The sequence below is a fragment of the Phalacrocorax carbo genome, chromosome Z (genome assembly GCF_963921805.1).
Source record: "Phalacrocorax carbo chromosome Z, bPhaCar2.1, whole genome shotgun sequence".
Taxonomy (NCBI): Eukaryota; Metazoa; Chordata; class Aves; order Suliformes; family Phalacrocoracidae; genus Phalacrocorax; species Phalacrocorax carbo.
In genome coordinates, this window is record NC_087548.1 from 18421826 (window position 1) to 18566004 (window position 144179).

At 37.6% G+C, this 144179-nt stretch overlaps 1 protein-coding gene across 2 annotated transcripts; it reads right to left on the reverse strand.

The window, feature by feature from the left end:
• Positions 1-6732: 6732 nt before the first annotated feature.
• FGF10 (fibroblast growth factor 10) lies at positions 6733-69939 on the reverse strand. Of its 2 annotated transcripts, none has more exons than XM_064438566.1 (5): positions 69746-69939; positions 69237-69311; positions 68582-69142; positions 13616-13719; positions 6733-9783 (listed from the first exon to the last, which is right to left on the reverse strand). In XM_064438566.1, exons 3-5 carry the CDS (start codon positions 68913-68915, stop codon positions 9586-9588), a joined length of 636 nt encoding a protein of 211 aa, XP_064294636.1. In that variant the 5' UTR covers positions 68916-69142; positions 69237-69311; positions 69746-69939; the 3' UTR covers positions 6733-9585. The 2 variants fall into 2 exon arrangements, with proteins under 2 accessions (XP_064294636.1, XP_064294637.1); XM_064438567.1 differs by lacking the exon at positions 69746-69939 and adding an exon at positions 69443-69632.
• Between the last annotated feature and the right edge of the window lie 74240 nt (positions 69940-144179).

The following is a 144179-nucleotide window of genomic DNA, read 5'->3' on the forward strand; positions in this document are numbered from 1 at the left end:
TGACACTTAAAGAAGAGGACTTCAGTGAGACTTCCCCTGATATGCCTTATATGATTTATTGGTCTCATGATTCTAGCTATGATTGTTGCCTCTGCCTCCAGTATGTCTTCAGGGGTTTTGTTCATGCTCCTTCCATTGGACTGAGGAAAAAAATTCTCCAAATTAAAATCTCTGTAGTTTTTACTTTACTTTCTCATAAATCACTCCTTTAATTTCACCTCTTCAGTAAGGACCATAACCCCATCCTTCCTGATATGGATTAGAGTTATGCATAATGATACTTTGATAATAACACTCTCTTCTCTTTATTGTTCTCTGTCATACTCCACCGTATCAGACAAGACAGTTGTAATCATACTGGAGCAGTAACATGTCTTCTCTTGCCTTTTATTGTTTGGTACCTAAAACAATGGAGTTTTGATAACAGAAGTAGCTGTAGCTAAGAACTGTACTTTTGCTATGAACAGTAAACTCATAGCTGCTAAATACACAGATAAATGAGAACACCTGCCTTAATGACTTTAAGGTACAGCGCTTTGTTATATGGATTTGTAAGAGTTGTAATGTTTAGTTGGGCATTATCTTTGAAGGATGATGATTAAGATAACTTCCTACCTAAGTTACAGAAGCAACAGCAAGGGATAACATTGGTGATCCTATGGTGTGAAAAAAAATGAAGAAAACATAATGAGTTTGGCAGGAAACTGCCAGTGGTATAAGTCGGTGTGCATGTGTGTGTTATTTATGACTACTGGGTATAAATAGTGTTACGTGTTATACACATTAACATAAAATAAATTTAAGAAAATGGAGTTTAGGATGCGTAGCATACTATACATCTGTATCTTGTTAGTGTTAGAATTAACTTGTATCTTGTTAGTGTTCATGGAAGAATAATTTTACCCTCTTCCCTCTGTATTTTAGTTGTGTTGATACCTTGCCATGGTTGCAGAGTCTAAGCAGCAACAGAATATGTAAGTGGTTGAGGACTCCCCAGTATAGATAGAGGCTTCCTATAATGTAGGGTCAGTCTGTCGTTCGATCAAGTACCACACTTACTTTAAAAATGAACAAAAGAAAATAAACATAAAGTGAGCGTTACAAATTATTAAGCTGCCATCACATCAAAAACTTGCATTAAATAGAACAAATTGATATACTGTTTAATTAATAGTACTGTTAGTGATAGCTGAAATACGTAAAGGTTCTTGGGCAGTATCCATCAGTAACTGATATTAGGATATAGCACATTTTGAGCAGGAGTGGGTTAAAGGAGAGATTTATTCACTGTGGCATTATTCTTGCAAGGACCACAGCAATTATCTATGAAAATTATTTGTTGCTTTTTGTGCAAGTTACTACATGTCAAAAGGAGGTGGATACTGACCTTTGCATATTGTAACTGCCTGGGTCAGTCTTGTTTCCTGCAATCAGTGTGCAATGGGATCTTGAGGCAGACACAGATTACATCTCTCTATAATGGTTAATAAAAAAGGACCAAATACCATCCTGCTGACATTTCCTGGAACAGTTTGTGCTCTGTTGGGCTGCTTTTAGTCAGTCTGATTTCTTTTTGCTTAGAAAGATTTTAGCTACTTAATTTCTATCCTGTTCAGCACTGCAACACACTTGTGTAAAGTAATTGGGGTGGGCTGGGGAACTGGATGGATCTGGGTATTTTTTATAGGTTCTTTACATGTCACTGGCTTGAGTGTGAGCCTGCTGGTAATAAATGAAAGTTACGGCTGCAGCTGACTGCCTAGTGTTTTATATAAAGTCAGCTGACTGTTCATAGAATTATAGAAAATATTGCTATAATGGACCCTAGAAGAGAGCTAGTCCATCCTCCTCTCTGTGGCAGAATCAACAAAGCAAACCATTCCCGATAGCTCTTACATGTTTAAAACTCAGAAAGTAAGTTGTACAATTATTGTAATCAATTTACCTCAGAGCCCTTACTGTTAAGAAGGTTTTTCCAAATATTCAAACTTAAATTTCCCTTACTTCAGTTTGATAATTTTGTTCTTAAACTATCTGTGGTGAAAATAGGGATATTTTATTTATCAGCAAGAATAACACAACTGGACACGTTTCAACAATCAAGACAACCAGTTTTGTCTGGCCTTAACATATTCAAAGAACTAATCTAATCTAATGGTTCTGAAAATAGAGCAACTTCTTCAGAGGCAGAGATTTGACCTCAAAGTCAGATGAAGCTGGATGTACAGGATGATATAGAAATACTGTCATATGATGGTCACAAGCATTGCAGCTTTTGAGAATAGCCCAGTCTCTAGGATTATCAATCCAGGATTATCCTGCAGAATTTATTACTGGCTACCGCTTTCATTGCAATTTGATATAGTAATCTAATATAAACATTTTAGGCAGAAATGTTTAAGGATTTGTTATATAGTGCTATAGTATCTTGACATTCTTAGACACAGTTATTACATGCAGAGTAGAAGCTGAGGGTCTGGCTTTCTGGGTTATGTTGTATATACCACGTCTATGTTTCACGAATGACTTAGGTACATGCAGTCAGTTTGCATGCAGTCGGGCATGCCCAGCTACTGCAGTACTGCTTATGTGTTGATCTGCATAAGAGCAGTGGCTAGGTGAGCATTTTCTGGAAGTCTAGAAGCCAAAATCTAATTCTTGACATGCCAAATAATGTATGAGAACAGACATACAGTGCCAGACTAAAAACTATCCTTTAAAATGTTCTGCCTTTGACAGTAAGCATAAAAGTGTGCCAAGAGGGATGAGGAGAAGAATGGAGTAGTTTTACAGTATTCTCTTCAAGTACATTTCCAAAGTCCAGCACTAAGATGTTCAAGTACTTCCTAGGCCAAAACCTAGTGTCTTATACTAATAGTCTTCAGTGGACAAGCTGAGACAACTGTCTGAAACTCACCGAAGTCCTTTATGGCAAAATAAATGAGAAGTTTGAGCTTGTCATAAGGCTTATGACATATGATTAACTCCAGGCACCATACCTGTCACATAAATGCTGAGAAACCTGCTCTTATATCCAGTCCTATGTTTTACAGGCAGTCTTCAGCAATGGTTGTGTCTGCAAGGTGCCACCTGACAGCTTTCACCTGATTTTTAAGTGAATTTTCCTCCTTAGTACTTGGTATGCACAGGATGTGGTGTTAGAAACCTCATGCTGTATTGCATTTCAAGTGCAATGAGGAAAAACTGTATTTGTGTCAGGACTCAGACAAGATGTCCAGGGAAAATGTTACAAGAGTGAAGGGTAAGAAACACATGATTACTGCAGGTGACTTAAACTCAGTCGCTGTCACTTTCTGACTCTGAATTTGCCTCTCATTCTACATCTGTACATGTAATCAGAGTCAAGTTTGTTGTAATTTTAATGTGGACAATGGTTAAGACGCTAGAGCAGTCAGGGTAGCAACCGGCCTACCATTGCTTCTGGGTAATTGACTTCTTCAATCTGGAGGCCCAGGCATTCATTTACAACTAGGTTTTTGGTATGAATATAGGCTGAAATTTGCTGCAGGATTTTGTACTGGAGTACTTTAACTGTCCTGACACTGCACCTTTCCACTGCACCTCCCAATTACCATAGAAGTGTAATAATTATGGCTATCAGCAAGACTTTTCTCTCACACAATATCGTTCACCTCAGAGCATTTAAGAAGCAATCAGTTAAATAAATACATGAATTAAACCTTATCCATCTCTGTCAGGCAAAGAATACAGTACTCATTTAATAGGATAAGCAGAGCTATATCTCTTTTTCCAAAGCTGGAATCTTTCAGCTTAATCTATATTTAAGTGAGCATAAATGGTATGCTATATCAGTAGCACTCAGTAAGTCAAACTGGCTGACCGTAAGGAAGAGAAAGAGGCAACCCTTCTTTTACGAGACTCCTGATATCTCTATTCTATTCCATCACTAAAATAAGATCCAGTCAAAGACCAGCAAGGGTCATGTATTGGCTACCAATTAAGAAAAGCAATGAAGACTGTAAATAACAATATTATAACCTTTCCTTCAGTGAACCATGGAAAGGGAAAGAAGGATAAATATACATTTTCATTTGCAACGTATCCTGTGCATGGTGGTTGTTATAAAAGCCAAGATAACCTCACAATGCATGTTTAACTTTTGAACTTAATTGGCGTGTTTACTACTAAGTATATGGGTAGTTTCAAGGGAGCCACAGGTTATCAAAACACTACAGTATCACTGGATTTCTGTGTCATGTTCTGCATGGAGCCAGAAATTAGAGTCTTAGATTTGTGGCATTAATGACAGTGTACTGCAGACATCAGTCATACAAGCTCCCTCAGTGAACCATTTATGATTCTTGTTGTTTGGGGGCATCACTACATGTAAAAGAAGAAAGAAATCATAGGAAATTACCAAAACTGGACAAGAAATAGACAGCACATTGTTCGCAGTATAAGAGTAGACTGAAAACTATATTTTTTCAAAAAGATTAAATGAAGAATGTGTTTTTTAAGCTCACATTTTAGTGCAAATTAAAAAACTTATAATACTTCATGTAAATACTTAAGCTGTGATTTTTATATTTAGACCCAATACCCTCATTTTTTGTTGTGATTTTTTTTAAGAAATATTGCCTGAAATGTCCTAGTTTACCTAGCATCTAGAGAGTGTTTATTGAGCTTTTTCCAACATTCTGCTGTTCCTGGACTAGTCTTTCTGCAACTGAGTACAAATAAAATAGTTTTTTCAAGTAGTTAGTTGTATCTGAAGCCTACTGATACATATACTAGAAGACCAAGCTCAAAATATTTTGATTGTCCTGAATGGATTGTTTCAGTGCAATTTGAAAGATTGTTAAATTGTATGTACAGGGTCCTGATAAGGCAGTTCCTTTTCTGAAGGCTGTCTCAACTTGTTAAAAAAAAGAAAGATAAAAAAAAAGCTAAAGTGCTCATCCAATTTTGTGATGTACATTTCAGAAACATGGGAAAGTGAGGCTTCAAGAGTGTTTCTAATGTAAGAAAGTGTACAAATTAGCTGGGCATCATAAAAATAATGGACTGGAGAGATTAATTTTTCATCCCACTCAGACACACCTCACTGAATGAGGTAAGTTACTGCATGTACAACATTGAATATAATCGGTTTTTCAGCTATTTATAACTAGGAAAAAAAGTGCAGATTCAGGTGTAGAACACTGTTTGGCCTTTTCCCAGACTTCTGAGGAGACTGTTAGCAAACAAAGGGGCTAAAAGTTCATTGAGCAATTAGTAAAACAGCTTCACAATCAAAAAAACATATACACACGTAACATTTCAGTGGTAATAAAGTACCTGTAATATATTGATTCTTCATTTACTACATTATTGCAAGATAAATGTAGAGTCTGAGCTTTGATGTAAATACAGACTGTTTTTTTCTGCTGTGGTACATTATCTATATACTATCAGTTCCCTAAATACTATAAAGTGGGGTACTTTAATTTTTTTTTCCTGGTACGGAGATTCTCATAGCCATTTGGACAATGGCCTAAAAGGACATGCATTTCTTATGTCACCACCAGCATATCCATTTACTCAATTGCATGAGCTAGTATTTTATATTAATGAAATAGTATACAGTGGCACCAATATAGGTCCTGGTGAGGAATTTCAACAGTGCAAATTCTTCTCATTTATACTGCAGTAACTTAGAGATCAGTGCTCCCATATCAGTTACTTGAGGCTTAGTCATGTTTCCTTTATTTTGCCTTTCACAGATGCATATTTTCTTTGCATTGGTGGGGTGGGAAAAGGAGATGCTACTCTCTTTTTGTGGTTTTAGTGAATGAAAAGACATCAGTTGGGTATCTGAGATTCACTGTGCTTCCCAAAACTTATTCTGAGAAAGTTCCTGTATAGTTAAACAGAAGGTTCAAATATTTTGAGCAGGTAAGCATAACTATAAATCATAGTCAAAATCAATTAATTTTTCATAGTCTATTTCTTTTTGATAATGTGATGGGAAACAACTTTTTCTTTCCATGTGTTTATTTGCAGTTGCATTGAAACTTTTTTAGTCAATGAACTTTTTCTGAAAAATGCCATCAGTAATCATATATTGACTAGCTACAGGAGACAATGTTTGTGTTACATGTTGTACTTTTCTTTCTCCAATTTAATAGGAAATTAAGAGGGTGAATTCTGCCCCACAGTCTAACTTAACAGAGTAAATAATGATATTTGATACTTCAAAAGAGGGGCTGTCTTCATCAATTAGTTTCAAGATCACTCTTTGAAGCAGTTACGACTGATTGTGTGAATGGAAACAATGAGTTTCAGCAGGGGCATGAATTACAAAGTTGTGCTCATATGCTGGTATTCTTGTGTAACTCTTTTTCCATATCCAAAATTTACTTTTAAAATGTAAGTACATATTCTTCTTCCTAAACCCCTTCATTCTTTCATTAAATGTGCTTGTTTTAAATTAATTGCTTTTTCCACTGTATAGACTAGATAGATTTGAATACTTACAGGAAGAATCTAAAGCATTTGGTTGTTATTAGTTTGGAGATAGCTGACTCACACATGCAAAAAATTAAAGAAACTTACAAATGTTCAAGTGATTTTTGTTTTGTTTTGGGGCTGTACAGCACCAAACCACATCCTGTAGTACAAAACATCTTTTTCCTTTTGTATTTTATTGTGCAGTATCATTTCAGGTTAATAAAACAAACAAGGACAATAGTCTTATTCTCTATCCCCATATTTATTTTTATTTAAATATAACATACAATACATGGTTGCTCAGTGATTTTTGTTTCGCTTTTCTTTTTTAAATAGCTTTCCCTGTTTTCCTTTTGCTCAGGAGTCTGTTATGCTACGGGTGACAGAAAGCAGAGCTTATGACTGAGGATCTGTGATACTCTAGATAGAGTTTCTACAGCTTGCTTCCACTACAATGGGTATTACAGTATACCAAACACACAGGAATCATTGATTCCTTCAAGGTTTCTTAATTTTGGTTAATTTTCAGAAACCACTATTCATGTCACAAATGGCTCCTGACCACTTTGGAAAAGTGATATGTCCTGATTTTGGCCTCTGACCAGTATTGTATTTTGAGTACTATGATAACATCTGTGCATAATCCCTCCTGACCAAGTCATCTAGGTAATTCTGTCAAAAGAGAATTTCATTGGTACCCTGAACGTTCTTTAAGTGATCATCCAATACCACATTCGCTGACTTTAAATGTTCACTATGGGTGGTCCATTATGTCTTGTCAGTTTTAATTATCAATTACAAATTTTAAACAATAGAAACTAGCTTTTATCACTTTAGTTGAGTTTTGCTGTGACCTGTAATTACATTTAAAATCTGAAATTCTTATTTCAACTTTCTAGAGAAATCTCATTTGTGAAGAAGCAAGCTGGAGATAAAGTACTGTGAATTAAAATGTCAGCTGTCAGCTAAAATGTTGTTCTTCAGTGAACTCTTGGTTTTAAAACAGCTGACTTTAAGGACAGCGAATGCAACATGACCATTTTGTATTTTATGGGAAAGCTATTATTTTTTGCTTTTTTTTTTTTTTAAAAAAAAACAAACAGCTGATATTTAAATAACAGAGTAAGATTGAAGTGCTGGTTAAACATTGACTTAAATAAGTTACAGAAGATTCCAAATACACCAGCCTTTATAGAGGTTAAACATTCTCAAAAAGACACATTAATCAAGGCTCTCCTTTGTACCAAAATACAGTTTCCAAACAATAAAAATAAAACCAACTTTTTCACAACAAGAAATATTGAAGATAAAACTGCAGCATCAATATAATCTCATAGTTATCACTTAAAGTATTTAGAACAAAATAATATTATACTACTTTTGTTTCTTACTAAAGACACTGCAAAGGCTTATTTATTTATTTAGTGGAATACAATGTGAAGACAGTGGTACAAATTGATGTACTGTTTTCTATTTATCTGCTCTAACAAAATGAATCTCAATATGGTTACATTGATGAGCTATCCAGAGCTCTCTAAAATTAAAGAGTAAAGTAAAACATAAAACAAACCTTATGTACCTTTAATTGAACAGATTTCATATTATGCTTAACTTTGTTATACTGCAGTTGCTCAAGTTAAGCCATGGGACTAGTAACACTTCATAAAAATGTGCTGGATATTATGTATTTTGAGCCTTCAGTTACTATGATGGATATAAAAGGCATGCTAAAGCTGGATACCAGCACAGCTTTTTGGTTGGCTCTCATATATAATACACATGTGAGTAATAATCTTTGATAAATGCATGAGCATGATTTTGGATCTCCTGTCTCTCAGGCTTATTTAGGTATCACTCTCACTATATGCCTGTGATTCTAAAAGCTGGTAACAAGGACAAGTGTGCTGCATCGGCATATTAACTGAATAAGGAGTGCAGGACTGTGTTGCCTTCTTACACTACCTTTCAGAGGCCAAATTTTACACTTGGGATACCACACATTGTTTAATTTTAATATTTGCAATCTTAGTGACTTTAGGGCTGTCCACATCTAGGTTCCAGCCCAATGCTTGCTCTAGAGTATTGCACTGTTTGCAATGCATTAGATCTTAGCTCCAAATTGAAATCAAAGTCAGATGAATATACACACAGATGCATTGACACCCAAGTACAGATGTGGCCTCTTCTCTCAATTTCAAAATAGCAGAAAGACCCTTTGAACAAAGTATTTCTTGAAGTTTGTTCTTGAGTGCTGATAAGTAAAAATATTTCTCCAACATAAAGACACCCAATACCATAAATCCAAGCACTGCCTGTTTGGTCTTTTTGCTTAAGTGCAAGACAGTTTAGGAGAAAAATGGATTATACACATTAAATTCTGCCTTTGAAGCCTTGTCTAATACCTAGTCTCAGAGTACTTCTGAGGTTTTGACATTTTAACCTGTCAACCTCTGTGTGAAGTTCTGGAAAAAAGGCAAAATAACAAAGCAGCAAATGAAGAAAACATTTCAAATCAAAAAGATATTTAACATCCTATTAAATAAATAACTTAGAGAGAAATAAAAAGAAATGAAGTTAGAACATACAAGCAAACCATACTATTCGTTTTGTTAGAACAGTTTTACACTACTTTGCTTATATTCCTTAATCCTATCCACTCTTCCACAAGGTTTCTCCAGAAATGTCATTATTTGTGCATATGATCCAAGTGCTTCCAGTAAATGCTTGCATGTCTAACTGTTCATCAGATCATTAGGCTTGAACGAGCAATTAAGGTCTTTGATATGAGTTAGTATTCCATAAATAACTTTCCCCATGAAGATCATTCAACAGATTGTCTCATGTTGCAGAGATAAAAAAAATTGTTCACACTGGCAATAAATTCCATCCCATTTGATCCAGCTTGTATCTTGATTATAAGATATGACACTGAACTAAATAAAAGTATTTCATGTGCCAGCAATGACTACAAAACCTTCAAAGGCTTCTCCTGCTCTCTTTTCAAACAAGCAGATGTCTGCACTATTTCTTTCCATTTATTCTTGAACAGGATTACCAAATATTCTTGACATAAGAGCCTTTGGTTCAACTGCATCAATAAAATAGTTCCTTCATCTATGACATTACTACCATTGGAAGAAAGTGAGCTGAAGTGTTTTTCCTCCTTGTTTTCTGTCCTCTCTTTGTGGCTCCCCTTCCATTCAGGGCCACAAACATTTGCCTTCCATTGTGCTTCCAATTTAAGGATGCATATGTGTTATATCCGTTTTCCTCTATTCTTTCCTTCAATTTGCAATCACTGTTAAACTCCTTCTGTTAAAAGAAGATAACAAATACACACATTCAGAATAAACATAATCTTTCAGAGTTGCAGCATACTGAAGGTAAATAGTTTCTGAAAATGTTTTGGAAGATTTCAGTGTTCTGTTTGTGACATCCTTTTAGGATTCTACAGTGTATTTAAATAAAAGTTTCACTGTGTCCACAGCATTTAAAGCCACATCAGCTAGACTGCAAAAAGTGAAACCAACAAAAGACACAACCAATTACTCACTGTATAATTATAGCCGTGAAATGATAGATAACAACAATATTGAATCAAATTCTCAGTCATAAACTCAAAGTATGAGGTAGCAATCTTGCAGTCATTCATCATATTTCAGTTCTAACAAATACAAGCCTTAAATATCTTGAACCAGATTATTGATAACATACGTTAAACAAATATGCAAGGCATAGGCCTACTTCTTATTTAAAGTAAGATCGTTTACATGACACTGGCATGAAAAAAAGCTTTTTTGGATGGGTGCAAAACACTATTATCACTGCTGTTGCAATGGATGTGAGGCCTGTTTGCTTTGTTGACCTGAAGAGGGGCTTAACCTAAAAAAGAATTTTATATGATCCTGTATCTTGTTGACTAAATAAACTTGAAAGCAATTTTGGTATGGTACCAGGGATTAAGGTTTTCTAGTTTTTAAAGGAGAACCAGTTGTCAGTTTGTTAGAAAGAACAAAAAATACAAGCATGTGGAAGCACGCAGGGGAAGACTAATTTTTCTATTATGTTAAATGCATTTTTATGCGGTGTTTCTTCTCTATAATGAAGACAAGAATGTTCTGTTTTCACAAACAAGTAATTCCTAAATATAACACCCCTCACTATTTTTATCAAGATAAATTATATTCTATTTAGGAAGTTTTTGAAAGTGGGATATTTACAACACTTTTAAGTTACAACTAAAAATTAGCATTTTGTTGTTTCTACATTTCAGAAAATAAAATGTTATTTCACAGTTTAGGCAGAAGCATGTCAAAATCTCAGAATATGATAGACTAACTACATGTGGTATTTTTAACATGTGTGCAAACAAGACAAGAAATATATCTGTATAATAAAACAATTTTCATAGTACAGATAAGAATTTCAGGGATGTTTTGTCTTTTATTGTGATCAAAATCCTTAGATATTCAGCTAGTAAAGATATACAAAGTATCCATATTAATTAAAAAGGACATAAGACTATTAAAAATATATTTTCCATTCCTATCACTTTAAATTAGAATTTTTAAACTAGTTCATGTTCAGTACTTTGCTACAGCCAGAATTTTTGGCTCTATATTTAATGTTTTACTTAGTTGTTGCTAAGACCACAGAATGCGTGCTTATATTTTCCTAACAGAATTGCACATATTCAAACTCAATTTGGCTCCCAAAATGGTCTTTGACTTTGGAATTAGTAGTTAGTTGAACAATGACTGATGGGGCAGGCACTATCAAGAGAATACTCTCTACAAAATGACTCTTGATACTGCCGCTATTCACAAAGTTACATACAGATCGTTCAATTTTTCTTTCCTGCAATATGCCACCTCGGTGTCAAGGCATTAAGAAGGCATGTGACCATCTATCACAGTTTTAAAAACCTCAGTAACTTCTCCTCTTTGACAGCAGCTTATTTCGACAAAAAACCCAAACCAAACCAAACCAAAAAAACCCCAAAACGAATAATGAGTCTTCTTTCACTCCCTCATTCTAACTAAAGTCAGTCAAATGGAAACATATTTGATAAACACAGGAACAGTCTTGACTTGTTTTTCCAGATGCAGGACCGTACTTGAATCCAAACTTTTATTTCTATTCTTAGATAACACAAAGAGAACAGATGATGTCGTGATGTGGTTAAGAAGTCTTATTGGCAGGGGTCTAAGTGTTAGCCCAGGACTGCTTTGCTCCTTTCAAACAAATTTTGGTATAGCCCTGCACCAATGTGTATTGTGCACATGCTTAAGAGTGTTTTTACAATTTTTATTGGTTCTGTTTTTCATATCCATCTGCAACCTGCCACACTGTAGTAATATGAGTTTAACTGCAAGTCTTGGGAGGATGGGAAAAATAATAACAGAAGCATTCTTGAAATCTCTGAAGTATTGTGGAGTAGGTTTTGATGAGTCAATATGTTGTGATTTTATGATGTGAATATTGAAAAATTATCGCACCTGGGATTAAAAAAAAGGCTTGTCAACACTATTTCCAATACACTATGAATTACTGAATCTTATGGCACCAGTTTCCACCTATGGTACATGAAAGCTGCTTTGACTTCTTTTGTGTATACCTACAGTTGGGATGGACTCTCACCACACCAGCCATGGCTAACAACTTGGGTAGGAAAACTTATCTCAGGCTTTGGGACGGACCATCAGAAATTACTAAATTAAACACTGTAAACTGACATGTGTGACCTGAAGATGATTTATGCTAACACCTTCACATGCGTACAGAAGCATATCCATGATCACTGAGCGTAGCTTAACTGACAAATGGTAACATTGTCAGCAGCTGAGTATACCCTTACACCCCTCAATGGTGCAGGACTGAGCACTGCTTATCCTGTATTTCTGACCAGTGTAATTCTAGAAATTAAAAACTACATTTACAGGAGTTTAAGAAACATTTTTCTGTTCTGGTCTTTCCTTAACAGGATTCTTCAGCACTACCCAGGAGTTTAGAAAGTCAGAAGTAACCTTTTGAACCAGGAGTGACTAGCCACAGTGCAGATGGGGGAGGACAGTTTATATAGTTTGTATGAACTAAACCCACTCTGTAGAAATATTTCCTTAGAAAAGAGCGCCAAATGAATTCAAGGCCCTTGAGTCTTAGCTGAGACTGGCATTACTTGATTATTTTCAGCAGAGGTAGGAGGCTTAGATACACTGCCCAAGGATAAACCCAGCCCCAGTGATTCTGAGCAATCTGAAGATTGACTCATAACCTTTGCAGATGACTTGAATAAGTTTATATTTATATGGGCCCAAGCATACTGGAACTGGCAAAAAACTGCAAAATTACAACCCAACCAGATGTAATACCATAACAATCTAGTGTTTGGGTAATCATGAGGATATGTGAGGGTACACTTGACTTTAGTGGTCAGATTTATAGATCATATTGCTTCCTGTTAAAAATATTTGGAGTTACTGCTGTTCCATGGTTTGTTTGATTGTTTGTCTTTTTAGCTTTTTTTTTTCCTGAAAGTATCAGTAACCCCAAACTTACACAAATACAACTAGAGGATTTATGGATGATTTTCAAATGATACCCAAATTCTGCTCAAAGCTATCTATCTGCTGATATATAAGTCTATATCTCTCTGTACTGGCAATAATCTTGTGTATTCATTAATACCATCAATGTAAAGCTGGCTGCACTAGAAATCTTCTTGGAAGTTGCAGTTAGATAGTTTGGTGTGTCTGCTCCATGAGCTGAAGTTTCCAATATTTGAGGTACACTTTATTCCTCCCCAGAATTACTGCTAAATGTGACTATAATGCAGAAACCCAGGGAAAAACAGGCTTAAAGATTACATTTTGTGGGACCCTCTCTGTTGGCCACTACTTAACAAGAAACCTGAAGCAGGAAGCATAATAAATCGCAGCAGATGCTTTGGTGTGATATAAGCTTAACAAACACCAAGGAGCTTGTAGAGAGCGGGGCTGCTCGTTTACCAGAGCATGAAATTTTAATGAACAGCTCATTTCAGCTCTAGTTGGTAGTAATACAAAGACAAGTGGGGTTTTCAGTTGGTAAGAGGGGGAACTGTGATCACTATTGCAATTCACTTGGAAGGTAAAAAAATACTTACAGAGCCGTAGACTTTTCCTTTCTTGTTCATGGCTAAATAATAGTTGCTTTTAATGGACTTAACTGCCACAACTCCGATTTCTACAGATGTTATCTCCAATATGCCTAAAAAATAAAAATTTGAGCTATTTAATAACTTCATTTGAGGATTTTCTCACTATAGAAAAGACAATAAACCTTAAAAATACTAAACTTCTAATATTCAGAACCAACACCCCAACAGACTTTAGCAAAATTCTTCTCTAAACTCTTGCAACAATATACACAAACATTGTTTCAATTAACATGTGTCCTTTGCTAACCCTGCATTTTAAACCCCGTAAGTACTGAAACAGCTCCATTCTTCCTAGCATAGATTTTACTAAAATTTATCAGAAGAGACATCTGAACCACAGCATTAAATTAAATCTATAGCATATGTCAGTAGAATGTTAGATTTACCCCAATCTTCAAAACCAGTGGTAAACTATTTATTCCTTGTAGGACATTTAGATAAACTAAATCTCTTGGCTGCACTGAACTGATAAATTCACTTTTGGCAAGTGTGTTGACATTTTGGGATATAGTAAGACTAACCCTAACAGCCACATTATCTTTGTCTTTCAGATACCAGAAACATTTTGCTCTGTTTGTAATAAATATGATTAATTTTTTTTTCTTTAAAACAAAATCTTTCTATGATACTGGATGGCTCACGGGGCCAAGAATGGGACATGGAGCTTTTCATCTCTGTTTTCTGCTCAAGAGTATACTGATTTGGGAGTAGCAGAAGTTACTACAACTTACATAGTGACTTTAGACATCCCTTTTCAACTATTACTAGAGTAACTGGATGCCTATGTTCTTTGGGCACACAAATGATGCGACAAATAGATCATCTGGAAAAACACTCATGAGTTTCTACCTGCTTAAAAAAAGAATCTACAATAATTTCCTCCTAAATATGTTCTATGCTTTTTGTCCGAGCAGGGTAGTACTGGAAAATCCCTATATTTCTTCTTTTACTCCTTATAGTAACCACACATGAACTGAAGCCAACAGTGTAACTTGGTATTCAGTGCTTTTTCTGGAAATGCTGATTTTCTATCCCTGAAAACTGAATACAGTCTATTTAGACTGTGGAACCATGTGGACCTTAGTGTGCAGAGGATGTGTGGAGGAAGTTCTTCCATTATAAATGTTTCTGAAAATGGCTGCTTTATATATGATGCAAAAGCCATTCTGTATGGCCATTGAACTAGTCTATGCAACTCAGGACTGTGGGCATTACTTGTTCTGGGACTAGAAGTAGAGGCTTTGACGTTAGCTGGGCAGTGGCTGAGAAGCAAACACGAAATATTAATAGCTGATTTTTATTGGGAAGTGAACTGATGATATACTTTATACATGTGAAGAAGAGAGAGACCATCAAACTAGGAAATTTAACATGAAAGACCTCCTTTTATTGTCATGAAAGAAGAGGTGATCTTTCCTGGATGTATTTTTAAATATATAGAAATTTCTATACTTATATAAACTACATAAATCTTAATATGAAGTTACATCTATTCCAGTGCAATTACCAGAGGTTTTGTGTTTACTTAGCAAGAAGCATTATGTTGGCCTACAAGGACTACACGGTCTATAATCCTTACATATGAGAAAGACTCCAGTGAGAACTGCAAGGTAAACAACAGTAGGTCTAGGATCTAGCAAAGCCCTTCAGAAAATAGACCATTTTAAACCAGAAATAATAACATTTTAAAAACAAGTTTCTTGTCCAAACCTATAAAGACATGAAAGTGGAGGATTGTTTTATTTAAATATTGATATAAAAATACAAAAAGAAATATTGATAAACACAAATGATCATGTATTATTAAAAAAAAAACAACAAACCTGATATAGTCTTCTGCTGTAAGATTTTTGTGGTAAGATTCTTAATTGCAGCATGAAAAATCAGCAGCGCTAAGGATAGAGTTGCATGTATAAAGTAAGAAAACTTCACCTATGCTGTGAAAGATCTGAATATCCACTGAACTTCTTACAGCTGTGTGAGAGCAATACTGCACTAATCACCTCTCAGGCTTGAAACCCAGGCTTAAACAGTGTGAATGAAGAGTTACATATGGCACTGCAAGTCTGCTACCTGTGAGGGGGTAAAAACAACAGTTCCCAAAATAGCTCACTCCATCATTAGTAGTATCCAACTCAGTAGCAGCAAAGACCCCTCTGATATCTGGAGCTGCCTAACTACTGCCAAGCAGAAAAGATACGACCAGTTATTTAGATGAAAACTCTAAACAAAACTTCCATTAGTTACTTATATGTAATGTTAACTTGAGAATTAGCATAAGGTGCTTATGTGGAAGTAACAGGAGCTATAACTTAGGAAGACCCAGAAAATGTGAGGGAAGAGCCAGTTAACACCTACAACCTACTTTTAAGGCTAACTTGTCTACTGTTGCAAAGGAGCCATATATAATTTTCCATATGTAAGATGAAGACAATTATACTCTCTAAACTCAAGAAAAGTTGGGAGGGGTCCTTAATTAGGTCTTGATATTTAGATTATATATACCACTGTCATGCCATTGATACAAGTAGATCAGCGAGTCCATACCAGCCAAGACCTATTATACTTGTATTACTCTTAAATTGTTCATTTTCACAGAGAAGAAAAGCCAAAGTTGTTTTCTTGATTTTATTCAAAAGCATTAATACAGAAGAGTGGTTTTTAATATTTCTCTCCCATAGGACATCTCCTAAAGTATTTGTGCTCAAAATCAGAGTTAAGTGGAGTGCCTTAAGTTATGTGGATGACAAACTATTAGAGGTTAAGAATGTGGTGTGAACATTGCTACAACACCCACTTCTTTTTACATGAGTGACTTGGGGTCTTTTTTTTTTTTTTAATTTTCCATGCCAAAAAGTGATGAGGAGAAGTATTTAATTCTTTCTACAGAAATTAATTGCTGTAATCCGAACTGTGGCATCAGTAAAACTAGGCTGGGTCCATTTCAGCAGCAGCAGTAAAAAAAAAAAAAAAAAAAAAAAAAGACACTGGAATAACATGTGTCATTATTAATTTTTACGTTGAAATGGATTAAACGCAGTTTTATTTTGTCACAATAACACCATATTAGACCATTTTGATTGATTATTACACTTCCAGCTGAAGGAAAACAGTGCTTAAATAAGAAACTTGCACAGAATTAGCCCTTTAAAAACATTTTGCACTTGAATGATGGAGATAAACTGCTCTTCAGTACAATACCTATGTTAAACTAGCAGAAGTATTCATATAATTCATGAAAATATAGCAATTATTTCTGGTAAAGTTTGTTTGCAATCTCACAGTCCATTCTATCTCCACTGTGGGAGCTGAAAGGAGGTCATGAGGAGAAATGTTACTACATTTACATTATATCCACAGTAACTAGCTTGATTATACCTAGTTATGTTATTTAACTGGAGCCAAATATAGCTGAATTATTGGAACTATTATCAGTTTGATCTCATCACCAATGATCCTGGATTTATTCTTACTGGGTGTGTTTTGTGTATTTGGAAGTTGAAAAAAGTATGATTTTCAGTGACAATTTACTATATTCTAACTTCTGCAGTATTTTGACGGGAGAAGGGGACATTTTAATGGCAGTCTTTCTTTCAAATGAATGTAATACCCCTAATCTATTACCCCTTGGGTAACAGAGGCCTAATTTGGTACTTGTCTACCCTGCTACTTTCTGTACACCCTGGAGACTTTACTGGAGTTACATGCTAGTTACAAGCACAAAATCAGCTTCTCTCTAGAGTGCAAGTTATTCAGTACTATTTACAGATTTTTGCAAGAAGAAATTATCTCATGAGTTTCATAGAAATCTATGGAAGGAATCTCTTCATAGGTGTCAGTGATGTAGACACAAATTCAAAGGTCAGCATGAAAGCACCAACTCATTTGACATGGATATAGAAGCAGAAGCCATAAGGACTTTACACAACTTTGAAATAGGCTGGATTTAAATCAAATGCTTTTGATGTAAGGGTGAAAATATGTATTTGATTATTCTTGAGTCATTATTTGAGCAGCAGTGTATAAAAAAAAGAAATTGAAACACACAGTATGAAGCTTAAAACTATAGTGGTTTCATCATCTAATGAAATTGACTTCTTCAAGGGACCAAAAAGTTTTGTATTTTCCTCAAGGTTTATGTAGTAGAGTCACAGGCCATGACTGGACTTCTATACCTCTGCAATAAGAAACATAATTTCCATGGGCTCCCAAGATTAACTTTGTAAAATTTCATATACTTCAAGTACTGTGGGCTTGGAAGTAGAAACCTATGTGTAGTCATAGACAATATGACTGAAAGGATGCCAGACCACCCTTGTTGTAACTTGAGCCCATTAATTCTCATTTAAACTGTAAAGTAACATGAAAAAGAGATTATTTTTTTTTCTTTGCCGAAACCTTTTACTTATTCAGGAATTATTTTCACACCTACCTACCTACCAACTTTTGCTCTCTAAACAAGCCCAGTTTTTCAATGCTTTACTTAAAGCTTTCAGGTTTTCTAGACCTTTGAGCACTCCTGTTGCTTATGCCCACAGCATGGCCATAATACTCTTACTGAAAGCTTGCCAATGTTGATACATGAAGGAACATTTCATATTTCCTGCAAAGGATAAATGCATACTCATACATTTATGCTTACTTTTTTTTTTTTCTTACAGTAATATGTTATTACTGATTCATGTTTGATTTGTGATCCACCACCATTGGATAGAAGGAAGACAGGTAAGCAGTCATTCCTCACTCTATAGCTGTGAATTTGATTACTCCTAATTAAATATAGTATTCCACACATGTGCCAGTTAAGTGGCCTCTTGTTTATTTATAATTTATCTAACTTGTCAATGTTGTTTTGAGTTCTTATTCAGTTTTCCAGAATACTTGCAACTATTCAAAGTTTCATATCCCCTAAAACTTTTATAACCATATTTTCAATTCCTTCATTCAAGTTATTAATGAATTTTTGATTACGAGATACCTTGAAGAAACTCTTGTGGAACTTGATGGCTCTGTTCAGATTGGCACTGAAAAACTTTTAATTCAGGAGTATGGTTTTCCACACTGTAAGATTTTCACTCAGATTTTGCGCGCTTAAGAGAACATCATTAGAGATACTAGTTTCAAAAATCTTTGCCAATTTATGGTATCTACTGCTTCCTTCCTATATATTAAGATTTTTAGCCCACTACAGTTGAAAATTAGGTTTTGTATAACACCTCTTAGGTCAATTATTTGATTAATTCTTTTTGGTTGATAATTTCTTAGGTGTTTACAAATATACATTTAAAGATTACTTTTCCCATATTTTTTCTCAGGATATGCTGACTTGTCTCTAGGTCTTTGCTTTTGCCCTTTTAAAAAACAGGTATTATATTTACTACTTCCTCAATTATCTGGGGAGTCATTTTTCTCCTCAAGTTTTCAGAATTAATCTCTAGAGGCTTGGCCAACCTACTCAGTAGAGTGAGTAAATTTTATCAAATGAAAACCAGATAAATCATCCAACTAATTTTCATTTTGTTCTTTTTCTGTTCCAACCAATGTTAACTTCTCTTTGGAGCTCATGATTCTTTTCTGTGAAGACTGAACCAAAAAAGGCATTTCGGCATACTTCCTTGTATGTTTCTTGTATGTGATCTTATACCATTGTTTGGACTCAGCCATTTCCATGCCTGAAAAATGTTCACTCCAAGAAAATGAGTAAAACAGATAACTTCCATGATATAATGGGACTTGTAATTAGGCTTGGTAATAAGCACTACAAAAAATTAATATTCTTGGGGGTAAAATTATTGTTAATAGTTACTCATTTCTGGGTCCATGCCTTGGCAAGGAAAATAAAATAATAATAATAAAAATTCTGTGGCCTCCATTATGGCTTTAAAACAGATAGCACACCATTATTTTACAGCCATAACTCTGTAAACTTTAACAATTACAACTAATCCCCTTTGACCACATCCACTTTAAAAACATAGTTTTCAATACCCCAAACCATTCCCAACTCATTATAATTAGAAACATTTTAAATATCAATTTGAGATGTACCCTGTAGCTATGCATGTGCTCTCTTTACAGGTCCCAAAGGCTAGAAACAAATTCCCGATAGAAACCAAATATATTTAACTTAAATAAACTGTAGTTTTATAGTTTATAAAAGTAATCATTATATAAATGACAAGGCAACAGAAAGCCAACTGGCTGTCTTGCTCTGCACAAAGGGACTGTAAAAAATAGAAGTGAAAAATTGTGGTTACATAATTCTGTATGCTAATTCCAAATGTCCTGTGTTTTTATATAAAATCTGGTAATACGAAGGAAAAAAAATTGCAAATATCTTAGCACTTGAGTGCAATTATGTCAAGCAATATTTTAGGAAAGACAATTTGACAGAGTATCAGATGTATTATCAAGGCAATATTGCAGTAGATCCAAACATACACTGCAAGGAGAACCATGTGATTCTAGGACCAAATTAAACTTCTTTGCAGTGTGAAGCAGTGACCATTTTTCTATACCTGTGTCATTTGTGTACTAAGTTCTTAAAATGCACTTTAAACACCTGCAACCCTAGTTGCAGTCTTCTTAATATAGAGGAACAGGACCACCTTCCATATTCCTCCCACTTCCAGATATTATCCCATATAGATGGCAATCCACAGGCAGTCCCTCCCTCCCTTGTCTTTTCTTCTATCTGCAGAAATATTGCAGATGAAGAGTGAGTTCAGCTGTATGGAATGTGATGATGACTGAGAACTGAAACTTACTGGTTTCTCAAATGGTGACAAGAAGCTGCTGGGCCTGTGAAGGCAGCTGCTGCTCTTGGTGGGTAACTGGAGAGGGCAGAATGGTAACATTCCTCTAAACTGACTTTTCAGAACTTTGGTTTATGCACTGTCCAGGGAACTTCTCTAAAAGGGTACCTTCAACTGGCATTGGCTTGGGTCAAAGTTGATAATAAGATGATAAGATCTAATGGTTCAAAAAGCTGATTTTAGGCTTGAAAAAGGGTGGTTTGAAGAAATGAGAAGGCTGGTTGGATGTGGTCATGAAAGAGTGAACTGCTAAGAAATATGGGGCCACTGTTTCCTCTCTGTTTCACCTGTGCAAAACAAATTGAAAACATTCCCAAATGAGAAGTTATACAGTTATTCCTTTCTTTTATTTGTTTTGCATAAGAATTATTGACAACAGAAAGAGGAAGATGGTGGACTGGATGATAAAACAAACCTAGGAAACAGAAGATGGGCTAAGCAACACTTGCCTTTAGAAGCTTTTTCAATGAAGCAAAGTAGTTCCACTAAAACTTAACCTTATAGACTTTGCGGTTGTCTTTGGAAGGCAATTTAAGATCAAATCTTGCAACCCACAATGCCACAGTTATGGGCAGAAATCTCAAATAATAACCAACCTGAATGACAGCCTGAGCTTTGACTTAAAAACTAAAACTTTGAAGTTGAAATCAGTTTGGTCCTTTTTTATTACTAAAACATTTTCTGAGTCCTCGACCCTTCCTGCTCTAAATCAGACGTGAAAGTACTGAAAGACCAGAAAGCGAGTTGCTATTGTGTCATATTTTGATCAACTATAGCCAAAATGTGAATATCCCATGAGCTTTTCAGTCCAATTCCCACATCTGATGCATTTGGATAAGGCTGAGATATGTATCCAAACTCCTGGAAGGCTGTGGGAACAGGACCTCTGAGCCTTCCTGCATTAGCACAATATCAGCATATGATGTGAAATCTCCATGGTGCATAAAGACCACGAAAAAGACTAATTATTAGAGCCCTTTCTCAGACCCACAAGGGGATTAAAGGAAAATAAATAATGTCTCCTTTCCTTATCCTCGGCATTTATGGCTTTAATTTCAGAGCAGAGCAAGGACTACTCAACCAACAGTCCTCTGTAGACAAAGTAAATGGAAGGGTGGCAGCAGTAGGGTACACGGGAATAGAGAGCCTCATTAGTGATGCAATTGTCAGAGCTGTTGGTTAGCAAAGGAGGGGTTTATGTTTAGGTACAAGATTGGTAGGAGTCAATTTAGGTGGTATACACCTTGACATGTAACAGAAACAATTAATTCAGGAGTGCAATTAAGTCTACATTTTCCCCTCTTTTCAGTGAAGGGAGGCAACTCCAAAGAACAGTTCTAAACACCACTACTCCTTCTGTTAAATGTCCAAAGTTAGATGGGTTAAACTTTAGCAAAGGAAACACAGGAAGTGACACATCTCCGCTGTCAGTTAAGGTGAGTTGAGACCTGCCCTCAAGGGCACCTTGTCTTTCACTTTTGTCACTAACATGCATGCATGTCATTGGATTTAGCTAAAGCACTGTAACTATCTTGCAGGGGGCAAGATAAACACATTTGTTTCCTTTGTGCTGTGGAGGAGTGACTACATGGAGAGCCAACTGTACCTAGCTCTGTTAATCAGAGCTCAGATTTCTTGAGCTCCATGCTTTGAGCCAAGACATGAAGATGTATAGCCAGCTACATGAATGTTGGTGGAAAATATAAGGGTCTGAACAACTCAGCATGCTTGACCCCAAACATTGCAAGATTTGATAACTTGTGGATTAGACACAGACTGTGTCAGAATTAATTATCTGCTCTGTTTCTGGGATGGGAGTGTTATAACTGATGACTAATACTGATCAAGGAATGGTAGCAATTCATCGACATAGCACGAGAAAATAAAGAGAACAAAACATCACCACCCCAACTAGTATATATGGTTAGATGGAGGGTTATCTGATTTGTTAGATCTCTTGACAAAGATGGCTTAAGGAGTTTCAGCCCTCCCTTCCCCCAGATAATTCTTCCTGTCTCTGTGCTTAAATTTACCAACCCTTCAAATATAACTGTTTGTGGAGCAGCACTATAAACAAAATCATTGGAACGATTTGGCTTCGAAATAACTCTCAATAGAAAGCAGAACAACCTAAAACCCTAAGAACTAAACAATCCAAGTTTTTGCAGTCGTTCCTAGTAGTATATATTTTCTAGACCTCCTATTGCTCTCTCTCTGGTCACTTGCCAGTTGGCTAATTTTTTGGAAGTGAGGTGCCCAAGACTGGACTGATATTCTAACTAAGGCTTGATGGGTACTGAATTGAGCAGAAAGATTACTTCATGTGTTTATAAGGAAACTTGGATCCCAATCCAAATGCTAATCGAAACTTGGCAGTCCATATATGTTTCCATTCAGTAGACAAGACCAGGCACTCGGGATTTCTGCCAAATCTTAAATTTCTAGGTCTCCACAGAAATACACAGGAGATTGGAAAGCTTGTAAGAGGCTAGTACAGTTCAGTAAATTTTCTCGGGGGTGTGTGGAGCTGCCTATTTCAACCTGGATGGAATCCTGAGTTATCTTTCACATTCATGATGATTACATTCACCTCCTGCATTTTACCATTTGTATAAGTTTCAATGTGAATAATCACAAATCGGAAGAAACTGTATGGAGTTAAGGCTGTTCTATTTATCGCCCATCCTAACACACAAGGAAGAGATAATACATGGGCAGTGGCACTGTAGTCAATGCCAGTCAAAATGCCAGGAGAAGTAGCTCTCCACCACCTGCAGCCTCTGGAAAGGCAGGCCTTCACTGCTCAGGCAGTCAGCTGCTGCTCAGTCAGGAGCTTCTAGTAAATATAGTATATATATTTGCAAATGGGGCACAAATTATAATTAAATGGAGCCAATTGCTGCCTAGGCACTGACAGGTATGAGCAGATGGAAGTAAGCCTGAGTGCTAAAGTGGTCAGAGCATGTACAAACAGACGAAAAAAAGGCATGCCTACGAGATGTGTGGAAATTGTGAGACTTAGAAAACTTGGTGTGCTGCAGACGGCCTCTGCTACTTGTCTGTCAACAATCTTTATCCAAATGACAGGTTTGCTGCCTCTTACTGAGACTGTCTGACACATACTGTAGCTGTTGTTCTAGCTAAGGCTGCTCAGCTGCACATCAAAATGAGACAACAGTTTTGTTCTACGGTTATGTTTAATTTTGGGCCTCATTTGTTATGACTGATCTCAGCTTGACTCCCCTTTGTGCAAGACAACAGGACTGGAAAAAGATATGGTCTCTCATTTGCCCGTCTCAAATACTTATATTCTTGTGGAAGATAGGAGACAGAAGGAAACTCACTGCATTACTGGACCACAAAGCTTGGCAATGTGTATTGCACTGCCTGTGGCAGGTAGGATCCTCTTCTAAATCTGTATGGGCATAATGACCTAGTAATGGGGTAAAAGAGAAATATCACAAAGTTCTACAGGTTCCTTTTCAAGGGACCATGACTAGGTACAGCTCCTAGCAGTATTCTTCTATTGTTATGTTTCTTGGGAAAAAAAGGATGTTTTAGTGTTTTCCCAGCAAATCAGAAAGTTGCCAAGCACACTAATCCACCACTTCAATTAGTTGTTGGTTCTAATGGTTTATGTCTGTCTTTGCCTCATGCAGGAAAAAGGAATTCATGGTATTTTAAAATATGGGATCCACATGTTTATAATGCAAGACTACCCCTGGACAGCTCTAATGATCACTCTTTTTCACATAATTATCTTTGGTGGTGGTTACTCATCGACACTCAGATTTTTTTTTTTACAATGCCACAAATATTGCTAATACTGCTTAGTCACGATAATCACTTTTTAAAGGAAATTTTATAATGACGGTGGAAACAGAATGGACATCTGAGAAGTGTAGATTAGGGCAGCTGGATGGTATGGGTGATCTGTGTTAAGAAAATATCTGCAAACAGTATTTCATTATATCTTAAAATTCCTAACTGTTGTTTGTCCCTTGTAGTTATTTTTTTTCTCCAAAGATTCTTTTCTTAACCGACCTGGATGTGAGTGAATAAAAGACAGGTCTCTTATGCTAATATTCATATTTAGACAGTTTGAGTCAATGTTGTATATGATTTAAGACGCACAGTCATAGACTGTGAGTAGCTCGTAGCCCCATGGGTACTTCACATATAAACTAATGTCTAAACTTTTTCAGACAAAAAATTTATTGAAAGACACAATTATTATAACAATTTTTCTTGGACTGTCCTGCAGTAAATAAAGAGAAATTATTAGCATGTTGATACTACATGAGAAGACGTTAAGGCCAACAGTTTAGCAGCTGAAAAGAATTCAGTGACCTCTGATCGCCAGTTCATTGCTTTGTTCATTCATTTTTTGTTTTCTCTGACATAACTAATTCTGTCTACTTAGTTAATCCTAAATTACAACCAATCAAAAGGACACAATTCAATAATTGTATTATTCTTGTTATAATGCTATGTGATCACCTTCTCATTTTCAAATGCTATATTTTTACTTTCTTAGATATTTTGTACACTTTCATCATCAAAGGTACGCTGTAACACTGAAGCAAGTAATAAGGTCTGTACTCTTGCACACAGATGTAAACTATTGCCCGCTATAGTGCAAGCACCTGATATATGTCTTTCACAGTGTTTTCATCTTTAATACTTGACTGTCTCCTAACCTAGCTGGACCTGGTATCTTCAGTCTTCTAGTACAAACAGTTTTTTTTAAAACTTTGATGAGCAGTGATAAGTGCTGTCTTTTTAAACATTCATTCAACACCTCATAAAAAAGCAGGATGACAAAATCGTCAATCTTGCACAGAAACTTAAAAGGCTGATCTGCAGAGCACAATCACTTCACACCTTTCTGCTTTCATTATCTTCAAATCTCTGTCTATATTGTTTCCCATATTCTCTGCTGACATCCTCAGATAGCAGCTAACAAGCATGTTTTGTACACAGGATTATGTGACCTAATTGCACGTGCTTGTGTCTCATGTCTTGTCCTTTTATACAAACTCTGATTCCCTAGCATGGCTTGCTGACATCTTTCTGCTTTTCCATTTCTTTGAACTAGGTATGTCTCTTGCACAAATACTCACAAAACTATGCTTGGAACAGTTAATGGACAATATGATTCAGAAGGTTTCATACATTCTTTCCAGCTTTCTAGTCAACCTTCTGTATTTCAATTGGGGTTTCTGCTCACTGGAGTCTAACAGCACAAAATCCCACTCAGCCAACCAACCCCAATCAACCACTCAACTGACAGTGAGTTTTCTAATGAGATCCCAGCAGAATCCTTGTCAGGACACATGTAGAGGGCAGGCAAAGAACCTCCCATCTTCTCTATGTACTTTTTATGTCAGGCTTAGAGATACCTTTGCTTACACTACTGTCTAACATTGCAAAGAGCACCTGGCAAACTGGCTGACAATCATACTTGCACCTTTTGGGGTGGTCTGGTGCATCCCTGAGAGTGCTTAGTTCAATTTTCCTCAGACTGTTACTTCTAGAGACTTTACCCATAGCCCTCAGACACGCCTGTGTTTTTTCTGTTCTGTGTGTCTGACATACTGTGAAGACTATGTGGTAGCCCACCAGTTTACTGTTTGTATCACTGATGCGAAGGTCATGTAGACATCCTCTTCCAGGGCCTGGCATGAGAGTGTATAAAACCAAAGGAACCAAGCCTGGCTTGGTCTTGTCCATGTTCCCTCTTAGGAGTGGTGTCTGCAGTGAACTATCCTGAGAATTTTCTGGAAGTTCATCTCGGGAGGAAATAGTTCATGTTAAAAAAGCTAAGTGTGAACATGTGCAATGCGAAGGGTCCAGGAGTGCTGGATCCAAAAGCAACCTGGAGAGCTAAGATATTTGACAGTGTAGACCTAGCCTTAGGCAACTATGGACATGAGCAGGTGAAGAGTGGAGCTGCCGTATTCCTGTCTGGAACTTTGCATGTGGAGACAGAAACTTCTGAGCAATGTTAGAGCAATGGTGTGTGCGCCTGGCCACAGACAATAAATATAAAACTGTCTATTTGCAATATGTTATTGCTTGTGCATGAACCAACTCCACAATTATATTCCAGGAGGCATCAACTTTTCTATACATATGTTGGGTAGATGGTGTACAGATAACAATAAATGGATAAGTAATGGGTTAAAAATAGGGAACAAAAGTAATCAGTTTTATCAGAAAAATAATCAGCAAAGTCCTGGTGCCATCTGTGCTCAACATATTAATTAATGATCCACAGTAGTGCCAAGAGGAACACTGTTGATTACACTAAACTATTCAGGGTAGTAAATCTGAAGGAACTGGGATTAACTGCAGAAGAATCTCAGGATCCAAGCTGACAAGGCAATAAAATACCAGATAAAATTCAATGTAGGTGAACATTACAGAAAGTGGTGCACACAGGGAAAGTAATGTTAGATTCATAAACATGGAATTTGTTACAGAATGGCTTATTGCCCAGCTATCACTTCTTATTCTTATAATAGATAGCAAAACAAAAATTAAGAACGTACTGGACAGGATAGGGAATGTGTAGGAAATGGAAAATATAGAAACGAAGTTTAAATCCATCTATGCTTGCATTTTTAATATGCATGGTACCCTAGTCACTCATCTCAAAAAAGATGGAGCAGAACTGAAAAAGTATAAAAGGCAGTTACCACTATATGCTGGTTCTTCTCCTCTTCAGGCTTCTGCTACTGCTACTGTCAGAGACAGGAAACCAGACTGACCTTTAGTCTGAAGCAGTGGAGTTGCCCTTTAATTCTTATGTATAAATCCCCTTATATAGAGAAATGGAAGAAAGCAGAGAAACAGCTAACAAAGGTTTGTCAACAGCAAGTTCTGTTAAATCTAATTTCATTTTATGACAATGTAACAGGTTATATCATGGAAAGAGCTACATAATCTTTTGACACTATCACACACATTACCATAAATACATTAGTTTTATATAAAACTATATTCTAAGTAGGATAAAAAATAAGGTAGAAAACCATATTTGGAGAATCAGTCTCAATGACTCACTGCCAAAATGGAATGAAGTATTAAGGAAACACAAATACAGGATGAAGAAAAAAAGTTCCTGGGTGGCCAGTGGTCCACATTCTAGGATTGAGTGGTCAACATGAAAAGCAAACATCTTCCTAACACATCTAAACATGAATATAGTGTGTGAAATGCAAAGGAAAATCTTTCCACATCATCCAGCACTTGGAAGGCTTTTCCTGGGCTCTATGCTCCTTTCAAGTTATGGCTAAGGAGAGCAACCAGCATGGCCGTAGGTCTATAGACTATTATTTGCAATGGAAAATTAAATAAATTAATCCTGTTTACCTTAAGAAGAGTAGATTTGGGAAGATAAAGCATGTCAGTAACTTTCAAATAGTTAAAAAATATCTGGAAAGAGTAGGGGAATATTCCATGCAAGAGGCAACAGGAATTATGGGCTCAACAGCACCGAAGAGTAAGAGAGGATATTAAGAATAATAAAATTGTAATAAGGATGGCAAAAACTCTCTGTATTCATTAAAAATGCTTTGGAGCACATGCAGTCTTTAAAAGCAGGTGATAGAAGTGTTCAGCAGAGTTGGTAATAGGTATCATCCGTAGCTACATTGTGGGACAAGGGGATGCACCATACTATCTCTTAAGATTTCTTCCAAACCTAAAAAGCTGTGTTTCCACACGCAAGTATTCAATCAAATGTTCCTGAAAATATTAGACTTACTCTACTTCAGACCAGTATTCTGCACAGTATTTGCATAGGAAGTCAAACACTTCCAGAAATGTAAAGACTTACAGCGTGCATGGCGTGCAGCTGATGTCCTGAAGTATTCAGGATTTTTGCTTACACAGAAACCAGCCAGAACTACTTTATGATATTTTTGATTAATGCATTGAGATTCCAGAAGAAATTCAAAGAATTATTGAAAGTCCCAGGCAGCAGAAGAGTAAAGTTCAGATATGTGGTAGCTCTTGGTAACAGGAGGAGTGTGATCATTTTGCTCACAAAAACTTCAGGACCATGAATTGTTTCACAGTGCATATTCTTTACAGATTATGTATAAATTTTGGAGATCTTGCCTCTAATTGGTGAACTTTATGTACCCTATCCTCATATTCTTCATTTGCAGGTTTGTGCTTATTGATCCTAACTGACATCTTATCAAATGCAGCACTAACCATAACTTTTTTTTTGTTTTGTCAGAAACCATTCAAACACTATATTCGTGGTGTTTAGAAATAAGATGCCTATTTATTTCTGTCATGGAAAACGTAATTTTGACAACAGCACTAGGCCTGTTGTACTTAAATTGGAAGGGATTTCTACTTAAAAAAAATATAGAGCTTGCATACTGGTACATCCTACAGAACTTGGGATTCAGTATCTCAAAGCTGGACTCCCAACTGTAGCTCCTACAAGACTTACAAATCCTTTCACAAATCAGGCAAGTATTCTATAAAACAAAGCATGAAGATAACAGAACCACTTCTGCAGATTTGATCCTTAATATCCATGTTCCTCTGCCCACCTTTAATGAATGATTTTCTTTCTATTCATCATTTTCCTGGTGCCTCTTTTCCCCCTCAAGCCCACACTGTAATCTGCTCCTCTCTCTTTGTGGTAGACTCTAACAAAAGAACTTGATAGAAAAGTGTAAGTTGAGTAAGTGAAACATACCACTAAGAATCACAGTGGCTGCCTTTAAACTGTCAGTCTATTTATTTACTTTATTTATTTCACTGTTTTGAAATCTGTGTGTGCCAAGACCACGCTCTGGGAGCTCCTTGCTGTGTATAAACTAACACAAAAATCAACAGTTAAAAGAGACTGCAAAATCTATTGTCATGCATCTGGACAACCATAATTCACTTCCATGCAACTACAAAGCAGTTGGACTGCCTGACCCCACTCAGTTCCACCAGTTGCATTGTTAGCTGCCTATGAAAAAGTGAAAGCCCTCAGAGAAAGTGGAAGATACTAAACCAATCTCTGGTAGGAAAAGTGGAAGTAATTTTTGTATCAGGATAGAAATTATATTGCAGATACTTCCTTTGTTATGACAATAGAGTACCACTATATTACTGATATTGTTTGCAGGTGATATTTAAATTCCGTGTCCCCTGTGTTTCATGTACATACAAGCAACAGCTAGTGCTCTGTAAAATCTTTAATAAGACACAGATGACAAAATCCCAGCTGGCAAAATACCCTCTCAATTCTGTAGTATCAAAGTGGAACCATTCTGGTGCCAGGAGTTCTAGCGTGTTCCCTGAAGGATCTCAAAGCTGCCAGTGCCACTGCTGCAAATGTCAGCTGACAAGACCCAGTGCCCACTTACCTCAGCAATCCCTTCTAATTGATCTTAACTCTTTGAATATCAATCTCTGATTTCCAATGTAACAATTCCAGTGCTGTGGGGCACATAAAAGGGAGATCTGTGGCCACAGTCCCAAATCAAGGCAGACTACCCGCAGACAGGAAGACTGAAAGTTTCTGAAGGCTGACCTAAGTTTATGCCAGATCTATCCTTCCTTCTTAAATCCCGTTTCAGTAGGACATGGCATGAATTCGTAAGTGACCAGTCTGGCACATTTCTCAGCTGATTCACCATTATTTGCTCAAAATCTTAAGTCCAGTGCTCAGAAATAGAAAGATTTTAATGAACAGTATGCTTTAATTTAGGAAGCCTTATCTCTTCTTCCTAGTTAATGTATAACGCATAGAGCCATTCATCAGTACTGTCCTAAAATATTCTGTAATCATCAGGTGATACTTCAGCAATTCCTTATTTCTGTGCTGCTTCTGACAAAATCTACATAGCTTTGAAAACTAACAAAAAATGTTACTGTAGATTTGTGGCCTGTGGTTGATTAAATCTACCATTTTTCTTAGTGTAGAACTAGTAATTTGTCACTTCTCTGACTGGTTGCCTATTATCTCATAAAAGTTACATTTTTATTTACATGAAAACTCTGAGCTATTCATTAACAAACATGAACGAAAATTCCCAGCAGATGCAAAAGTTATTAGGAGAAGACAACTAGCATGAATACTTAAGCCTTACTTCTTCAATAAACCTGGCTTACCTCTTAGTAACAAGTGGGCTAAGGCAAATTATTGATGAATTTTTTTGAGGACCACCCTATAATGTCTGCTCACTCTGCCCTCATAAAATACTTTTTATCATGTACATTAAAAACCGGCTATTACCTGTTTACTGTTAACAGACATGCCCCTGAATGCCATTTCCCCTTTACGTACATATTAGTACACATATTACAATACTCAGAAAGACTGTGACCCTCGTTTCAGGATCAGCTGTCAGTCAGGAAGTTCAGTTTGAGAAGGCAGTAAACACCGTTGATTCAGGAGACTGATAGCTTTGCAGCAGTGACCCAGGAGAATAAAAGCAAAGCCTGAAATAGGAATCCACTATCTGACTTCTATTTCAGTGTTTTATCCAGTGAAGCTACAACATTTAATAAGAGAAAACTTTCCTAATTATCTTAAATTATTTGAATGTCAATCTCTGATTCCCAGCTTAACAGTTCTAGTGTTATGGGATATAGAAAACATTTCTAGATGCCTTTTCCATTTGTACAATAATTCAGGTTGGAAAGGCCTTTGGAGGTCATCTGTTCCACACCACAGGGGCCAAATTCACAGTTTTGTCAAGTTGTTCTATTTCTCCTTTTTGGTATCTATATTATCTCTGAGGTAGCTGTCCTGGAAAAGAGTTAACTGACTTCCATGATTGAGGATCATTAGAATCCATCTTTATCAGCGATCTCTTCCAAAACGGGATCTGCCATACACAAACTGAAACCTCAGTGGAAGTCACGGGGCTAGAACCGGCATCAGATTCGGAATCTGGTCCTGATTCCACTGTGAATGAATTAGAAGTATTAAACTTGGAGAAAATAATTGACTTTTGACAAGAAGGTGGCTGCTGGGGCACTGTAAACATATGCAAGAAGACAATGACAGCTGATTCTGATTTCTCTTCCAACATGTGGATTTTGTTACATCCACCCAAGCGCTAAGCTTTCATCTCAAACAGTTGTGAAGGTGAAGGCTTCTGGGGGTCTCATTCTCTAATTATGCCTGACTTAGAATTCACTTAACTTAGGCTAACATGGATAGGAAGTCAAGTTCTGTTAGCTGTTCCACCTTTCACCTTACCACACATCTGGGAAATATTCAGATCAAGATCATAACCTTGCATTTTAGTATTAGCTACCTAAAAAAACATTAAGATATCACCAACAATTTGCCTTTGACTGGGAAAATTAGAAGCATATTTGAGATGTAAACACTGTTGTGGCACTAATATTGCTGGTAATGATTAAAGGCTACTACTTTAATAAACCAAAACTGACAGTCTTAGTCCATGCCCATTTTCAGCTTAAACAAGATAAGGAAATCCCAGCGGTATGTCATATTCTGAATGAGGGAGAAAGCTGGTAATATTTAGAGATGAGCATTTTCAATGAGGTCTACAAATGGAAAGCAGTATGCGTAAAGTACTGTAACAAATTTGTGGTTACAAAGCAGAAGTGGGGATAGGACTCAGCTCTTTCTTCTGTAACAGGCCTCTCTACCACTTTAACTTTGGAAGAATTGTCTTTAATTGTAAACAGGCTAGACCTATGCATACCCTAGAGTCAATGCAGTAGAAGGCAGCATTCATTAGCCAATTTTTTTCATGTCCATTAGCCAATTTATTTGATTATCATCACCACCATTATTATTTTACCTCAAGAAAAAATGTCAGTAATCAGAAGCTGGTAATAAAGCATTTTGAGGGGAAGGGCAGATGCGTCTATCAACATATGCGAACAGGGAGGTCCAAACTCACTTTCCCCTACTGTTTCCAACTCAGTCTCCAGAAATAAAGGATTTGCTGTTACAATCATACTGGCAAACCTTATTCACTTCTAGGATTATTTCTGTGTTGAGTTTTCTGCTCATTAAAAAAAAAAAAAAAAGACTGCCTAATGTAAAATATGCAAAGACTCAGCAGAGATCAAATTGTAGAAGCTGACACCAGGAAAATTCATGAAGAATGAAAGCACAATATTTTAATGAAAATTTTTGATCAGGCTTTGGTACCAGCTATCAAAGAAAAAGTGAAGATACTCTAAATACTGATGTGTCTAAACGAAGACTAATGCCTGCCTGGGATATATGATTGGCTAAATACTAGTGATGCTCAGAGAAGTTGTTACTACTCTCTTTGCAGCAAAATAGTAATTTTGTCAAATAATGAAGCTGTATATGCTGCTAAATATGGTGAAATGAGGCACACTAACGAAAGCATGTCTTGCACGTTTAGTTTCTTAAGCTTTTGATGTGCTTCAAATATCAGTAAAGCCTTTTCCTCATCTTCGCCATTGCAGTGCATGTTCAAAGAAAACCTGTTATAAAAAAGCTGAATTGTAGCAAAAGCTTCCTAGATGTTTTGAACTGCCACATACAGTTTTAGCATTTATAAGAAATGCTGTAATACCTGAGCTAACATCTGTTGTTAGTTGGTGACTATTTGCCTACCACAGGAAAAATAAATGAGGGCAGTGGAATTAAACTATAGAAACTTGGGGGCATCAGGAATATATGGACTGTTTATTAGCTATAGGATTTATTGTGAAAAATTCAGTTCTGTAAATCAAATGTAACAAAAGAGTTTAGCCAGAAGAAAGCAGAAAAGCCTAAGCATGCAAAAATTTGGTTCAATATAAAAATAGTTATTTTACCTGCAACCAGATTTGAGCAACATTGCTCCTCACAAATGTGATACACGTAGCTCCTGTATGAAGAAACTACCACATGTAGGTAACAGTCTGGGAAAGGTAGAAATAGATGCAAAAATTTGAAGCCACTGTTAAATATCACCCTACAAAAGGAGGTGGAGGGGGATAGAGAGAACTTAATTTGCAAAATCCGAGCGGCAAGGTATTTTTACAGTCTCCTTCCCCAAGTGTGCATGTATTTAAGTTAATTAAGTTAGTAAATAACTTATTAGATATTTCTAGTTAGTATATGCTTAAATTTTAATATAAAAATTTAATGTTTGGTTCTTTGAGATAAATAGAAAGTGTGCCTAATTCTGGCATCTTTACACCTTATGATTCTCCTCCATTATCCCTCTGTTGCTTTCCCTGAAACCACAGGATAAATCAGTATTGTAAAAGAAACAGAATATCTACAGTTACTTCTAAGCACACAAGGCTAAAACAGTGAATACTGACTTAAACTAAAGTAACTTTGGCATTCATTTCCTTCAAACAAGCACTGGTTTTAAATACAGGTTTTTGAGCATTTGTGACAATACAATCTTAAGTAATACATACGTATGATGTGCAGAAACAACATGTATCATTGCATGTGTAGGTGCTGGAGGTGGGAGTTTGCCTGCTAGAGAGAAATGAAAATACCACAGTGTAAACTGAAGACAGGTCTTCTGAAATCCTTGCAATTCATTAGTGTTGTTACTAGAGAAACTTGGGTAATATCACTTACCAGAACAATTAAAACAAAACTATAGAGGTTTTGCAACAGCTGAGGCAGTACAGAATATTTTTTAAAAGGAAATGTGATTTGTCTGCTTATTAAGACATCTTAGCACCTGAGATAGCAGCCCTGCCTGTGTGACAAACTCCCATGCCGGCTAGGAGCCTGCACTGATTTGTTTAAATAATTTGATTTGAATGTAATGCCTTCAGAGATGTTACACATTATGTGATAAAAAATAAAAACCAAGCAAATATTAGGTTTAATGCCATCACATTGTTCAGACAAATTGTCTCCTGCTTTGCACTTGTACTGTGGTTAGCATAATGGCATTACCACCATGGATTTCTAGGTGCTCGGCACATAATGCATTAGCTCTGCAGAGTGATTCAGCCCAGTGGCTTGACTGCTGCTGATACGCAGGCTAGCTAGTCTAAAGGTAGTTTGAACAGCTCTGTAATACCATGGTGAAGAAATACATTTTTCTGTTTGACTCACGCCAATTCTGTGTGCTTAGGCATTTTCCTGCATTAGATGTTATCTTTTTGTAGGCCTTCCACCCAGTTAACCAGTGATGTTTCCACTTTTGTTCCTATCTTATCACGTGGCCACATAGTATTTATAAACTGGTCTGGAACAGTTTTACATGTCCCTTTACTTAAAAGACACCAGAAAAACAAATTACACTGAACTGATAGAGGACATGTCTTTATCTATGCACCTGCAAGTATCTACATTCATCTTGCTTGCAATATTAAATTGCATGTAAGAAAAGGTTTTTTTCTCATGCATGTTTTTGCATAGTTACTAAACACATATATCATTGTGTATATATGTACCTCACTATGTCTGTGATGTAAAAGTATAGATCCAACCATATGAATGTTAGCTACTGAAATACTGTTTATGAAGACTTCGTATATATATTGGGCATTTCACATAGGATTTAGAAATGTACTTCTAAACTCTGAAGTACACCTAACTGCATGTGAAATCCCTGGTATATTTCCCATCAGAAGCCAAAATGATGCATAGCTAAAATTATTCATAGTCTCAACTTATACTGAACATGTATAAAGGACAATAGCTAGTAATTAATACTTCTGATACAGAAAAGATGTAGAAAAATAAAAGTTAATGGATTCTATATGCAGGCAAAATGATACTGACCTCCTGTAAGTACTTCATGTAATCCAAGGACACAAGGTGAATTTGCTTCTCTTAAAATTTGATATATTTCAGTACAGGCATGACACACTGTTCATCTTACCCTCTCATATTTCTACCCACAAGACAGATGCCAATGTTGCCTAATGCATAGACCCCGTCTAAGCTATTTCCCATCTGGAGGCAGGCCATACAAAAGAAGTAACAGCTAGAACTATAGAAGGATATTTTTCAGAAAGTATTCCAAGTTTTCACTAATTATGGGTATCTTTTCCGCACAGCTGCGTTTAGCCAAGTCTTAGCAAACATCTTGAAAAACATGATCTGTTTTTGGTAACATCAGATAACACATATGTTCACATCAATATACCTCTAAAGATAATAATATCTACTACTAATAATCTGGTTGATGAATATTAAGCTCATTAATGCAGGTGTTTGCATTTCTCTCCACACCACAGAAATTGTCTGCCAGAGGTCCCAAAGCATGATTTTTCAGTATAAGTAAGCAGAAACATTGTCAAGTGACATAGAAGAGAATAAATAATGAAAACTGAAATTGATGGAGTACACTACAGTGTGCACTTCAGCAGAGGGCTGAAGTGTGTTCACACAGTGTGCTCACAGACTAAGTGCAAATACATCACAAATGCATCATCAAAAACTTTGTACAGGGACACTTCATTAATAAAGAGGAGATTACAATGAAACATTTGGCTGGCTTTGCTGAAGAGGAATTGTGAAATGTAATTATGAAATGCAATGTCTGAAAATACATGCACAAAATGGCTGGAGTTCATAGTTTTTCTTCCTGTGAGCCATGAGCAGGGCTGGCAAACACAGTGGTGACAGAAGTTTTAGTAGAGATGTGTCAGCTATAGTTAAATATCAAGTTTGCTCTCTGACTTCTCCACATAAAATACTTTCACTTTGCAGCCTGGAAGTCTTGCCAGCACTGGAAACAATCTACTGCTTGAAAAAAGGCTGAGGACCCTGGAATCATTATGAATCACAAAAATCAGGGTTTAGTAAATATTGCAGAATTATTAGCTATTATCATACACAAGAACATTTACAGTTCATCATACAACTTCCATGGCAACATTATTTTGCCTTGTTTATTGCAGTAATATTTTATTTGTGCCAGTAGAGTGGGCAAATAAGATAAAGGCACAGTGACATTTAAAATTGTCCTAAACCTAAAGAGTTCATTCTTGTGCTAAATATGCTTCCACTAAAATCAACGTTGAATTTCTTGCAACCTTGCACCCCTCTTTCCCTTTATAATATTATGCTTCCACAGTATCTACTGAGTGAACATTTGGCTCTTAGATACATAAACAGATATTACTTTGATTGTAGTGGGATATACAAAAGCCTGAATACAACATTGGTTTTTGTACTCGTTTTGGCTGGCATAGAGATAAATTTCTTCACAGTAGCTTGTATGGTGATGTGTTTTGGATATGTGATGAAAACAGTGTTGATAACACAGGATGTTTTAGTTACTGCTGAGCAGGGCTTATGCAGAGTCAAGGCCTTTTCTGCCCCTCACCCCACCCCACCAGTGAGTAGCTGGGGGTGGCCAAAAAGCTGGGAGGGGACACAGCTGGGGCAGCTGACTCCATCTGACCAAAAGGACATTCCCTACCATATCACATCATGCTCCACCATGGAGAGGGTGTTTGGCCAGGGCTGCCATTGCTCAGGGACTGGCTGGGCATCAGCTAGTTGATGGGTTGGTGGTGGGCAATTGTTTTTTGCATTCTTTAATCACTTGTTTTTCTTGGTTTTGCTTCTTTTCCTCTTTATTGCTTTTTTTTTTGTTCCTTAAAAAAAATTATTAAACAGTCTTTATCTTGACCCACAAGTTTTGCCACTTTTACCACACTGATTCTCCCCACCATCCCACTCGGGGGTGGGGGTGGGGGTGTGAGTGAGCAGCTGTGTGGAGCCTACCGGGGTTAAACCATGACAATTTTGAGTTGTGGAAGTTGCTTAAGAAATTATTATAGGCAATGTTACAGCACTCTCCATTATTAAACTGTTCACCATGTCTCTTTTTTGTATAATTGGAAGAATACGTATCTGTAGCATTAGATTTATTTTAATAAAAAAAAAAAATCAATGTTAGCATGTTATTTACTTTTAACACTATATTTACTTATCTCATTTATTTTTCATTTAATAATTATTATTTAATGAGAAAGTTCAGTTGTATGACAACATATGAAGACTGACACTAAATTTGTGATATTAAATGAAGTAGTAGACTTGCTAATGAAGTTAGGTGTCAAACTCTTGAGTAGTAAAGGACATGGATGAAACAGTTTGCATCAGTTTTAGCAGAGAAAACAGCTGCTTCATTATGATTCATCCAACTTATTTATATCAGTAAGTAATTCATTCAAAGTTAAGAAGTGATTGGGATTTTGAGAGATAGTGAAATTTGTAACAGGACAGGAATAAATGATTGAGGTGTCAGAAGATGAGTTCTATTACCTTTAAAAACTCAAAGGAAACAGTAACCAGAAACAGCCAGTTTCCATACACTTCTTTTGCTTAATGAATTAGTTCATACTAAATGCAAAGCATATTTTGACAAATTACTCTATGTTTCCAACATAATGTCATACTATGTAATTTAACTAACAAAACAATGTTAAATTGTTGTTTTTTAATTTCTTCAGTTACATGCTAATTTCTTTGCAAATGTGGCTTGACAAAAGCCATATGTAAATGATTATCTTGTAAATAACTAACTTATCATGCATTTTCTAGCAAAACCAAAAAGGAAAGTTACAAATCTGAATAACTACTCATTAAGTCATATAACTATGCATATACAAATCTGCATCCTCTTTGTGGTTAGCAGAGAGGAGTGCTAAGCAGTACCAAGCAGTGAGAACCAACACAATGACTAAAACCAATGAATACAAAATGATTATTTTTAAATTAAATATTCCTGCTGGATGCTTTAAACATGGTAGCATAAACTGAGCTAGTAAAGCTGAGTTAGGTTACTTGTTTTGTGAAGTAACTGCATCATATCATCATTTCATAAACTGATAAACCTTAATTCCTGCTTAGGTTTTTGTTAAAAGTGCATTTCAAAAATTGCATGTGTTGTACAGTTTAAAAATATGAATTCCAGCAAAATTTTTAAATGGTCAGTTTTTAGTCATTTTCTTCTGTATCACTAGTCTCTTTTAATGTAAGCAGTCATCTTATCTCTTTCCATATCTGTAGGGTTACACCTTTTTTACCTTCCTGCTTAGATATATTAATAAGAAGCCTTACATCCTCTTCCAGCCTTTCTTTTGCTTAGTTAAACAAGTAAGTTTCTTTCAGACTCCCTGGTAAAACTGCCTCTCCATTGCAGAGCTATCCACAGATCCCTGTCTGCTTCAGCTCCCATCCCCATTTTTTTCTTGACTAGAATAATGTGTTTTATTTCAGATGAGCCCTTAACAGTGCCAGAACCTCTATAGGAACTCTGTAATGCAGAACACTAAAGGCTTGTGTTTATATTTTTCATGGCTGCATCACATTATAAATTCTTATTCATTCTGTGATGAAGTTGTATGATGAAATCCTGCTTTCAGGTTAATCAATAGTTGTGTGTAATATATATTCTTGTTACTAGCCCGTAATGGTGTGTCTTACTCTTTAAACTATCAAATTTCCTCCCACCTCCCCACTCACCAATCTCTTAAAATACTTCCTAGATACTGCTACTGCTTTGTATTTTTGAGATTTCTCAATGTCACACCACCACATTTAATTTGCATTGCTTTCTAAGTTACTACTGAAAACTTCGAAAATATATCAGCTGTCGTGAAGTCCAGACAGACAGATGAAATCTCATTTATTTTCCGTGTCCAGAAAATAAAATAGTCAAAGAAAGATATCAGAATACCCTAATATTATGCCTTTTTGGAAAATTAATGTTAAATTTTATCTCATTTTCTATTTATTTTCATGCATTTAAAACGAATGTTGAAGAAGAGAATAATTATATTCTATGATTTTTAGATTATCTGATTTTTAGTTGTGTAGACAAGTCAAAAATGAAAAATTTGAATGGAATAAGTAGAAGAATCTAAGAGCAGTCAGAATCCCTACAAGCAGACTCACTTTTCCTGAATCAGCAGTAGATTCCAGCACTGCTGATTTTTTTTGCCTGATGATAGCCAGTGGCAAACCATGCCATTTATTCTTTTGATGCCACCCAGTAAAGAATATGGAATGGATTGGTGTGGCTACCTAACACAGGACAGAAGTCTCAAGACAACACTTTTTTGCTAAAACCAGCCTTTAAGACCCTATGTCCTTTGAAAAACAGCTCACCAAGTGGTGCCTTTCTGAAAAATGCTCAAATTCATCTTGTGAAAAAAAATTTAGGTCCTACACAAGCAGGAGGGCACTGTAAAGAATCACAGTCTGACCTTGGTTATCAACAGATGGCAGTGAAATTACAACCTTGATGACTTCATGCAACTGAAAGGGTAAATGCACATGCAAAGAGGGGATGAATATACTAACAGAAAAACAAGACAAAATTATTCCTCTTACAATGTACATATTTACAATGTAAATATGATTAGGTGGAACGTAATATACATGCTTATACAAGGCTTTGTGTATAGGAATGAATTACACCAGATCTTTGTCCATAACCATATCTCTGTGTGATGCTACACAGATCATCTAAAGCATGGGCCTTGCTTCTTTACTATGACAAGAAGAGTCTTCCTAACATGGAAAGTTTGGGCTATGTATGTACGTGTGTGCATAAAACGTATTTCTGTTTAGTTGCAATGGTGCTCAGGTATCTTATGCAGGATCTACCACCGTATTTTGCAGAATTCTGTATTCATGCTCATTCTCAAAATGACCCTGGTCCCAGGAGTTTCCACCCTAAAAAAAAACCAAAAACCTGGCAAGATGTAACTAATAGGATAAGTGAACATTGTGACAGTGTGGCAATGTCAATTAGCAACAGTTTTCTGGATGTGTCGTGATATATGAATTGAAGCAGAGACTGGAAAGGGTGGTATAATAGTTTTTCCAGACTTTCTGAAAGTGTGAGAAAGGTGAGAAAGAACAGACAAGAAATCGCAACCGCATTTGCAAAAGCTGGAGTAAAAGGTCAATAAAGACTAACATGGCTAGCAGAAGCCAAACAAAGCGTTCTGAAGGTAACAGTTTTCAGAATTCATACTAGTAGACTTTATTCAATGAGTCACAGCTTTGTACGGTTACCATTTCTTTGTGCAGATAAAAATACTCAGAGATTAATTCTGGGCATAATAATGCCTGTGTGAAAAAAAAGAGTTGGAAATCGTTTGAGAGAAGATGAGAGAGAGCAATCACAGTGAGCTCATCTCCAGGTGTCAGAGACCTGAATCTTTGAGGGCAGCCATGTGTCCAGTAGGGCCCTTTGAGATAAAACTGTGTTCAGAATAAGATGTTGTCAAGGATGAGTTCAAAGTCATGTTGGAATTGCTATCCAGGATCATTTTTCAGGAGGATGCATGCTTGTCTCTAAGGCAAAGCAAGAAATTTGATACTTTGTCATCCATCCCAAGCATACAATAATTTTTATGGATCGTTAAAGCTTGGAAACATAGAATGGGAATCTTCTGGGGTACTCTGAGAAACAATGATATAACAGTCTCTGGGCTTTTCAACCTTCTTATCTAGGCTAAACCACATTTTAATTCTTAGCTCTACTTAAACATTATGCCAAGACAGCCGTGTAAGAAGTTGATTTATCTGGAACTGCATTTAGACCTGATTTAAGAAGTCCCATTTAAAAGTTAAGGTAAAGGGTAGCTCTTGAAGACAAGAGGTTTAAAAAAATCCAAAATGGAGGTCAATTGCATGTTTGAAAGATTTTCCTTCTCTATACCTCACAATGAAGTACCTGCTTTTTAACACCACATTTTAATAATGTAGGGACCGACCTCTCTCATATAAAATAGTGCTTTAAACAGGAGAACTGAAATTCTTGTGTTGAAACTAATTGTTGTCATCCTCCATTTGTGAACCAGAAGTGTAGGTCAGTATATTTGAGTAATCTAGAAAGAAAATAAGGCATCTTTAATTTAATATTCATTAGGGACCAGAAATAAAGTTCAATGGAGTCAGTGGAAACACTTCCATGGACTTCAGTCTGGACCCTTTAATGGCACATATCTCAGTTAAGTCCATTTCCTTGCAGCTCAAACTCAACTCTCAATCAGAATGAATATTACTTTATCACAAACTGAAAATATACACACAGCCCAGAAAATGTCTGTAAAATAAAACATCCCCAATTTACTTATTAACATATGTTGATGATCAGCTATGTCTGTGCCAGATACAGTCAACAGTTGTTTCTTGTCCATCTACAGTGAAGGACATACTTGTCTTAAAAAACAATAATTATAATCACTCTATCAACAGCTTTCAGTAAACAGATGCAAGGGGGCATTTCCTATTTGACGTCTTAAAGGGAAATATTTTAATACCAAAAACAAAGTAGCAAAAATACTATCAAGCCTTTCCCACTCACAAAGACAAACAAAAACTTGTGTGACTCAGCAAAACAAAAGGATCAAACCCTCATCTACTTGACATCAAAGCTGCTTCCCTGGAGTGTAGAGTATCCTCTTTTACACCTCAATAAGGTCTTACTCTGTTGATTAAGATTATTTGTGTAGTATAAAAAAAACCATTTAAATTAGTTTCTTGGACATGAGGTTGGTTGGACTGTGAGTGGGATGATATATAAAGGCACTGGTGGTATATAACAGCCTAATGAAGTTTTGGGTTTCTGAAATTTCAGGGATTTAGTGACTTTCAAAAGGGGATGCCCAAAGCTTTTGTCAGCTGCTGAATATTGCTAGTAGTCCACAAAGAACTAATGCCCAGAAAATGTTTTTCTTCAATATTTCTATCTGTGACACCAAATAAAGAGGCTACATAAAAACACAAAGATGACCTCAGCAATTTCAACAGAGTTAAATAAGCCCGAAGCTAAAACACCCAAGAATCTCAAATTGTCAGTTTGCACACTCCTATGCTATTGCTATAACTACATAAAATAAAATGTCACTGCAACACAAAAAAGTGAAGGTTTTCCTTGCTGCTAATGAAGTAGTCTCTCTCACAAGACCTGCTATGTACCAAGACCACCCTTGGGAACACCTCTGTCAGTGACTTCTATCTAGGGCAGTATTTTCTCAATGGATTATTTCATATGAGACAAAATTTGCATGACACACAACAGTTGAAGGTTGTGAAAGGTAGATAAAGGGTTGCTTTTGAAGTGCCATTATTCTTCAGAAATCTGTGGTTTACACTCTAGTAAATGTAAACTGGCCCTACTCCAAATGAAGTCAATGGCAGAAGTACTGCTGGTTTGAAGGAGAACAGCATCAGGTCCTGCAATTCCAGCCGCTTACTTACTATGGTGTATTACACCATACAGATGCATATAATCCACTGAGGATGTGACGTTGGCTTTGCCTCTGTCAGAAAACTAACTTTTGCCAACTTAGGAAAGAAAATGAAAGCAGTAGATTTTGTTACTCTATATCTATCACTGATAAGAGATTGCACCACAGTGTCATGGGAAGATAACTTTGATTTACATTATAAAGAAAATATCTGCCTTGGATTTAAGCAAGAGTTTTTTAGCATTTTCCACCAAAGAAACAAGAGGGTAATCAGAACTATGCAAATTGCTTAAAGTAAAAAAAAAAATTGTTCTCTTTTAAGGTTTATTCTGAGAGTATTCCTTCTAAAGAGGAGGCACTATGTGTTAACTGCTGAACTTTCTGTTTCCCTTGTAGTCAAAGTTATGGTTTATAACATACTGCCACTAAGTTACTCAATCAAACGGAGGGGCAAGGGCAGGGCCCTTTCTACTGCCTTTCAGTGCTCAGTTGCCTTAGTTCAGTCTAATTCTCTGAGGCTGCACCAAGCACCAGTCTCTGCTTATCCCTTTCACCCGTCTCAGCAAATGTGCCTGGGGCTCAGCTTACTCCAGAGCATGTTGCAGTTCTACTCAATCTTCTCTTAGACTAAGCTTATAACTAGAGGAGGAAACCTTTTCTTGTTCCTAAACCAGGAGCAAATGCCTCATTTGGTAAGGTTAAAGCCCTACAATTATTACAACAAATCCTGAAATCCCCAGTCTCATGACAGTTCCTGACACACCTTCTTCCTGCTCCTTTTTTTCTTGCTGCTTCCAAAGACACAAGTGAAAGGCTGAGACCATCTTAAATACTCATACAGCACCTCACAAAGTTGCCCTTGTGGTCCCAGAATCCAACTTCTTCACACAAAGAAAATTCCCACCACACCACCAAACAACTAGAAGCAATGAATGAACAGCCTGACATCTTTTAAGTGTACTTTCAAAAATATCCATTACTTTTTTTATGAGAAGACTAAATCAGGATAATGTTATTATAGATGAGGACCTATCTCACGTCTTTAACTTGCAAACAACATACACAATTTAGGACAAGCTTTCAGTTGCAGCAGCAGAAAATCTTTTACTGGCTGTTTTATTAGGAAAAAGTTGCATTCACTAGGTGCTTGCTTAGATGTATACTTGCACTTAGTTTCACTTCACAGCTTCAGTTTTCTAATGGCCCCATGAGTACAATGGGAGTGGAATAGCGGTACTTCATGCATCTTACAAGAGAAGGTGAGGTGGTTGCCTGCTCTCTCCAGCCACAATATTTGCCTTTGGACCAGCCTGCAATGGAAGTCCACAGCGTGCATTAAATGCCTCTTGCACCCTAGTTCTCCAGTGAGGACAGGATGATATGAAGCATGCTTTATTCTTTCCTTTTTCCTCCACAACATAACAACAGTATTTCCTCAAAGTAAGTGAATAAGTGATATTTGCCAGAAAAGCATCTTCTAACTGAGCTAAGACCTGTATCTACTGGACTAGAACCGAAAGATTTCCCAGCCCTTGGAGCATATCAATAACAAAAGTCAGGTACACATCTCAAATTCCTGGATTCAGCTCATAAACTAACAGGGCAAGATATGTGACACTCAGTCTGGTTCCGGCCAAACTTTATATAACGGAAGATATTTTCAAACTGGTATTTACCAATTTCAGGGTGACCTTGTTGCTCTCATACTTTTATGCCATGGATTTCTGAGGAGTGCTGACTTTAGAGCTGACAAAGATGCCAAAAGTTGACTGCTGTCTGCCCCCTGCTATGTACACAGAGCACTGCAGCACTCTCATCTACAGGAGTCAGCCAGAGGACTCTGCTTTTGTTGGTTCTTCTCTGCTTTCCGCATGGCTGAGGTTTTCAACCCTCAGAGAGTCACCAATTTGCCTCCAGGCTGGAGTTTGTAATGAAAGCCTTTGTGCCAGGATTTTGTACAGTCTATTCTGCCTCCAGTCAGGATGAGGAAACTTGCAAAATAATTATCCAATTTTAAAGACAAAAAGTAACAAATGGGTATCCAAGGAGCTGTAAGGTTCAGTATAAGCTATTTCCTCGTACAGTTAATATTGGCCTACAAACACCAGGCCTAAGTTTAGCAGTGATTAAGATTGAAAATTCTGCAGAGCAAAAGAGAAATCAATCTGTATTGAGGAAAACTGCTGTGGTGGGAAAGCTGCCCTCTACACATTGCCACCCACAAAGCCATAATGGGATTCCATGGATAAATATGTGACTGCTAGTGAGAACTGGGTGGGAAACGGTGTCTCTAGCCCAGGAAACATTTCAAGATTTCAGGTGTTCCCATTCTGCACCAAGGAGGTTGACCTAGCCACTGCTACCACTGGAATGAGATAGGTGGGTATTTGTGTCCAAAGTATAAAATATGTTACAAAGCAAAACAGACAGTGACAAGATAGGTTTAAAAATCTACAGAGTTGGAAAAAAACCCCCACACTTTCTTACCAGCCTGAGAGCAAAATTAGAATAGGAAAAAACTAATTGAAGTCCTGGTAGCCTGGCAAAAACAATGTACAGGAGAATGTACAAAGCCCAGTAAAGCTACAGCACACTTTCCTGTTCTCTTTTCAAATGTAAATTCTTTCGTGTGACAGCACCCGGTCATTGGCTAGTTTCAGACTGGCATAAGAAAATCCTGAATGTCATAGGGCAGATCCAGTGCACCATAATCAAGCTGGTGACCTGTGCCCTGCTGCCTTCTTTCTTGATGGCCCTGTGAGAGGTGCCACAATGAAATGTGAGCGTTCCTGATGTATGCCCTTAATCAAATCATAAACGCAAGCTCATTCCCAGGTCAAGGGGATGGTGATGTGAGGTCCTTCAGTGCCCCTCTACTTTTCACTAACTAACCAAAAGTCTTCATCATGGGTTGACAATTACATTAGCAGGTTATCCATGAAGTATTTGATGCTACATCCTACAAATGCCCTTGACAGACAAATTCCATTACTTATAAACAATCAAAATATTTCCCTAACATGAAGACAACAATCAGAATAACATGAGAAATAAAAATTTTCTGAAGAGAGCTGCACAAGACTACTAGGTGTGAGAGGCAAATTCCCTTGACATCTGTCATAATCCTATGATTTTTTCATTGATATCAGATAGCCCAAGGAATTCTGGGGACAGAACAGGACATAAACTAAGAATGATGGAAACAGCAGTGATGATAACAGGTGAATTTTCTTCATTTTAAACAGATACTGATGGCAAAAGCCTGAAATTTGGAACTGAGAGAAAAGTGATGGCTTCACTTACCACACTAATATTCAAGACTATTCCTCATGCAGACATGTAAGCTGATTATGTTATTCTGCTACACTGTATTCAAAGCACTACGGGACTTCTTTTACTTCCTGTGCTTTTGTTGCTATAGCAGAAAAGAAAACAATACTTTCTCTAAAGCCTCCTGATCTATTAAAAGGAAGAACAGACTGAAGAAGAGACTTCTCTAAGGAAAAAAGACACCATGGAATGCTGTGTTTAAAGACAATGCTGCAACATCATCTCAACTAAATGTTCCTCCTAAATATATAGGAAAGAAGCCATCAAAGCACACTGATGAACTTGAGTGTCTGATGTATACAATGCAAATATTTTAGTAGCAGTGAAACACTGTCCAGCTGTCTCTTCTAAGCTTTCAATCCAGTTTAACAGGAAGCCAAATGGACCTAGGCTGTTATATAAATTTGATGACATCTGAAAGAAGTGGTCTGCTCAGCTGGACAGACAGGTTTTGCATGGGAATATGTTGTATTAGGAAAGTTATAAAGCAGCTGGACATTTAATACAGAATCTGTGATGGATAAAATCCAGGGCTACTGGCTGTGCTACTGCCTGCCCTTAGTCACACCATCTCTACTCAACCAACACATGCAACATATTAACAATGCAATAATTAGTACACATTCCTGTTTGCTACTTAAAACTTCACTCCCAGATGCTGCTTTGGTCTGATCTCAGTTTTATTACCTTTGATGATTCCCTGCACTTTGTAATACCAGGCTCCATTGCTATTCATTAGACCCAGCAGTGTTTAGGCAGACACTAGCTGAAGCCAGGTGTCTAACATGAGTGTCCTTACTTTTATTTCATGTGGCTAACTTCTGTAAATTACTGTAAATGCTTCCGCCATAGTCTCTGCAATATATGTTCATGCATGTGTGTATCCAGGCAAAAAAACTGCAGCCATGAGAAGAAAACCAGACAGCTAGATAACAAGCCAAATGAGTAATTAATTAAAAAAATATAGACTTTTTTTTAGTAAACGACCTTGAGTAAGATAACATTTGTTATTTGGTCTATTCTTTGTACATACACACACTCACACATACACACATCTACTCTTTTCAGTTCTTGTGGTTTCTCTACACCCATAACACTACAAGACACCTAATACCCTCCTACAGCTGCACAGTCAGACCTGGTCATCTTACATAAATATTCCTGTTAAGAAAATGCTCATGAGACATATGTCAATGATGACTTTTTTTTTTAAATACAATTTTAAATAACCAGATCTATTATCTTTTATCTTATTGTTCTGGGCCATGTCTCACCTTTCTTATCTACTCCTAACTATTTTGTTCTGATGTATGTGAGCAGAGTGAAATTATTTGGAATTATGCACATTTGGATGCTATCAGTGGATACCCAAAGGCTTAGCTTCCAGCATGAAATATATGAAACTTCTTTTAATTTAAAATAAATACAAAGGGAAAGATTTCATAAAAATACAAGCTGTCAAGGTTTGGCTCGAATTGATCCAAACAAAATAATACTTTAAAACATCTTTACCTGCCTGTTTGCATACTGCTAGAGCAAAACATGCTAAGCAAAAGAAAAAAAAAAACAACCCAGTTACCTAGATTGCGACAACTGGAAATATTCACAGTAAAGCCAGAAATTGTGAAGTTTAGCAGAGAGTGACTTTAATGAACATTTTGGGCTTGAGTTGTTGCAAGTGTTTATACAAATTATTCAGAAAGGAACAGGGTCAGTATTTTTGCCCACATGGAAATCTTTCTAGATCTTGAATTTTCTTTTAAAAATTTTATTCAGTGAAACACAAACTAGAAAGCTAATGCTCAGAAGAAAGAGTAGTATACATCTAGACTGGCACCACAAGCCCTTTACAATTGCTGCTGTTGGTCTTCAGATAGCGTTATTTCAAACAGGCTTAAATACATTATATATTCAAATTTTGACTTACTTCTTTCCTAGAAAAGCATTTAGTTTCACCTTCAAACTTCAGAGGTATTCCTAGCTACAAATTCAATCCATCCCTCTCTTTTTCTGATATGCAATTTAGAAGAGTGTCATCTCTTATTGCACAATCAACATGAATTTAAGAATGGTGCAGTGATTTAACTTCTGTTACCCACAATAAGCAATTTTTCAACACGGATATTTCACTTCATGTTCTATTTCAAGATACTTCTTACACTACTCTACTTACTGATGGGATGGAATAAACAAACAAAAACAACAAGCTACTCAAATTCCTCAGATCGAACAATGACTAATTAAGTGTTAGTGTCCAGGAAGGGTGTCAAACCAGACAAGAGACGAATGGAGCTTGTTTGCCACACTCCTGATCAAAAAACTACTTATGAAACATATAACTGGTCATCTTGATAATGGAAAAATAAACAACAAACATAACTCATAAAAGCTGGGGTGTGCAGATTTTGTCCAACTGAAAGTGCCTGAGCAACTTGCAAGTAGACAAAAGCTGATCCTGCAAATTTCTCCATTCAAGTGATATTTAACTTCAAGAAAATTATCCAAGTGTCTACAATAGGGTTTTGATATAAAGAATGAGCTCCTTTAAATTGTACGTGTTCTCTAATTAACAAAAAAAATGGAAAAGACCGCACTCATTTTGAGAATCAAGATCTTATTTGACAGAAGGTAATAAGGTGTGCTAATTCCCATGGGCCAGCTTCTACCACTGAATATTTAACTGATTTTTTAACTTGTGCTATGAGTTGAAAGACCTTTTCTCCACATACATGGTTCTCCTGGGACCAGCAACACCTCACCTGTCCAAAAGGGAAGGTGGCTACACAGACTCTTGCTTACAGGGATAAAAGCTCCAGTTTAGACTATTCTGCTCTAAAGCAAACTCTTCCCGAGTGGTCTTCTTAGAAAAACCTACTGTCACATAGCAGTTAATTGTTATTTACGGGCATTATTATATAAACAGCTTAGTCTGTTTCAATTAATATGAAGGAGAATTCAACTCTCCTTCCACCCACTCTCCCCCAAAACAATATTAAATATAAACTTGGTTTAACACCACTCTGCCAAAATTTAGTAATTCAATTAACTGGACTACCTAACACTTTAATTACACAACATACTGGATGATATAAACATAAATTTTTGGCATATGTGTATTTTAATTCAAAATCTGAGTTGGACAGCACAATGCAACATTTGGCAAATCACAATCTTATCTTGGCTTTTGTAGTAATAATGTCTAAACAAAAGTAGACATTTACTGGCAATAGCAAACAGCAGAACTTGTGTCTTTTCCTTTTCACAATTCACAGTATCATGCTGGCATTTGTTATACATTTCTAAGCACATTTTGACAGCTAAAAATGTCCCACATCATATCTCAATGTAATGGCTGTTTTACATTATATTTTTGTATCTAATCCACTTAAAAAAATGATGATCCAATTATTTTTGGTACAAAAGAATTCCTTAGAAATTCTGGTAATTAAATCTAGCAACCTGGAGAATTCCTTGAGTGTCCTATGATTTTTTTTTTTTGCTGTGATCTCATATAGGCAAATTCAAGACAGCTCCTATGCAAGCAGTGTCCAAGTTGCTTCAAGCATACAAGCCATATCAAACAGATTTAAGAGATTATTGTGCTGCTGCTCTGAAGAAGCAGGAATGAGGTGAGACAGAAGTGAATTGCCACGCTTTAAGCTCACTGGCTGACCTTCCAACCCTTCCTCAACTTGTTCCTGTACACTCCAAAGCATAAAGCTGCCTCTTCTCTTCAAAAAGAGTAAAGAAAGTGGTGTTGGAATGTAGGAAAACATCATAACAAGAGATAGATGGAAGCAGGTACTTGTACTTTTATGTCTTTGTTTTGCACAGGAGATAACCGATTTCACTGGAGTTTCATTCAAAATAAAATAATCTTAAATGAGACACGATTGTCCTGAGACTGCTTTTTGTTTGAAAACCTTACACTTTCTGTTTTAACCCAATACCTACAAATATTCTATTAAAAAGAGAGCAATGATTTATCAGTATGCTTACATTGTACTCTTGACAACACTTCTGTTCTGTTTTACTGTTTTCCCAGTGAATGTTAGCTTCCAGCTCAGTATGGAATTACACAGGGCAACAGACAAAAATTGCTTTTTAAACTAGAAATATGCAATCACAAAACCTCAAAAGTTCTTGACAAGTACAATAAATGCAGGTGTTCTATCAAAATTATTTCAAGCTATTATTAAAAAAAAGAAAGATTAGGTACCTTAAATAAAAAGAAAGTTTTTAGAAAGGTCTATTTGGGTGTTAAATTTTTGGAGGATAGGTAGGAATATTTTTCCTTGTTTATGTGAAAGAAATACCACACAAAGGATGTGCAGCTGAACAACAAACTTATTTGAATGAATAAATGACACATTCAAAATGCACAACCATGTGTGAAGGCTTCAAAATACAAGCAGATAGCGAAGAGGCTGGGCAAGTGTAGCGCTCCTGCTTTGCTAATGATAGCTTCTCCCAGCTTGTTTATGTAGTGTGCCAAGAGTGTCAACTGATGTGGATAGTACTGGAAACTTTCAGGCATAATTAACCTCTGTAGCCTCTTAATGCAGTTTCACCTATAATCCACAGGTCCATATCAGAGAAGAGCAAAGAGTTTGTTCAGGCCCAATTACAACATTTCACAGAGAAGTCACTGATTAAAGCCAGACGTACAGACAGAAAAGGCAAAGGAAACCAGAAAAAAAATATTGTCATGTGGTGCCCATTATCTCCATATATCAGCTGCAACAGTCCACACTTCTGTGACATCTTGATGCATCAGGGAGTGCTAAGAATAGCTTTGGTTGATATATCTGTCTTAGAATGGCAGAAACAAGCGAAATTATACCTAAAAGCTTCAGGAAATACTTTACTGAAAAGATTGGTCACACTATTAAAAAACCAAAAAATTGTCAATGGGTTATTCTCACCCCTCGTCAACACAGAAGCAAGAGATTTGTATGGATTACATTAAATGCATATACACAGCCACATAACACACACTGTTTCCTAAAGTGTTTTTCTAAATACAAAAGTGTTTTAGCATGAAAAAGATACAACTTCCTGAAAAAAAGTCCCGGTTGCTTAACTTGCACTGTATCCAGACCAAATAGCAGTTGTCTTACTACTCCTGAAAAAAGTCAGGGGAAACAATGCTTTGCCTGGGGAGCAGAAAGCACACGTACTTCCTCATATTTACCCTAAGCCCATTGATAACACTAGGGAATGAAGCCAAGGAAGTAAAGGTAGAACTCTGCCTGTTCCCTTCTAGATGTGGGACAGAGAGATAATGACCCATGGGCAGGTTTCTGCATGGAAAGCAACAGTTCTGTGCACAGTGTTATGGGCATGTGCTCTAATTCTCCAGTATTTCTAATTCAATACCTCTTAGGGACTAAAGTTACCTAAGGACTAGCTGGACTAGTCTGTCCCTTCAGTCATACAGACATCAGTGCCTTGAGCCTCAAGAATTAACTTAGATTTTACAGAGGGTAAAACTGCTTGCCTGGACCAAGAACTTGGACAGAGGCCTGCGCAAAACACAATGTAGCCATCCTCTGTGTTTAGCATCATATCAGTGAAGAGCCTGATTATTTTGGCAAAGAATACTACAACTCTCTTCTTAGCATTTATTTGCTCACTTTCCAATTCTTTTCCTATTTTGAAATTAGTAAGCTACATATGGAACTTTTATGACCAAACATTACTTCATTTGAAAATATCACTAAATTAATTTCATTTTCCCATAGAAATAATGGTCTTCAACCAAATTTTCAGTTCAACTTTCTATAAAATTATGATACAATTCCTTTTTTGTACTTTTAAAAGAAAAAGAGAAACATCTTGTCAAGCTCACTATAGTAAAAAAAAATATTCAATTTGGACTGTTTTCAGTATATATTTCTAAATAATTACCATAAAATGTCATGCTTCGTCTGAACTGACATTATTTTGGACTCTGGTTTTGTAAGAAAGTCTTTTTAAATATTTCATATTCACTCTAATTAGAAATGCTTGGGCATTTCAACATCTTTAAGAATGTGAGGTAAATAAGTTCCTTCCCCAAAATACCCATAAACCAATATTCTTTCAAATTTCAAGGGAAGTCTTACATGTAAAATAACAAAGGTAAAAATTTACTCGATAAATTGTTTCAGTTCACCTTTGCCTACATCAGCTGTATTTTGACCATCTCTCTCAACAGAGTACTTCAGTGTTTCCAACACTGCCCTGTCAAACACACTGTAAACCAGGCCCATTTCTATAGCTCACATTTCTTTCACTAACTGGGCAGAGGGCAGCCTTTGCCAAGTGGCAGATGTGAGGTCTCTCTGGCGGTTTGTTAGTTTTTGCACTCTTAGAATTCTTTTAGGTCTGGGACATGGTGTGTAGTTCCAGTTTAAGACCAGACACCTAGAAGCAGTTCTAGAAAGGCAGGAAAATGAAAGCATTATCTTATAATAAAAGGGCCTGTCTACACAGAGCCAACCAGGAGAACCACAAGAAAGACTTCAAATTAAGCTGCCCCAGAAAATCTATTAAACTTGGTTTTGGAAAACAAGACAGCTACGTTTCCAGGGTGCCACACAGGAATTAATATGTTCCATCAAGATGCATCGCTTATTAGCCTATGGGGATGCAGCTACATTGCTCTGCATCCAGAACCAGCAGGAAGATGGTGGGCTACGTCTCAGCACACTGTTCTCTGATTAGCAATGAACTTGGCATATCAAGTTTAGCAAAGTAAAAAATCAAAGGAGAGAATATAACTGCCTCCTACATGTATGTTTTGGTGGTAAACAATAAAGAAGAAAAGCTGCAGGGCAATGAAGAACACTACTGGGGCAAAAGAACAGGAAGAGTCGTGCTGGTTATGTAGGTATTTTGGTTGAAAATAAGAATTATTTGTAGCCCTTAGAGGAGTGTGATTGTGGAATGACCTTTAGCTTAGGAGTATGGTGAGCAAACCTCCCTGGTGTTAATTGAAATGGATAAACTCCTGAACAAATGTATATGACAAGCACTGGTGACAATAGGGCTACATTAGGGTTCCCAGGAGGTTTTCCTTGGTCCTGCTTTCCTGTGACTTGACACATTTTTAATTAATGGACACACACCGACCAAGTGTAACAAATGCCCATGACGAGGCTGTCCACACAGCAGAGCTCCCCAGGCATAAGCCACACAGCAATGCTGGCTGCTTCCTGATCCTGGGACAGAAGGCCTGCCTGACCTCTTTGAAATGATCCACCAAAAGCTGATGTTAAAAGAAGCAGCCAGTGGAAGATGAGTAGAGACTTTTTTGATACTGTAAGTTACATACTACATGGATTTGCAGAACTTCCCTGTTCTAGGCCAGGAGCCACAAACCACTCCCCATCTACCTACTGCTCTCAAACAGCCACAGACAGGTTGTTTGTAGGTGGGAGAGGCCATCTCATTGTGGATGTCTAGCATTCTGGAAGTGTAGTAGAGATGCTGTTGATATCATGCATTTCTGCAGAAACTGTCTGCTGAAGCTATCCAGTAGGAATGGTTCAAAATATTAGTGTTTTACCTTTGAAATTTAGGCAGATGAGGAGAAGGTAGAGTTTCTAAGGTAGCTGCAGCGCATAAAAGATGAGGAGCTTATTGTGTGAATTCAGAATGGTCCTGCCTCTCCATTGCAGCTTACAGCACAAAGAATTATTTTTTCATTTCCTTTTCCTCTTTACCCCACAGCTGACCTTTTCCTTTGGCTATTTCAGCCTTCTGTAAAGCTGACATCTGCAACTTTTTCCAGGGTTGGCACAACCCATAAAATCAACTGGTATTTTCTCCTGGACTAGGTTCTAAGGTGGTATTATTACTTTTATAAGGTGCTGAAATGATACTTGATAGAAATTGAAATCACAGTGTGAATAAATTGGCTACTTTACATTTCCAATTTCGGACAAATATGAAGAATGCAAAACTGAGGTCCTGGACTGCAACACTTAGGTACAGGGTCAAAATTCCATTCTTTGTTCAAAGTCTAAATGATTTTGGTGACTTTACATAAAATGTCGCTCCTTTTAACACTCCCTTTAGTTTTTTTCCCTCCTAAAACATCCTGCATTCCTGCTACAGATCATGACTAAAGGAAAAAAGAAATACATACCAGCCAGTCTTTATGTGACATCCCCAGATGGAGCGTAGCTGCTTTCCACACACTCCAGTGTACATTTGCTTCAGACAATATCTAAAGCAAGATGGCTGAAATCTTGCATTTAAGCCAGTAAAGTTAAGTTGTGTGATTTTGCATGGTGGAAATCATAGTATACTAACATGAGTTTGTGAGATTTCGTAACCTCCAGCAGAGGAGTTAGAAGAAGTCGGTGGAACACTTCTCCTCTACTCAGTCACTTCTGGTAGTGATTTTAGGATTGCAATAGTCTCTTCATTTTTTCAAAGTCAGACCTGTTTCTTGTCCCTTTCTGTGGGCAATTTTCTTTTGTTCCTGGGTGAATAGCCCTTCTTCAGTTAAATCTCTCCTAAACACTAACTCATCCATGGAAGATTAACAATATGAGAAGGAAGCAATTAAAATTATTGATCTAGAATCCATATGCAAAATCTGCTGATTTTCAGACTGTGTACTTCCAAAAGGACAGACTCTGTCCAGCTGGTATCTATAGTGAATACATTAACAGTACTTAAAACATTTATCTTTCATGATAAAACAAATTCAGTTCCCAAAGGATAGTTTATGGGTTACCAACAGCTCCTAGCTTTGCTCATTAGGAACAACTAATTTCTTTACACTGCCAGTTTTCTTGACTCAACTGGCTGACTGGCATTTTTACCAAGTGAAGGCACTTTCCAATACCTCTGTCTTTAGACAGAATTGCCTATTGTCTCTTTTCAATCACTTCCTTAGGTTTTTCTTCTACTTTCCGTATCTTTAACTAGTGTTAAAGTTGTCATTTAGTCTGTCATACATGTCCACCTATATTGAAGGCATACTCTGCTATACAATATACACAGTATTATGCTTTACCCTTCAATTCCCATTTCATATCATCCTTTGTATTGTGAACACAAAATAAGGAATAGAGTATAATCATCAGTCCAGGGATTTATGGTGGAATAAGATTGAATAAAGTTAAAAGAGAGAAAATCCTGGTCTTTAAACTCTCTGCCTCAGTCCCTGTCTCTGAAGAAGAAAATAACATAGTCATATTTCAAGATTTGTCTAGCTAATGTCTGTAGAGATGAAAAAGTCTAACACTGAACAGCAAACCTAAGATCTGTATCTCGATATTTCTAGATTTTCTTTAACACATGAGAGTTTTAACTATATGTTAGTTTCATTTTTGCTGCAACTCAACAGATTTTCTACCACTATATTTACCATAACTCAGAGTTATTGCTCTGAGTATAGATGTATCACTACAGTAAAAGAGTCTGTTGGCCTAACACTGCACTCTGTAATACTTTCTTTTTTCTGAAGAGCTCTTATCCAGTTGAAAAGTTCACCTTACCGTATCAGTTATTTTTGTTTAGAGATATTTTAACTTATTGTTCCTCACGGAAGCCAATTAGAAAAATGAGGGCAAGAGGTTAGACACACATCTGGTCTCCCTATTTAATATAGAGGTTTATCTTTTGCATGTTGGCGATGATAATTTAGAAGGGGGGCACAAAGGAGAAGAAAAACTTCCCTGCCCTAACACTTGTATATTTTTCTGTTATCAAAACAGCAGCCTCCATTTCTCATTTGAAATATGAAATAACTGCCATAAAAACCTGTATTTTTCAGCTTTGTGTTTAATTGTTGGAGCCAAGAAAAGGAGGTGAAGAAATAAGACAGATCTATTTGGGCTGACACTGTTTAAAAAGTAGGCTATGGCAAGCATGGCTCTCATTATATTTAAGTGAATTAGTCTGTTTCCTTTAAATAAAGGAGGGAGGGAAAAAGAAAGGAGAGATTAACAAGCCACCACGGGCCTGCTGTAAGATTTTGACACTTTTAGTGGCTTGTGACATATGACTTGTGAGTATCAGCTCTCCTTCAAAATCAGAAAACAAACCTACCATTTGGATAAGGAATGCAAAAAAAAAAAAAAGCAAAAGCAACAGCAACAGCAAAAAATTCTGCTACGGGGTCATGTTAACTAGGATTCATTAGCAATGTATTTATTGGAACAGGAGAATGAGATAAGTTCTTTAACTGACTTAACTCTGAAATTATTATTAGATATCTAGAAGTCTCTAACATTTGTCATTCTTTGCTAGGTAAAGCATATGCTATGGCCCTCCAGAAGACATGAATCTAATGTGTCTAAATACTGCAGTAATGACACAGATTTCCATTTATTTTCAAGATGTTTCACATCATGAGAGCTTTTACATCATAAACTTGATAGAGTGAACTTTCGGAGGTGCTCACAGCAATAGCTACACAAGGATTACACCTGAAAATGTAAATGTGGTGTTCAGTTAGGACCATTAGGGATTCTTTGGAAACTGTCTTATGTAGTGTATTAGTTGCATCACCATGCAGCCTACTCTTGCATTATCAGTATGCCTGTGAGTGTGTAACAGGAGTTTTGCGTGTAGAACTTCCATAGCCTGGCACACAAAACAGCTATAAATGAAGAGCTTACATATATTTATAACTGGCTACTCTGAAAAGCGGAAAGATTCTGAAACTACCGTGAAAAAAATATTTAGCTGAAAATCCAACAATACTAATACTAGAAAATGCCAACTGAAATTTACTCAAACACCAAAATTATGTTCCCATCCCCACTGTGGACTTAACAAGAAGTGTCTGGTATAACCTCAGCTATAACTTCTTGTATTAAGCACAAGGTAACAGAAAGTAGTTACGTGTTTTCCCATACTGGTTTTCCTGCTCATCGTTACAGATACTTCTTGAGTCTGCATTAGCGTGTGAGCAGGGGTACTTGTACTCCTCACCTCGGTGGCTCCCTTTTTAAGGATTTTAAACTGTGATTAAGGTTTGGCGGTTCCTGCATAACAGAGCTGAGTAACACTTCTTCCATCTCCACAGTGGCAACCTTTTTTTGTAGCATTATTGAATTTAATAGTTCAGACAGCACTGAAGATCTTCCTTAATATAAGCACTGTGGTGTGCTTTTTTTAAATTTAATTTTGTGCACAGGAGTTTCTATAATTCAGTCTGGTCTGAAAAGCTACATCAGTCTGTGTTATGCCCCAAGTACAGTTGAAAACAAAAAGGTTACATCTTGCTGACCCTTATGGTCTACTGCGTACATTTATAAAATCAGCAAAACCAAACAGGGAAGAGTTCCACTGAAAAATTACTATAGATATTTTACAATAGTGTTTGCCTCCAAATCCTCATTTGGATTTGTTTCCTGTTTCATAAGCAGAATCAGCTGCAAGCAGAGTCCACAAATGCATGTGTGGCAGAACTGGAGGAATAAAACAAGCATGGTGAATTTTGAGCAAATCTGGATAATGCTTTGAGGAATTATTTGGTGTGTGGTCTGAGGCAAAAAGCCACAGAGAGGCGGAAGTTAATCTTATGTACTCCCCAGCTGCAGATATGTCTTTTTGAGAGCAGACTGCAGCAGGAGACACAGAAGAAATGACCAAGAGACCAGATTAATACCACATGAGCCAAGTGTCAGCCTCATTATATGTGTTTTCACTAAAGTTGAAAAGACTTTAACTTGGATGGCTGTCATTTCAAAGAGAAGTTGTGACATGTAATAGTAACTGTAATAAATTAAACTGAAAGAATAATGCTGTGACACTGAAGTGGAAGTATCAATAATAAAAAAATGGTAGGAAAAGAAATAAAAACCAAACAAATAATTCCAGTATCTTAACTCCAACACACAGACAACATTTCAAGGAAATTAAGGCAGTCCCAAAAATATATAATAGGGCCAAATACAATAAATATTAGGTGGACATCATGCTCAAATTTCTTCGACTGCTAGGCCTGACAGTAAAGAGAAGAAAGTGAAATCACAATTATATTTTGATCATTTAATCATGGAAATTATATATATCCTTGAGCTGAAACATCCTAACATTCATACTTTCAAAGCAAAATAAATTTTTACATTGCTCGTGACTATAATGTTCATGCAACACAACCAGATCTAGAGCCCAGCTTGACAGAAGGACAGATCCAATTTGCGCCTACGCCCATGCTGTTTGGTTAGGAGCTATTTTGCCATTAACTGTTGTATTATGCATTGCAACAAATTTGTTGAGTAATCTTGACAGAGTGCTTGCAAGACAGGCTATAGAATTTTTTTTTTCCTATGGAATCAAAAGACAAATGCCTAAGTCTGTTGGAGTTAAGAAGTAGCCTACTCTTTCCCTTTCTATAAGAGGACAAAACTGCCCTTGCTATTCCTTATGTCCAAACCTTTCTGTAAAAAGAGAATGATTACCACCCACATTTTTTTTTCTTCTTGGTACTCATCACAGTGTTACTGGTGTGTTTCATAAATAATTTGTTTTCATACCACCCTTGCTCATATAGTAAGAATTACTATCCTCATTTCTATAGGCAGCAAAGAGCCAAAGAGAGATTAGAGTCAAATACATTTATAAATTTGGGGGTACAATGGATAACAAACATATATAGGACCTGATATTTCATAATACCTAACACTATATGGCACTCCCTATACTCAAAGGTTAGTTCCCGCAGACTATCCCTGTGACAAATTGTTCAGCCTTCTTCCCTCTCCCTTTAAGTAAATTCCTCCTCTATGCTGCTTGACCATCAGCAGGAGGAGCAGTGGGAATTCAGAAGAATCCCCCAGCTCCCTTCACACCCAGGGAATCTTCACAGCACGTGGTGAAGGAAGTGAGCCTTTTGTGTTTCAGTCTAGTTTTGGTTAAATAAAAAGATCCATCGTGGTCATTAAGAACCTTTCTAAAGTTCAAAAAACCCAGAAACTCTTCTGCAAGGAAAGCTGGTGTTGGACCTTTTATTTCCCGATCTATTTACATGCAACCTTGATGGAGTAGCTATTCTTTGTGGTACACCATCCAGCTGATACGCATTTCCCCATCCAAAGCCCCATAGTAAGGTATTTTACACACTGCATTTACTAATAGTAATATTTCCATGTCTTCCATATGGTGATCTTAAAATGTTTTTAGCAGAGACAGTGGGTTCAGTCTTGTAGCTCCTTAATACACGGTTATCATCAGCTTTGAAGAAATCAGTGGTCACTGTTCTTGACTGGTTTTTGCCACATGAGAAAAGGAAGCACCAAGGAATAACTAAGTGATATATAGCTGTTATATAGTCTAAATGCCGTAGTTATGCTATGGCAAACCACTGCTCTAAGTGGCTTAAACTATGCATTGCCCTAAGAAATGAGTCATTGCTTGTGTGTGTTTGGAAGCAGAAGAGGTGCTGGCCTGTGGACAAAAGCTAACAGACACGACGGTAAATGTTACTGTGCCTATTAGTCGGCGTACTTGCACAACATGTATCTTCACCCAGCATCTTTACCTGTAAGAAGCTGAAGGAATCATAATTTCCTTCCATTTCTTACCTGCTACTCACTTTCCAAGCCGTTTCTGTCAGAACCAGGTAAAGTGATAGTTTAAAGAGGTTGTAACGGTTTGGATGTCTGGCATACCTCAAAACATCCAGTAAAACTCAGCTCATACTAACTTTCTGCTCCAGCTTACATGCAATGGTGCCTTAGCCCAGCCCTTTGGCCAAACTGCCAACTGCTGACCCAGCTACTCAGTAAGGGTAGCACTAAAACAACACATGAATCTTTCATGGGAGGAGAAGGTTCTCTTTTCAGCATCTGAAGAGCCAGCTGAGCAACCAGGCCTAGACTTTGAAGCAGACTAACAAAAAGCAGCCACAGCTCAGCTGAATGTGGTTAGCTCTAGACTCTTTCTGCTGCTTCATGTTACCATTAGTTTTGCAGTTACAGGTCCTCAGTGAGCATGCAGTTTCTGTATTGCAGTTATTAGCACTAGTGTTTCAACAACAGAAAGGTCTCTTGTCATCAGAACATGGGCTATCTGCACCTCTCTGCCTCCCCTGAGAGAGTGGAGAAGGACACAGTGAAGTCAGCTAAGGTTACAGTTCAGGGGAAGGTTTTCATTAGCTTCCTTTCCTCCAAGAAGCAGGTGCCACAGGTCCTAAGATGCATTATGTGGATGAGGCACTTCCGGATCAACATGGTTTATACTTTTAATGTTTACATCCAGGAAAACCAGAGGGAAAAAATAAGCATCTAGGTTATACACAGAGAACTGTTGAAGTCAAGAGACTGTTTCAGTGAACAGGAGCTTTAGCATCTCCTAAAATGTCATTAAAATGTGTGACAAGAAGGCACTAAAATGCCAGTCTTATAAAATCCACTTCATATTAAACATCGTCATTCTTTATCCCAGTGAGAGTAAATTACCTTGCACACCATAGTAGCACTTACTGAATATATGAACTTGTAACTATGTAACTACTTCAAATATTAAAGATAAGCTTATGAAATATGACATACTTGATAACACTAAACATATCAGTAATAAAAACACCCTATTCCACCCTCAAAAGATTAAAACACTGAGAAGTTTGTGATACCTTGATGTCCTTCACGTGTATGTTTTTTATAACAAATACAGCACTAGCATAGCCCAAAACTGAAGAAAAGCCAACCAAACACCAACTTTTTCCTTCTTTAAGACAGGTTTTATTGTGGTTCCTTTAAATATCTTATTACTTCCAAGGGCAAGTTTGCCCACCTTTCTGCTTGCAACTAGTCTGTACTGACTTTAATATTAGGAATAAAGCAGGTTATTAATCCTCTTGAAGAGGATAGTGTGAAGAAGAGAATTCCAGGGCGTGTACCAAATAGTATCTAGTATGTATAGAACAGGGTCAGAGAAGACATAACGAAATTGTGAAGGGGAAGAGCTTATATCCCAACACCGATTACACACTTTTAGACAAATTGAACGGACACCTTAATGGCTTCATAGGTTCAGCCTATGAGCAAACTGATGATGGACTGAGATGAGACAGGACAATTCAACATCCCTGACAGTTCACAGCCGCCAAAGTGGGTAAGCCATGCTCCCTCTTTCTCCACTTTTCTCCCACTTATCACACATGCTGCCCCTATTTCTTTCTTGTCATCCTTTCTAGCGTTGCTCTGGCACTCGTCACACTTCCCATTCCCTTCCTCTAACGCGGACATGATATAATGGATTTATACCCAGCCTCCACTTAGAATCATGCCTTAATTCCAATTAAACAACATCCTGAATGCTTCCAAAATGCTTCAGCATTTCCCCACAACTCCCACACACACTGGCTACAGCTGCACAGATGTGCATCAGGAACCTGAAAGAAAACTTATATTTTCTTTATTTCTGCTGAACCTCTAATATCAATTGCAGAAGAAGAGCAGCTAGGCTCCTCATGCCCCCTACATGCCCCCCATGTAGGAAGAGGAGTCAAGAACTGCAAAAACCCACTAAGTTTATTGTCCTTGATATATATTTTCCACCATAAAAGGAGTAGGCATCATATTGTGTTACTAAATCAAGGTTTATTAAAGATCTGATCTTCATTTTTATGTAAAATTCATGAGCATTCATGTTTCTAGCACCTGTAGTCTTTTCCTCTCTTGCACAACACCAGAAATCATGGAAGCAGGGAGGGAGAAAAGGAATTAAACTTTTTGGTGTAGTGTCAACATTTCCTGTGAGTACGCCTCAGTGTGTGTGAAAATTCCTCTTTAACTGTAGAAAGTATACACTACTGACAGATTATTTAGAGGTAAAAGTCTAAAGAATTATTAGCCTGTCCCCTTTCACAAACTATAAAATAGGGATATACTCACAGTTGACACTGTGAGTATATCAACCCAGTAATTGGATGCACGTGTTAGTAGCAGTAAAAAGGCACTGTCCAGTTGTCCACCTTACATGGGAATCTACTTTGAGTGTATTCTTTGATTTACTGTTGCAATTAGAACTGAATGTTCAAAGAAAGAACACAAGTGACCTAATTTAAAAGCAGAGTGCCTTTAAAGCCATTATTTAATGTGTGACCTGGCTCACCTGTAACCATTTCTTTCCCCTGCAACTTCCATTTGTTGCACTGTACTCATAAAGTAGCATAATCAGTTTTAATAATCCACTCAGCTAATTAATTCAATTTTAATAGCCATTCAGTGATTAAAGATTAAGCCACTTCCTCCTCACTCCTACTCTTGAAGATTTTAGTTTTCTTCATAAACACAGAGTTTTCCCAGGCTGACTTTTCAAAACTTCAAGTAACAGTGTTTTCTGTTGTCTCCTTTTTATGATGTTGTAACTAACAGAGATGTTTTACAACAAATTGGCACTAGAAAGAGAAGCAATTAATACAGCTAGGAAAATATCTAATAGTTGCAAGTACCATTGACTACTTTTTTGTGTTCAAAGCATCTGAGCAATGAAAGGCTGCAAGATATTAAAATACTGCACCAAAATGAGTTCTTGAAGCAAAAAAGAATTTGTTTCATATGTACAGTTAAACTAGCGGTACCAGTATACCTACTGACCAAGAAGCATATATGTGCTAACGTTAACTAAATGCATCCTCCATTTATGATCTGATAATTTGGTTTTCACAGCCCAAAGCAAGCAAAGGTTACTTTTCCATCCAATCTCATCAAGGTGACAGTGGTTGCTAATGCTGATAAACATTCAAACTATTTGTCCTGTTCAAAAAGGCAAAGACGTCATTTGATGATAAACCCCAGAATATTAGCATAAGGTACTTCAGTGTCTTCTGGCAACTGCAGACAATGGTAGCAAGTGCTCAAAATGTTCAAACTGAAGTTTCAACTTGGTGCTATTTTGGGGAGGAAGGAATTGTAAGAGCTTGATTCAGAAAGCTCTTCAGAAAACTGAGAAAAACAAATGAAAACAGCCCATGAAGAGAGTGTTATAAGAAATCCCAGGTTGACTGAATAATTTCTCTGCCTTGCTGACACTATTTCTATCATCCCAAATATTAAGCTTAAGAATAGAAATACAATATTGTTTACAAAGAGGTTTGTTTTTTCTTTGGTCGTATTTAGAATCATTCCTGTGCAACTATTTTACTTGCTCAGAGGAAAAGTCAGGAATACACCATGACAGGAGATGTTGCCCCATGTACATACAGGCACCTACTATTTTTAACTTAAGACACACAGGTTAACAAGATTTGCCCATAGAAGGGTTTTACCTTCTCCAAAATCAAAGGCTGTATGGAATAAATGAAAACTCTCTTAATGCAGGATCTGATCTGACTCCCATTTGAAGTGAAAAGGCCCCTATTCACATATACAGCTCAAAGACATCTGAAAGTCATCTTAAAATACCTTATTTCAAAACAGAGGATCTTATCCTATGAGTGAATGCATCCAAGATGTTTCAGAAGTGTAAGCACATTCTATAGTGCTCACTCAGCTAACGCCAACTTCAAGGGAATCTTTGGCCGAGCCACTACCTGAGAAACCTCCCATTAAAACAGCAGCACCGCATCTACAAGCCTGCATGGCCCCTGGTTTCTTTCTTCTGAGGTTTTAAGAAGAACAAACTTCCAATTGCCCCTCTTTTTTTTTTTTTTCTTTTCAAGAGCCTATAAGTTAGATTTATGAAGACAAAAAGACTTCTTACAACTGTATATTTTGTACAGATTTATGACAGGGCTACAGTATCAGCATGGATGGTCCATAAGGCAGGAATGCAGTAAGGGTAACAGGAGAGTGTCATGTAGACATTAAATAGTACAATTCTTTCCACATTCATAAATCCTAAGTGCCTAAGGTTGTATACTGCTGGTTATAAATTATGTAACCGAGTTCTGCAGGGGAAGGAAAAAAAAAAAAGTGAGAAGTTACCTCCATAAGAACTTGTACATTTCATATTAAAGAACCTAAGATTCTAATTACTTCACTAAAGCAGTATTATTTCCCATTTTAAGTCTTTCTGATTGGTAAAAAATAGACTAGAACTCTATGGAGAGTAAAATAACAAAACATGTATGGTTACTAATCATTCTTCAGCAAAGTAGAGAAAAATGCTCATATTATTTTACAAACATCAGCTCATAAAGAGGCAGTAACCCCAAAGAGCTAGCTTAAAAAGCATTCAGTAGCAAAAGAACATATTTTACCAAATATTCTAAACTGGCTTGAGCTTTACAGCTGAGGTTAAGGTACCTAGCAAGCTTTATGATTTTATTACTGCTGAGGTATAAATAAAATACTGAGTATCAAACTGAGTATACTTAATCAAAACACTTTTAATGATATTCTTCTGTGTATAACAAACTTATACTATATATGAGGTATTTATATGTCATGGATATATGCATATACTTAAAACCCTCAGCAGTAATGTTCACTGTTTCGAGTAATTAGAGTGGTTGTTTACAATCTTTTGGGCTGCAGAATGAGGCTGAAAACTTTCTTGCTATTAGTCACTGTGTTGCTAATATGATCCCTCTCTAACTAAAGCAAAACCATAGACTACCAGGGACTTCAGCAGATCCTAAAGCTATGTATAAAAGATAATTGCGTACTCAAGGGAAAGCCTGGAATACATTAGCTCATGAGAATCAGCTAATTAATTCATGCTAGCCACCCCAGTGAACACTGTTACCCTGCAACTACAGTGCCTCTGCACTGTTTGGATTAATCCGCTCTGGATGCTCAGAAGGCCGATTAATAGAATCATTGCTGATGTAAACCCTTTTAGCTCTGCTTGAGCTAAATGAGCTCATACAGCTGAGGATCCAGCCCCTTCTTGTCCACCTACTTCGAGCAGAGGTGATACCAGACAGTGGTTGTGCCGCCATCTACCGTAGCTTTTGCATAGCACTGCTTGGTCCAAAGCCCACAGGAATCGCTCCAGCAATTCTTTCCACTAATATCCAGTTCTTCCCACCAATGATACAGGCTGCCTAGCACTTACCTAAATAATGGCCTGATCCTGCAAACCTTGCTCAGGCAGAACTACAGGTTAGCTGCTGCTAATCAACACGTATTTTATTATTGTTCTTCGGCTACTATGATCTGTCCTGTAAAATTGAAGTCTATATGCTTCATAGCACTATTAACTTATTAACTCTAGCATAACACTCGAAAATATGTTCAAGTTTTCCTGAACCAGCCCATCACATATGATAGATTCCAATGCATGCCATCCATTAAGCCCAAAGAATTTCACTATCTTCAAGACAGCTTTCTGCATGCAAGTAAAGTCAGAATCTGCACACACGCAGTTCTCTCTGCGTTTTAACACATGGCTTAAGCTTCTCTTGGTCATCTCAGCTCTCAAGTTATAGTGAAAGCTTTTGTACTTCTTCTCTGGAAGCTTTTTAGTTTTGTTTTTCCCCCCACAAGTACTTAAGTCACGAAAAAGCAGTACAGCTGTCCTTATTCATGCATGCAAATGGCTCTGTCAAGGATAGGGGCAAGGGACTTCACAGCTGTGGTGCCGTGAGACGAGCTGGTAGTTGCATTTTGAGGACAAACTTCCAGACCTAAGGAAGAGCAAAACAAAACCAAAGAAGTATCCTGTCTAGTGGCAGACACCCTTCAGCTATGCCAAATGCTGCAAGTTACCCCAGCCTTGTGACAGAGCAGTCAGAAGCCACCTCTGTTCCCATTACCCTATAGGTAAAGAAAGGCTGATGGAATAGTTCCAAGTAATCAAGTTGGAAAACGTCTGCCAGAGTAAACTTTAATTTAGCACACTTTACACAATATTTATAGAGCAAATCTATGAATGCTGTTTGAGCCATTTAAAGCCTGGAGGCTAAATTCTGTTTTCTGAATGTTTATTCTGACTTTCTCCAACTGTTCTTCTTACTTGACAGTGCTTAACTGGCCGTCAGCCATGAAAGCTGTTTAATTACACAACATATCATGATCTTACATCTCTACAGATAAGGCTTTACTGCAACATAAATGGATTTCAAACATTAACATATGAGAAAAAGAAAATTAGCTTCCAAATTAGAATATTTCCAAGCCTTGTTTGTGAATAGTCACTATTACTTATTTAGTAAAGCATGGTTTTGAAAAAGGAGCTCATATTAGAGGTTAAATAGCCTTTAACATTAAACAGGCTACAATTTAGTGGGCTGTCTGGCTAACTGTTTATGCATGGCACAAATCTATTCACATGTAATTGAATGTTTTAGACTATCTTAAAGATACCCTATATTTGCATGGAATCAGTCCACCTGGGGATCACGGCGGCATTATGATGGCACAGCCACACATGAGGTCATAAAAAGCATGGCTTTTGTGAACTACTTGCAACATTTTGCTACACAGACACCCTTGAAATGCAGGCACAGTAAATATATTCCTAAATAATCCCAGACTATGTACTTTTACAGAAAACACAATTTCACACTGCAGATAATGGCTATTGAAGAAGAACATACAACCGTTTGACTTATCTTCTGCTCACAAGTTCCTAATTGTTTCATGTTTAAAGATGTTGTACAGTAGGTCTGACTTTGTGATGTAAGTGCAGTTAGTCAGCTGCAAGTTTTAAGATGATGGGAGTCCTTTCTTCACTGCACATAAACTTGAGGGACAGGATACAACTCTCTGTAATAAAGGCATTGTTGTGCTTTTATATGAAACAAATTACATTCTCCTCTCTTTCAGTAGATACTCTGCGGACGTGACAATAACCATGACATCAACCAGAACGCTAATTCTCTTTCTGATGCAGTGGCTGGAGAACTAAGAAAAAAGAATCGCACCCTATAGTTGCAGGGATCTATTCTTGCATGTAGACTGAAAGAGCAGAAAGATGGATATGTGCATTTCAATTTATTCTACCTCTTTCTTGGCATAATCTTGCAGAAACTCATGCATGTGTGCAACTTTACTCACCAAACAGTTCTGCGGGCTACATGGGACTGCCCAGATGAGTAGCTACTTCTCATGAGTACACTGCTGTCAGACCGGGCCCCTTACAGCCTTTTTGGCAGCCGTGTTCTACACAGAATGGCTGGTGTTCTGAGACGCACACAAAGCTTTCAGAATCCCATTTTAGGCAAATGATGCTGTCCTCCTCCACAAACCAAGGTAATCCAAGAAATACAGTGCCTGGACCTTATTCTGCACAAATTCATTAAGGTAAAGGCTTAATCATAGCTACGTTTTTCAAGAATTTTACTTTCTATGAAATACAGAAAGGGAGGTGGTAAGATTCAGCTGCTTTGACATCTAAAGCTTTTACAAACATTAAGTGCATGATAAAGTATGAAGTTGCAAGGTAGAACAAGTGAAGTAGTGACACATGATACAGCAGAACTCTCCTCCCTATTTGTAAGCCTATACTATGGGTATTTAATAGAAATACAGCTGAATTAACAGTAATATCTACCGTACAGCATGGCAACCTGCTGAAGTGCTGCATACTTTACACATTAGCTGAGAAGGGATCTACTTAAGTCACTTTAAGTTGTTTTCATTTAACAGAATATTTATCCCCTGTTTGTTTGGATTTACATAAAACAACCCAAGAACCAAACAGTGGTTTCTCTCCACTAGTGGTTCTTCTCCACCAGCGAAACAACTCAGAGAGTTTCCTCCAACACTTGCATAACAGAGCTTACTTTCTCAGCATGTTACTACAATGAGATGCAGTCACGTAAGAGTTACAGTGCAATATATTGTGATTTACTACGGTTGCTTCAGTTCGAGATTGCACGGGCAGGAAAAGCGAATAAAGGTTACATCTCTAGCACTGACAGACAAAAATACATTACCAGAAGCCCACTGTTATTAAAAGCTTAATTAATACTAAAGAAAAGCTCGAAACTTCAACCACAGAAACAGCTGTACGACTTTTACTTTGAAATAATTTCTTTTAGGAAAAAAAAAAAAAATGACAATGAAACGCGTGTGAGGTCTGTGCGAACCCAGCCCAGATGTTTACGATGGAGCGAGTAGCGGTGCAGCGGCGCTGCCGCCCGGGAGCGGCGGGCACCAGCGCGGCCCCGCACCGGCTCCCAGCGCCGCCGGGCACCCCCGCGGCCACACGCCAGCGCCCAGGGAACACCACCAGCACCCCCGCGCCGCGGGCTCGGGCGGAGGGAGCAGACCGCTCTTGCGGGGCTCGGGGCGAGGAGTGCGAGCGTGCGCGCGGGGGAAAGCGACGCATTGTTTCAATACAGCGTTCCCGTCAAGGCATTTAATGACAGGGGATAATGACTTGCAGATTCGGGAGACAATGTCGTCTCCCCCAACCAACTCCGCGCCACATCCTTTCAAATCTTTCTGATGTTGCTCTTCTGCCAGGCAAAGAAACAAACTGTGCTCGGCGGAGCCATTTGCAAAACAAATGTAACGGGAGAGATTAGCAGATAGGGGCTGGCGGGGAGCGGCGTCCCGAGGGAGCCCACCCCACCCGTGCCCCGAGCCCCCAGCCCGCCGACGCACCACCTTCCCCTTCCTTTTCCCCATCCCCTTCCTTCCCCGGCGAGGGGGCTCGGGCGCTCCTGGGCCGGGGGCCGGGGGCCGGGGGTGGGCGGGGGGGGCGGCAGCCGCTGGCCGGCGGCGCGGGGCAGAGCCGTACTTACTGAAGGGGCAGTTCTCCTTCTTGGTGCCGCTGACCTTGCCGTTCTTCTCGATCTTGAGAAAGTACTTGTTGTAGGAGTAGAGCTTCCTCTTGCGCACGTCTCCTTGGAGGTGATTGTAGCTCCGCACGTGTCTCCCCGCACTGGAAGGAGAGGAGAAGGACGAGGGGAAGGAGGAGGATGATGAAGAAGAGTTGGTGGCCTCCGGGGACAGCATGTCCTGGCCGAGGTCATGGCAGGTGACAGGCACAGAAGACACCAAGAAGAGCAGCAGCAAGCAGCAACAAGGCAGGTGGGAAAAGGCTGAGGCACCATTTGTCAGTATCCATTTGCACATTGTACTGAAACTCTGGGCGCTGGAAAATGTCTTATCAAATGAAACATACTGGAAGGGTAAAACCCGGTAAAAGGCAAGTGGAGCGCCGGTGGTTGCTGCTTCTGGTTAGATCCCTCTGAGTTCTGATCTGGCCTGAAGTAAGTGCACCAACATCCATAACTCAGGGGACAAATCGCCTCAGAAGTTGCTGCCTTTTAATCCTTCGAGTCCTCCCTCAGAAAAAAGAGCTGTTGGGTTTTTTTGGGGGGGTTGCTGTGGTTAATCCTCTTTCCTTTTTCTCTTCCCCACCCCACCCCCCCACATACACACACACTCCCCAACCTGGTTTGAGACTTCCCAGTGGTTATTTTGTTCTCTTCCTCACTCCTTTCTTCACCATCTTAGATGCAGAAAGGTCTGAAAAATAGATGACAGCAAAGTGAACAACAACAACAACAACAACAACAATAAATAATAACCAACAGAAAGGGGTGCTGGAAGGGATTTTTCACACATACCCCTTTACACACACACACACACACATTCACACTTTGTGGCTTTGCACCTTCTTCTGATCCCCACCCCCTTGCCTTTTTGCAAATCCCAAACCAGTTGCACAAGTCGTCCTTTCTCACTGACAACCCCAGAGGAGGCAGTTTCTTTGTTTTGCTTTGAATTCTGCAGGACAGTATTAAGGGGAAAAAAATCCAGAGAAAGAGAGAGAGAGAAATCCCAACTTGTCTCCCCCCCCCTTCCCTTCCCTTCCCTTCCCTTCCTTTCCTTTCCTTTCCTTTCCCTCCCCCTTTGGTTGTAAACAGGTTGGAAGCTGTAGCCTAAATGTCAGCGATTACAAGTCAGAGGTGGGATGTGCCTCTGGTGGTCAACCCTTATTTGCAGGGGGTCAAGCAGCGGTGGGACATCTGAAACCCTTGTGCAGTTGCAGCGAGCGGTGCCGGCTGCGGAGGGAGCCTCGGGAGCTGCCCTTGCTTCCTCCCGGCAGCCGCCACCGCCGCCTTCGGCTCTCTGCTAATTACTCCTAAAGCCTTCTTCTTCTCTGAGCGCCGGCCACCAGCATGGCTTGGAGACTCATGCTTTACTAATTTCCCTGTCTTCCAGGCTGAGCCAATCCCCTCTAGGGAGGTTTCCCTCCCCACTCGCCCCCCCCTCCACCCCCCCAAAAAAAAACCACAAACCAAACCCAAAAACCAAACTTGTTTTTATTTTATTTTTTTGGCAGTGAAGTGCTTGAGAAAGCCACCTGGAGCTTGTTGCCTGCTAGATCTCCCCCTCCCCCCCGCTGGAGGAGGGGTTGGGTGGAGAGGTTGGAAAGAAGTATATACTACAGGCAGACCCTGGAAAAGCAGATTATAGCTGGTCAGAGAGAGTAAAAAGGGAAGAGACATAATTAGCTCCTTTTCCTTCTTCTTTGCCAGCTTCCATGGAGGTCTTTCTCCCTCCTTTAATGAATCACTGATTTCTCGCTTCCGTTGCTGAAATAAAAAGTTCACACTTTAGCCTGCTCTTCCTTTTAAGCCTCTCAAGATTTATTGTGCCTCTTTCCCCACCCTCACCCTCCTTGTCTCAAAAGAAATCAGGGCCCTAAATGACCATTTTCTAATTGCTAACATGAGTCATTTACTGGATCACGCGTCTGACTTCAAAGCAAAAGGGGCTTTATTGGGATTGCAAAGGTTTCCCCATAAAATCTGTTTTAAGATTGCGCTGTCTTTTTTAAAAAAAAACCAACAACCTAATGCAGTTTCCTTTTCCAGAAAGAAACAAATTTTCCACTTTCAAGGCTATTTTAAAGTGATTTTTCAAGCTATTATTTTTCTGGAGGTTCTTAAGTTGTTGGGCTTTCCTTTGATTCCATCTCTCCTAATGGATTTGCCATTTCACATACTGACTGTTATGACAGATTCATATTGCCCGTCACTGAAGTGCAACTTTCCCAGTAATTAACAGGCATCTTCCATATGATGTACTATCTTCTAACACCAAAATAAGGGACTGGGGACTGACAAGATATGGGCAGTGTGCAAGACATTAAAATTTGGTTCAGTATTTACTATTGTAAAAAAACTGTTTTGAAATGCAGGTAGATGGAACATTTGCTAAGAGAATGGAGTAGTGGAGAAGTGAAGCAGTACAGAAACACAGTGAGTAGCTCAATACATAAACCCAGACTTATTTGAAATAGAGGCAGTTTAATAACGCAAATCAGTGGAATGCAATGGAAAACTGCCTATGCAATAACTTCTGGCATTTGGAGTAAATCTTCATTTAAACAACACAAAATCCAGAAAAGAACAAATAGTTCTAAAATTAGACTGATTCATTAGATTAGGATGTTAAATATATTAACTTCACAACAGAAATTAGACATTATTTTCTCCAATTATAGTGTTTATTCTGGAGAGAGTCCGCTCCCAAATTTATGCGTTCAGCTTCTGGGGGTGACATTTAAACAGCCTTAAAAATGAAACCATTTAATGTTAGAATCAATATGTTTTATGATGTTGTTTATGGTACTTCAGAGTATTTATTCTGCTTGTATTTGCACTTAGTGCAAAGCATTTCAGATTTTTTTTTTTTTGTGAATCTGATTTAGACTTTCCTTTTGTGGCAACTAATGAAAAAAAGAAATAAAACCAAAATGAAAAGCAAAAGCCTACTTTTCGGTGAATGCCTGACAGCTTACTTGTACGTCTACAAAGCTGTGTCAATATCTGCTTCCTGTCTAGGACATGAAGGATACAACACATTATTTCTAAAATTAAAGTTCTGGTGGTTCCAGCAGCTTAATTCATAACTAATTACTAAAATGTCTTAAAATTATACATTTGAAGAAACCTTTCAATTTTTTTCTCCATTTCCTGTCAAATACTGAAAAATACAATGATTTGGCTATTTGGGATCTATGGTGGCAGGAGAAAATAGTAGTTTGGTGGCCAAACAGATATATTTAACCCCTGCTTATTAAAAAAATAGGTACTGTCTTGAACTTACTCAAGAGGAGTTCTGCGTAGACTTATTTCTAGCTTGTGATTGGCTGTATATTGTTTGTATGATCTTGTGGTTAAGAACAAAACCCACATATCCGGAATTTCATATTAAATCTGCTTCTGGCAGGTGCAATATTCAGTGCAGTGCTTAAAACTACTACAACACATAAAGTCCTTTTCTATCCTGTGCGATGACAGGGAGGGCGTTTACAAAACAGAGTCCAAATGAAAACCTGACATAACTTTTTAGATTATATCTCATTCTTTTTTCTACTTTCTGTATAGCCTTTCTTTTATAGCACAGTTGAATCCCTAAATATCCCACTACTTTGTATTGTTGGGTCATCTCTTAGGTTAGCCTGAGAAAGCCTGAGAAAAGTTCCACAGGAAAGATGCACTATTTAATGGAATTCAATCTGTCCCAATAGATTTGAATCACTAACATAAATGTATGAATGTAGATTATATCTCTGTAATGAGGCCTGAATCATTCTCAGTTACTTCAAAGGACTGAAATTCAACCTTCCTTTTTAGCAGCAACAATCAGACCTTAATGGGTTCCTTTATTAATTGTTCCATTGCTAAGCTTGAAAAGCAGCTACCTTCAGTACTCATCTTAGACTAGCAATGGTACCTCCTGCTTCTAAAACAGGGTTTCTATTTTGCCTTTTGCTGCTCTAAGATTCTGTGAAAATTTTACTGCACTGCAGTTTTATAAATGCTGGATTACATGGACCCATCTATAAAGAAAGGAAATCCTCTCTAAAACTGTGCAAAAAGTAGAAAATACATTTTAATATTTTCCTTGTTCAGGCTGTTTTCTTTCCAAAGACTGTTCAGGGGAATGAATTGCACAGGTGAATTTTAATGAAAAATAGTCTAAACAAAATATTCTTCTGCAAAATTGTAGCATTAGCTTATGTCATGTGTTTGTCTTTTGATCAGCAGGGAGGGATGTTTTGAGGTTTCTTCTGTTTGTGGTTTGTTCCCCCCACCTTGTTAAATAAATTACTTGAATCGGAGAAGGAATATTTTAAGGTAGTTGAAATAGATTTTGCCTAGTATGATTTCCTTCCTGCCTATGCCTTTGAGTGTTAATAAAATCGACTTGCTCTCAGATGTCACTAGCCCCTCCATTTGGATTGCTGGATAGCAATCATGAACATATGCTGCTTACAGTATGATGGGAGATCTTCTGGTCACGGGACCCAATTCGTTTCTTATTCAAGGTGCTGGGAAATTTGCCAGCGTTTTCATTGAGTGAGACGAGAGCCAGGAACGTCACTGCCAGAGATATGGCTCTGCCAGAAATGAGGCAAGGAATGCTGAATGCCAGTGACAGCTCAGATGCCTCTGTCTATATGTCAGTTCTGCACTGCAGAACTTGGCAGTGTTTTAAAACATTAATCTTGGTTATGAAGAAAAGGCAGTAGGACATGGTGTCCACAATCACCAACCAGCAGCAAGATAAGCTGTTTGATTTGAGATGCAGTGCTACTTGCTGAAATCTTTATACTGTGGAGTTCATGCCCACCAACAACAGTGACTGAAGGCCAGTGCATTTTATCTGAATAAAGTATGTCTTAAAGCTTGAGAAAAAAAATTATCATTACAGTTGTTTTCTTCAGAGAAATTGTCAAAATCACCATCATTATATTCATCTCCATTTTCACCCTGTCATGTGTCGCCATGTCATTTAAAAAGTGTCAAAATACTAATATTATTCTAATTTTATGTATAGAATGAGGTATAAAATAAGCCATTAAGTTGTCAAAGATCAAGACTGAAGGCAGTGTAACTCATCTGTGTGTATGAAGCTGGAAGAAGACATAGTGTGATATGGTAGTGTGTGGAGCATACCCCTTAGCTCCTCTGCACACACTCCTTTCCAACTAAGCATCCAAAACTGGAGAAGAACTCAAGCAGAGTTTAGCAGAGGTTAATAAAATGGTTGTTTCAACATTTCTTTTTTATTTCAAAATGATTTGCATTCCTAGGTAAGAAATAACAACAGACATGTGCAAAATGAGTCCGAGATAGCTGACATGTAGTTTAGCCAGAGCTGGTTCCACCCAGCCTACAGAGTAACTAGTGAGAATGGCCAGGTGCCCTGCCCAGGCTGAGGCTAGTCCTCCTCAGGAGGAGTAAGACGCTCAACATGAGTGAACAGTGTGCTGCTGCAGCCAAGAAGGCCAATGGGGTGCTGGGCTACATCAAAAAGGGCATCACCAGCAGAGATAAAGAAGTCATTATCCTGCTCTCAGCGCTTCTCAGGCCACACCTGGAGTACTGTGTACAGTTTTGGTCCCCTCTATAGAGAAAGGATGTGGACAGGCTGGAAGGGGTCCAGAGAAGGGCCACCAAGATGATCTGGGAAGCTGCCATATGAGGATGGGCTGGGAGAGCTGGGTTTGTTCAGCCTTGAGAAAAGGAGGCTCAGAGGGGATCTCATCACCGTGTACCAGTACTTAAGGGGTAGCTACAAAGAAGATGGAGACTCCCTTTTTAAAAGGAGTCCCATGGAGAGGACAAGGGGAAATGGACACAAGTTGCTCTTGGGGAGATTCCGGTTGGACACGAGAGGAAAATTTTTCACAGTGAGGACAGTCACCATTGGAATAATCTCCCCAGGGAAGTGGTTGACTCGGCCACGTTGGACACTTTTAAGGTTTGGCTAGACAGGGTGCTGGCCCATCTTGTCTAGACTGTGCTTTTCCTGAAAAGGTTGGACTAGATGATCCCTGAGGTCCCTTCCAACTTGGGATTCTGTGATTCTTCAGTGGAAGAACAATGAGTTGGCTGGGCTAGCACTGCCACTGGTGGTAAGTAGTGATTAACTGGAATATACTCTGGTTTATGTTTTTCTTTTAAGAAACAAAATAAAATATGGCAGGTCTTAGGACTGCACAGGTCATCTCCTTGTAAACAGACGTATAAATTGTGGGACCAGGAAGATTTACACCCTTACTTAAATCAGTAGTATGTGTTTCTCTCTCATGGATGTATTGGCAAAACTGTCTAGATGCTGTGCTTCAAGCAGACAATTAAGAAAACTGTTTATTCTTCTTAAAATGCTAATTATGGTTATTCTCGTACAATATGGTTATGGTTATGCTATGCCTGGCAAAGAAGTTATGAAGAGATGCATGACATTTGAAAATATCTGTATGACTTTTGTTTGATAAATACAGCCATTAAAAAAAGAAGAAACAAGTAAAAAAAAATGCATTCTATGGAGGTCATCTAGAGGAGACTACAGACCCCCAGACATTGAGCTGCAGCGCCATAAATAGCTACGTGCGTGGGTTGGACACTGACTGTGTTTAGTAATGGTCTGCTGGCAGCCAGTTTTGCATACTCTGCGGCACAAACATAATTAAAAAGGCAATATTTTCAAGGAGTTTCTTTACTCTTAGAGGATTTCTTTTTCTTTCTCCAGATTCTTTTTTTACCCACTTAATCTCACCTAAGCATTTTCCACAGAGAAACCTAGCAAGACTCTGAGGAAATACATTGTGCATTCTGATATACCCTTCTCCACATAAACTTATACACCTGTGAGTTTTCCTTGTAATGGTTAACGCTGACACTAATGATTTTTTTTTCTCCCATATGGGTTATTCTAACTGATTTTACAACTTTTTCTGAAGATATACTATAAACATTTTCACTAACCATTCCCAGGATCCAAACCTTGTTGGCTCATTTGTGACACTGAAGCTTCTGTTCCCTGAAGGAAACTTTCCAGAAATAGAGATAATCTGGTACTTAAATGTCATCTTTGTATCTTCAAATTGTATCTATTCATGTACTGGGAAAGGTGTTTGTGTGATATGTAACTGACACAAAACCAAAAAAGTTGTAGAAGCTTTTTTATGAACAGGGTTGTGTACCCTGAAAGGTGCTAACTATCCAGTACTCTTCCTGGATCCGACCAAAATCCCTTTTGGAAAGGCAACAAAGCCAAACCAAAACTCCACAGCTCTGCTAGGCTCCATCCTCCTTGAGCACTACTGGAAGGGAGTGAAGAAGTAACTTCTAGGCATTGCTTGTAGAGCTATTTGAAACAGAGCTGACAGCTAGGAACATCAGCCCAACAGCTGAACATGCTTGCCTCACCACAGGCAACCAGCGTAGCCAGCTGGGCTCCTCTGAGCTAGTTAATAGCTCACACATTGCCTCTTCTTTGTCAGTTAATTTGTAGCAGTCACTGGAATTACTTCTGTGAGTAAGCACCTCTCAGTGTGAGGAAGTGTGATGGAAGCGAGCCTTTTGCTAGCAGAGAAGTGTGGGGCAGGGCCGGGCAGCAAGGGACAGCTCCCCATGCCTTCTGCTGAGCAGGCAGTGTCGGAGCTGTTGCAAGCCAGGCTGGGCACCTGTCAGTCTTCCTAAATATGCTGTCATCCAGGAGACACGTAGCATATTACCTGTTATAGGGTACACTCCGCCTGTGTGTCCACAGAAGTGCTGTGCAGCGTTGCACACCACCTTTCCTAAGACCATACCTTTTCACATGTATGTGGCAAACATGACTCATCAAAGATACCGTAAAGACAAAGACCAAATGTGGAGTGAGCTCAAATATACGTGATTCTTCCCTAAGCACTTCATAGCTTAGGGCATACTAGTACCTTTAATGTTATGAGTTAGAACACCATGGCTCAGATATAATTGCCTAGCTAGATACACCCTTCTTATTATTTAGTCCTGGATTTCAGAAAGAACAGCCAGGCTCTACTGCTGTGCTAGGCTCTGTTTCAAAGAATGAGTCCCTTAAAATCAGCTTATTGCTGGGTTGTGATCTTTTAAAAATTATTTTCTTCTGTTATAGGGTACTCTCCAGCTGTTGATTATGGTTTTGGAAATGCAGCTTAATTAGTTCTATATTTATTAACAGTTTGTTTAGCTTTTTCTTAAGATCAAACACAGAGACAAAGGATAACAATATGGTATCTTCTTTCTAGCATTATTTAAAATGTTTACAGCATGTTAAAGGTTTAAGCAACTCTCTGAAAAGCAGTCATCCATTCTGTGAGGCTTAAAGAGATTATTTTTCTTTACAGCATCTGGGTAACAACTGGCCACACAGATCCAAATTGTTCCAGATTTTAACCATGTTGCCAGTTACTGGTGATAATGATTAGCTCCTAAATGCCAGATCCAGTAAACCTGACCTCACGTTTCATATATCCTACGTGCAGTTAAAAGCAAGGAACTTTGAAAATGACACACATTGTTTTTTGCGTGGCAATAATTGGTGAAATACCTTCCTTGGATATTTCTAAATACTAAAAATAACTGCTGTAGTTTTTTTCAGTGCAGCTCAGGGACATGTACATGCTAAACCAGGCTGGTATCTGCCAAACCAAGAGACATTACTGATCATAATAAGCAGTAGAAGCTTGTGTACATGGTATAAGCTAATTCTGAGCACTTTTCAAAAGCATACAAGAGGTTCTTGCACCCAAAGAATGGAGGGAGGAAGCCAAAGAAGGAGGGACACCTCCATTTCTTTCTCTTGTACTCTGCTGGTGATGCGGCTTTGCCTCTGATACTCTTTCCAGCCCTGAATCACCAAGTTCAATCCCCGTAATTCATGTGATTACTGGGAAAAGAATATCATAATGGAGTCTTTTCTGTGTATCTGAATGAAAGAAATATGAACAACAAAGAGCAAGTTTCTTCGTTGTGGCAAATGTTGACTGTAGTCTGTGGAAAAGCTTTAACTAATACAAAATGTCTAAGCAGAGGAGAGCATATGGAAGGGTTGAAGAGATAGACCAACCTACAATATCCACAGATGATGCAGGGGTAACAATATTTGTGTAACTCTGAGGCATTCAGTGTTAGAGCTTCTAATATCTTCTGAACTTCTGTGAGTCTGCTATACAAATCACTCGACAGAACAGTGGTGACCCTTGCTTCCTCTTGCCCCAGGTCAGCTTCACTTGTTGGTGCTTGTGTCAGGCATACACCAAAAGGTAGAAAACTCTTCAATTAATTAACAATTATATTATTTAGTTAGGTAGCTAGTCAGCTAGCTAGTTAAGTGGCAGGTAAATCCTCCCTACAAAAAAAAAACCTAGGCAGGAGAGACAGCTAGTTAGATTTATAGTTACTGAATAGCGATTAGTCAGAAAATTTTTAAAAAAGCATTTACAAATAATGCATTAACTCAGACCATATAATTTAATTACCAAACCGTCTTTCTGATCCTGGTTCCCTAGGGACATACTTTCAAATTTGTCAACAAATGACATCATCAGATAAGCCACCACAAATCAGTTCTCTGAGAAGAGGGGGTGAGAGAAAAAAAGCTCTCTTTTCTCTACAGTTTGCAGTAAAAGGTGCTCCTCCAGAAGTCTAAGACTGGGAGTTTATGCACAGCTCCACTAGACAAGTTGGTTCCTGGTGGCCTTCAGAAGAAATATTCTTCCATTCTCTTGCTATTGCTTGGTATCCTAAAATGGGAGCTAGGGAGAAGCCATACATCCTCCAAAACTGAAACTTGCCCTTGAATATCGGTTCAGAAATGCACAGTATTGTGGACCCTGAAAACAGCCTATCCTGTTCCCAACATGGCACATCTGCAGCGAAATGATGGCTGGGATGTCATCTCCCCAGTTTTTTGACGGATGGCTGTCACATGTAAACCTCCTTTCTGAACACTGAATAGAATTGGGAATAGTTACCAAGAATGACTATGTTCACCCTGGATTTCTGACAAAAGCAAATCAATCAATATTAGCTAATGTATAAAAAGTATTGTCCTCTACAACAGGAGCAAATGTGAAAGCCATATCTATGAAGAGATAATTACTGAGATTAATTATTTCCCTGATATTACTGTCAGGGAAATAAATGCAAGTCAACTCATCAAATCATGACACAGAAAACACTATCCATAAGTAAGACCCTTTAATCTACTAGCAATCTTCAAGCAAAACTGGGATTAGGCCTACAGAACTTTGAGCCCTTTGCCATCCATTTAGACAATTTCTTATGCTTGTGCTTAGGCACCTGCATATTCCAATAAATTTCAATATGACAACTCATATGTTCAAACCTACATATATGTTTAAGTGCTCTTAGGGCAGTTTTATTCAGCTTTTCCTACTCAGACTTTCAGCTGGCTTATAAAAAGTTCCTCAGGTGTGGAATTCTTGTAGAAATCTGGGTATCAGGAGTGAGAATATCAAGACTTTTTTAAGGGATTAAAAACTACCCAAAATGACAGAATAAAGAACTAATTTTGCATGGCACTTTTTGACGTCTGAAAGATACTAACATTTTCATAACTGGAAAGAATGGTACCAAATCATCCATTATGTATTCTCTCAGAAGTTCATTATTATGGACAAAATGTTAGGTGTTTTTGATAAGCGTTACAAGGAATCAGTAAGTTGTATGATCTTTTTCATGGGAAGTTTCAAAAGTACATTAGAAAGAAATTTGTTGGGTTGTTCTACGTGGACCTGATCTGGTGCAGGGATCAATTTAGATGGTTGCTGGATTCTTTTCCTATAGTTTTAATGATTTTGAAGAAAACAAATAGATCTCAGTTGAAAGCTTAACAAAACCTTGTACTACTAAGTGACATCTCCTGTGAAACTACAGCATAAGCAAGAACAGAGCAAGCTCTCTCATCCCTTCACAGTAATTTATTTTCCATTTCTTTTATGAGGATCCTCTCTCTCTAAAACTCTAGTTCTGTAAAACTTAGAGAATAAACAGGACTCAAATTTCAGTTGATTCTGGGCAGCTGACTTCAACAGAATCTATGTGGTTTTGCTGTGCTGACCAAACTGCAGAAAATACATCAGGGCATGGCAATTCTAGAAAATCCCTGGAAATTCCTGGTGTAGACAGGAAGACAGTAATTAATGTTCATTCAGTGTGTGCTGATTTTTTCATTTTCCTATATTTTTTCCAGTATAGTATATGTGCGTCATGTGAGCACATCCACTAGGAGTTTGATACAGCAGTTTGTTTTACACAGTGCACTGAATACCTGGCAGACAGGTTGATTATTTGATCACATCTGAGTGAAAAAATTAATAGTATAGCAGCAAAAAGCTTCTACTTTTCTTTCTAATTCTTGTTTTTTTCAAGCTATGCTGCGGATTCTTATAAAGGTTTTGCTTTTTTGTAAAAAAGAAAAAAAAAGAAAAAAGAAAAGAATGCTAACAATCTATTAAATTCTGGGATACAAATTTCTCCTAGATTGAAAATGACATTTTCTTTAAGTACTGGGGTTTTTTTTCCATAATAATTGCTGGGTGATTTTGATTTAGAAAGACAAGTGAACAACATTTAAAGTCTTCAAGACACTATTGCATTACTGTAACATACGAATAACTTTGCTTGTTAAGTGAACATTTGTAACCAATTAGGCTGAAGAATGCATCCTCACAGCTGAGAAAGAGAGGACCTCTTCAGCTATCCTTGTTCCTCTGTCTTGGACGCTGGTCTGCTACGGCAGTGGTAAGTAGGAGCTAGGTATACATGTGTTTGGTGCACCAAGGTATTTAGCTGGGGGTGGTGGTAGCAGAGAATAGTAGACTAAGTTCCTTTTACTCCTCTGGTGCTGAGTTAGAGGAAGGAATCTTTTGCTGTTGATATGATCAACATTCATGGAAAGGGGGAAGAGAAGTCACAAGAAGCTATCTGACTCAGAAGGACTCCTTCTGTCTTGATGTTGTTTGTCACTCTTACCCAAGGCTAGGTTAACAATTCAGGTCCTGCAAATGGTGCTAAACCAATTCTGCAGCCTGTTTACTTGTAGATCCTCTGCTGGTTTTAAATTGTGTGAAAAATTTAACTGTGTTAATTGCCTCAGAAATTAAATGATGTAAATACTCTGTCAGTTAGAGGTAGTCTTGTCTTTTGTTGAGCCAGATTTTGTGGTATTTTCTGTATAGATAAAAGATGTGAAAACCAGGCAACTGTACTAAGAATCGTATCCTCAGATAGTTGGCATTCAAACAAATAATTAAATAACAAACACTCAGGAAGCTGTAATTTATACTGCCACAAATCCTGACTGAATCAACCTCTTCAGAAATGTGTGTGTATACACACACCCTCACTCCCCACCCCTTCCACCCACAGCTTTTTGCAACATTCTTGAAATTAGCTGTAATAAACATGACAGAGGGTTAAGGTACTAAGGACCTGAACTAGACATGGACAGTGTTTGACTCATGTCAGTTTAGTTACTGATTGTGCCTTTACATGGCTGTCAGAATGTAATTTCTTACTGGTAAGCACAAGATATCTAAAACATTCTTCTGACATATTTTTAGGAGAAAATGTATGAGTTACAAAGTTGGAATCTGAACTGAAACATTGTAAGAACTGCCAAAACTTGCTGGGTGTCTGGAGACGTCATCATGTCTACGAGTGAGTTCCTGATTCTGTGCAATATAACTACCATGAGAATCTGTTCATAATAAAGGATTTTGGCACTGTGATGTTCATCACAGTCCCTAAGTGTCAGATGCTTAGTTCCTGTAGAAGAAGCTACAGCCTTTTCAGTCTAGATTGTTGCCTGTATACCTCAAAGAAAACATTCTGACCTGGTTACCACTCTGCTGGAGACCTAGGTGCTGTTTCCATACTAGAGGAAGATGCCATCTTCTCCCTTGAATTTATAGACACTTCAGGTAAATAACCTTTGTTCAAATGAAGTACTTTGAAACAGAGGTGAAAGCACAAGTGGTGATTGCTTTTCATCCACAGGTTCTTACTAATGTGATAGGACTTTTCAGTTCAAATCCCTCTGCCTGAAGAGGATTTAGGTCTGCATCTCCAGTCCAACAAAGTGCTTGAGCTGTGTTAGGTGAAATAATCCCTCCTTCATACTAAATTCTAATATCGTTTTCCACTTTGCATGCACCTGTGTCCAGAAAAACACCAACTGTGGACTAGGGTTAAAGCTTTCCTCTTAAAATAAGGATCTAGGTTCCAGTCATTGCTCCATGGTCTGTTTATGCATTTTATGACTGCTTAATGCGAAATAAATAAGCGGCAGTTCAAGTAGGCACTGAAATTCAAGTCTCTCTTCTCACAGGTATGATTGTTAACACCCACTGGATTGAATCCCTCATGGAAATAAGCAGATTTAGTTTCAGGATTCCAGCAGGACATGTGCTTACACCATGGTAAAAGTCATGCAATAGTGTGCAGAGTTGCTTGTCCTGTCCAGTTTTAGGTGCTTTTTTTACACATTAGAAGTTGATCTGTAGGTGCCAATGAACCTTTATTGAAGCCTTGAGGCTCCTATGAACTTTAAACAATCTCTGAGCAAAGGTTTTCCATAAGTTCAGTTGATCAGATGCATAAGTCTGCCTTAGATCCCATTTTGGATACTGCAAATAGTCCGGGGTTAACATTATTTGCCCAAGGGTAGTGCTGTGGATTAATTATATCCCACATCCCAAAACTATATTTTGCCTTCAAAAAGGATAAGATCTCAGTAAAATATGAAAACAATACAATTTTACTATGAAAGCATTAACAAGAGATATCAGAATGCTTTTCAGAGGAAATCCACATTATGTACTATGAAATTGAGGTACACCGCTATGGAAGTAACTTGCTAAAGGCAATCCAGAAGCCCAGTAGCCCAGGTAAGAGCCAAATCTCCAGAATCTGAATGTGCTACTCCATGTATTCAACAAATTATTTCTTTCCCACGTAGTGTCCACTTTGGATAGTAAAATAGCTGACAAAATAAGATTTTGCTCATCTGCTTATTTGTTCTTTTGCTCTTTTGCTCGTCTGATGTAGTTTAAAATTTTAAGAAATAAACCGGTGAATTTGCTTCTGTATTTCTCAATTATATCTTGCCTTTCTGTTTAAATTACTACCAGCTTTGTAGCTCTGTACCTTTGTGCATAGTAGGCTTTCTTAAAAATATGGGATGAAATTTACATCTGTTATTGATAAAGATTCGATTTTTTTTTCATAAACACTAGAGCCAGGTATAACTATTATGGCTATCAGATCCATTCTGCATTCTAATGTATGCTACAGAAAGCTCCTCTTTCTATCTTCCACACAATTCCTGCAGCGAGTACAATAACTTGTGCTTAAAAGAACTTTTCAGAAGCCTCCAACAGTGGATTCTAGTCAACACTGTGAGGAGGAACAAGCTCCAGTTATGATATCTGCTGGTTTATGGACTAGAAATTCGTGAATTTGTACAGTAGCCTTACCCCCAAAAAAACAAAAGTGAAAAAATGTAAACATGTTCCAGTTATATAAAATGAAGAAATTGGTGTCTAAGTTCAGGACATTAAATTTTGGATGAAGCGTTGAAAGTTCTTTATTTTATTTTCTGCTCTTACTGTATTTTTGAGATTTTAAAATTTTCCATCAGTTACAAAGAATTAGTTTTTGTTCATAACCACATATGCATTCAGAAACAGATTTTCTCTGGCTTTCCTGTTTGTACCATGGCAAAATAGTTTTTAGCTCTGATAAAAGGAAAATTAGTTTTGTGAATCTTATAGAATGCTGTAGTTTTTCTTCATTGAAGCTAAAGATAACAGAACTGATTGCATTGTAATTTTGTCTTAGAGTATCAAGGCTGTGGAAAATATTAACGTCACATAAAATGAGGTCTTTGTATTAGTCAGAATGAAATGGAAGAATAAGGTGTTGCAGTGAACCACATCTTACAGTGCTAGATTTTTCATATGCTATTTCCTTTAGAAAAACATACTTGGTTCATTTCAATGGGAATAAAAAAGAAAAGAAATGGACATGTCTAGGCTTATGGATTATTCTGGGGGTTTGAGATGTTAGATTGGTTTTTATTTTCTTTCCATGAAAGCCTTAGAGGGGAAATTTCTAAATGGTGAAGACAAGACCAAACAGACAGTTTGTCTTTATTTGAAGTTTCTTGTTGATGTAGATGAAAAGTCAGCAAACCTTAGAAATAAACAGAATATTTCAAGAAAAAAAGGCAGCCTGTCTTAATCCTTTCTAGCGCTCTGGCTGCCATATCCCAACATGCCCCAGGCAAATGTTGCTGTCATAACCTTCATTATTTAAGTTCCTACACTCCAAGAAATGCTACTCACACAAACAAGGCTATTTACAGTTCCTGAGCTAAAGGTCTGCCACATCAGCTGGAAAAAGGTTTCCGTTCATATCAGTGTTTTCTGGATCGGGCTAACAGTTTGTTAATTTGAAGTTGTGACCAAGACTTTGCAAGAGTAGTGGCCAGATTGCAGTATCCCAGCTTGTTATTAGTCACTGCAGTAGGGTAACTCTGTTGGTGAGTTTTGACATCTTTCTGTGCCAATCTCAAGATTTTAGAGAGTTTCCACTGTACGGCTGGCCTGCCATGCTGTTGGCCAAGGTCCCCTGTAGCTGTGAGAACAGAAGCACAGAAAAGGCATTGACAGGGAATCTGAAAGATTTGGAAAGGAATTTTTTGTGAAGAATGGCTATTTTTACCCTCCTTCTCTCTTGTGGGTAGTTGATGACAGATCAACTACCAAGCAGTTTAGTAGAGGGGAAGAATCTCTTTCTTGCTTGAAGATTGTCCAAGACATTACAGTATGCTAGAAGTTGCATATCCATATAATAAATGATAGGTCTTATCGCACAGAGGGACACACATTTCCTGGGTGGACGACAAAAGCATTTTTTATTTAAGTACTATATTCCACCTTCATTAAAAAAAAAAAAACAAAACAAAACACAAAAACCAAACAAACATAACTTAAACTGTTACAGTCAGGCATGTCCTTGAACCAATATCATGGCCAAAGGGTCTACTGTGTACATCTTTAACGCAGGACTGTTTTAAAGAAACCTGAGACCACGCTAAGGGGCAGGACTTTTAGGACAGCACCTATAAATCTTTGGAGAGATTCAAGATACCAGAGGTTGGGAATACTACAGCATATTCTGTTCTCCAACTGTTGGTTCTGTGCTGACAGCCTGATAAACATTTTTTTATTGCTGCTTTGAAATACTGCCCAACTTTCTTTGCCAGGCTGGCACAGTTTAGGCCAGGAGAGCCATGCAATCTTGCCTTTTTCATTCTAGGAAGGTTGCAGAGGTAATTGTGTGACTTCTACTGTGATATCAGTGTCACTGTTGCCCAGAAGAATCCCTTAAAGCACCTGTTGTAATTGATGGCTAACTTTTTCTTTTATACATCCCTATAGATAACAAGCAGAATTGTTCTAGCTTCTGAAGCCTGTTAATGGTTTAAAATATACTAAATCAATCTCAGTATTTACTAAATTTGTTTATAACAACATACATTAAATCACAAAGTATTCAATAATAGTGGATTAATCTAGAAAGGATTGGCTGTATCAGTTTTAAGAATACACCTTTGACTGAATGGCTGCTGCTCATTGTACAGACACAGATTTCCTTTCAAGTTTCTTCTCCTTTAAAATCCAACTTTACCATGAAGGTGAAATTTGCCTTGCTGTAGCCCAAGTAGGATTTCCTACTTAAAGCATCCAAACAAACAAGTTAAGTAGGCAGTACCAACACAAAATCGAGTTGAAAACCTTCACATACATGAAGCTTACTGAGTGACTATAAGTCTTTTTTGATCTTTCAGCATGGACCTCTGAACCCAACAAAATAAACAACCCAGATTATGTCCTAATTGCTCCTAGCGAGCAGAGCTGCAACACCTGGGTGTGTGGTTTCCCTTTATAAATTAAAAGGTCAAACTAGCCCCTCCTCCCCTTAGGAAAACATCCTGTCCCTATGCTCTCAGTGGCCTTAGGCAGCTAATCAGTTTTGTGCCAGTGGGTTAGTCGTGTGTGTCAGTTTGAATGTATTTCCCCCTGTGTATTTTATTCTCTGCTGCTGCTTTCCTTTGGAAACATTCTTACTATTTAAGCACTGAAGGGATGGTGTTTAACAACTGGGAGCGCTCTCATATCAGACCTTGAGCTCTGCAGGGATATGATGAGTCTTCTGAATAAACCTATGTGATATGCATAAATAGCTATACTAGTGCATATAAGGTACCTTGCTCCCTAGATCTATAAGCAGAGACTCCCCCCGTAGGGATGAATTCCCAATCACACCAGCCTGCCATAACAAAAAGAAAATAAGGGAAAATAATACAGCAAAAAGGTAAGGTACTAACTTGCATTTAAACAGAAAGTTGAAAGGCGTGTGAAAAAAAACACATCCTCTGGGTTACCACCTCATAGCATTTCCTTTCTAGTAAGCTTGAAATAAGCAACTGAGGGCAGAAGGGAGCTCTGTAAAACATCTGCCATGCCTCCATTCCCGCATTTCCTTTAGACTCTCTTTCAAAGTGCATGGTGTTCCTTTCTGTTAGTCGGTATGAAGTTAGGCTGATTGTACTGGAAAACATGGCATGCTGCTACCATTTGTATATTTTTTTAACAAAGTTAAAAACATTTTATCAGACTATAGTGTTGACAGCTTGCTTTTCCAATTCTCTATGTAAAACCTGCTGGCCTTTTTGAAAGTAGCAGAGATATATTTTTAAAATTACTATTCTTACAGAGTAGCATTTCTCCCTAGGGAAAAAAAAGTGTTTTGGAAAAACAAGCAATCAAACAGTCCGAGTCCTGACATGGAAAATGAGAATATCATGGATAAATATCTAGTGTTCGCTGAATGCTGTTCCGTAGTTGAAGCTCACAAAACCTTATGTAATAACAGTTGTAATAAGTAAATAACAATAAAGTGAGGCTTTTGAATGATAAAAGACACTTGTTCCCTGAAAGAGAATCACCTAAATAAATATCTAGGTATAACACTTGTCTACCAGGGATGCTAACAGAACAATGATTTTGAGATAGTTACAGGTGACTTTATAGTGGCTGCCAAAGAGTTACATTGACCTAGTTTATTTTTAACATTTAAGCCGGATGCAGAATGTCACACTAAACTATCTCTTGATTGGTTTGTTTTGTATGTGTTTCTCTGGAAACAAAGTTTGCTGGTTGTGTGTCATAGACCAGACACGTTGGTTATCTGAGCGGGTGAGTACGCATCTGGACTCGGTGGGATTAGTTTTGCTTCAGAGGTATATATTTAAATCTTTACACTATTTTTGTTTCTATCCCAAGAAAATTTAGCTGGGGTGGGGGAAGAATTTTGCTTCATGAACAGCATAGTCTACGGTATTGTGAGCTGTATCTTAAATTTACCATTCTAGATCAATGAAACTTCTCAGGGAACATCTGTACAAAAATGCACAGGAACAGGGGAAAACAATGGCAGATTAAATCTGTCTGAAAGTCACAAATGCATTAATAATTTTTCACAATGGAATGGTTCTTCAGGAGCTTTCAACAGAAAGATTCATGATCTAATTATTCTGCCTGTGATATAAATAATTCCTCTGTTTTATGCAACACAGAAATGATTCTTGGCTATGAGGCAAAGGAGTGCGCCTATATCTGCATTTATACACCATGTTGTACCAAGGGGCTGCTGTAGCTGAGCTTGTGATAATAACTCATCTCACTTTGCCTTCTCTGAACTCCGTATGCTACAGTGTCTTCCCATCCTTGTTTGCACTCAAGTTCTTTCTGAAGACTTGCTCCTAACAATTATGATAATTAATGACTGTGTTTCAAGGCTTCCCAGTACATCCTGTCATTTCAGAGCCTGTCTTCTATACTGCAGGCTCTGAGAGGCAGTATTTGTTTTCATGTTTTGTCTTATGCAATGCCAAGCAATTCATTGTGTTCAACAAAAAATAAAAGTGTGTGAAATATCACTGTTATACTTTTGCAAATCTTAGGCATTTTAACTCCATATAGAGAGGAGCAAATGAATATATTTCATATACATTGTAACGTGTCAATATATACCTGTGAAAAGCAGAAGTTTATTAGATTTCTGAATGGGGAATTCTTTTATTAAGCTATGCAAAGCAGATGTTTCTCTTTACTGGCATAAGCAAATATTTCCTTTGGTCATCTAAAGCATTCTACATATTTTATATTGCTTAAGGAAGAAAAACTCTTGTTCCTTCTTCCCATCTTTATCACAGCTTCACACTATCCATGTATTATAATCCAACATTGCATGAGTAAATGCAACTGTCTTCTTCCCAGAGTCAGTTCAGCTCTTTCAAAGGCTAAAGAGTTTTGTCTGACACTTACTGTCCAGATGGTTTGTGATGCATACAGATGTTATATTTGGTAATACACTGATTATCAAAACATGTCCTGTTCCTCACTTGAGGGTTAGACTTGATGCATAGATCTATTACAAAGATTGATGGTCTTAATAAATGCTAAACTACCAAGTAAGTGCACATAGACTTTGTTGTTGTTGGGTTCTTTTTTAAAGATGCTAGATGGCACTGCTAGTCCAGGCTTTATTTTGAACAGCTGGGTTTCATAAAGCTAATTCTGCAAGTTACGAAAGGGCATGTAAGGTATTACTTAAACTTGACAGCTAATGCATTCTGAGAAATGTACACCATGATGCATACAATAATGTTTCCACTGTAAGAGTATTCACACTTGGGTCTATAAACTCTAGTTAACTGCACTAAAAATTGTTGTACAAATATCCTTGTGATTGCATCTTGTCCTCCGTGTTTCTTCTTCATATGCCACCTCATTTAATAATTGTTGAGTTATGATAGCACGGGACTTGTTACGTATTTTAATTTTTTATTCAAAATGTTGGTCATGGTACTTTAAGTGCTTTTTTAAATTTAAGAATTAGAGGTACAACAAAGGAAAGATATACTTTTTTTTTAAAGGAATCATTTATTTCACAAACATTATGCCGCCCATGTTGAAAGTCATAAAATAATTATTTTGCAGGTCTGCAGAATATTTAAGTATCTCTGTAACCATAGTGCTCTGCATTTTCTTAATTCACTTTAACATCTATTTAATCTGTGGTTTACCTTTCTTTTATGGATGTTAGGGATTTGATACCGTTATCTGCCAACAGGTGACGTTTCATTTTAGAAAAATACATTTTACACCTAAAAACTAAGGGGAGGGCACAAAAAAAGCAATCTTAGCAGTAAAAGACTCCAGTAACATGCAAAGTTGCTCCTGCTGCATAAAGATTTGTGACTTGAAAAAGTTTATACAATGTTATTGACTATTCATTCTCTGTTTAGCTAGTATCAAATTCTCTCCTTTTGTTTATTGTGCAGTAAGCTTACAAAGAAGCTGCAAATTCTCAGCCTGTTGGGCAGACAGTTGGGTACGGTGTCTAAGCGTTCGGAGCAACCAAACGGAACCTGCACAGTTCTGACCACTGGCTGGGTCACTGGCTGGGGCGTAAAGACTCACCTGAGTAACTCGAGAAACCCCTTCAATCTCTCCTTTTGATTTGCCGTTCACAGGCCAGTACTTTTTATTTCTTCTCATCTGTCTGCTATCATGTTAACAAGCAAAGGCGAATCTCAGCAGTTCATTGACAGCATAATAAAATGGGATTTAGATTTCAGTATTTGAAGAATGGCTTGCTTTTAGGGTTTTAAGCTTTCGTCTCGTACTTGTATTGCCTCAGTGATCAAAAAAGCCCAAACCCCACAATGTACACCATTGGCTCTATGAATGGTTCACCTAAGTTTCCCAGTCATAACTGGCAGAATGTACAGTATATAATGATCTTTATGCAAAATTTTACATATTTCTTTGTAATACTGTAATATTAAACAATGAGTATTCTGTAGGCCTTTTCTCAGGTAAGTAATTCCACCTAAATAAAGCTGAAGATGCAAAGTCTAATTCAACACAGTTGAATAGAGAATAGCCCAAATTCATTCCAGACGTGAATTAAGTGAACTGATGAGGTGAATTTGGCCGTGTGCATCTGTGTAGGAAAACTCATACTTCCTCTTGGAAACCCAATGCGAAGGTAACCTAAGATTATTGCATTGAAAATCTGTGCTAAGTGATGCTCTCAGGTGAATATTGTGCTAAATACTTCATGACTGTTGAGAGATGCTGCTTCACAATGTTGTGTTTAGTTACTAGATGAAAATGAGCACTGCTTTGTAAAAACAAGGCAGGAGTGAGCATTGGTAGAAGGTTATATATTGTTGATGGAACAACTAGAGTGCAATACAGTACTGAAACATTTGAAAGTTAATATACTCTAAAATACTGTAAAACTTTGTATTTTATAAGGCTGTATTATGGCTTTCAAATAATGCTTCTATTTATATTTAATTCTAATATATTTTATCTGAGCAAAAGAACAATGAGAGTGGTATCAATCTGAATGGCAAATGTGTGGCATCTATGGAAAAACTCCATCTATACATAAAACTACAATTTTTACTCAAAACTGCGGTTCACCAAGTATGCTGGCAACAAATACTGTGATATCTACTAGGACAAACAGTTATGTGTATTAGTTCATCCGCTGTTCCTAATTCTGCATAATTTAGATGCTGTAAACTGGAGAGGTGTGCATTATTTATCAATAATGTATGTGTGGATTAGTTTCATGTGAGAGAAAGCTGAGTAAATAAAACCGCTCTAATGTGCTCTATTATTAATCAGTGCAACAGAATAACTCTTAAAATATCCCAGCACACAATAGGCATCAGTAACAATTTTAAAGACTCATGACCTATTCTGTACTAAGTTTTGAGATCCTTGTTTAAATCGTTGTGCTGCTATGTCTAAAGGTACTCTAATGTAGGATTTGATGTATTTTTTTTAAAATAGAAATATTTAGTCATTTTGCCTATTCTAATTTTAATGCATGCCAGCAAGGGAAAATTTCAAATTAGGGCCTCCATTCTTCAGAAACTCCCATAATATATTAAGGCACTTGCTGAGCATTTTATTGGCTTCCTATACAGAGACAGGGTACAGCCAGGAAGCTTTCAGTGGAAGGTCAGGACTGAAATAGGCAGAAGCTGAACACGTCTTAAAGGAAACTGTATTCTTCTTAACAAACTGGTTACTGGAAAATAACCCAGAATTAATATCAATTCCATACAGAGAAAAACCTCAAGATAGAATCCAAACCAAGCTAGTCTGGGTGAAATAAAGTGAACAAAGGTGGGTTTTGTTCTGCTTTTGGGTATTTTATATATTTTATCAGGATTTCAGAGAGGGATCTCTATTTGGAAACCTCATGGGGTGCCAAGTGGGTGGGACACCTGAGCGTGGCCATCTCATGAGAGGTGGGAATCCAGCCTAGTGCTGAGAGGTACGTTGCCTGCAGAAAAGAGAGAGTGCATTTGCTTGCTTCTGTAGTCTGTTCAGGAGACTGGGGTTTTGCACACAGTGCTGCAAAAAGCCTTGATCCCTCTTACTGTCTTCTTCCACCTCAATGAACTTTTTTTGTTTGTTTGTTTGTTTAGTGGAACAGCTTCATTAAGAGGGTCTGAAATCTGACATAGTTGTTAGACTAGCCAATACCTGGAGGGCTTTGGCACATCTGGGGACATGAATTCAAACATTCTCCGATAGAAAATTATTCTTGCATAACCTGCATGTGTGCTGATTTCTTGACGTAAAAGGGAACGCAGTTCTTTTAGGCATCTTCTGAATGAAAGGAATTGCTACTGCATTTTATGCAGATTGTGCTTCAGCTGGTGTTCAGTCGATGTGCTTAAAGAATGAGTTCTTGACAAGAGACATAGAAAGAGTGATCCCAAATGCAGAGCTCTTCTTACCTACCTCCAAGTATCAACGCCTGAGGTACTTGTCCTGTTGACAATACAGTAAAGTCTATACCATTATTCTGAGCAAACCTTGGGAGAGTGAGTTGTGTCCCAAACTCCATTAACCACAGCGACCTGATCTTCTTTGACCATACAAAGATTCTTGCTGACAATGTCAGAATGGGGCACCAATACTGCGGTTCAATGGAAGGGTCTTGGCCCAAGAGCATAAGGTATACATCTGGCCATGGGTAAGCAGTAAGTTATGTTGGGAGCAGTGTAACACTTCAGAAAGGAGCTGTGTAGTTTGTGCCAAACTGGCAATAGATATTCACGATAATAGAAACACTGCAAAGTATAGGATACTGTTGAAGAAGGATTTTCAGGTCTATTGTTTTGGAATTAAGTGCCTAAATTGCTCTTAAACTAGCACCAGGCACCTAAGCCTATTTTTTTTTTTTTAAACCCAAGCCACTATATAGCTATGCTATTTATTTCAAGATTTAAGTCTAATGCTAAAGGCCTGATATGCCTGCACTGGAGATGGACTTTTGCCATGACCTTCAACAGAAGCAAAATTGGCTTTCATTTATGTGCACACATAGTAAATCTGAGGTATCAACAACTGACACTACAGTACTTTTTAAAAAACTGTTTCATTTTTAACCAAGTTAATTAGTTTCCAAGTGAGTAGGATGCTTTTATACCCTCTTAATATTCTCTTTGCAGTGTGTTGGTTGCCTGGGGTTGAAGTGTTTTTGATTAACTATATGCGATAATGAAAACCATGAGAACGACCTTATGCAGAAGTTCTTTCTTTCTGATGTTACATATAAAACGGCGGAAGTCTTACAATATTTAACACAGTTTTTAGTCTCCTCCTGCTCTTTTCCCAACCCCCTCCAAACCAGAACTCAAGCTAATTATCGAAGTGTTAGATATAGTTGTATACCAAGACTTCAGTGTTTTGTAAGGTATGCCCAAGCAGAGAATTTGACTATTTTTACAGGGAAGAAGGGACAGCACAGTCTGATAAGGGCACAAGGCTACTGCAGTGAGAGCTGCTTTGATTACTATGTTGTCCCACAGTGTGATTGAGCCTGACACTCAGCTGAGCACATGTATACTTAGGTCTTGTTAATGTAGGAAGGGGGACACCCTGCTCCGCTTGCACATTTGGGTTTTTTTCAGCTAGATGTTGTTGACTGTTGGATCTTTCCTACATCTTGAAGCCTATGAATTGGATTATAACTAGCCTGTTTGGGACTAAGTAAATTGGCCAAATTCTAGGGGTTGAGAAAATAGTACTGTGTACTCTGGATTCTGTATTATGGGCCTCATTTTTTCATATTAAATGCCATTGCAAAAATACTTTTGGATATGGATGATTCTCATGTAAAAACCTGTAGGCTATAGTCCCTGGTAAAGGTCTGAAATGATCTGATTCTTCTTCCAGTGACATGGGCAGGAGTTTTGCAATTTTCTTTAAGGAAGGACTGAAATCCGTAAAAGAAGGACATGATCTGAATAGGCAGGCATATTTTGCTGTCTCCCATAGATTTAAATTTGTATTAAAGAGGTGAATTTCAATGACATTCAAATTCACTTTCACAAATATTTTAAGGCTATTAAGTTTGTATCAGACTGAAAATCTCAGCCTCTTTCTGTGTGTTGCTAGTGGGAGGAGCTCTGTGGACTGCTGGGGTTGATGGCAATCTCCCAGTCTGCTCAATAGTGATTTCTGAACTCTTCACAGATATAATAATTCCAGCTTACGTGGGGGGGCCAAATGTGATGGCCAAAGTGATTTACAATAACACAGAAAGGTTAGAGAATTAGATGTCTAAAGATAATTTTGTCTCTGATGTTGAAATATGTTATATAAAGTATTAAGCTTGCTGAATATTGTTATATATAGAGTCAAGAGGATACAACACAATGTGGTTTTGTACCCGTGGGAATTTTGCTGCACACTATCACTGAAGCAGGAACTGGAACCCTTATATTACTATTTGGCATATGCTACAGAAAATAATTTGGACATATATTGTATTTCCTTGTCATTTTATTTTTTCCAGGAGCAGATCTATGCCCAGGATGGAAAAGAGGAAGCAAGTACAATTGAGAATTCAGATTCTGGTTTATGCCAACAAAATTACCTCCAAACTGAAGTCAGTTTAGATCAAAACAAAACCTGTTGTACATCATAGATTTGAGCACTGTAAACTAAAACTGAACATACTCTGGGCATAAACTGTTTTGAAGTGAAAATAAATCTACAGCAGTTGAAACTGGTGTGTATGATCCTGCCAGGGCCATGCTATTAGGGCTTTGCAGAATGTTTCTGTTTTGGGCTAAGAACTTCTTATAGCTTGTTAGCTTATTACAGTTAGGGGAACACTTTTGTTGGTATATGCTTCTTAATCATTTTCACGTCATCTGGCGAATGGGCAAACATTTCAGTGCAGGACTGTATGTAATCACACACTTTCTGTAGCAAAAATCAAGAAGGTATTAAATAAAGCTATAATAGCCTTTGTCAACAGCAACAGAAGAATAGTGGATACTACAATGATTAGATACAATTAGTGCCATGCTTTAAAAAATAATAGACATCTCCCTGTCTCATTAAAATACTTCCTCTGAAACCACTTAGTTATCTGTACGTTTACAAATGCTGTACTACAAAGGCGGTAAATTGCAGGGATCAAATTAACTCTCCATACATTCAGATTAGTGTTTCTCTGAAGTAAACACTGCCTAAATGTTCAAAGTAAGAGCAGTGGCTTTGAAAAGGTGTTTGGGATAACTGTAATATTAGTTTTTACCACAGCAGTATCCTGATGGCAAACAGACGCATCACAGCATGTCACCTTTTGGCAGATAGCTGCTGGGCTGTAGTTTGCATCCCTACTGGCTTTGCATGGGATTCCAGAGTGTAAATCTGAGTAGAATTTGTCCAGTTGTGTCCAAAGAACATTGCTGTGAAAGTTAATGGGAAATTCAGCAACAATTTTTACCCTTGGGAGGAAAAGATCATGCCAAACATGACTCAAAGCCAATTCTCAATTCCCATTTAAATATTAGTAGCCTGTTACAGCTTAAAACCTTTTATTGCTTTAAAAATCAAAAGTAACACTTTGTCAGATGTGAGAAGTATGAGTCAACTTTCTACTGGATAATGGTAAATGGCACAAACCAATATTTTAAGAACATTTGTGACTAATTTAATTTTTATTTATTTGTTTAATTAGATGACCTTTAAATGCAAAGCCAAATTATTTTATAAATATTTGGCTTTCCAATAAAGCTATATCCAGATATTAGTCTTCTGATAAGAACCATGTGCAGCATTTGAACTTTATGCATGTTCAAATTCTTTTAATTCTCTTTTTTCTTTTTTTTTCTTTCTTTTTGAAAGCAATGCTTTTTTGACCGATGTTAATAATGCAGCACCTAAACGAGATTCCAGCTCTACAGCATGATACAGGCACACAACTCAGATAATTAAAGTCAAGGCCAAGCATGAATAGCAACTTTGAATTAGACAACTACTAAAATTCTTTGTAGGTCATGCACATTTGGGAAATGCAAGTACTGTAGAAGGGGTACATAATCACACAGACACTATACTGATTTAGAGATGATGGTTCATTCTGAACTTAAGTTTTATGTGGTAAAATCTGTGTATTCCATGAAAGTTATTTTGAATAATTTTGTATATAACTATAGTAAAACAACCCATGACTAGAAAGGTTCTAGTGATAATAGTATTTCATCTGTCAATAACCAAAGAAAAATTTTGCTGGAAGCTACTGGTCTAAAGCAGTAACAAATATATTTTTCAATCTCTTACAACTTTGTTCATTTTATCTCCTGTGCCTTCTGTTGATATTCCTTTCAACTATAGCAATGCCATCTGAATTTAAAAGATAAGCTATTAATTGAACTGTTTCTTACTGCTTCACCTGTTCAAGTTAGATTTAATAAACCAAAATATTCCATTACCTGACATTAAAGGTATATATTTCCTGACAATAATAAATACAGTTCAAAACGGCTCTTGTGTTTTCTCTGATGTGGTTTGTGTGTGTCACTGTTAAACTTTAGGATAAACGTCTATTGTCTGCATGGATTTTCCTTGACGGTTTGATGTCAGGTGCACAGATTAGGATTTAATCCTGCTAACCTCAGCTCAAAGAAATACCACCAGTGATCAGTGGCTACACACAAGCCATGATTCTCAGAATAGGATTCTCTCTGTTTTCTGAATAGAGAATGCAAATTGTTTAGTCTGAATAGCTTGTGGCATACAGTCGCCCCATATATAACTCATGTAAATGATACTTGGCACTAATTGCTCACACTAGAAATGGATGATTTTTTTGAAAAGACAAAGCTAAAGAAGCACATTGCTTTTTCTCCCTCACATACTTTTGTTACATTTTTCACCTATGATGCTGAAATGACATAAAAATACAAAGGTATTTCATTAAACATTTTGGTAATATCTCTGCCTGTTTATAAAACCCACATTTTTAGCGTAACATACAATATAGACATAAAAATCATTTTTATGAAGTATATTTGGAGCTTAATGCATCCTCAGCTTTTTTGCTGTGGTTTGTATATCCAGAATCTTGACTTTATCAAAGAAATCCCTGTGTCAGCCGCCTTATGTGTATGTTTATCTTCTTCTGGTTTTGCTATTTGCAAAAAGCTTCTGTTTCTCTTGTCTTAATGAGCGTATCTGTTTAAAAAGTTGGTGAGGCTGGAATATCTTTACAGCAGTCTCTCCAAGTTTTATCTGCTCAGAGGAGGTTTACAAATTCTTACTAATGCAAAGTTAGGGCACTAATTTATCCTGTTTTCCCCTCACCCTGAGCACTTGAGTGGGGAGTGGGAACATTATAAAGGAGATGAAAAGCTTTAGCATACTCACCCTGCAGGGCAGAGGATACAGAAGATCACAGCTGTCTCTACCTCTTGGATCTGGATCTTATTAATGTCATCAAGCAGTGAATCCTCTGTAGCTGTAGGCTGGACTTTTCCTGCTGTTAACAGGCCTCAGAATGAACTGAAGTTCACCAAATGCTCTGTAGCTAAGTAAACTCAGCGTTACTCAGAAGTTTTCTCCAGAGCCTAAGATGACAACAAATGGGACAGTGTTAGTACAACAACCCCATGGAGCTGTTTGATGTCTGCAAATAGGCTAGAGTGACAAAGTGTATCTCTTGGGGGCTGCCCCTCCTCCTGGCCATAACCTGCCCCTCTAAAAGGGAGGCAAAGTCGTGCAGGCTGCAGCGCTACGGAGGGGAGGCATGGCTTTGCTCCCGCACTGCCCGCTAGTTCTTCCGCTGCCTTAACCATAGCAAGATCTGCCTCTGCTACCTGGCCCATTCTTGTTATCTTTCATGTGGGATGGACAAATTGGAGAACAGGAGATAGGAATGCAGAATGCCCTTCCACAGGATAAAATGTATAAGAAAACAGCCAAGCTAGAAACCTTGGGGCAGGGGGGACGTAACGCAAAACTCACTCTGCCCCTACACCCCCATGCCACCCCGGATTTTGAACTATTCCCTTGTTTCATTTGGTGGCTAATAAAGAAGGAGCTCCTTTCCATGAAATATGTTCATGATAAATCTGATACCTTTCTATTGTACTCTATTATATTATTTATAAAGACAGTCGAAACCTGGGAATGCAGCTTCAACAGATATCCTATTATAATGAGCTGAACCTGAAATGCTTGGGAAAACATAGCTTTAATGTCTACAAGGTTCTACAGCTTTCTTGTCATGAAAATTTGTCTGTTATTAGAGGATTTTTTCAATAATGTGCAGTATTTAAGAACATCATTGTTAATTAGTCCAATCACATTGCTTGCCTAATGCCAAATGTTTTCAGAATGTCATCAAATCACCAGTAAGAATGGATGGCAAGAAATAAATGTAAAATAGCTTCTCTTGTATTAGAGGTCCCCAGCATTGCTATTTTTAAAAAGCTTGGACTATAGCAAGAAGTTGAGCTTAATACAGGAGATTAGTATCCCCAAGGGTATTCTGGGGAGACATAGTAATTACAAGTGACTACAAATGGAATCATCATCTGAAAATGACACTACATTAAGCAACTGCAACACCAAACACTGAAGAAATTTTGGAAGGATACATGGTAAGGAGGTAGGACATTTTTTTCCCCTCATTTCTGCTTTACATATTTTGGAAAGCAAATCTGCTTGCCTGTATGCACTCTGTTTACCAGTGATACATGGAAGGGATAATAAGAGACACTTGGATGCCACAGTTTAGTTATGTCAAGACATCATAAGCATGGAAAAATACTGCCATATATTTTCTTCTAGGTGAAACTGAGGCACACAGATTAAAACTGTCACAGGATGTTAATGGTACATTCGGTACTGTAGGCCAAGGGTTTGGGTTTCAGTCCCCTAAAGAAATAGGTGTCCTGTCCCAGTGAATTTTTGTTCATGGATCCTTGTACAGCAGTGATGCCCACAAAGAAAGAGGAAGAAGGAAGGTGTGAAGGTATACTGCAAAGAAAGAAATATCCTTTCTTACAGCAGAATATCCTTTCTTACAGCAATATCATTCTTACAGCAATCAGCAGATTAGGGAGCAGGTCAGCATGAGTCTGAATTACCTACAGCACAGGACGAAAGTTTTAAATTTTGTCTCATTAAAAAATTCTTCATATAGATCTGGAACCTTTCTTCTAAAGGATCTCACAGAGCTTTTACGCATGAATACTCTATTGACAGTTTTCAAAGGTTTCCTTAACCTTAATGGGACCCTATGTAGAAAGCAAAAGCTCTTTAAAATATACATGAAGACCTATACCCTCTCTAACAGCAGCAGTAAATGAAGCTGGATGTATGAACCAAAACAGGGACTAATGTAGCTCATGCCCTAGACTTGCCAAAGAATGGGTTAACGCCACACTTCAGTCAAACAGTACAGTGGTATTTAGTGATGAAGAGTTACATTGTATTTGGGAAAGAGTCTTCACACAATAGTGCCACCTAGCACCATATTAGGACATCAGTTTGTATGGCTGGAGGAAAGAATGTGACCTATCCACCAGCCCTATGTGCCGCAGAAATCTGGGTTGGAAGTCTTCCACCCAAGAGTTGGCTAGACTTAGCTCTAACATCCTTATGAAATGTCAAAGTCAATCTAAAATGGGGGTAGTTTGTGAGTGTTTTTTAATTCCTCCCAGAAAAGCTCTTTATTTGAAGTCTGATTATAGCAAAAAGATGATCAAGGGGAAAAAAACAGTTTGGCCTTTGAAATGCAAAGCCTCTTCAAGGTTTCAGTGGGGGGTTTTGTGGGATGTAGTATTTTGGTACAGACTGGATTTTGAGACAAAATTTCTATAAGAAAATTAAATAGGGTTTGGAAGTCTGAGTTAAGTTCTGATTTGATATCCCTAAAATCAACCTCAGATACTTCTGTACTTTAGTTTTACTTAGCTAATTTATGATGTTGTTGACTTTTAAGTGCTTTTGGCCTGTTCTGGATCATGAACTTGGAACTCCTTTAGCCACTAAGTAAAAATTTTCTCCTGGAACTGAAAGCTGCTTTCCTAGGGGGGCTTACTGGAATTGGAAGCCAGTTTACTACAGTTTTCCAGACATCCCAGCTGTAAGAGAAAATAAGCTAGAGAAAAAAAAAAGAAAGAGGGTTGTAAAGTACATTTTTAAAAGAACTATGTTGCACATCTTTTTATTTTAAAAGTCTAGGTTTTGGCTCATAGAGAAATATATTGCTTGTTTTCCATGATGCTTTTTGTATCTATTTTCTGATGCCTGTTGGAGTGAAAAGGGCAAGAAAAAGTTTATCTGCCACCTATGAGAAATAAATCTAAAATATTAATTCAGCAGCAGTTTAAAAGTTATTGTGAAGAATCTAATTCTGATGTCATTTCAACCAGATGAAGTACATGCTTTTGGTTGAGTAGATCCTTTGAAAGATGTGTAAATGAATTGTGACATCTGAACCTTTGTCTTCTAGAATATCTTCGAAAACATTGAATGGCATGTACTCCTAATTAAAATTAAAAATCCCAAATCAGAAGCCTGTAGAGCAGTAAGTCAAGATAGTCAAAACTGGGTTAATGAATTTATTCTTTTAATTTCACTTGCTTTTGGGAAAGTTCCTGATAAATCCTCAGTTTCCATTTGTGATTTTTTATAATTGCTCCTTAACAGTCTAACTAGATGACCAAAAAGTTGCTTCTGCTCCTTTCACATTGGTATTGCCTGCTTTGGGTTTAGTTCAGGTTTTTAGCTTGCTATGAAGATTTGGTCTGCAGGTTAGGGTAGTATGGGATCCACACAGCTGCAAAACAAACACTGCTATAATATCTCATTTGGACAGATCAGACAATGTTGGAAGGAAGAATTAAACTGGTGATAAAAACTGTTAAGAGAGTGGAGGAGAAGGCTGTGAGGAACAAATTATCTTTCACATTTTCTATGTGAGAAGAGCACAAGTACTACTGCAGATTATTTCTTCAGCTATTCTGTGGCCCTGGGGTGTTATCCTTGTGATTTCTTTCAGGGAAATTTCTCTGATGACAGTACAGTTTGGAAGAGTACAAATGAGATGAACAAAGAGCAGAACAAAAGTTGTTCTTATGAAATACCAGCAAAACCAGAAGGCTTGAAACTTCTTCTTCTATTGAATATTGAACTTGTTAGACACAAATCTCCCCCCCCATATTCAAACTGAGGACATTTTCCCCAGATATGATATTTTTGTGCCTTTTTTTTTTCTTTTTCTATGGAAAGCTTTCTGCCTTTTCTTATTAACTTCAGGACAGAAAAGGTAAATAGGAAAAGCATCAGTCGGGGGACATTGTTGCTGAATTTACTGAGCACCCTCATAAAGTGGTGAGAAGGCACATGTTTAAATCAGAATTTTGAGCCCTTCTTGACTATATTCCTATGAATTGGTTGCTGAATCTCATGATCCAGGCAGCCTTTTTGCAGGCTATCTAGATTTATTTTTTTTAATTGTTACCTTTCTTGTGCTTATTTGTTCCAATTAAAGATGTTGCCACTAGCCTGAAGGAGAACTTAAAGGCTTGAATTTGTACCCTGAATGAGGTCCCTGGAGGCACAGGGTGAATATAGTTCTCAAGGAAGCTAATAAAATTTCCTTATGCTTACACATTCTGGAAGCCAAAGCCTAAATATGAAAATATGAATGGCTAACAAGTAGATGGATTATAAATGCTGGTCCCATTTATCACTGCCTTCTATAAATTTGCCTTCAGAAAGACCCCTGACATCTTTGAAGGTAAAACATTACACAGGCCAAGTGTTAATACCCACACTAAGACAAATTCAGCTTGTAGTTCTATCAGCATAAATACAAAGTTATAGAGACGCCTCTCAGTAGGCCCTGGGGAGGAACAATGCACATCCACTGAGACTTCAAAATAATTGCTGTTGTTGTTCTTGAAACATTAAAGTGAATGATGAAAATGAGGAAACGAGTGCTGGCAAGAGGTTAGCAAGAGGCAAACAGTGTGCAGCCATGTCCATGCAGCTATCCTGCTTCGCCTCCTTCACTCATGACCTGCAACGCCCTGAACACTCTAGTCCTGGATCTTTGCGGAAAAGCAGTTACAAGCTGTGCCAAACTGTGTGATGCTTTTGTGCTCTGAATACATGTCCTCCAGGGGCTAGGATGAAACCACCGCATTCATTTGCACTTGAGTAAAAACTACATTGTTTTTGCAGTCATTTGGCATCATGTTCAAAAAATATAAGGTCAAATTCAGCTCTAGTGTTGCAACTCAAAAGATTTCAATGGCATTTTGCCCACCTACATCAGAGCTGGATTTGGCCCATCATCTGGATCTACTTAGTGAATACTGTGCTAAATGTTCAATGCCTTGCACAGGGTTTTAGTTATGTTTTACCATTGAATTAAATGGGAATTGTGTTCTTAGGATCTTATCCAAATTATGAAACTGTAGGACTGTGAAGGGAAATGTATTTTTGTTAGTGTTTGTGCAGCATCAAGCACACTAGAACTTAAATTTCAGTTGTGGTGCTGGGTGCACCTATAATACAGCTATTAAGCATGATAAAATACCTTGCTAGTGCCTCAAGGAAGAGAACACAACAATAGCAAATAATGAAGAGATTAAACTTTCTGATATGGGATTACTTTGCTTCTGTTTCTAAATAAGTGTTGACTTCATACATTAAACAGAGTGAATGTATAGTTTTCTTAAATATGATCCTTCTAATTGCTTCAGAGGTTATTTGAGGTTTTTCCTCTTGCAGGGCAATGCCCCCCCAAAAAGTCTTGCTTTCTTCATGCTTGAGAATTCAATATTTTCTTGTTTATATTTCTACATATTTTATTTTTTCTTAAAGTAATGAGTTTTAAAATTTTGCCTATATTTGGTAGTTAATGGGCGTCTGCAAAGTTTTGATGATCAAGGGAGCCACACAGTAAGTTAGAAGCCTTCAGAAATAGATTCACTACATGTCACCATGTGCCCAGCCAAAAGTGATCAAGTGGTTTTGGTCAGATTTGTTTTTTGTAAAAAATCAAGTTTTCAAATACAGGATGTTTTTGCCAAAACATTTAATTTTCTAGGAAGAAAACCCCTTGATTTCCTGCAAATCTCTTAGGGCTTTGAAAATGCTTTCCTTTCTGATGGTCCAAATGTCTTCCTTTGACAGAGAACACACTCACTGGCTCTAGCCTACCTAAACCAAATGCTTGACACATACACCTCCAAGATATTTTTGAAAACAGTATGCCAATGGAGACTTGGAACAAGAATTTTGTTCCCATTTCTAAGATTCGATTTCTCTAAGCATGAAAGCTTTCTAGAAGAGAAATTAGCAAAAAATTTCAGTTTTAAGAAAGGAATCTAAATTTCTTATTTTCCTCTCACTCTTGGCTGATATTATTTCAGGTCTGATCAAACCAAATAAAACCAATGACGTGCAATTACCTAGTAAAGGCACTTAGTTTTAGACTTATTTGGTGGTTGATTTCGTGTAGTTGCAATTTGTCTGTCCTGCCTTGTTCAAAATTAATCAATGGTATCCATAAATCTTACCATTTGGAATACTGTTTCATGATGTTGTAGCTTTTTAAAGCTCTAAGTATATGCAAAATACTTGTGCTGACTTTTCTCCCCTGGCTGGCAGCTCAGTAGCTTACCGGGTGTGTGAGGAATAAAAGAAAACGTGGGGTGGGGGAGGAATGATATGTTGAACATGTCAGGGGTGAATTCTGCAGCAATTACACATACTGAATACTGCTTAATCATGGCAAAATGGCCTTCTAAAAGTTCAGTGCGACAACATATGGAAAAGGCCAATTCTACATGAGAAAGTTTCTCAAATCAAAGTAAATGAAGTAGAAATCCAAGTGTGTAAAACTAGTATTGGACTGTGGCAGTGAATGCACTGGAATTTAAAATTAAAATCTTTGCTCTGTAGAGGACAGCTATACTCCTGAGGGACATATGGTTTAAAATACTGAGGCTGACCAAGAATCAGTCAGGCAGAAATGAGACCAAGGATACTGGATTCATTGCAGCTTATGCTGCAAAGTTAATCACAGGAGAACAAGAGCTGTGAGGCCTCCATGAATCAGAATCTGGAGGATGCCTTGGAAGAGAGATCTAAAAAAGCAGGAAGTAGCAATTGTAACTGTAGTTCTCAAGATATGCTATTACGTTTTCCAAATAACAGACAGCTTGGGAGATTTGATCTTGTGCATGATTAGGACAACCTTAAACCATAGTGTGTTACTGACAGAGTCACTCTGTAGAATTTTATGGTGTATCACCTAAAGATAAAAAAACCTAAATAACAAGCTGATTAGACATCCTTTGCAGTAACAATTATGACAGAAGAATTATGACAGAAAGAAGTATGACAGAAACTGGAGGACATGTGCTGACCCTGATACCTAATGCACAGGTAGTTCAAGAAAGTTAACAGCTTTCTACTGTAGCAGACAATGTAAAACATTGGGAGCAAAACATGTAATGCATTTTGTTTCTGGCTGTAATTAAAGTGAGGAAAAACGCACTGTTGAATGCTTTTTGGATTTGCCGGTGGGCAGTAAGTGATCTAACCCAAGTTTTTGGGACTGGAGATGTTCTCAAGTACTTACATTATTTCAATTGTTTATATGGAATAGAGAAGAGCTATAGAGAAAATGGTAGGAACCAGAAGGATCCTAAAGCTATGTTCCCTATTGAGAGTTTGCATCTTAACACACAGGAAGAGAAAGCAAGTTTAAAGTAACGCCATCTGTGATCCTGCACCTCCAATTACAGAACTAACTATCAGAAAGGACTAGGAAATTTCTTCAAGAGTGGAAGAAATTAACCAGTTTGAAAGTACAGAAGACTTGTATATCGTTTGGATGAGTGGGCAATGCCATTTTAGTACCAAATAGTTGAGTGACTTCTGACAGAGGACCAAGAAGGATTTGAATTGGTGAAGAAAGGATTTTTATGGACTAGATTGTATTTAAATTTCCAAATTGATCCTAGTCACTGTGGCTTCTGTATGGGAAATTACTTTTATGCAATGCTAAAAGTTGCTGTGGGATTTGCACTTGAATAAATTGAGCTTGATTGGTGGGGAGTTTGGAGTCTGCAAATTAAATGCTTAAAGTCTTGGTGAAGACTATAAATGCTAGAATATAAAAATAACATTTGTTGTCTTTGCTAGTGTTCTATTATCCATTACTTTCCCAAAACTTGTTTTTGAACTTTTGATTTCCTGTGCCTTAACAAAAAGGCACCAATAATTATCAGAGTCCTCTTTAGTCACAGCATTATATCTCTGCCTTCAGCACAATATTCCTGAATATAAAGCGGCTTTGAGCTGCAAGTAAAGACAGTAGAAGCCCAAAAGAAATTAAATGAATTATGTGTGTCCATCCAGAAAGCTTAAAATGCTTGGCTTTTGATTAGAAAAAGTAGCCAGGAAAAGAATTCCAAACTTAGCCCCTTTTGGAGAGAGCCTAGACCAGTAATTAAGAAACTAAACAGTTTATTCTTATCGATTCCAGATCCAAGAGCTCATTCCTTTGTTGAGGACCTGGTGCACAAATTTAAGAAACTTCCCAGAGGGATGAAGAGTTTTATGCCTAATAGGAAGTGGCTTGTAGAGGAGAAATTTCTGAGGGCTTGAGAGATCTCCTTGCAGATGATAGCTCTGGCTAAACTGCGGATAATCTTAAAGAACTAGCAATGCCCTCTGGCAGAAATTTAGCAGAAAACTAACAAAATTTAGTTATGAGAAATGCTATTTGGACATCAGGAGTTTGGACATAAATAAAACTCTGTAGAAAATTTTCTTTAAATGAAAAGGAAGGGTGGTAAAAAATAGGCTGTAATCAGAAGTGTGGGTATCAAAATCTACCAGTTTTTACACTGTCACCTTTGATAGTATTTCTTTTTTCTGTTCAGATTGGGTAAAAGGAGATGAAAATTGGCTTGTGCTAGTGGGATGTTTACTTGTAATGTCTTTATGAATAATTTCATTTCAGTAAGCAAACACTATAATATGGGGCTGTAAGAGTAGACCAGTTAGAGGTTTCAGGTGTGATTACATAGATGTGTTGGTCATCAGGACTCATAAAGGTACTAAGAGATAGCTTCTGAGGTTATATCTATTACTAGAGCAGTATAATGCTCTAGCTGTATCATCACTGATTTGCTTTCAACAGCTGTTTAAATTGAACAGCAACACTGTTTTGAACACTGGGTTAATGGAGGCCTCACTATACATTTTTCAGGTATGTTATTAATTTACAGGGCATGACTAGCTGTTTTATATTGCCCCAAAAATGCATCTAAGAAGGATTGAAAGCACAATGAACAATGCCAGTAATAACTGGAAGGGAGAATAAACCCACAGGAACTTTTCCACTAAGTAGGTGGTGGAATCATACATATTGGGACCCACAGAGTCACATTTTCAGAAATCACTTTCAACTTCTGGGGAAAATCTCATATGGATTTTTTAGAAACTTAATTCGCTGTAGAAATACTTGCACTTACACAGCCTGTAATGACAAACTTAAAATAAAAATTTCTTTGCCAGTATTGTTGAAATAAGATTACAGGTTTTCTAGGGCTCTTACCTTCCAGCAGTTTACCCACTTGACCAGCATGCTGTAGGTTTATGACTTGTTTTGAACAAATAACATTTTACATATATCCCCAAATTTGCCTTCTGTTTTTTCTTTTACCAGATGGCTTTTTTAAACTGTGGTTGTTCCTGTTTTATCCAGGTTGTCTGTGTGAAATGGAAGTCTAACGTCGCTCTCCCCTTCTTGCCATCTTTTTCCTGCAAACCCCTAAAACCAGGACTCTACCACAAAGGTGCATTCTTATTGTGCATTCCCATTCAGACTCAGCTGACTTGCCAAGGCTATTGCACCCTTAAGCCTATATAGAGCATCTCAACTCCCTCCTCTAAGCAAGATTCCTTGCCTTGGCCCTGCTCCCGTGCAATGGTTGTGAAGAGCAGGTTCCAGTGCTGGTTCTATTCTTGGAGCAAAAGCTGCAAATCACACAGGCTGCCAAGAGGTGACCTCTGCAGCACACAGCATAGGGATCAGCTGGAATTGCTTGCAAAGTCTTCAACTCAGGTAACCCATCAGCATTGTTTGGGGAACTCTTCAAGCTCTGCTCAGCAGAACAGTTTGGAAACCTCTGCTCCAAAATCCTTGCGTGTGGCAAGGTTTTAATAGTTACCAGCCCATACAGAAGAATACCTTTCAGGTCCATCTAGAGTGAAATTGTTGGGTGGTTCAGTGTATGAAAGGCATATTAAAAGCAAGAATAGCTCATATCATTAACAGACCCATTCATATCAGTACTGTAATACATGTGCTTTCTTGAATAATTATTTAATTACTTAGTTTTATTAAGATATTTCCCAAAACATTTTGGTATGTAATTAATAGTACAAGCTTGTAAGTGATAATTTTAGGTAAAGGATTGTAGAGCATATATTCTAATAAATACTACTGTAATTGATTCATAACATTAAGAATTTAGAATCTACTGTTAATACTTAGGCTAACACCTAAGTTTTGGGAACATAAGCACAATTCTTCTTTTCCTAAGTTTCTGTTCTATCTATATGGTATGTCTTATAATGTAAACACAGAGTTAATTTCTTTTTTTTCTGGCCTGAAATTGAATTAGCCTTTTTGCTTCCCATTGTGGCAAGAACATAGGGAAAGTCCTGTTCCTTCCCATGGAGACTGATTTCAGAACTAGATATATCATTTGACATTTCTTAAAATTGCTTTCTCTGTTCCAAAGCAACTTAATTTACAGCTTTCTATATTTCCAGTGTTTCATAAAAAGAAATTTTGTTTGGCTTTGTTGAATAAAAGCTGAACAGCTTGAAGTGAGGTATCTTCAAAGTAACAAGAATATTGTACAAATACTTCAGAAAATCAAATCAAATAATCATAATCAAATGTTGCTTAACTGTGTTTGGATCCTACAAGCTAAACTCTGTTCAGACTGTACAAGCAAAATTATGCAAAAGCTAGTATAGGTTTACTGATGTTGTCCCTTCTCGGCCAAAAACTTAGAGATTTGCATTCCAGCTAGAATAATTCCAAAAGCTTTGTGAACAAATCTAATCAAGTCTGCTTTTGGTGCTACATTGGGGGGTTATTTATTTAAATAGGGCTTTCATATCTTAGCCTTGGAAAGTTTGAACTGTCTTGTGAGCGTTCATGCCTATGATTGCTCAGCTTTGTGCTGCTACTTTATTTTAGGCAGATGCCTTTAGTTAGTTTTATTTTTTCATAATGCACTACTTTTTATCACTAAGAATCTGCCTCTTGAGAAAAATGCAGAGGAAAGAGAAGACCAGTGTGCCTACTGAAAACATATAGGTATCAGAATATTTTGGTATGGGTATTTCTGCTGAAAACTCTATATTAACAGAAAAATACTAACTTTTGATGGGTGTTTCTCTTGGAAAACTATATGTTTGTTATTACTGTATTCCCTTTCTGACTCGGTTGTGTTATCTTCAAAGATCACTTTTTTCATCTTTGCTTTGTCATTGGGCTTTAATGGTTTTGTGTGTGGAGGACACATGATACAGGGAGACACATTTTTTTCACATCAGTGTTCTTTTTCTTCTATTTTTTTCTGCTTAAACCTTCACAGAAGTTTCTCTGTGTCCCTGAAGCTTCACCTAAGGAGAACAGGGTATGCCATTCTTGTCATCATCCTGGAGTAGACTAAGGGATAACACAGTCCCATATATCCTCTGTGTTACAATAGGTGCTCTTGTTAAAGAGGGGTTTTTAAGTACAAATGTGCTGCGAGGGTTGGTCAGAGATCTGCAGCCAAGGAACAAGTTCTGTAAGGGTGGCCTTGGTCCTTCCACTAACACATCAAAATCTTTAGGACAGAGAGGTGGAGTCTGATGTCTGTTCATGAGGATAACCACTTGCACCGTGCTCCCCGCAGAGCGCCCCAGTGCCTCCTTCTCTCTGAAGAGCAGATCAGGTTATATTAGTGAATATAACATAAAGAGAGGACAGCAGGTTTGTTTGATAGCTCTCCTAGTCATTCTGTAAAGGTGTTTCAACATGGAGAGTGTTATTTTGTTTTGGAGGCATTCTATATTTTTTGTGTTTATTGGCACTTGTGTCCTGTATATTTAATATGATAAATTTTACTAAGGATTTAATTTCAGTAATTATTTTGACTGTTTGATAAAGGATAAGGTAAAGAGGATAATTTCTTTCAAATGATCTTGCTAGACTGAGAATTAATACTCATTTTTAATCTTACAAATGTTTCTTTGTGGTATTAAATGGAAAAGCCATAGAGTTATAGGATTTGTTTAAAGTTGCATATTTTTATGTGGTGTTATAAAGGAAGGGAAAACTTGCAAAATGATACAGTTTGAAAAAAATGTCCACAAGCTGCTGCTAGTTAGAATTCTGTGTAATATGAAAACCCCTTAAAGTTACGGGAATGGAACATAAAGTATGCTTAATAACTAAATTTGTTGGTTTTATTTTGTTTTGTTTTGTTTTGTTTTTTTCAAATTCCATAGTTTAAGATTAAATTTGGCTTCACATCTGAATCTTACAATGACTTCATCTCCAGTGGGCCACACTAGCCATTGGTGGACACCTCACTTTAAGTGAAGATTAGCGAGGTTAAACCCACTGGACCCCTGATCTGCTCCTGGGTGTAACTGTACCTGTTATCCAGCAATGTGTTGTAACCTTTTCAGTACTGACTTTGCATGTAGTAGAGTGCAGAGCTGCAGAAAACTAGAAGGATTTTATGACAATGTGGTGACATTGCCTTTGGGTCTGATCTTTGACAAAATTCTCTGCTTTGGAGGTGCTCTGTCTCCTAGGATGAAGCTGCCTTAGTTTCCTAATCCTATCCTTCTGATTGGGATGACTGATGGTCCTTTCCATTGAATTTTCACCATTCTTGGCCTCTCCTACTGCAAATCAGTCAGCTCAAGAAGGAGGCAGGTTAAGATGGGATTCTAAATAACTGCTGATAGCTTTCATTTCTGTCCTAAGAAGAAAGAGCGTGGAATATGCAGACAGGAGACACTTCTCTTCTCTGTAAGCTCTGCATGAACAAAATTACTCTCTTAGTTCACTGACTTCTGTGAGGCTACTCATTTGAGTTAGGAAAGTAAAATTTTGCCCATATGAAATTTGAGTCTTAGTGATCTCCTGATTCAAAATTATTACAATCCATCTGAGTGTATTTACTGTTCCAGCTAATTCCTTGCAGGTTCTTTAAACTATATTATGTAATGTGTATTTTTACTTTTATTGCTCTTCCTGAAACTCTAATGTTCCTGTTAATGCTGTTCCAAAAATAAAACATTTATATAACAAGACTATCATATTTTACATTTTTGGGACAGTTTCAAATGTAAAAAGCACGTCAAGGTGAATTGCATAATGGAACGATGAATGTAGACCTCCCTTATTGTCCTCATGGGAAAATAACAAACATGATGCCTAAAATGAATCCAAATGAAGTGACCTTGGAAAGGGAAGGGGAAGCCTTTCTACTGGCTACAGATCCATTGTGTTCTGTATTTGAACAGTTTAAAAGCTGATTGCTTTCATCAGCATTACTCTTCATTGCTTATTGAAATCTCAGGATCATCCATGTTATAAGTTCATGTGTGGGGATGTAAAATTTCTTTTGGTATGCCACTGAAGTAATTTCTGAGAAAACAAATACTGGTTTTGGAACAGCGTGCCCTGGAGAAAGAGGTCTGGAATCGTTGGGGTTGCTTTGGAGGTTGATTGAGTGAATTTGATCTAGGATGCCAGGAAATGTATCGATAATGACATACAGTCAAACTCCAGGAACCAACTGAATTTTACATGAGATTATTGTGAACTGCCAAAATGAATCAGGGCAATGGCCATCCAGTCTTATATATTTATCTTTGTTATTGGCAATTTCTTCATAGAAAAGAAAAATAATTTTTTTGTGTTTGTCTGGTTTCCAGCAGTCAGTGCTGAGTCTACTACAGAAAAAGAAAATAAAAAGTAAGAGAATAAGCCAAAAACAGCTTGCAGGCATACACACAAGCTTTGTCCATGTTAGAAGGACTTACGATTTCCTAGTTAATTTTTTGGGTGCTGCAGGAAGATAGAACATGTCTTGGTATTTGAAGAAATACACAACTTCTATTAAAACCATTGCAATGGAATGCTTTGTAGGAAAAAGTCTAAGATTGTCTTTTTTGTTGGCAAAATGATCATTAGATGTTGTTGTCAGTGGTAAATATGTCCATGTATAACTAAGATAGAGCTATTTCAACACAGATTTTATTCAAAACCTCCTGGTGAGTATTTTGTGTAGGTTTGTCCCTTTGTTTCTCCACACAAGATCATAGAATCATCGAATTGTTAAGGTTGGAAAAGACCCTTAACATCATCGAGTCCAACCGCTAACCTATCACTTCCAAGTCCACCACTAAACCATATCCTCAAGCACCACATCTACCCTTCTTTTAAATACCTCCAGGGATGGAAACTCCACCACCTCCCTGGGCAGCCTGTTCCAATGCCTGACAACCCTTTCGGTGAAGAAGTTTTTCCTAATGTCCAACCTAAACTTCCCCTGTGTAGCTAGAGGCCATTTCCTCTCATCCTATTGCTTGTTACTAGGGAGAAGAGCCCAGCCCCCGCGTCGCTACAACCTCCTTTCAGGTTGTTGTAGAGAGCGATAAGGTCTCCCCTCAGCCTCCTCTTCTCCAGGCTAAACAACACCAGCTCCCTCAGCCGCTCCTCACAAGACTTGTTCTCTAGACCCTTCACCAGCTTCGTTGCCCTTCTCTGGACACGCTCCAGCACCTCAATGTCCTTCTTGTACTGAGGGGCCCAAAACTGAACACAGCATTTGTGGTGCGGCCTCACCAGTGCCGAGTACAGGGGCACCATCACTTCCCTGCTCCTGCTGGCCACACTGTTCCTGATACAAGCCAGGATGCCATTGGCCTTCTTGGCTGCCTGGGCACACTGCTGGCTCGTGTTCAGCCAGCTGCCAGCCAACACCCCCAGTCCTTTTCCTCCAGGCAGCTCTCCAGCCACTCCTCCCCAAGCCTGTAGCGTTGCATGGGGTTGTTGTGACCCAAGTGCAGGACCCGGCACTTAGGAGAACCTGACCACAAAATTCTGGCTCTCCACATCCAGCTGCTACAGTCTGTAGTTCAGGATCTCAAGGTCATCTCTTTAGGGTTTTTTTGTGGTTTTTTTTTTTTTGTGTTACTTTTTTAAAAATTTATTTAGAGACTATAGCTGAACATAATAGAGAATTATTAAACACTCTAGTTTAATTATATGTAGAACTAAAACTATTATGTGACTGAGTCTTTGTAAGAACAAAGAAAATCTGTTTGTTGCCAAAATGTGACTTCTTACGCTTCACTGGGTTGCTTCTCACAGTGTCAGTCAAACACAGAGACCTCTGTAATCATTATACAGTCCCTCAGCCTACTAGCTAGGTTGTACTGATTATTGAAGTCCTGGAAAGAATATTCTCCATCCAAAGTAGAAGAACATGAATTCTTCTCTCAAAAATAATCTGTCTCTGCTAGGTCCTTTCAATGTCCTCTTCCACCCTCTTCCCTGTCACCTACCAATTTGGAGTGGTAGGCCCAAAGTAATGTCCATAGGAATCTAGAGCCTAGGAATTAAATTCAAGGTCCCTTTTAATTTTATCTTATTTCCAGGCCCAGCAGAAACACTGATCATTCTATTTTTCCAAAATCTCTGTACCTGCTTATAGTTAATCTTTTCTTTCTTTAGGCCTTTTCTTCCTGGCCATATTGTATTCTGGTTGTGTACATGGATAACAAAGTGAAGGTAATAAGACAATAGCATACACTTGACTCTCTGGTTTAATTTTATTAATTTTAATTTCAATAATACTAGCTGGACCCAGTGACAATGAAGCCATGGACATGCAGAAATAGTTGAAGTATAGATTTTCCAAGGAATCTGAATACATGTATTGGTTAGCATATACTGAAGTTTGCACCATTGTTTCTGCTGTCGAATATACATAAAACTAACACCCCAGAGTCTATTAAAATTCTTGAATCCATTTCACTTTTTCAGCATGAACATTTGGATAGCTGTTTTTACTGCTTACAGCAAAAATACTAATTGACTTAAAGCCAATTAAAACACATATCAGGTTTTTTTTTGTAAGTGAAAATGTACTGTAACACCACAGTGGCCAGCTCCTGCCTTCCTGCTCCAGGTAAAAGACTTACCAACTTTAGCAGTGCTTTGTCTGAATAAAGGTTAAGCAATGCTTGCTGGAAGCACTGCCAAGTAGGTTATGTGAAATTTTTGAATTTTTGTTTTCTCCTACAGTGAGGTATAATTTGAGTATAGCTTTATTCTCCATTCCTGTAAAACACCCAAGAAGAAAGACATAGATCTCAATCTCTATTAAAAATAAAGACTATGATAAATAATTTGTCAGCAACACTCTGGACTGAAAATTTTCAAATTACATTAAAAACTTCAAATGTAAGTCAGTCTTTATATAGTGAAGCAGTGACTATAGTCACACTGCAGCAGGGAGTTCCTATTTATCCTCTGAATGCAGAGGTATGTGTCTGGATACACCTGCTTGAGAAGCCTGCACAAGAAGACCGCAAACAAGTGAATAAATTTGAGATGCCTCATGCAATACATGCTAGTGCTTTTTGTTGTAAAACTACAGGAAATGTGAATCATTGTAATCTTAGAATGTAATGTCAAATAAATGAGAACCAGACCACAAACAATGAAGCCAAGTACATCATTATAGGTTGAGTAATGTGAACAACTTACATAAACTATGGCTGAAACTCAGGATTTAGCAAAAGACCATCACCCTTAATTGCATCAAGGACAATTAAAAGCTCATTAGTCTGCAAGTTGTCCATCAGGAATAGGAATCTCATAAATCTAAGCAATAAATATTTAAGGAAGGCAATCTTTCATTTTGATTTATCTATTTTCCTTCATCTTACCTTTCTTCCTATGTTATGAATTGTCTTTTATTTATCCACTCTCTTTCCCAAAATGGGATAATAATTGCATTTTGTCTTCACCTAGTTTCCATTTCCAGCAAGATTTTTCAGCCCAGGATCTTTAATGAAATCCTCTGTCTCTCTGAAGACCTTTCTTGTTTTATTAACAATGCTCTCTCATGAGCTCAGTGTTAGCTCCTTTTTCTGATCCATTGGTTCTGCATAACAATAATCCAGGTAATCTTAACAGTCTCTTGAAAAAATATGTGTTATTGGTAGCTGTAAGGTCCATAGGATTTGTGATAACTATGTTTCTGCTCTTCATTTAAAAAAGATAAAAAGCACTTATCAACCAGCTCCTGTTAATGCTAGCTAACACAACACACCACACGGCATTTGCTGTCTGCACTGGATGAAGTCATTCACTAAGAAGCACTATTTATAGGATGCACACCCACATGATGAAATAAACCACAGATTATCAAAGGCTTTAATGGTTTTAGAAGACTCTGGATGAGAATGTGAAGAGAGGAGGCATCAAACTGAGAACAAAACTTAAGTCCTGCAAGACAATGTTGTAACATCTCCAGTGTGTTGTCACACAGCCACATTAAGAAACTCTCACTTCTCCTTAAGTTGCCTCAAAGACCATGGAAATTCTCTGGTGGCAGGAGGTAGCAGACACTGAAGTCCTACTAAGAACAAATGCATCAGGGATTTCTCTAATGTGCATTTGAAGTGGTTGCCCATGTGATCTAAATGTGTGGAGGCAGGCTATCCCATAAGACATTTAAGTGTGGTAAACACTCTTGTGGGAGCCAGCTTAAGGGTTATAAAGATTTTCTAGAGATAATCCTAAAAATGTGAAAAGTCCACTGATTTATGAGCTCGTGATGCTTCTAACAACAACAACAAAAAATGGCAGGAGATGATTTACAGCAGTGTTAAGTATATTTGAAACAACTAGCGTCCATCTAGTTGAAGAAGAGAGAACCTTTTTTTTTTTAAGAAAGAGCTAGACTAAATTAAGTCTGACAATTGTGTGGTGAAAACATTCCTCGGATTTCATAATCATAGGAGAACTCATCATCAGAATTAATGTAGAGAGGAATTTGTTTGCTGCCATCATGGATAATAAGCAGAACAGAACAAACAGTCTCTAACTGAACTAGCAGTAGTTAGTTCAACTTTTTACAGCTCAAGTTTTCCAGTTACAATTTTAAATACCTTAAGAAGCAGTAACAAATCTAATCTAGTTTCTGAATTGTCTTCCTAACAGTTTCTCACAATAGGCACCAGAGCATTCATGTGGGAGACAAGAGATAGGGATTTGTTGGCATCTGCTGAAGAGATATCTGGTGGAAGTGACACGTTTTTACTGACTTATTGCAATAACTATTTTTCTCTACTGTCATTGACACCTGCTTTATCATGGTCTAACTACTTGATTTCAGGTATGAGAAAAGAGTTCAGAACCTGGCTTATCCTTTGACGTAAAGCAGAAACTCTTATCTAGGTCAGGGAGACTGGAGCCCAACTGGAAGAAAAAGCTGGCGACTTAAAACCATTTTACTCTAATCGACAGACAGAGTGATGATAAGCTTGGAAGTTAAAAGCACATATATGTGTATAATTCCCACCGAGATATTTGTGAAGCCATCTTATCCAGCAGCAGCAGTGCTTCTCCACATTAAATCATCAGACGGATGTTAACACTAACTTGGCTGAAGAATACTAGAATTAACAACTTGTGCTACTTGTAAGTAGCTCTTGCAGAAGCATCTCTTGATAAGTCCCACTAGATTAAATAAACTGCTGAAAGCTGCTGTTCCAGTTAATTTTGACAAACTAGGCATTTGGTCTGCTTCTGCAGTTGGTTCATAATAACACCTGGTACAGTATGTTCTCTCAGTTCCCACAGAGAGAAGATTTGGTACTATCAATTCATCTCCCTGGGTTCCAGACATAACACAAACTGAAGTAATAGAAAGTAGAATACTAAACATATAAAATTTTTTTTAAGCTGAGGTAGCAAATCATTTTATTTTCTGCAGTGAGTGTTCCTTGAACTACTTGAGGAGCCACATGTTCTTTTAAATCTGTCAAATATAAACTTTGAGTTTAAATTAAAATTCCAACAAGGATTTCATTATGTCAGTTCTGATTTCACTCATTTTCCAAAAATTACAGAGCTATAAAATTTTCTGTTTTAATTGCCAGTTGTTGTTTCCAGAAATGGATAACACTGAACTGCTTTTCTAATTCAACTGTAAATGCAATACTGGAAACTAATAACTATGGCAAATTTGTTATCCAATATACTGAATTTGTCTGGATATTCAACAGTCTGCACTTCTGAGCCTTTCAAGTGTTCCTTGGCAGTGGAGTGTTGCAAAGAGCTAATGAGAATCAAATCACCTACCAGGGTACCTCTGTATCCTGAATAGACACCAAAGGTTTCTGAATTAGGTAAACTGAAAAAGTGAGGCTTGGCTGTACTATCCTAGGGTTGATAATCATATATATCAAGACTTTTTCCCAGAGGTTTTTTTTTTATTTATTTTATTTTATTTTATATTTTATATTGGCTTATATCACATCTTCTTCTGATCATTGTCTATGTGTCTTTTTGGCATACTCGGCCTTTCAGTCCCATTCCTAGAAATACAGATAGGTTCTAGATCAGGCACGGGCACAGGATCTTGCTGTCAAATCAGCCAAAGCACAGAACCGGAATGTAGGCTCGCCTTGTGTTGTTATACTAGTTGTGGAAAGACGGAGTATTTGGCATAAAACCTACAGGTAAGAAGTTAATTATGCAATGTTTCTTGGAATGCCCCTGAGATACTGGGTGATTTTATAATGCAACAACACTTTGTGACTCATGGCTGCAGGAACTTTGACCTAGAACTAGGAGCCTTCAAATTGAATTTCATTGTATCATTCAAAATCAATCAAAACTGTGCCTTCAAATGCCCATTGTCATGTAAAGATTACATATTTGTAGATTTACAAGGCAATCTTCTAAGTACACTCATCTAACCTAAAGGATTCACAGAGACTTCCAGTACTAATCCCAGCTTTATAAGTACAACATAAATGTCAGAACATGGAAACAACTACCTAGACATTGTCAAGTGACAGTGGAAAGCATTCAGGACTAGGTTTTTTAACACTTACCATCACTTATTGTTCAAAATATTTGCCACTCAGCAACTTCCACTAAGTGTTCCAAAATGGGAACTAAATTCATTCCAAAGCCATTTATGGATTCTGAAGAAGGAAATGAGGGACTGGGACTATCCTTTATCACCAAGCCAAAATACCTCATAATTCAGTGATCAGGCAGCCCCTTCTAATGAACTCATACAATGAACTTCAAAATTGCTCATACAAAGCCGGGATATAAATCAAAAAGTATTGCGTATTTTGGAAAGAGCTTTAATCTCTGGAGGACTGGATATACATCATGCACAGCAACTTTTTGAATTGAAACATTTGTTTTATCTCTGTTTTAGAATTCTGCAAGGTGGTTTACTCTGTTCCCATTAAACGAGATACTAAACTCAATGAGTTTTTTGAGTCTACTGGGGTTGTGATCCTTTTAATTCTCTTTCCCCCATTTTGATTGTGCATTTTTTTGGGTATTCAGCATCAAAACTTTTACTGAAAACTGAGGGAAAATCTCTGTTTAGTTTTGGAGCTCTTACATAGACAATTTATTTTATTTTTATCTTGTGTCATAGCAGTTCTACCCCTCTGTTTTTACTTCCTTTTAATTTATGCAGCTAAAGAACTTTCTATTATTTGTATTAGTATCCTATAAAGTAGCTTGTAGACTTTTGACATTTCTTGCATTATCCCTATAATTTCTGGATTTTGAGTTTATTTTAGCTAATCTTTTTCCCTTACTCTTCCCCCTAAGCAGATATCCTTTTTCAGCTTTGTTTTCCTGCTGGACCACCATATCCTTTAATTTTCTTGTCCTAACTATTTATAACACAAACCATGAATATTGTTTGAATCTTTACTTTTAAAATGTTTCAGGTGTCCTATATGGTTCCTTTTCTTTTTAGTTCATTTGACTTCATGAACTAGCTCCCAGAGTTTCTTAGTTCACCCATCTGAAATTAAGAGCCTGCACTGCAGATATGCTTTTGTTTGTCTTTCCCTTTAAATGAAAGCAACTCATGATCACTTGTTCTTTTTTTCATGGCCAGCTGTTTTATGATGGCTTTTACTATTTGCCCAAAGTCTAAAAGACCATCACCTCTCATGGGTTCAGTTGACTGTCAGGTGAGAGCTACCCCAACCAGGGCTAACTTTCCCTATGTTATTCCTAGATTGGATATCCAATTCTATAATCTCCCATAATGAACATAAATTTGCAGTAGTATTTGTCTCAAATAAAATTACCAAGATCTTTGTTTATATCCAAATCTAACTAAAAGTTTTCACAGAGATTTCCAATATTAATCCCAATAAAATTGCACCATCATTCTTCACCAGAGACGGATTTTTTTACTCAATTAGGTTTACTTTTATTTACGTTAGTTCTTATTCACAATGCCTGTCATCACTAGTGTTCATTTTGGCACCTTCATACCTATGATTGTCAGTTCTTCTAAATCCTACGCCTATGCTTCAGTTACAGTAGCTGTTTCTCATATCTGCTGTCTCTGGTTTCATATCCTCATCTAGCAGCTCTTCATCCATTTTTCTCCCAGGTTCCTTGTATTCATACAGTAAAGGTTTCAGCTGTGTTTTATGAATCATGACTAAAATTTCCTGAGAGCAAGTATCCCCCACACACTTGTACACAGGCTTGGCTTCGAGTTTCATTTTAATGAACATAGGACTTTGCGCCTTTCTCTAAATGCCAGCAGAGCATAAGCTTATATTTTTCATTCGGCAAGCACAGCACAAAATCAAGTAACGTTCCAGGAGTATGGTCAGGCCTGTGACAATGATTGCAGTAGGAATAAAATTCAAGTATTCAAGTGTTACTCAATATTTTTTATTGAAATAAGACAGGATTATTCCTTTTAGTGCTAATTAAAATTAAAGCTGGATTGAGAAATAGTCAAGTTTTTGTCCCAAGTCACAAAAAGCCTCCAAAATTCTTATCTCTGAAACTGGATTTTATTTTATTTTATTTTTTTTTTTTTTTCACAAAATTAAATATAAGTGCTGGTCTGTATTTTCTGTCTTAGTGCCCTACAGTAGAATCAAGAAGCCTGGAAATGTCAGCTCAGCAGCAGCAGGCAAGGTCAGGAAGAGCTGCCATAAAGGGGCTGAACTTGGGATGTTGCCTTGCTCTTAGGTTGGCAGCCTCCAAGGCTCTCCAGACTCACAGTGTTGGAAGTCTTTATTTCCTGGGACTTTCCACATCCTTCCCAAAACAATCTGCAAAGTCAGAATTGACCGTTTTCATCTTAAGAACTGTGGTTTTTAAAAATGAAAAGATAAATTTCTGTTTGGAAAAAAAAAAAAATTCTGAGAGAAAGTTCCAAAACAGCCCTAATAAAAACGCCCTTCAAAAATGTCCCTCTCCTGTTGAAAGTCTTAAACCTACATTATGTTTGGAAGCAGTCCAAACCCATCACTTTGGGGCACAGGTTGGGAAACAAGGACTATTTAACTTACATCAGTTGAAGGTTTTCATTCTGATAAGGGCTGAAAGCACTTCCCCTTCCTGTAATGCCTCTCTCTGAGCCACTAACTTCCAGAGGTAACTGCCTGAAGCTGGTGAAAATTTTGGTAGCTCAGATAGTTTACCCTAAATATTACAGTGAAATTAGACTTTATTTATTCTAATAATTTCCAAGGAACAATATTTGAAATAGTCTTCTAGATCCATAGGAAAATGAATAGATATGAATGCTCAGCAGGGGTCTCAGCACAGGGAAGAGTTAATTATGATTTTGTTGCTGGAATAATATATATGAAGGTCTGGCTCCAAAGCATGGCACAGTGCTCAAAAGTAATACTGCTACAGCCTGAATCACCATTATCTAGGTATGCAAGAAATTATTAGATAGTTAACGAAGCGATTGTGAAATCCTGACCACTGGCAATATCTGTCTGAAAGATTTAAAGGCCACATAAATGGTTTAATAGCTGCAGTTTCATAATCAAAGTAATATCAATAATTAAAATATTCACCATAATAAATACAATTGTTTAAAATGTTACCACGATATTAACCTAGTTAATAAGTTATCATTTGCTCCTTAGCTGCCAAACAGTCTGGTGAAAACAATTCACAGAATATTTTCAGTGTTTTCAAAAAAGTTATATAGATTTTTGGTTAGAAAAGGCTTAAAACCACTTCTCTTAATTACAATGAATAGAATGAATTAATATTTTAATGTATATGTATTTTTAACAATGTTATTTTAATATATTAAATAACACATATTTTAACATATATGTTTTTAGTGATGTAGCAAAAAGTAAAAAATGAGGTACTACCTAATGCAAACTTTTCCAGGAAGGAAAAGCAGGAACTGCTAGTGGTGCTGGAAGGCCATCTGGTAAATACCTACCTGTGAAACAGCACACATTTGTTCACCTTCTAAATAAATAATTACCAAATGGTAAATTTTATATTATATATTTTTTCCATAATGATAATTTTAGAATTGTGATATGTTTTTGTGAAATGCATGTAACATTAGATTTTATAATATAAATCAGTGAGATATTTACAAACATAACTATTTTTTTAAAATTATATTTTAAAAAATAACATTTTGGAATCGTGACATTAAAATATATTAATTCCCATAGTTCTGTTAATATGCGGTTCTTGTAGACACATACAGAAAAGACATAAAATATATCAAACAGACCAGATGCAAAAGATTTGCCTACACCGTTATATGTTCATTTTCAATTCCTTAAAAACTTTCATGGATGACCTAATATATGTAGAGCTTGCCACTCCTAGCAGTTAGCAAATACCAACAGCCTTCTTATGAAACACAGCATACTGCCACTTACACCTAGTTGAATTTGTCTTTTAGACCAGGCAGATAGCTTCAGTAACTGCACTGATCACATCAAACACATGGACTGCAGATTTGGCAAGACAGATTAGAAAAGAAGAGCTGCAGTTGCTCACCTGATGCTTGCTCTTGGAAGAAATAGGTACAGTGACTCCTCTTCAGCAGGGTGACCGCTCAAGTTGATGACTGGCAATGATCTGTAGCTCAGAGAGCTGAGGAGAAGGCACTGATGCTCTTCTTCCTACTTCCTGAGGGGGACCAGGCGTGCTGAAGCCTTCTCTGTGGAACAGCTTATGCTGCAAGTACAGCTCATCCACCACAGGCTGCATTCAGACCCTGAGGAGCTGTAGCTCATAAATTACAGGACGAAGTCTTCAGAAATGAATGTGTGTTCCTGCAACCACATTTAAAATTAATTTGTTAAAATCTACTCGGAAAAATCTAAATACCCTTCCTATTTGTTATTGGTCCTGCTTCTGCTCTATAGGAACTCCTGATCTAGCTTTGTATTGCTCCTCTACCAAGGTCAGCCAACACAGCAATGCATGTCTTTGTCTTTTAAGCCAAACATAATGTGAGAATATGGACTGAAAACTCCAACTTTATTAAGGGGTTGAACAAATGAGTGATTATTTCACTGACAGTCACTCTGAGTCACCGGCCAAGAATGATGAACCTTGTGGTGAATCTGATGTCAGTTTGGGCATTTTTATTTGCCTTCACAGTCATAACAGGTTATGACAATGTATTAAGCGGGAGTTAAAAAGGATTAATCTGTTCTTTGACAGGCATTCCCATGTGTTTAGTTAGATTCAAATTCAGAGCTTTGGCATAAACAGATGAAAAAGCAAGCTCAGAAAAATTCAGGTTAATGACTGAGTTCTCTTGGGTAATCATCCAGCAGTTATGAGATATACCAGGTTTAGCAATAGGCCATAATTCTGCAGAAGAGATACTTGAATATAAGCTTTGTTATATCAGTTTTTCCTGTCTACTAAGGTTCTAGTCTTTAGATAACTCAAATAATTGTACTTGAGACAATTGCTTATGATGAGCCAACTCTGTTGAAATAAAGAGCTTTTGAAATTTGCTCTTGCTTTCTCTAGGGATTTTTGTTGTAAAACTGTTTTATGATATGACTTTAAGAGAACTTGGTGTAGGAGGGGCTTTAAAAGCAATTTGTAAAATTTTTTTTTTTTGTCAAAGTAACAATTTGAGAAGGAATTCTGGCAGAAGCAGTTATATTATTGTAGCTGTACGCTTCTACGGGAGAACTTATCTTGGGCCGCATATCTCCGGGCCGGGACACAGGGCTCTACCCACCCTGGGGACAGTGATGCACAGACATCAATATGATGGATACAAAATGTCCGTTTATTTAGCTGCGTCACACACTTATATAGCTCTTGTGCTCCCTGTTCCTGCCACTCCTATGGGGAGGAGTCTATCTTTCCGTCACATCCCGTAATCTTCCGGTCGCCGATCCCTGTCTATTCCTCTACATATTATGAATATGCACAGTATATCCAGGATAACCAATTGCATTATTTTACATTAGAGGTTTTGCTCAGTGATAAAAGCTATGTTTTTTGGGGATGCAAACTTGGAATGGCCCTAATGCTTTGTTTTCACATGTTCATTGTTTAAAATGTGATGAAATGTCCCATGTTAGCATCTCAGCCAAAGGAAACCTAAAGGAGATTTATCACTTTTCCATTCAGATATAAAAGGGAGGGGACAAATCCTCCCATTAAAAATTTGTACTTTTAGTGGAGTTACCAACACTTTGCTAGATAAACTAAATGTTTATTATTTACTAAAAATTTACTAAAAACCTAAATGCCTAAAGATTATAAACCTGTTTGCGTATCTAAACCCAGCTCCTTTGTGATTACAGGAATGGAAATTTTCCACTTTGTCTCACCCTGCCTGACACTGCTGGTGTCTCTGAATTTTCTGAGCTGCTGTAACAGAAATAAAGTTGAGAAATCATCCTGAATGTCATGGACATCCAAGATAGGTAAAAGCTAATAATGAAAAGCACTGTCCCTCCTAGCCACGGTAAAGGGCTCTTAGTTTTCTAACTGTGAAGTGTATGTATGACAGTCTCAGTGAGGGTTAGCTGGACTGACCCTAGAGAAAGGACTTTGTGATGTTCTAGACCCTGCTCACTTCTTTGACTCCTGAAAGTCAGAGCCTCATTTTCCTCCTTCTCCTTCTGTACCCAGATGCATGTTCCTTCTTTCACTCTTTGTGCTAAACCTTACACATATGGACCGATTCCAAAACCATCAATAAGTCTCTACCTGCAGCACAGATTAATTTACTGCAGGAAGCATAATTTTAATTTCCTGACTTAACATTGTTCTGTATTTCACATTTGGCCTTCTAGTTAGGCTACATACGTTATTTGTGTCCTATCTGGAGCCCACCAAAACCTGTTATTAGAATGGACAGGTTGTGTGCAAGACCCCTTTCCTGTGATGTTTTTCTGTTTCTATTGTTATTTTTATTCCTGATGTGGATGCAAAAATCCACTGATGGAAAACCGAGTGTGAAACTGGTACCTTAAGATCCCCTGTGTCTGTGAAAAAAAATAAGAGATACATCTTTATTAATAAATGTTTAAACTTTTTGTTATATAAAATGGTCTAACAAGGGCATACTTTTCAAAAACAAAAGATTGGCGTTTTGGACTCTCACCAATTTTTATTGGAGAGAGAGACTAATGCAGAATATGTTTCCAAAACACTGGCACTAGGGAGCCATGAAGCAATTGTATATTTAAAATATTCCCTTCTACCTTCCCCTTGCTGTTTTGTTGAAGAAGCTAGCTTCAACTTTTCAAGACTTTTCAGAAAACATTACAAAGAATGTAACCGTATTATTTTTGTACAGAAAGCCATGATAACTAGATGTTAATGGTTCCAAATCACTTTTCAAAGGGGAATAAAACACAGATTCTTCCTATACATCTGTTCTGAATAGACTTAACCCAGCAGAGGAGTAAGGTAAATCAGCCCATGCTGAGTAGCTAGACAATGACCCCTACCACAGCTAACTAGTTGAAAGAATGGAGTTGGGCATGTCTGTTTTACTCTGATTACTGCCTCTACTGTGGTAATACTGCAGAGAACACTGTAAGTACATATTAAAAATAATATGAAAACACCCCATAAAAACAGAGTTCATAATACAGTGGATAACCTGGCAAACAAGATCAGGTAGCAATAGGTCTACTGGGTGCTCTTTGTAGACACTCCCTTCCTGCAAGAGAAAATAGTGATAGCAGGAGAGGAGAGACCTCAGCTCACCACCCCAGGCAGGCTGTGTGTCCTTACTATCTGATTTTGCAGGCTGGTGCCGGAGGCTACAGGATATAGGTTGTGTTAGTGTCTGTACTCTGAGAAAGTGCTTACTAGCATATAATCTGAAATACCTTGATGTAGTTTTACTCTGTTGCTCATTTTGGCTACCAGAAACTGTTTTCCCTTTCCATCTCATTTTATGTAAATCTTATGTTACTATACACTACCATATTCATTGCTTTTTAATTGCAGCTAAAATTACTATTTACTGACAGAAAGTGAAACCTGTAATGCAGCTCAGAGGTTACTTGAATATTGCCCAATTAGCTAAATGGTTGGTTCATCATAATGAAGTTGGCAAATTTTTTTATGGAGTTGGGAAGCTGCAGTGAACTTAGGGGGCTTCAGGCAGCTGCCCCATGTGCAACTGTGGAGAAACCTCTGGGCTTCCTGGTGTAGCCTCAACCCCAGACTCCTCAGTCACTTCTTTCCCACCCTGTCTTCTGGGCACCACCTTGCAAGGCAGGTGCCCAAGGGCTAAGCCCTTGCAGGCTTGAGAACAAATAATTTTCATACAGGTAAGAGGAGGTGGAGCTTATATCCAGGCAGGGTGGGAACCCCCTGCTTCAGATCAACACCACCTAATACACACCATGCACCCCTGGATTCAATGTGCTCCTGTAAAAACCTCTTAAAGGTGTAAATGTCTGCATGGTCTGCAACTCTTCCCTGATGATTCTCTCCCTTCTTTGGATCAAAGTCATGCAGTGTCAACTACTAACAGCAGGAAACTCTAAATGGAACTTACCCTATGCTTTCACTTTGAAAGGTGTAATTTAAAAAATATTGTAAAATAAATGTTTTTACATTTAGAAGTATTTTAGTTTTTCTTAGGAGGGAACCTTGCCAGAACATATAGGAAAGTAAAAATATATATGCAAGGAGCGTATAGCATAGTAAATCTACCTGGCAAATGTTTTCTTCACCAAAATACTATGAAATCTTGTTTAAAATCTCAGCATTTCTGATCTGCTAAAGCCACGCTTAGGAAACTTTAGTGTGTGTAACCAATGCTTATCCACTGAGTTACAAGGACTCTGGTAGGCAGGACCACAGATGTATTTTTATATGGCTCAGTAATTTAGGAATAGAACCACCTGACAATATCTGCAGAGAGAATTTACGTGAAATGATAATGAAATTTTGATTTGTATCAAAATGTGTTGGTGTGAAAAATGGAAAAGGACAACAAGCTGACAGGTTGTCTGAGGGTCTTTTGATTTTTGTCGTCATCAGAGAAGGAAGTAATTACTGAGAATATTGGTTAAAACAGAAATGAGTAAGGAGAAAAAAAGAATACAAGGTGTTCCTGATTTTTACATAAAATGTAGCAGTTTCCCAGAGGTCTTCGAGGTCCTTTTCCTGCAGCGGGGCAAGATTTATATGCTTTGTGTCCCTGTGTACACAGCTGCATTGCTGTGGTCTTTTGCAAGCAGATTTTTGCAGGGATTTTTCTTGTGGTAGCTGGACAAATGTGCATCAATGCTGAGCAGTCTGCTGTGTGAGAGTTCTGTTTTCAGCAGACCATGCCTTTGGAGCACATGTAGGGATAAGACATCCTGGTGTTTGGGAAACTGTTCGTGGGCTTTTGGCCTGGAGAGGCTGTGAGCACTCAGTGGTCCTTTCAGAAAAGCACTTCTGGGCATGTCCCACCCTTTTTCTAGACATATCCTTAGGTGCTCTGAGCTCTGACAGTGAGAGGTGTTAAAAAGAAATAACAAATTCTACTGGAAGACTTGCAACTGTTTTTTTTTTCCAGAATCAGTTAATACTCCAAGTGAACATTAGTGGTGAATATTTCATAGCTTTGTACAATCTCTGATGTTCATTGCTACCTCAAATTCCTTTTAGAAATGTAAGTGGTCAGAACTTTAATTCAAGAATTTCAGAGGCAGAAGCATTAACATCTCCAAACTCCGAGTCCACCAGACAACTGTAACTGCCTAGTGCTCTTCATTTCTAGATCTGTAGGAGTAAAGCCTTTGTTTTTAAATGTGGGCTGTGTATATAAGGAAATGCCCTTGGGCCTTCAGTCAAAGTGTCTGAGCAAAGAACTGAGGGACTGAATGTTAGAGCAAATGTTACAAAATAAAGACACATACTCTGGAACTGGAGAGTCCTCAGGCTGTCATGAATCATGCCCCATGTTCTAATGGAGAAAGACCTCCAGGTGCTGTGGAAGATACCTCTCATTCACCCAATCTTAGAGGAAAAATAGCTAATAACTGTGGCAGCCGGAATGGCAGAAGCTGTATACTTGGTTCCCCATATAATGTACTAGGCATTGTGATACAAGTGAAGCTGGTGTAACTTTAAACACTCACGAGGCCCCTGGAGGCCATCTGGACTCCAGGTGGGAAAGGACTGGGAAGCTGAAAGATATGTTTCCTTCTAATCACCTTCAGTCCCACTCTCTGAGGAAAGTATGATGTGCCAAGGTGGGTTTAATAACACCTCTGAGGCCATCACCATAACTGTGCCTACTCTAGAGTATATCACAGTTCAAAACAGAATGTGACCCTTTTTCAGGGATTCTGCAGCTGTTGAAGACTGTTACCTGTGTAGGATACTTTACAGTGTACTTACAGTACACTAGATGCATCTTAAATACACTCCAGTTGCTCATCTGTACTTACGGTCATGTGCACCTATATTGCCCTTTCTTTAAATTTGACTGTGTACACTTTCAATGTCAGAGCTCTAAACGAGGCAAGAGGTGCACATCCCGGAGACTCCAGCTGAGCTGTAAAAAGATGAATGTTACTTTACACAAATAAAGAAAGAACTGGAGTTCACCGAACGATTTTTCTGCTAAGACTACCACAAAGGCAGAGCAAATGTTTCTGTGAAAAAGAAAGAATGGTCTTGTATTTTAAATATAACCAAAGGTTTTGTTTAATTGCACTTGTGTGTAAATCAGGAACAATTCACTTCTAACTGATGTAGAGGTTCTGGTATAATTTTGTGCTAGACAGATCATTATCAGCTGCAATTAACTGCACACTCTCTTGATTAAATGTGGGTATCTCAAGAAGCACAATTTCTCAGTACAGATTTTTTTCTTAAACTTCTCACTCCTTTTCCAGTGCACTGCAACTTTTTCAAATTAGTTATTTTGGTGGAAAAATTTATAATTGTTGCTTTTCAATTGAAATACATTAGAATTTAAAAAAAACCCACTCAAACCATTGGAGCTGAGTTATACCAATGTAAGAACATATCTAATGCCATAGTTTCGTATCTGAGAAGGGCTCAAGTCACATCATTTGATCCAGATGTGGGTCTAAAACATCCTCAATCCAGACTCAGGAAACACTAAAATTTAAGACTGTTTCCACAGTGTTTACTTGGCCAAGTTGTACACATGTGTTATTTTCTATTCCTGGTTTCCTTATTAAATGGAAACCTTAATGTATCATTTTGTTATTTATGGTCTACCATAAAAACTACAGGATATACAACGTGAAGAGTTAAAACTGAGGAAGTTAAAGCTTAGCGTTTGGCTTTCCTAACTTTTGAGTGCACGTTGTTTTATTCGTGTCAGCTAGCTAGTATTTTCTTACGTAAATTTGCTTGCTTTATGGAAACTGTAAAAGCTGCGAGGCCACTTTTGGCTCCCCCAAAGCTGTTACTCTGTTACCTCCTTGTTCTTCAGAAGTGATTTTGTGTGTGTTTAGGGCACATCCCAGATTTGAATTCACACCAAATGATTAAATAAACAGTGATTATTCCAGTTGACTGGTGTGAAACCTAGTGTAAGGACAAGGGGGAAGCTGTTACTCAGTTTAAGCCGTTGCTTGCTTTAAATCTCAGTTTTGATGTCGTAATAGGTGGGAGAGGACTTTACATGCAATCCTGCTCTCGCTTCGTGCGCGGGGCCAGCGCTGAACGTGGAGGAGGCGGTTTGGAAGCCTCGCTGGGCGCTCCCTCTGCCGGCAGCCGCGCTCAGGCAGCCCCGCTCCGCCCGGGCAGCCCCGCGTCCGGGTCCCCTCCCGGCCAAGCCCCGCTTCGCGCCCGCTCCTCCTCTGGCACCGGCACCGGCACCGGCACCGGCACCGGCTCTCAGCCCAGCCCCGCCAGGTCGTTCCGCTCGTCCAGAAGAAAGGAAGGGAGAGAGCGAAAGAGGAAAGGGCAGGAAAGAAAGAAGGCGCAAAGGAAGGAAAGAAGGAAAAGGAAGGGGAAGAGGAGGAGAGGCAAGGAGGGGTGGAGGGGGAGAGAGCGAGAAAGGAAGAAAGAGAGAGAAAGGAGAAGAAAGGGAAAAGGAAGGAAAAGAAAGAAAATAGTTTCCTCCGTGCAAAGTGGGGGTGGAGGGATGGGAATAAATAGGTGGTGGGAGAAAAGAGGAAGCCAGATTGCTGCTTCTGACAGCAGTTTACGGTTAGAGGTATTTAGTTGTAACATCAAGCTGCATCCTTAGATAAAAACAGGACAGTTTAAATTTAGCTGCATGTTAAACTTACAAAGAGGGTGAAAAGTTACTTGTCAGAAGGAAAGTAACAATGTGTAGGGAAATGCTAATTTCCAGTTACTGAAAAAATCACTAGCAGTATTTCATATGCAGATATGAGGTATATCTTGGAGAGTGCTAGAAAAGAAACATATCTTTAGTGTCCATGATTAGAAGTGACTTTTGTGTGACCAAACTGCAAATGAAATGTCCGCTTTAGATATTTAGTTAATTCTGTTTTTTCCTGCTCCATGTATAACTCCAAAACAAAATGCCATATTATTTATCAAAGAATATCTCTCATTTTGCGATTCTGTTACATTCCTGTCTCTGAGCACTAATACAAGGTGGATGGAAACAGAAACCCTAAGGCAAGGGGGATAGAAACTCCAAGAAAAATTGCCCCAGAAAAAACTTATTCCTCCTTTTAAACTAGACTGTTTTTTTTCCTAGGATTGCTGCTTGTGCTTCACTCTCTTGATAGGACCAACTTAACATTATTGAACTATGGGTGCAGTTCTCACATGCAGCCTTAACTGAACTGGTATGTTGTGCCCTTTCCATGACTCTATTCCTCTTTCTTTCCTCATCACTCTCCTTGTTTACTCTCCTTCACTCAGGAAGAAACAAAAGAGATTGACCTCTCCTATCTGCATTTATTCTTTTCTCCTGTGGCTCACCTTGTTGCCAGCCCTTAGCCCCCCTCTTATGCATCTGGCTGCCATTTCTCTCTCTGTGGTTAATTGCTAAACTGATATTAAGACTAGCAAGGTGTTTCCAAAGCAGAATGTGCACCATAACAAAGAGAAAATGAAGTCTAGCAGGAATGAAATCAGGCACTGTGAAAAACATACATAAATTACAGCACCGTTACAATGCTTCTTATGTTATACAGTGATTTATGTTGTTTTTCTGGTTTTATGTTCTGTCCAATGTAATGCAAAATATATTGCTGACAGATACCTATTTAGCTGTTATTTTAAGCAGGCCTAAGATTTGTATCCTCTTACAGTTCACATAGTTATATTTTATGCCAGTGCTGCAGGAATGGAGATCCTGTGGAGGACAGCGCTATAGTCAGCTCTCCTAGAAACTTCTGGTTTTTTGTGGGACCCGTCTAACCTAGATACCTTACAGGTATGCCTGGAAATCAGCATAGTGATCAGGTACCTGAATCATGTACATGATTAGGGGGTCAAAAATTACGCTCAGGCTAGTCTATACAGGAAAAAGGAGACATCAACCAGAGCTAATGCACAAAATACAAATTGATTTACCTGTTAGTTGTGACCTCTTAAAGACATAAAGGAGCTTTAATTCTTTTTGGATAGGATTTACTTAAACTGAAATAAAACCACTGCACCCCTGAATGTGACAGTCTAAAGGGAACAAAATCTTAATGCACTTGCACATTAAATTAATAACTTTAATTGATTTACTCTTTATTTCTTGAGTCTTTGTATAGACAAGACCTTTATAATGTGTAGTGCATATATTACTAATTCAAACAATCCTCAAGTTTTGTGTGGTTTTTGAATTATTAACTACACTATAACTAGTATTGTATTGGAATGTGATGTCTTAATTCCTTGTTGTGCCAGCTTGTGTATGTATGTGGGAAAAAGAGGAAAGCAGTCAAAATTTTATATCTGAAGACTCTTCTGGCACTCGGCTTTTGCCCAAGCTGACTTGCATCGAGTTGACAACTGTTGCTATTAGCATCCAGCAGTTACCACTCAGTTAACAGTGTTCATCTTCCCAAACAAATTTGCCTACAGGCCTGGGTTAGGAAGGCTGCAAACAGCATTCTCTTCTATTCCTATTTTGGAGATGCTGTCCTTATTCAGGTTAATGCAGCAGCCATAGCAAGCAATGCGTCCTGAACTTAGAATGGACTCTTTCTAACATCTTATATCTAGTATATTTAGACTGCTAATTCCATGTCTGATCTAAAATATTTCTGTGGATATAAACGAGGAGTGGATTAGACCCAGAAACTAATAATTTCCCTTAAATCTGTATAGGTATGCGTGCATGTGTATGTGTACATGCGCATACACACATAAACTATATATTAAAAGCTATATAGGATCTGTTATCTAAATATTTGTTGATTACTTTTGCCAAAGCTATAGGAATGAGCATTGCATTTGACTTTGTATTAAAAATATTTCTAGTGGACAAAAGGTCTGTGAAGAATCTCAGAAGAAGGAAGCATTCCGTCCCTCTGAGACCTACATTACTTATGGCAAAGTTAAAAGTAATAAGGAACCAGCAAAGCAGCTCCCTTCTCTGCTACTTAGCCTTTGTTCAACCAGGTTTCAACACTTGCCTAGTCTTAATTGTTTCCTGTACTCTAGGTTTGCAAGACATTAAGAGGTTACCTCCTCCCTGTAACCTAAACAATGAGCAGTTGTGTACCATATGCTCTAACCCAAATAAATAAAACTTTCTTAGAGATTAGTTTCTAAGAAAACTTGTACTAGTTGTCTTAGTATTTCCTCTCTACTCTCAAATCTCTATAAATCCAAACCTCTGTGAATGGCTTGGCTTAAGAGCAGCTTATTGCACGTTTTTCCCTTTGTTCCAAATCAGTCTGGATTAAACTAAAAGAAAAAATGATCCACATGGCTTTTTGCAGCCACATAATAACATTATGTCTTCAGCAATACTGAAGGTTTAACAATGTTCTCTGTCCCTTGACACTGGATTTTTTTGGCTAGTACAAGATACAGAAATGATATGACCAAAGACCTTGCGTATAAATTTAATAAGGAATTATACAGGTTTAAAGCAATAATTTAGTGTCTCTGAACTATTCTGTGCTTCACTGAGGAATCTATTTATAGTAACTGGACACTTCTCCAAGCAAAAAGCTGAATTTTTTAAGAAGGTGTACTCTACTCTACAGTCTTGTTTGCAGAAAGTTATAGCTGCATCAATTTATACCAGACATTTGCATTACTCTGGAAACACATAGAGCTTTAAAGAAATATCAGAGAGGAAACTGAGGTCCTAGAGGCCTCAGTTTCACAAATGAAGCAATGAAAAATGAAATAAATCTAAACAGAGGGGTATAGAAATAATTTTAAAAGTGCATTCAACTACTCTCTTTAATGCTTGTGTTGGATGACAAGGAATTGGTCTTTCTCAAGAAATAATAGTTTGACTGTTGACCTACTCCACTTGATTCCATTTCACATTCCAGAAGGAAATGATAAATGTAATTGGAAAATAATTAGAAATTCTAGGTTGGCCTTATGGGATATCTGATCTGCTGCTTAATTCAACCTAAGTTACATTCAAATGTTTAAAATCTGAGTACCTTTTACTCTTTCACAAGCTAAGGAGCTGATGCAGTATCTGTGAAAATGGTCAGCTGTCTAGAGATGGCAAAGGTAATTTCATGTATGCTTGCAGCACTTCTGATGGAATGGGAGTTTCCAATTTCTGCTGGAAGATGTAAGAAACAGAGGTATAAGCAGAAATGCATTACTTTGTTCCATACTGGATTTAATGTGAACTATAGTCACATCCTCTCCTGTTTCAAATGTTAGCCTTCACACGGATGCGCAATTTTTCTAATTTATAAAGGTTGCTTTTCAAATGCATTTGGGTCAGGCATATACAAGGGAGAAGGAGGAGTCAGAATAACATCCCATGTAGGATGGCACTAATGTGTAGGGAATCAAGCTGCACCCACCTCCCTGACACGACTGGCTGGTGACACATCAAAATGCCAACATTCTGCCCTTAACTGGACCCCAGCTATGATTCAGGAAGATGGAGTACGCCTTTATGGAGCAAGGACTCATGTTATGACATGAACTCTATGAATTACAGATATGGCTATACCCAAAACTCACTCAGGCAGGTCTGAGTGATGAATCCTGTCCTCAGCTACGCTCCCTAGTGCGCTGCCTAATATTGTCCAGACACTAGTATTTTGTGCCAAATTAGCAAAACATGAATTTAACCATCCGCTGTACACCAATCCCATTAGAGCAAATGTAATGAAATTTTAATTAATTAAAGTACTGCTACATTCTAATGACATACATAAGAATTTTTCTTCCAAGGTTTATTACATCAGATACAGCTCTGTTATGTAATTCTTACTGCTGAATAGACAGCACAGATTTATACTAGCTTGGATAGAAGAAACTATCTTAGAAACAATTGGACAAGTGTCATAAAAGCTAATTGTATCAACAGAAGACAAAATATCTGTTTTAGGTTGAATGATGAAAAAAATATTTAATTTTTGTAGGAGTCTATTTTTTGCCTGCAGAAAGACTTTAAATACAAATTGTACTTCTGGAAACCATTTTAACAAGCAGTTCAACTGAATATTATTGGGATAGTCAACAAACCATGTAATTTCCCAGAATAATAACTGCTGTTTTCTGAATTGTAGATATCTGTGGCGTGTTCATGAATCCTTGAAAAATGGACCTTTGCAGCGGCAGATGAAGTTTCATCAAAATATCCATAGCATATGGTAGAGTTTCAGGATTTCTAGATTAATTTCCTTTTTATATTTGGTTTCTGAGAAGAAAATATAGTTTCAACAGCTGTGCTAAAATTCTGAGAAATCATTTTTGAAGGAAAATTGACAGCAACCTTGCACTGGGTATCAGTTGGATCTAACATATGAATTAAATAAAAATAATAGTTGGACTGAAAATTACATTGGATCACAGTTCAGTTTATCTTTGAAGCAACCCTATGTATTGCATCTTTGAATTCTACTAAATCTTTTAGTTGGTCTAGTTACAGAATATGAATTTTGTGTATGCCTCCAACAATGTATAAGCAACTAATTATGAGTTGTGTCATCATTCATAGGGAAATCGTTCTTCAGACACTAGGTCATGAAATTTCTCATGTCTTGCATTTGAAGTTACAAGCTTTCTGCCTTAAATGTTCCTATTTGCTTAGCTTCCCTTCAGCTGAGTTAGCTGCTGGACATTGCTGGACATAGCTGCTGGACATTTTTTAATTCTGGGGTGGTTGTTCTAAGATCTATTGCCCTAAAGCTTCTTGACTTGCTTCCCCAGAGCAAGCTAGAAGTAGCCTTCCCATTCTTAGTGATTTGGTATCCAGTCACCACTAACCTGATCAAGTGTAGTAGCACCAGATGCTGAGGAAGTAAACTGCTTGCCAATATGACATCAACAGGAGTTTCAGCAGTACCATAAACTTTTACAGTCAGATTTCTTGTGTGAGGTTCTTAAAATCTTTCTGTTTACAATTGTACTGCATCAATGGAGGCTTTTCTGTTTGATGAATAGGGTGTAAAAATGCTTTCCACATGAGGCTATGCACTGTTACAATAGGCAGTCAAAAGATGCCTTTCTTATGCCATTATTTCAACACTGAAACACTTAGCTTGGCTCCACCCATGGTACATGGTACGTGTTTTCATAGTCTCATGTTTTGCAGTAATTAATTCTGTGCAGACAATGCACCCTTCTGGTCACGGAGAGAATTTTTTAAGCCAAGAATATTTCCTATTAACAATATTTGGATAAACCCATAAACGAAACCTGAGTAGGTCCTTGAGAAATTAAATGTAACTTTGATTCAGCTGTACAAGTGGTTGCTATAATACTGAATGATTACTTAAACAAGCTGAACCATCTGAGGCTGTCTCTGACTATATCACAGAGGTCAGTGCTTAGAGGCCTGGATCTCAGCAGGTTCTTTTTCCTGTTAATCCCTGCCTCCAATGTAAGCTGCCCATGCAGACTGGGATGAGATTATGTTCACCACAAGGTACTCTGCAGTGACAGTTTTGTTGAGCATGCAATGGTCCAAAGCTGTCAAAGAAACAAGGTATGCAGCCGTAATGCTAAGTGGACTCATTGCTGGAAAGTGAAGACATGCAAGCTTTTGGGCTCTCATTCAAAGTTGTACATCAACTCTCTTACGGAAGTGAAAGTAACATTTGCATCTTGTGTTGCAAGTCCTAATGAGTATTAAGAGATAGATCACATAGAGGAAAGATGAAAAAGAAGGGGTTTTCTTTCTGTGTACTGGAAGGACAAAATAGAACTTGACTTATGGGAATTTTTTTTTGTTTTTTTTTTCTTACTATAGTTGATCATTTCTTCAATGGACTTAGCCCTGCTTCAGTGCAACAGGTACCTATGGTACATAGTACTGGCTCTGTACTGTGTGTCTGTGTCTTCAGCCCTGCGTCACTCCTATACACTGGAAGGTGTGTTGCACACCTTGCATTGACAAGCAAATATCACTTTGCATTGAAAAGCAAATATGTCTGCATATGGAAAATCTGAGTCCCAATCTTTAGCTCCAGCTTCACAGAAATACCACATCAGCACTTGTACTACTTGTTACATGGGAGGGGTATAAAAATCAAATGGAAGTCAAGTTCTAAGCAAGAAAGTCTTACATACTAGTAACATGAAAAAAACTACTGGTAGCTGATTTTTTACAAACAAACTTCTACCACAAGCATTTTTACCTTGTCTTCCTCAAGAACTATTAAAAGGACTCAAATTCCCAACTTTGCTCTCAGAGAAAATGCTGACACCTTTAGGTCTGTTTTTCTGTAGCTGTACATCTCTTAATGATTATTTTCCCCTCGTCTTACTAGTCAAAGAAGAGACAAAAGAATGTAATATTTATATCTACTTTCAAAAACTTCTCTCCATGTATCTGTAATATCTCTTATGGCAAGCAACACCTTATTACACTAGCCCAGAAATGCACTGAAGTAAGCACGGAAATTTTCCTGCTGAGGCACCTGAGATGCTGAGATCTCCAATAACATCTGAGTCTACAGTTAAAAAGTAGTGTAATGCACGGTGCAAGAACTGGGAGCAACAGAGTCATTTAATGAAAATTTAGTCAGAGAGTCTAAGCACCTGAACTGACGTTATTAACAGCATTATAGCTGTTATTAGTTGTGTGAATATGCTTGGAGGATAACTAGCTACATGTTCAGGATGTAAATTAGCAGTTCTTGAAAACTGACTGTGAGTTCAAGAGCTGAATGTCATGTTCATGTAGACAAAACCTAAATGATACGAGTATGCAAAGATGTAAAGGATAAAGAAGCATGGATCAAACAATGGACTTGACATGAATGATGCTTGGAGTGCCCTTTTCCTCTGTGCTGCAGCAGTTCTTACATCCTGCTTCTCTTCCTATTGCGAGCTGACAAGAAACAGACATTCTCTGTATTCACATGGCAGATGGACCAAGGCACTATCTGCTGCCTTGACTTTGTTCATTTGAAATGGGCCATCTCTTTATTTTCATTGCATACTTCATAGTGTCCTGCAGAATGTGAGATTTTCTATCACAAAATAAATATTAATAGAAAATGTCACCAATTATAAGGGTGTAGAGCTTCCAAACTAAGAACTTTAAAACTGGTAACTGGAAGTCCAATTATATACATCTAACAGTAAAAAAAATCTGATTAATTATAGTAAATAAAAAATCACATGCTGGGAGTAAACACTTGCAGCCAAACCCAACTAGTATAAAATAACATATGTCTGTGACAGAAACCATCTTTTCATTGTGTATGCATGTGTGCCCAGAGGAGTATACCTGGGTATGCTCACACTTATGACTCAAGATCACACACAAGCCAATGCACTTAGAATATCCGTGCAATCTAATTTTATTTTGTGTTTTCCCACTTGGTGATCAAGCCTGACTGATTTTCCAGTCAGGGAAACTCTTTTAGGAGGAGAAGAGGGGGAGCAGACTGATTCATATTAAAATTTTCTTCCTAAAGACAAGCTAGGTCTTGAAGGCTTGGAAAACAAGAGCATAGTAACACAGGCTGTGTCGAGATTACAAGCACCTGGTTTACAGCAGAAACACTGAGTTTAAACAAAAAAAGTAACAGTTTTCTGTAGCATTTCACTTGGTTGCACAGGGGCTGATTTTTTCATTAAAGCAAGTCTTTAAAAAACAGGCAGTGCTTTAAGTTGAGTGGGTAAGAAAATCTAAAATTTTGAAGTTATATTTCTATGTTTCTAGATACGAAGCAACCTAATAAAGAAACCAAACCAAAGGTCACATATCTGCCCTGAGTTTTTATACTTACTCTAGTTAAAACTAAGATTATGATGATGGAAAAAGTGAGCAAAAATCAACTCCTTTTCTCCTTTTTTTCCTTTTTTTTTAGTATTCTGTGTTGATGGCCTTTAATTAAACACAGTATCTTTGATCCCATTGTGAGCCCATAGTGGAAATCTAAGTCAGTCTCGGTATATTTTCCCTTGTTCATTCATGCACTTCAGTGTTAGACACTTTCTCTCTCTTTATTTTTAAACACACACCCTCTGCCTCCCCCCCCCACCCCCCCTCCAAACTCCAATATAGTAGTAAGGAACTCTGATGCCATAATAACATAAAAAAAGATACAGAACATGCTATTTAATATGTATTATGTCAGAAAATGTATTTTGTTTTAAATGCAGCAGTTTCTGAAAATGACCACTGATCACATGGCTTCACACTCAGGTGGGATGAAGGCAGAATTGCATCAATACATATCTCAAAGACAGCAGGAGGACTTCTCCACTTTATCTTGCTTCAGAAGTAGAAGCAAGTGTGTTGAAATCCCAGTCACTAAGGAGATCCTTGGGCTGATGGTTGATCAGGAGAACAGGTATTTAGCACACAATTTCAGCTGACAGAAAAGGGCACAGTTACTGAAAGTCAGAAAACAAATGGCATGTTAAAGGCAACAGAAGCAACTGAAGAATGTAGTCATCAGTTCTGCAGTTGCTTCTTTTGTTATTTTTTCCCATTCACACTGATTTTAATTATTTTTTTGAAAACAAATTTAATTTTTATTTAGTGATCAGGTACATTTGTTACGAATAAAGAGCCAAAGAGAAACTGCTGCATTTAAAACCAGTCTTAAACTCCAGTTACTCCCAACTCATGATTCATTTGCGGATTCTTATACATGCATTTGTAACTGGTGGCTCATAAATCGCTTTTATTACCCTGCATGGTAGGGCTACCAATGGGAAGACGGATATTGCCTCAAGTGGAATCTGATGAAAAGTGGAGTCACTTCTTACATTCATATCACTGTTTTTCAGTGTGAAAGTTATAGATGATCCTGAACTCAAGAGGATGATAGAGGAAGCATAGGTCAAAATAAAAACAATAGCACGTTTCTGCGTCTGCATAATGAAAGCCAACATTCACCCTGGTAGGCTGTATATGGAAAAGGAAGTGTTTCTACTGAAACATGAACCATATGTTTTCAGTCCACTATACATTCATCCTAAAGCTGTGAAGTAGCCAGAAAAAGCCACTTCACTAGGGACTAAATCATGCAAGGAACTGATATATTTGGGAATATATTCAGTAATGATTAAATTAGAATCTCCTGGCTCCATGGGAACCAAGGAGCCATCCCAAACAACTTTAAGGTTAACTTCTGCCAGTGGAAGCATTCTGTGTTGTATTTTCCACAAGCAAAGGAAAAGCAGGATCCTGAAAGAGGAGAGAGTCAGCTACTGCTTTCGTACAGCATACAGTTTTGCATGACTCTAGTCCTCTTAAAAGGCTCTGTATACTGCTGTGTAAAGTTTTAAAAACAATGGGAATAATTTCTCGTTCTGTTTATTACCTTGTCTTCATATATGTCAGGACTTCTCTAGCTGAATGCTTAAGATAGGCTTTCTTATCTTAATTTTCCACTTACATCTAATATTATATTACAAAACACACAAATTAGGAATTATGTGCAAGGATTAATTAAAAAAAAAAAAAAAGCATATATATCCAGCATTAGCTTGTCTCAAGCATCAGAAACGAAGCGAAACTGAGGGGATGCCAACATAAGTCAAGCAGCCTCATGTTGAAATATGTTGAGTTGGGGTGTCCTTGGGGTCTCATGCAGAAATATTAGCTTGTGTCCAGCAGTGGTATAGCTATGTTATGTAGTGCTCCAGCTGAGCTAATCATTCCAGGAGGAATGCCATAATGATGTGACAAAAATATTTATGATTCTGGAGTTAGCTCAGGCATCTCTTCATCATGCTGCATTGTAAGATGTAGACATAACCTTCGTGGCTCATGATATGCAGGAAGTCAGATTAGATAGGTGACCTGGAGGTCAGCTTGGGCCCTCAGTTCTATTAATCTATCTACATATCAGAATAAACCATAAACATATTAAAGGAAGCAGTAAAATAGCTCCATTAAACACCACATTAAGGGAACAAATTTCCACACAAGCCCAGGAAAAAAAGAAAAGACAAAAAAAAAAAGGCAAGGCATTCAAAGTTTTGTGTTTAGCTAAAGTCAGAAAAAGAGGAAAAAGACCTCATGATAACACATTCATTTCTTCTAAGGTTAATAGAGAGACTGAGATCATTAAGCTGGGGAAAACGTTGCTGTGAGGAAAGGGAAAAAAAACAAAGCTTGCAGCACAATTGCGCTTTCCTAGGTTTTGTTGCTGGTTCTGTTCTCTTCTACTGTATTCCATATGATATCTTATCACCCCAATATTTGAACACCTTCCAATAATGCATTAAGCAACATAAGTAACATCTGCCACATGTTCGTTCTCACATCTCCTTCCCAGTGGCAGATGTGCAAGAAGTGTTGTGTTTTGGATCCATTTCAGTGATAGATTCATATTCTGCATGTTTATGGTAGAGACAAAAAATAAATGCTGAGGAAACTACTTTAGAGCAGAAGGTAGCAACCTAGCGCTTCATCACCGGGGAATACATTGCATGCTGTTGGATCAGGCCCTGAAAGTGCCTGTCCCTTGCACAGATAATCGTTAGGCTCTTCCTAATGAGTGCCATTGCCTCAGGAGCAGCAAGTTACTAAAGGAAGCCTGGAGCTTTAGGTGATAATACTAATATACTGGGTTTGGTTTATTGGACTCTTCCAAATTTAATGGATTGTTATCTTTACTGTAGAGAATGGGATGCAGGTTTGAATTGTTTACAATAGCCAGTATTACTAAAAGGACAATCTATAATGTTTTATACCAACCACTGGGCACTTAATGCTTCATGCTCAACTGAAAGGTGATGAGAGTTTGAATAATCTAGGGTAAATCATCTTTTGCCAGTGTATGACAGAATTACTTAGACAGTGTCACTCCAGAAAGTGCAGACTGGGGATAATACATTGTGTAAGAGCTTTGCATTAATAAGGAATACAGGAATAGTCCCAAACCCTGGAGTGAATTGGTCAATTTCAGATACAAATACCTTCAGCCAAATAAGACTGTAAATTTTATAAAGGCTTTTCTTTGCTTTTAAAAAATTTGCCTTTTCTTTTGCATTGCCCAAGACCAGCAGTCAATCATCTGGCAGCTGATCTAAGCCACTGTGCTACTAAGGATCACTCATGGTAAGTATTCCTCTATCTGGTTTATGCCCATTTCTGATATTGAGTATCACTAATTTTACTTTCCTTTTAGAATTATTTTATGTAAGCAGGCAAGCATATACATGCAGCTATAATACATTTTCAGAGCATACTGTATTTTTGTCTGACTAAAATCTTACTTTTTGTGCAGACAGAAGTGCCTTTGCTAATAATAATTCGTGCATATTGTTAGCTGATCTGCCTGCCTGGGCTAAGCAGCTCTTCGAAATCACCTAATATGCAGACAAACAGTCTCGGAAAAGCTGGCTGTATGAAACTGTATGATTTCCTAAAAATAATAATCAAAGAATTCCCAGCACTGATTTTTCTCTTGCCCTTCAAAAATAACTGGTTCTTTATTTAGCTGTGACTGCCTCTTTTTTTTTCAGCTCCAAGTCCTGTTTTTCTTCCTGATTTATGACAATCCTACTTATATGGCTTCCTTTTTCCTTCTGTCAAGGTGATCTGTGGAGGAATCTAGGGTAGGTCTGTGAAAGAAAAAACGTGCTTCTAGACTTTCTATGATTAGACCACAGGGAATAAAAGAACATTGAAGAACTTAAACTGTACCATTAATGGAAAAAAATTCCAGCCAACGGACCCAACATATTAACATATGCCACTACAGCAGAGAGGATTGCATTAAGTAACACAGATTAGCACACTTAGAGCAGATGAGAGATGGGTGAAACACTCTTCTACACAGTGTGGGGGACACCTGGTTCTTACTGGCAGAAAGTCTTTCACAAGGACTTTCATCTAGTCACTGTTTCTGGAATGCCAGTATCTGTTCTCTGCCCTGTTTCCACTGATGCATTCTATTGGAAAATTGTGCTTCCTCTTGCTTTTTGTGAACCTTTAGCCCCATGCTAAAATAATAATAAGATAAAGTATGGTGAGTCAAGCAATGCATAACATATTGTGTAGCACTTAAACAAAAAGAAGTGCCTCAAGCAAAATAAATGTATTGCATATATTTTATTGTTTCCCTAATTGTATGTTATGTTAAAACACAGAAGTTCTGTGATACTTTCATGGAATAAAAATCCACATAGAAACAATTTACTTTTATAGAGGAGTCCCCCAAAGAATTGAAAGAAAACTATATTTGTATCAAGAGTGCCATAGTGCAATGATCTAAGTTCCATTAAACTTAAATTGAGCCCGTTCTATCACTGTGCATGTAAACTCAGGAAACAAGTCAAGCAGGGACTACTTTTGCTGGCTTTGAACAGTATACTCTTAGCATCTAAGATGAGGAACACTTGTTAAAACAGAAGAGATTCCCAGATGTTTACTGCTAACTGGCTGTTCAAAAGACTCAGTCACTCAGTATCACAAGCCAACAGAGAAGGCTGGATAGTCAGTTCTATCAATGTTTCCACTATCAAATGATGAACGTTTAAATACCTTTTTACATTTATGTCTGATCCTACCTCCTGTCATTCTGGAAAAACTAAGCATGTGGGAAATAATGGCATTGATTCCTTGATAACCAGAAGCACTAAGATAAAGGCTGACATCTCAGACTTACTTGATATTGTATTTTTTTTCAATACTGTATTTGTCTTTTCTCTTTGTGTTTCCTTTCTTCATAATGTTTTACTGTTTGCAGAGCATTTATGTTTCTTTCCCGAGGACTAACAAACATGGGAATTTAGCATTATGAGCTGAAACCCAGGTGAAAACACTTAAGTAGATGATCACACTTTTAAAAATGTCAGCTTTAATAGAATTTGCTTGGATCTTAGCTGTTTGGAAAACCAAGTCTAATATACAGCTGCTTTACTGTAGGCTCAGAAGCCCAAATTTAGATACTTAGCTTTCAATAGCTTCACTAATTTTCCTTTCATGATTTGTTTTTATAAGTTTATTGTAGCATGTCTCTTAGTTTTCCAGTTCTTTTGAAAGTATTGGAAAAAGTATGATATGAGTCCAATACTAATTATTTTCATCTTGGAATATTACTCATCTTTTCAAAGAAAAGCATCAATTCTAGGCAACATTGTGTTCCTTATTTGCAAAGTTGTTTGTTGGCTGCATCTCACTCCCATATATACATGCCAAGGATGAGTAGCTGTATGTATCCAGATGTATTATTTGTTTATAGCATGTGTGCAAATTGTACAGAATTAATGTACTGAATGAATGTATTTAGGTTCTTTTCTTCTCATCTTGTATTTTCCTTAAAACATGCATATTCCTTCCTCAGTGTTCTTTTAGCCCAGATTTTGAGAGTTCACAGCTAAGTAGATGAGTAGAAAAATGTTCTTAGGTACTTGATTTGCTGTCTATGAATTGCTGTAAGCGAGAACCCTTTTTTAATCTTTTCTCTTATCTTTCTCCTGGGTAAGAGGGAGTGTTTCAGATATTTCAGAAAAGGAAAAAGCTGAGTCTTATATACCTCACATGAAAGCATAACTGCTTGATTTGGGATTTTGTCCTAGGCTTCCATGTCATTTTGTTGAACAGACAAAATTCACATTGTTGCTTTCTTCTACATGGACTTGATTGGTTTGATAGTCATTTTATTTAGGTCAGACTTTTTTAAAAAGAGAAAGATATTCAAGATCAGAATCAGAATGTGTTATGTCTGTGTACCCAATGAAGCTGTTGGTCTCCGTACTCCACTCTTCTGAGAAGAACCCATAGCTGGAAATGAACGAGCAGAAGGAAAACAGGGGCCAAGAATAGCAGACCTCCCACTGGGATCACAGTCTTTGTCTTGTTCTTTCCATTACAATGACTTGGAATGGCAAAAGAGCCCATGATGTATCATTACATGTGACTGGAGAGTCCCTGGAAAGACTGTCAAAGACACTTTTACTATTAGAACTAATCATTTATTTTGTAGAATAAGAAAACAGTGATACTAAAATGTTCTCAAGATTTTAATGACTTTTTCTAACTGAAAGAGTTCTTCTTCTTTATATAAACACTACTGGGGAAAAACAGAATTTCAATTTCAAAATAATAGTTTTTTAAATTGGCTGCCCAGTGTACTGTATTTAAGGTGGCTCTAGGGCCACATATGATTAATAAGAATAATCTGCAACACAGAAATTGTCAACAGGAGTAATTATTTTTAAATTAACTGTGATCCACTATCTAGTGGCAGCAACCAGAAGTGGTACTTCTGCAAAAACTGAGTATTCTGAGGGATTTTTGTATGTGTAACCGGTTCAAGTGTACACTAAAACACAGACCCTCTGTCTTTAATGAAAACCAACCACTTACTTACTGAGATGCCTCATATTTACCTTTGAAAATTACTATTTTGCATACCCTGAATAATAACAAAGTACTTTTTATTTTCTAATAAAATAGTAAAAAACCCAGTACATAAGAATGAAAAACAGTTTACAAGGTCTTTTCCAGAGTTACCATCTGAAAAGATAACACCTGGCAGGTAACAGGGCCTGTCACGTTAGCAGATGCTCTGAACTCTGCATGAACATAGATTGCATCTGATACCAGCAGCTGATATCAGCTGCCAAAAGAAATTATGGATGAGTTGAGTGAAGAAGAGGTTTCTTTCCGTTCCCACCCTAACGGACAATTAAACATTTGTGTAGTCCTCAGACTGGGGGGACCTGAAGTTATCATGCTGTTACTCAGCTGGATTCCTCTGGGGTAGGAAGATTTTTCTTTACCTTTCAGGTGACAGTCTGCTCATCTCATGTCGTCCCTCTGATGTACCTAAGGCATCCTAAGGCATGCTGTTCAAATCTAAGCACCCAAGCTTTCAAGCAATGCAGTCTGTAGTGTAATCCAAGCTGTCATTCTTTGCAAACAATCTTTAGAAAACAAACTTTACTGTTACATTGTAAAGTCTCGTTAATTATTCTCCAACCAAATGTTGTTTTATAGATGATGCATACATTTTATGATCTGGGAAGTGACTTTTCAAAGATTAGTTTTATTCATATTCATTGTCCTTGCAATACCCCCTAGTGTACTTTGTACTAAACAAGAGATTACTCAATCATGTACAGTGTAATATTTCAGCTTTCTCGTGTCCCCTAATTTTGTCCCATAAGTATGAAGATGCATTATTATACGCCTCTTTCTTCTGCATCCTTCACCCTTTTGGATTTAAATACATAGAGTCTGGACTTAAACCTGAATTATAAAAACATTTCAACAGATCAGATCCAGTACATGGGAAAATGCTTTAATTAAGGGCAAGGTGTCGCTTTTTCTTATTTTAAGCATGCAAGGCCTGTAGGTAAGCTGGCTAATATTTCCAATGGAAAAAGTGACTGCCAGACAGCAATGTAGAGGCTAACACAGGATCTGGACCCGGTTTCCACATGGATTCAGCAAAAGCATTAGTGAGACATTCCATATGAATGTTTCCAACTGTTTTTAGCCAAGTCCCACTGATGTTGCCTTTTCTTCATCTGTGCCATTGGGTAATTACCTCCTAATTCCTGCTACTGACTCCTTTCTCCAGCTACAGCACAGCTCATTACTTTGGGTTCTGTTTTACACTGCCTCTCTGTCTGAGTGGCAGTGCCAGAGATTATAAATCATTCAAGGTCATGACTGGTACTTTTGTGTGTTTTCTATCAGGCAAAAAAGCACGAACACCAAACATTGGTATTAGGTCATATTAATTAGTTTAATAAGCCTGTAAATGAATTATTCATTATGGTATGTGTATTTAATCTGGATAGATATTAAAATGAACGTTTGAGTAATTACATCCTTTATTTGACAGACACACTACATAAAGAAGGTATAGTTTAAGTCTTGTATGTATAGAGGTCAGAAAAGTGTAAGTGTCATTGACAACTCACTGCACTGCTTTTAGGAAAAATGGAA

Excerpts from the sequence above, each read along its gene's own strand:
- FGF10 (XM_064438566.1), bottom strand. The coding sequence starts at position 68,915 with ATGTGCAAATGGATACTGACAAATGGTGCCTCAGCCTTTTCCCACCTG. Across the intron at positions 13,720-68,581 it reads GAAGGAGAACTGCCCCTTCA|GCATATTGGAGATAACATCT; the intron begins GTAAGTACGGCT and ends TTTATTTTTTAG. Across the intron at positions 9,784-13,615 it reads AAGGAAAAGTCTACGGCTCT|AAGGAGTTTAACAGTGATTG; the intron begins GTAAGTATTTTT and ends TTCTTTTAACAG.